At 38.8% G+C, this 144,179-nt stretch overlaps 5 protein-coding genes and 2 pseudogenes across 5 annotated transcripts; 1 reads left to right on the top strand and 6 right to left on the bottom strand.

Annotated features, from left to right (window-relative positions):
- Positions 1 to 2,043: 2,043 nt before the first annotated feature.
- On the bottom strand, positions 2,044 to 2,979 carry LOC122225632 (olfactory receptor 8S1-like). The gene has a single exon (XM_042948472.1). It carries the CDS (start codon positions 2,977 to 2,979, stop codon positions 2,044 to 2,046), a length of 936 nt encoding a protein of 311 aa, XP_042804406.1.
- A 30,168-nt stretch (positions 2,980 to 33,147) lies between these two features.
- LOC122225631 (olfactory receptor 8S1-like) lies at positions 33,148 to 34,086 on the bottom strand. The gene has a single exon (XM_042948470.1). The coding sequence runs from the start codon at positions 34,084 to 34,086 to the stop codon at positions 33,148 to 33,150; it is 939 nt and encodes a 312-aa protein (XP_042804404.1).
- Positions 34,087 to 37,681: 3,595 nt separating this feature from the next.
- On the bottom strand, positions 37,682 to 38,617 carry LOC122225630 (olfactory receptor 8S1-like). The gene has a single exon (XM_042948469.1). The coding sequence runs from the start codon at positions 38,615 to 38,617 to the stop codon at positions 37,682 to 37,684; it is 936 nt and encodes a 311-aa protein (XP_042804403.1).
- A 21,804-nt stretch (positions 38,618 to 60,421) lies between these two features.
- On the bottom strand, positions 60,422 to 61,366 carry LOC122225629 (annotated as a pseudogene).
- An 18,769-nt stretch (positions 61,367 to 80,135) lies between these two features.
- LOC122225385 lies at positions 80,136 to 81,959 on the bottom strand (annotated as a pseudogene).
- A 2,634-nt stretch (positions 81,960 to 84,593) lies between these two features.
- Positions 84,594 to 109,418, bottom strand: CB4H12orf54 (chromosome B4 C12orf54 homolog). The gene is made up of 9 exons (XM_042948468.1): positions 109,398 to 109,418; positions 108,487 to 108,599; positions 103,245 to 103,275; positions 102,717 to 102,755; positions 99,400 to 99,432; positions 97,364 to 97,388; positions 95,630 to 95,678; positions 86,022 to 86,136; positions 84,594 to 84,805 (listed from the first exon to the last, which is right to left on the bottom strand). The coding sequence occupies exons 2-9, from the start codon at positions 108,540 to 108,542 to the stop codon at positions 84,794 to 84,796; spliced, it is 360 nt and encodes a 119-aa protein (XP_042804402.1). The 5' UTR covers positions 108,543 to 108,599; positions 109,398 to 109,418; the 3' UTR covers positions 84,594 to 84,793.
- A 16,773-nt stretch (positions 109,419 to 126,191) lies between these two features.
- LOC122225627 (olfactory receptor 8S1-like) lies at positions 126,192 to 127,109 on the top strand. The gene has a single exon (XM_042948467.1). The coding sequence runs from the start codon at positions 126,192 to 126,194 to the stop codon at positions 127,107 to 127,109; it is 918 nt and encodes a 305-aa protein (XP_042804401.1).
- Positions 127,110 to 144,179: the final 17,070 nt, after the last annotated feature.

Genomic DNA, 144,179 nt, shown 5'->3' with positions numbered 1-144,179 from the left:
GCAGTGTTCATGGAATATTTTCAGTCTTGTCTATAACATGAAGAAAAATAAAGAGATATTGACTTGCTTCATAAATCCATGTATTGCAAAAATATATGCAAATATGAGACAAATATCTAAAAAAATGGAGTCCTCATAAATTGTAAATTTAGTTAATCAAATACTAAGAATTTAATATTTGATAAATGCAGCTTTTAAAATGCCATTCAATGAGAAAGTCAAGTTGACTGAAAACTTTTGAAATTTCCAAAGTAGAAAACAGATCTAAAATAGGACAAAATGTTGGAAAAGCTGCAACAGGTCTATCTTACATGACATTCTGAAATTAGAGAACAAGAGACATTCAGTAGATGTTTGGTTAATGGAGGTGATTATTAGGCAAAATTGCTTTAGCCAAATTTCCTTTAGGAAACAAACAAAAAGTAAAGAACAAAATCTTAGGTGGATTTGCTGGATCAGTGGAAGACCCAGGGGAGGCCTGCAGAGGGCACTACTGGGTGGGAAAAGAGGCACTGTAAAGTGCGTATGAGGGGTACAAAAAGTAAGAGGGAGGCTTAAACAGCCTCTTTCTGAAGGCTGCCTAGTATTTTCCAGTTACCAGAGTTTGGAGAAAAACTCACAGGCTTCTTGGAACCCCAAGTTATAATATTTGCCTTGGAGTAGCGTTACAGAAATCACATTTGTTCTTTGCCTACATTTCTATGCATTCACGGGTGGGGGGGGGCAGTGAATGCCTGAGATCCATCCTTTAAGCTAAGCAAGAGTTGCTCTGCAGGGCAGGCACAGACCTAGGTACCTGAAGAGTATGAATAAGAATAAAAAGGAGAAGGAGAAAAAGAGGAAGCAGAGGAGGCAGTGGTGGGGGCACCACAGCCACGTTCTGATTCTGGCAGGAGCAGTGCGGCGATTTTCAGCGGTCCTGGCATCACTGTGATCCCTCTTCTCAGTGGTCCTGGCCCTGGTGCCCCCCCGCCCCCAAGAACACAGCAGCCTATGTAGAACTATCAGCTTCAGTGTAAGGTTGGAATGACTTCTTCATTCTTTTTTGCTTCTCTAAGACCCCCTCCATCCTTTCCCTTTTGGCCATCCTGTCATTCCAACAACTTAGAATTAAATCCACTTTCATTTAAGGTATTTTAGAGTAAATTACAGTGTCTGTGTGGCTTAATATTCGGATTTCTAAGATTTCTAGGATGCTTTGGCAAATGGTTTTGTGTAGATGTCTAGGATGCTTTGGTTTTATGCAGTTTTTCCGATTAGTCTTCTCCATGACCGTCCTTTTCCCCCACCCCCTCAGGAAATTCCTACCCAGGTTTCTCTCTCTGCACTTCTTTTCTAAACCTCATCATTTTCTCCAGAACAAGATCTACCATACTTAAGCCTTCTGAGCCACCCGTAAAACCTAGAAGGGGAAACTTGCAGGGCTGCTATAGGACCCTACAATGAATGAAATTCTCTGGCATTTGCTATAATGCTTCATAGGACTTGTGGAAGGTGTCTGCCGGCCTGGAGTTTAGCCCCGCAAACTGACTTCCTTTCTCAGACATCTTCAGCTGCATCTGTCTTGCCTTTAAGACCCTCTTCAATCAGAGTTTATCCTAAACCCACCTACCACTCACACTTCCACAATCTCAAGCCTGTATCTTTCTTCCTTTAAAGACTTTGTAGCAAAACTTTACCCCCAGGTTCATACCCACAGGAATCCATGTAAGACTTCAACACAAACAATTTCCCCAGTGCTACGCATTTTGTTAATGTCTTGCAAACAAAAGGAATAATATATATCTGTGGCTGTAACCAAATTACTTTAATTGAAATAATTACCTGACGCATGTTTTCTGCCTCTAAGAAAGAAAAATATTAACCAAAGCAAGAAAATACTTGCTGCTATTTTTTTGGTGCAATTCCAAACAGAGGCAGCTTTAAAAGATATTTTGTCATATCTGACTTTATGAGCAAACAAAAATTTTCCTTAATGCTTATTATTCAGGTATTTTGCTATAATTCTGTCCTGCTTCCCAATCATCTGCTGCTTGTCATCTGCTACCTGAGATGTTGTAAACTTTTCTGTAACATGTTTTTCAGAGATGCTTTTACTTCCTTGTTCTTTAGGCTATAAACAAGGGGATTCACTAGGGGAGTGACCACACTGTACTGAATGGAAAAAACCAACTCCCATGGGGAACCTGAGGTTGGCATGAGATAGCGAAGAAAACCTGAGCCGTAAAATAAGCTCACTGCGGTGAGGTGGGAGGAGCAGGTGGAGAAGGCCTTGCTTCTGCCTGAGGTGGAGGTGATGCTCAGGATGGTAGAGACAATACGGGCGTAAGAGAAGAAGACCAAAATGAAGGTCCCAAAGGCATGCAGGAGGGCAGAGCCGAGCAGAACTGCAAAGTTATCAGAGCTATTGGAACAGGATAGAGGGAACAGAGAAGGAATCTCACAAATGAAGTTGGAGATGACTTGCGTCTCACAGAAGTCCAAATTCCAGGCTAGGAGGGTATTGATGAAAGCATCCAAAAAGGCCAGACCCCAAGATCCCCACGCCAGTCCCACACACAGCTCATTGCTCATCATCTGACCATAGAGTAGAGGGTAGCAAATGGCAGCATAGCGGTCATAGGCCATGACTGCAAGGAGGCAGAGCTCTGTTCCCCCAAAGGCAAGCACAAAGAAGGCCTGGCTCAAACAGTCTTCCACTGAGATGGCTTTCTTCTCAGACAGGAGGTTCTCTAGCATCTTGGGCACAGTGACCGAAGAATAACAGAGATCCAGGAAGGAGAGGTGATTCAAGAAGAAGTACATGGGTGTGTGAAGGTGAGAATTGGTCCTGATAACCAGGATTATCAACAGGTTCCCTGACAGAGTCAGGAGGTAAACTACCAGGAAAAGCACAAAGACTAGAGCCTGGGTATGATGATCTTCCGGGACTCCAAGAAGGAGAAACTCAATGATGGTGCTGTGATTTACCAAGGCCATTTAAAGATGATAATACTTTGGAAGAAAACACAAAGAGAAATAATATATCAACCATCTCCTCTGTCAACCCAAAGCTTCTACTTATTCTATGTACATACACTTTTTTTTCTTCATCTGCTCATTATTGCCATACTTGTTTAATATCTCTCATGCAGTCCCTTGAAGCATGCATGGCCTTCCCTTTTCTGATTTCCTGGTGTATCAGCCCTGAATATTCTGTGCTTTTTCCATTTGTTGCTCTTTTCTTACAAATAGCTCTAGAGAAATTCACATAATTTTTCAGATCTGACCCTTGAATAATTTTTATCTCTTTAAACTGGGCCATTGATCTTGTTCTATAATGTTCTGCTCAAGAACTCATTTTCTGTAGAAGATGCTGTAATCCTGTTTTCCTCAGTCAGTCTTTCACCTTACATTCAAGACTTTGTAATAGTTTGTTACTAATTAATTATGTACATTTGTGTTATCTTTTTTCTCTTTATTATTTTGCATATATTTGGAACATTTGATCTTAGAGATAATTTTGAAAGCTGTGTGTGTGTGTGTGTGTGTGTGTGTGTGTGTTAGGGAGTTGAGATAAGGGAGGAAACTACCAAACATTTTATAAAGTTACAAAATATAGCCAAGAAATAATAAAGGTAAAACAGAACTGAGTTGTTCATCAAAAGAAACCACTAAAAAAAGAGAGAAGTCCTAGCCATATCAATCAGACAACAAATCACTGTAGTAATCAAATTGCCAATTGGTGAGGAAGAAGTAAAACTTTCACTATTTGCAGATGACATGATATTCTATATAGAAAACCCTAAAGACTCCACCAAAAAAACAGCTAGAACTGATAAACAAATTTAATAAACTTGCAGGATACAAAATCAATGTACAGCAACTTGTTGCATTTCTATACACCAATAATGACACAGCAGAAAGAGAAATTAAGAAAACAATTCCAATTTCAATTGCACCTAAAATAATGATACCTTAATAAATCTAGCTAAAGAGGTAAAAGAATTATACTCTGAAAACTATAAAACACTGATGAAAGAAATTGAAGATGACACAAAGAAATAAATAGACATTCCATGCTCATGGATTGGAAGAACAAATATTGTTAAAATATCTAACTGTCGAAAAGAATCCATAGATGTAGTGCAATCCCTATCAAAATACCAACAGCATTTCTCACAGAACTAGAACAAACAATCCTAAAATTTGTTTGAAACCACAAAAGACTCTGACTAGCCAAAGCAATCTGGAAAGAGAAAAGCAAAGCTGGAGGCATTACAATTCTGGACTTCAAGTTACATTACAAAGCTGTAGTAATCAAACCAGTAGGGTACTGGCACAAAAATAGACACCTAGATCAATAGGACAGAATAGAAAACCCAGAAATGAACCCACAACAATATGGTCAGTTAATATGGTCTTCCTGGCTTTCCTCACTCATGCTAGATAGTATTTAGGCATCTCTCTATATTCCAAGCCCTCCTGAAAGATCAGATACAGGTTACCTATCAGTTGTGTCCAGTGGGTAATGTGTGGTTTAGGGTGGCACACCAAGTTGATTCAGACTCGGCAGTGAAAAAGAAAAATCAAATGGAAAAGTCAATTTTAATGTGTCTTTCTCATCTCTCTGCTTGCAAAATTCTCTTGAATAAACATCCTCTCTGACTTCTACATTAGTTAATTAAATATATTCAATTTAATTGAAAAAAATTTAAGTACTTTCAATTTGCTGCCTCACTTTGAGCTGATAGTTGCTTCATTCTACCACATTTACATTCAGCATAGATCAGGGCCACACGGCCTGTCAGCAAGGTAGGTAGTACCCTATATTGTGAGATTCCAGATTTTCTCACCCCTGTCCCCAAGATCCTTTGGTGACAGAGTGAGGCCAAAGCTTATTTTAACTGTATAGTGAAGATAAACACAGATTACAAATTCTGCTCACTTACCTTTGAAGAGCGAACACAGTGGATTCAATTCACATTGAAGTCTGAATGACTAGTTTTGAATTTCAGCAAAGGGCAAGAAGACTGGTTTCTTTGCTTACAGGGAGAAGAGTGGTAGCTCCAGCTGGAGCCCAGGGCTTTCCTCTGAATATGATACTTGTTTTGCCAACTTGCCAGGGATAGCTTTAGTACTTCTCAGATGGCCACTTATTGGTATCTTGTCTACATTTTTTCACAATCTATCTTAAAGAGAGGTGCGGCAGGAGGTTACTTGGATTAAATCATTTTAAGAAAAACATTCATTTTATGAAAAAAACCCAGGTGGTTTATATGGCTGGAATTTCACTATTGGGAATTCACATCTCCCGGTATTTTCCCAATATTTCTTAATCTGTGTCTACATTTAAAATTCAATCAGCTGTGGGAGACATAGCACATTATTTTATTTATAAATTATTAAAATATTTAGGTCTAATAATTTTATCCTATTATTTCCAAAGATATAGGTAGCTGAGGATTACTCTACATCTAACACTTCATCTGCCCAGTGTAATCACATGGAAAATGTTGAGAATTGGAAAAAATGTCTGGCAAGGTGTAGTAATGAGGATAGGAGGAAAAACAGTTACTGCTGGAAGAGAGAACTTGTCTGCCCCTGGTTGGGAGGCATCTGGAATGGGGAGAAGCAGTGTGCATAGAAGTTACATTTCACTGACCTTAGTATTTCCCCCTGAAATCTTTTTTTCCTTTTCCTTTTACCATCTACATTACTGGAGACTAGAACTGATAGGGAGGAAAAAAAATTAACTCTCTTTTCTAGCATATGCGATTAGGCTTTTATAATATATAACATTTATAATATATAACATATTCTATAAATTCTAGCCATCCAGGAACTCCCTGTCTACTCTGTTGTGTTTCCTCTATATGTCTTCAGAATAGGAACCTCTCACCTGCTTGTTTCAGTCTCCCTTAAACCTGAAATTTCTAGATTAGTGAAAAATTTGTAGAAAGAATGCAAGAAATCAACAAAACCCATTTTCAACAATACTCTGGAAGCACAGACAAGCATTATTGAGAAGATAGTAAGAATGACTGATGACGAAACCCTTGGTGGAGGACAAATCTTTAAAGCCTTGTTTGATGTAACTAACTGGCGGTTAGAGTTCTGAGCTAGGCTCCAGCACAGGGAAATAGTGATGTTTGGGTACGGATGAGAAGGGTGGCCACAAAGAGACAGGAGTAGAAGGTCAGATGAGGAGAGACAAATATAACCTGGAAGTCTCTAGTGGGGGTGGGGATGGGGTGAAGACCATTACAGATACCATGGAGGACATTACCCAGCTCATGACACTTCCTGGCACAGAAGACATCTGTTTGCTCTGGTTTTTCCATAGGGTAAGGAGTCATCCGCAATCAGGTGCTCTTTTTGCAAGAATCAGTACTTCTAGACTCCAATTATTGAGCTAGTAGATATTTTTTTTCTGATGACAATTTTCCTGATGGCAGGAAAATAGACTGTCTCTGATAAACGTGTTTTAAATAACATGTTTCAGTCTTTCTTACTAACCACGGTAGAAAAATACTCAGATTCCTATAAGAGGTATCTGAGAAACCTGTCTCATGTGATCCAGATGAAATCACATGGGCATCTGTTCCTTTAGCTGCCTTTGTGATTCTAAATACTGGGCTAAAGTATCAGTGAAGAAGCAATTTCCGGACATAATCCATTAGAAAGGCAATCAGTAAATTGGCCAGCTGAGTTTGGGGACTCAGGAGACAGATGAATTTCTAAATTCCCTGAAGTCACAGCCAAATGTCAAACTTTAATTAACCAGAAGAGTTGAAACTTGTAAGAATCATAGGGCATTCTCTCTCTCTGTGTTCAGACCATTTGGGTCAAAGCAAACGTCTTGATCCTTTGGTGGATGTCTCGTGGGTTTTGAAAGTCGGAAGGCTGGGTAGCAGTTTCCAGTGGACCTGTAAGGAGCTGGATGGTTCATTTAGGAAATCACAGGGATTTATTTTCCTCCATCCATATGAATGGGGAAGTACACAAATTGTGATGATCAAAGGAGTTAATCAACAGAAAATGTATTTTTATATGTCTAATCAATTTTTCCCATCCTAGATTGATAAAGCTTTATGATTCACCCCACTTATGGTATGGCAGACTCAGGCCAACAAAAATTACAACATTCCCACCATCATTGGCATAGGATTTTCATAATTTCATAGTCTCAACAACACTTTATAGTTTTAATCTTTAAAATTTTTGCCAATATGTGAATACATATAAGGTTTTTAACTATAATTCTCACTTCCCTGATTACTAAAGGTTGAGTATGCTTTTATAATTTTTAACATTTTATTTTATCATGGTAAGAACACTTAACATGAGAGCTGCCCTCTTAAATTTCAAGTGTGCAACACATTATTTATAGTGGGTACAATGCTGTTCAGCAGATCTCTAGAGCGTATTCATCTTGCTGAACTGAAACTTTATGCCTATTGATTAGTAACTACTTATTTCCACTTCTCCCCATTCCCTAGAAATCACTTCCACTCTTAGATCCTATGAATTTTGCTATTTTAGATAACTCATGTAAATGGACTCATGCGGTATTTTTCTTTCTGTGACTGGCTTACTTCACTTGGCATAATGCCTTCCAGAGTCATCCACGTTGTTGCATATTGAAGCATTTCCTTTTTCTTTTTTTAAATAATTTCCTTCTTTTTAAATGCTGAAGAGTATTCCATTATGTGTCAATATTGCATTTCTTTATCTGTTTGTCCTCTGATAAACATTTAAGTTACCTCCACATGTTGGCTATTGGAAAGAGTGCTGCAATGAGCATGGGAGAGCTAATATTCTTTGAGATACTGATATCAACACTCTTGGATAAGTACCCAAATGTGTGATTGCTGGACAGTATCATAGCTCTATTTTTAATTTTTTGGGGACTCTCCATACTGTTAGCTATAGTGGTTGCACCATTTTGCTTTCCCATCAACAGAGTGCAGGGGCTCAAATTTCTCTACATTGTCACCAACACATGTCATGTTTTCTTAGAGTAGCCACTCTGACAGGTGTGAGGTGATATCACTTTGTGGTTTTGATTTGCATTTCCCTGATGATTATTCATATTGAGCACTTATTGGCCATTTGTGGCTAAACCACGTTAGGCCACCAAACAAGTCTCAATAGATTTAAAGAGATTGAATCATGCAAAGTATCTTCTCTTACCACAGAGGCATGAAGCTATAAACCAGTACAGAAGGGAACAGAAAAATTAGCAAATACATGGAAATTAAACTACACACTCTTAATCTATGGGTCAAAGAAGAAGCACAAGCAGGGTTAAAGAATACTTTGAGAAGAATGAAAAGGGGACATAACATACCAACTTTATGGCATGCAGTAAAAACGGTCCTGGAGGGAAATGTGTAGCTGTAAATACCTTCATGGAAGGAAAAGACACATCTCAAATGAAGAAAATAATTTTTCACCTTAAGGAACAAAATACAGAAGAGCAAACCAAACCCAAGAAGAAAGGAAATAGATATTAGAGTGGAGCTAAATGAAATAGAAAATAGAAAAACAGGGGCGCCTGGGTGGCTCAGTCGGTTAAATGTTGGACTTTGGCTCAGGTCATGATCTCACAGTTCTCGTGGGTTTGAGCCCCGCATTGGGCTCTGTGCTGACAGCTCGGAGCCTGGAGCCTGCTTCGGATTCTGTGTCTCCTTCTCTCTCTCTACTCCTCCCCCGCTCATGCTCTGTCTCTCTCTCTCTGTCAAAAATAAATAAACATTAAAAAAAAATTTAAAAAGAAATAGGCATTTGACTTCAATGTATATTGAAGCAGCAGTATGTCCTCTTGCAAGTTAAGAGAGCAGAATTTGAAATCAGTGATTGTCTTTAATTGCAAGGTTTAAATGATGCCTCTCTCTTCCTTGTCTCTAGTCAGAGACATCCCTCTGCCGGGGGCAGGGCTCGCAGATCATGGAAGCTCACATTGTGCAGGGTTAGCATGGGAAAGAGGTTTTCAAATATTGAATCTCTAACTCACAGCTTCTTGAACATTCTTTGGATATGCCGGGGTTTACTGAAGCTGAGTGTTCTGGAACAAAAATGGAATAACATTCAGGTTTATACTGAAAGTTAAATATGGAAAAACTGGGGCAAATATCTAGCCCAAACTAGACAGTATCAGACCTGTAAACACAGAGAACACACTGATGGTTGTCAGAGGGTAGGGGGGTAGGGGAATGGGCAATATGGGTGAAGGAGCATGGGAGATATAGCATTCCAGTTATGGAATGAATGAATCATGGGAATAAAAGGCACAGCATAAGGAATATAGTCAATGATTCTGCAGTAGTGATGTGTTGGGACAGATGGTAGTAACTACACTTATGGTGAACATTGCGTAATGTACAAACTTGTTGGATCACTATCTTGTACACCTAAAATGAATGTAACATTGTCAATGACAGTAGGAAAAAAATAGCTGAAGCTTTATGTTTAACATTAAAAAAACCCCGAGGCTTAGATTGATAAATCTTCTTTGGGTCTCCAATTTGAACAGCTAGAATTTATATCAACTCTACCTGACTCTGTGTCCAGAGCTTATTCTATTATTGTACAGTGCTGTTTCCAAGTTCCTCCTGAACAAAGTAAAACTTCTGTGCTCAACATTTAAGGATTAACCAATCTTTGTAGTAACACCTACACGTGCAGATACCGTGTTTCACTTGGTCTTGTTTGGGTCCATGGTGCTGGGTAGTTTAAAAGTTCCCTGGATGGTTCTAGCATGCCTCCAGGCTGCAGAATTCAGGGAACACATTTGTCTGACCTGACTTCTCCAGATGCCCTCATTACTCTTCTTCTCCCTGCCTTGACTTTAGCTGATACTTGGCTAAAATTTTTAGCCTTCAAATTCTGACCCAAATGCTACTTACTTTTCAACCTTCACCTTAATTTCTACTTCTTCCATTATATCCATCTTGATTATTTCCTTCTATGCCTGCTTGGGTTATGGAAATAAATGATATCATGGTTCTTGCTTTTCCACAGTTTTCCTTTCTTTGGTTTCAGTTCCTATGGTCAACCATGGTGCAGAAGCAGATGCTTCTCCTTCTGACCTATTGTCAGAGGATCCACAGGCGTTCATTTTGTAGTGGTTGTGAAGGGCTGGCAGGAGGCTTCTCTGCCACACTCACTGGCACCTAAATATTCCTCTCTCTTCCCTAGCAGGTGTGAGCCAGTAGCACATTTCTGTCCTCATGTGGAGGGTTGCTTAAATCTATTCATCTACACGCATATTCATCTCAGTTAGATAATTTACCAGTTTGTCCACTTAGTCACATATTCTTTCATTTACTCATTCATTCATCTGTCCTACCTGTGAACTCATTCATCAATTCGCCTATGTCTCCATTTGTTCTGCTGGGTGAATACACTTCTATGTCCTGGTTTTCCAAGCATATTTCCCAACATCCAGAACTAAATTCCCTTGCTAGTTTTTTTCAAACCCAGCTTGAAACCTGACCATCACTGAACACTCAGGCTCTACTCCTCCATAAGCCTTCCTGCTTGGCAGGAAGCCTTCCTGCTTGGCAACTGCTTACAGTAATCATGACCTATCCAGCGAACTCTTAATCTACCCCATCTCCCCCAGAGTTTACCTGATGTCATGGTCTGATGACAGTATTGCCAACAGAATTCACCACAACAGATTCTACTCTTGTGGGGCCCATGAATGTCTTGGCTCCTGCTCTTCCAGGGTTTCCCCTCTTTCCCTTTTAAGTATTTAGACAGGTTTCCATACTCCAAGTTCTTCTCAGAACCTAAATTCAAATGATCTCTTAGTTTTGTCTGGTGTAATCCTCAACCTAGGGTGGTGGCTCCAATTAATTCATATTCTGCAGTGATGGATAAGCAGATGAGGTCTTTTTTTTTTCTTATATGTAAGTTTGTTTGTAAAGTTTCGTTGAAATAAACAGTTTATTGTGTTCTTCAGTAGCAAAGACTTTTCTCTGCATTTGGAATTTACTGTGTTAAAATTTTTTTTAAATTGAGTATAGTTGATGCACAGTGTTATATTAATTTCAGGTGTACAACATAATGATTCAACAAGTTTATACATTATGCTATGTTCACCACAAGTGTAGCCACCCCTTGTCCTGATACATTTCTATTGCAATATCATCTACTATATTCCTTATGCTGTGCCTTTTACTCCTGTGACTTGTTTATTTCATGACTTGAATCCTGTATCTCCCTCTCCCCTTCACCCGTTTTATCCAACCATCCTCTGGCATAGTTTTAGGAATTTTAATCTCTTTTTTTATCCCTGTTCCTCAACATACGTAATCACTTGCACACTTGTGCACAACGCCACCCCCCGGCTACATACATTGCACATTTCAACTGGTTTCTTGAATCAAATAATTAAATATATCAGGGACATGTGATATGCAGAATAAAATAAATATAGGAGTTTTTTGTTTTTTTTTTTCTCATTTAAAACTTAAGTATGTATTTATTTATTTATTTATGTATTTATTTATTTATTTATTCCATTTTATTTTTTAAAATTTACATCCAAATTAGTTAGCATATAGTGCAACAATGATTTCAGGAGTAGATTCCTTAGTGCCCCTTACTCATTTAGCCCATCCCCCCTCCCACAACCCCTCCACTGACCCTCAGTTTGTTCTCCATATTTATGAATCTCTTCTGTTTTGTCCCCTTCCCTGTTTTTATATTATTTTTGTTTCCCTTCCCTTATGTTCATCTGTTTTGTCTCTTAAAGTCCTCATATGAGTGAAGTCATATGATTTTTATCTTTCTCTGACTGACTAATTTCACTTAGCATAATACCATCCAGTTCCATCCACATAGTTGCAAATGGCAAGATTTCATTCTTTTTGATTGCTGAGTAATATTCCATTGTATATATATACCACATCTTCTTTATCCATTCATCCATTGATGGACATTTGGGCGCTTTCCATACTTTGGCTATCATTGATAGTGCTGCTATAAACATTGGGATGCATGTGCCCCTTCAAAACAACATACCCCTTGGATAAATACCTAGTAGTGCAATTGCTGGGTTGTAAGGTAGTTCTATTTTTAGCTTTTTGAGGAACCTCCATACTGTTTTCCAGAGTGGCTGCATCAGCTTGCATTCCTATCAACAATGCAAAAGAGATCCTCTTTCTCCACATCCTTGACAACATCTCTTGTTGCCTGAGTTGTTAATATTAGCCATTCTGACAGGTGTCAGGTGGTATTTCATTGTGGTTTTGATTTGTATTTCCCTGATGATGAGTGATGTTGAGCATTTTTTCATGTGTTGGTTGGCCATCTAGATGTCTTCTTTGGAGAAGTGTCTATTCATGTCTTTTGCCCATTTCTTCACTGGATTATTTCTTTTTTGGGTGTTGAGTTTGATAAGTTCTTTATAGATTTTGGATACTAACCCTTTATCTGATATGTCATTTGCAAATATCTTCTCCCATTCTGTCGGTTGCCTTTGAGTTTTGCTGATTGTTTCCTTTGCTGTGCGGAAGCTTTTTATTTTGATGAGGTCCCAGTAGTTCATTTTTGCTTTTGTTTCCCTTGCCTCCAGAGACGTGTTGAGTAAGAAGTTGCTGAGGCCAAGATCAAAGAGGTTGTTGCCTGCTTTCTCCTCAAGGATTTTGATGGCTTTCTGTCTTACATTTAGGTCTTTCATCCATTTTGAGTTAATTTTTGTGTATGGTGTAAGAAAGTGGTTCAGGTTCATTTTTCTGCATGTCGCTGTCCAGTTTTCCCAGCACCACTTCTGAAGAGACTGTGTTTATTCCATTGGATATTCTTTCTTGCTTTGTCAAAGATTAGTTGGCCATACACTTGTGGGTCCATTTCTGGGTTCTCTATTCTGTTCCATTGATCTGAGCGTCTGTTCTTGTACCAGTACCATACTGTCTTGATGGTTACAGCTTTGTAGTATAGCTTGAAGTCTGGGATTGTGATGCCTCCTGCTTTGGTCTTCTTTTTGAAGATCGTTTTGGCTATTCGGGGTCTTTTCTGGTTCCGTACAAATTTTAGGATTGTTTGTTCTAGCTCTGTGAAGAATGCTAGTGTTATTTTGATAGGGATTGCATTGAATATGTAGGTTGCTTTGGGTAGAATCGACATTTTAACAATATTCTTCCTATTCAGGAGCATGGAATCTTTCCCCATTTTTTTGTGTCTTCTTCAATTTCTTTCATAAGCTTTCTATAGTTTTCAGCGTATAGATTTTTCATCAGTTATAGCATTTTAAATTTCATTCTATTTTTTACTTCTTTTTATCTCTGCAGAAAGGGATTCTAATCTATTTTCGACTCCAGCTAGTATTCTTATTATCATGATTCTAAATTCTGGTTCAGATATCTTGCTTGTATCTGTGTTGGTTAAATCCCTGGCTGTCATTTCATTGTGCTCTTTCTGTTGGGGTGAGTTCCTTCATTTTGTCATTTTGAAGGGAGAAAAGGAATTAATGAGGTAGAAAAATTAAAATTAAAAAATTAAAATTAAAAAATTAAACACACGCACACACACACACACACACACACACACACACACAAATCTAATAAATGATGCTAGATCCTAGGTGTGTTTTGGTCTGGGTGTTGAAAGTGGTCTGACAGATTAGAGGGAAAAAAAGGACAGGGGAAAAAACGGAAATTGAGAATTTGAAAAAATGAATACATTGAAGTAGACTAAAATGAGACGATGGGAGTAAAATAGAATTTGAAAGAATTTACACAAAAGTAAAGAATATAGTAGAAACAAAGAAAATATTTTTAATAAAAATTGAAAGTAAAAATGAAGTTTTTCTCTTTCTGCATTAAAGAAAAAGAAAAGAAATGAAAAAGAGAAAAAAGAAAAAAGGAAAGAAAATTGAATGGATGCACCTGCTAACAGATGGAAATAGGACTGAAATTACTTCGTTTTCCCCTAGAAGTCAGACTATGTAGCGCTTTATAGTCCATAAACTAAGTAGGCGGTGAGACTTGTGTTCTTGAAGAGTGAGGTTGGCCCAGTTGGGCGGGGCTCAGTGTAATGGCTCCGTTCTCCACTAGATGGCGCTGCTAGCTTATTGGGGTGAATTGTTGTGGTGCTCGTAGGTGCATGTGCGCATGTGTGGGAGCGGTGAAAATGGTGTCACCCAGCTATCCAGTCTCTAGTATCGGAACTCTGTTCTCCCTATCAGCAATCGTTCACCCGTCCTCTGTCTTCAACTTTCATCCACTCCCCGCTTCTTCACTGTCTGTGAAGCCCCAGGCAGTACCTCTCTCCTGAGTTTTGTCTCAGGTGCGGCTATTTTCCCCGGCCCCTTACTTCTGAAGGACTGCAGCTTTGACCTGGTCTGCCCCTCTGCGGGAGGGTCTCACCCAGCAATGGCTGAACAATGGCCAAATGTTGGCTGCACCCAGGAACGCTTGCTGGAACCTGCTGCTGCCGGAGCCCCGAGACTGCAGCCAGGTGCCAGCCTGCCCCAGAAAAAGTTCGCAAGAGAGTGTAGCAGCAGCTTTTCAGGGATTATGGAAAATCACAACACACATCTGGCACCAGACTTTAGCCTTAATGACCTTGTTCCAGCACCAGCAAATGTGGCCATTTTCTGGGATCTGCTGGGACCAGGTGGCTTCAACAGTATCTACCAAATGTCCTTCCAGCAATGGAACCTCTTTTCTCCGTGTGGCCTGAGAACCTCCTGGACCTCACTCTGTTCCTGGGGATTCGCCCTTCCCATCAGAGCACCTCCAGGTATTGAGCTGCAGAGTTGCAGACTTTGTGCTTCCCTTGTTTACAGTCTTAATGAAATTTAAACCCACTCCTTTCTCCTTTCTCCCTTTTTAGTTTAGTCCCTGTGGCTGTTTCCAATTTTCCACTTTCTCTCCAGCTGCTTTTGGGGAGGGGTGCTTTTCCAGTATCCTCCCCCCATCCCCCCACCCCCCATCTCCATCCTCTCTCTGCCTGCAAAAGCGGCTCCCTGCCCACCACCGACTTCTCTCACCCCAACTTCACTTCTCCGTGCCACGTACCTGCTGAATTCTGTGGTTCAGGTTGTGAAGATTGTTGTGTTAATCCTCCAGTCAGTTTTCTAGGTGTGTAGGATGGTTTAGTGTTGGTCTGGCTGTATGTCATGGATGCAAGACACACAAAAAACTTCCATGCTGTTCCACCATCTTGGCTCTTTTGAGAAAGATTTCAAATTTCTCACATGATCCAGGCTTCAAAACAAATGGCAATTAAAGGAGTAAGAAAATTTATATGGGCTAGTAAGAAAAATTATATGAATTGCTCCAGAGCCATTGGGTCAGAAGAGTCACATATGGAAAGAACATAGATGTGCTGATTCAGGGTTCAGAAGTTGTTCATGAGGCACTGGATGATGGAAAGGTTCTAGGGAGGGGAGGGTGAGTAGATAAGAAATCTCTGAAAAAGACAAGCAGGCTGAGGAGAGAGAGAGACATATACAGAGGATGAGATACAAACTCTGAAGAAGAGATAGCACAAAGGGTAGGTGAATATGTCATGCTTCTGTGTTTATTCTGTGGGAGTATCCTCTGTGGTAGGAAACCTCACCCCGCCACTGAGCCCATCCTCTTGGGACTGTCTGCTGAACCCCATATCCAGGTGCTGCTGTTTGTGAATTTCTTGGTGATTTACCTTCTGACTTACATGGGGACCCTGGTGATGCTCCTGGTGATCCTCCCCTCCCTGCCCCCAAGAAAGAAAGTACTTCTTTTTCAGTCACCTCTCTTCCCTAGATCTTTGTATCTCCTTTGTCACCATGCCCAAAATGCTGGAGAATCTCCTGTTTCAGAGGAAACCAATCTCAGTAGAGCTGACTCAGGGTGTGTGTGTGTGTGTGTGTGTGTGTGTGTGTGTGTGTGTTTTGCACTCAGGGACCAAAGCCTTTCTGCTCTTTGTGATGACCTATGACCACTATGCTGCCTGCCATCTGCCACCCACTGTTCTCTGGTCAGCTGATAAGTAAAAATTGTGTGGGGGTCTGGTATGGGTCTCATGGAAACTGAGATTTGGGATGCTCATGTTATGCCTTACTTGAGCTGCGAGCTGCCTTCTTTATTCCCTCTGTCCTGCTCTCATATCTCTGCCAACTTTGCAGTCCTGGTATGTTCTGCCATCATTCATACCCTTTTGACCATCCTCCTGATCCTCTTCTCTTACTCCTGCATTATTGACACCATCCAGAGCATCAGCTCGACCTCAGGCAGAAGCAAGGCCTTCTCCACCTGCTCCTCCCACCTTACCTCAATGATCTTCTCTTATGGTTTAGGTTTTCCTTACTGTCTTGTGCTAACCTCTGGTTGCCCACTGGAGGTGGTTTTCTCTATGCAGTACAGTGTGGTCACTCCCCTAGTGAATTCCTTTCTTTACAGCCTAAAGAACAAGGAAGCAAAAGCAGCTCTGAAAAGAATGTTTCAAAAAGGTTTGTAACAGCTCAGAGAAGAGTCAGAAGATGACTGGGAAATAGGGCAGAATTGCATCTAGATGGCTGGATAACAAGCATTAAGAAATTTTTTCTTTCCTAATGTCAGCCGTAACAAAATATCTCGAACAAGCCTCTTTGCTTTAGGAGGCTTAAGAAAAGGCCAAGAGCTATTTGCTTACTTTAGCTCATATTTAATTTGTTCATGGACAGCACAATGGATCAGATAATTATTTCAATCAAGAAAATTGGTACATACTTGTTCTTTCTTCATCTGTGGAACATTCTCAGTAGATTTACTACTGATAAAAATGTCTATGACCTGAATTCTTATTTAAATCCACAGTGGTTTGAGATGTAGGGGCAAGCTTTGCTAGAAATAAAAGACCCAGTACCTCTGGTAGTGACATAAAATTGAAACTCAGGAGTTGGGAGTCTGTTTGGGGATGAGCATGGACTGGAGAGGCTCCTAGAATGACTGAGAGAGGGAGGATCCAATTAGGATGAAGTCAGATGCAGACATTTTCCATACTCTGTACATCTCCCAACACCTTTACCTGGTGGCAACGGGGAGAGAATCCACTCTTTCTGGGGTGGCCATCAGCCCTGCTGTGTCACTGGGGCACCATTGTTGGGATGCTGAGGAGGTGCTGAGGCCAGGTGGCAGGTCATCACCAAAATGCTGGGATACTGCCTTGCCTCCCCCAGAATCAGATTAGCTGCTTCTTTTAGTTTACATTTATACTTCCAGTTGGCTGAGCCTAATCAGAAGCCACCAGCCTGGAAATCTGGGAAATGGCTCTGCAAGCATCTAGTCAAAGTAATACAAAACCAAGTACATAGGACAAAAATGGGGTTGAGCGTCATCTGAAAATAAATTGGTGAAATAGATAAACTTGTAAAAGTGACCCTCCTCAAGCAAGAAACAGAAACTAGTATGGATACAATCAGGAGTGAGAAGAGAGGATGGAAGGGAAAATGGGAATAAGAAGGAGAATTTAAGGAAGGCTTCAATAAGGGTCAGAAGAAAGAGGGAAGGGGGAACTACCCTTGGGAAAACAGTAAATAGAAAACTCAGGTCTATAGATGTACTGGCGCCCTCAGGCGGCCTGAGGGATTTACTACACCAGTGAACACAGGAGTTTAAGGGGAGGTAGGATCCTCTTACTCTGTGCTGATACAAGATATGATGTGGGGGCCGTGGCTTCTTCCCCAATATCTGGAATCCTCAGAAATTTCGAAGGAACTTCAAGGAACAGTCTTCATTTGGTGGACTTTTCTTCCCTTTTTATACCCATCCCATCTCATGGTGTCTCTGTTCCCACTTGTGCACTGCCCTCTACAGACCTCTTCCAGAACTAGGATATGCTCCAAATTCATCTAGATTCTTTTTTCTAAAGGAGGTTGACTTAAAATAATTTTATATAATAATCAAGTGAGACATTAATTGAAAATAGACACTCATCTAATTTTAGAATTACATAGAAGACTTGTTTCAGGTCTTTCCACAGTTTGCCTTATTGCTTATCCATTTTCCTATTTTTTCTACTTTGGGAATCTCATGCATTTTTAGCCAATATCCTTTTTCCCTTCAGTGGCGTTATTGTCTTCAAAAGAGCAACAGTTAATTTCTCCAACTGCAAAAATGGAAGCCAAAGGGCGGTGGAACAATATCTTCAATGTGCTCTAAGAAAATGATTATCATCCTAAAATTTTACACTCAATAAAATAGCTGTGCTATGCAAGGCAGATTTAAAGTCATTTCAAACAAAAAATAAGAACATCTGCCACCAGAACTTCATCAAAGGAAATCTTTAAAAGTGTTCTACAGGCAGTAAGGTTAAAATCGAAGATGTGATTTTCCAAATGCAGAAAGGAATGAAGATAAAAGACATTGTACACATGTGGGTAAATCTAAAAGAATATTGACACTAAAACAATAATGATATCTTATAGGGCCTTATATGTTTGTACAGGAATGTAATTAAAATTAGTAGAAAAAATAACATTTACATTGGGAGGTATCGAATTAAAAGTGGTCTAAGATAGTTTAATTGACAAAATGAAAGTAAAATTATCAATTAATATTAGGTTTTGATAATCCAATGAACTGTAATTTCTAGGGTGGCCACCAAAATTAGAGAAAAAGACTGTAAGTCTTCTAAACAAATGATTGGAAAAGAATGGAATGATAACAAATCATCTACAGAAAGGAAGAAATAAAATGTTAAATAACTTAATTGACAGAATAGAAAAAAATAGTAATGATATAGAAAATTGAAACATGATTAGCAAATTTGCCTAATGAACATATTACCCTACTGCACTGTGCTACACAGAAGCAAAATACTATATGTTTTCTTAAATTTTATTTTAATTTTAGTGTAGTTAATATGCAGTGTTATATTAGGTTCATGTGTACAACATAGTGATTCAACAGTTCGATATATTACTCAGTGGTCATCATGATAAGTGTACTCTTAACCCCTTTCACCTGTTTCACCCATCCCTCCACCCACCTCCCCTCTGGTACATCTGTTTGTTCTCTATAGTTAGGAGTCTGGTTTTTGGTTTGTCTCTTTTTCCTTTGTTCATTTGTTTTGTTTCTTAAATTCCACATATGAGTGAATTATATGGTATTTGTCTTTCTTTGACTTATTTCATTGAGCATTATATTCTCTAGCTCCATGCATGTTGTTGCAAATGCAAGATTTAATTCTTTTTTATGGCTGAATAATATTCCACTGTATATATATACCACATCTAGGCACTTGGGTTGCTTCCATAATTTGGTCATTGTAAATAATGCTGCAGTAAACATAGGGTACATATATCCTTTTGAATTAGTGTTTTCATATTCTTGGGTAAATACCCAGTAGTGTGATTATTGGAGTTGAATCATTCTTGATATCAGTGTTTCTCAGTGGTCAATCAATTACTTTCTTCAGGATTACCTCAACATGCAGAATATAGGACATATCCTCTATTCAACTGGAACGTTTGCCTTCAGCTTTATTATGCACAAAATCATGACACAAAACACAGAAATACGGTCCTGCACATGGTCCATGGTATTTTCTGTCATTTATGAAGATCCCGGATGAGTTCTGGGACACCCTGTAGTTCAGTATGGGACTGCTTTCCTCTTCTTCCTTTTATTCTGCACATCTCCTAACTCTTGGTGGCTCTGTGCCTACCCAGCACCTTCAAACTACCTTCTGCAAAACTCTTTTGACTTTTCTTCTACAGGATATTTGGCTAAAAGCCATAATTATTATGATTATTTTAAAAATCAACCTTAATCATGGTTGATTATTTTTGCCAGTATCAATTCTTCTTTTAAAATATTTTCTTAAGATGGGGCGCCTGGGTGGCGCAGTCGGTTGAGCGTCCGACTTCAGCTCAGGTCATGATCTCACAGTTTGTGAGTTCGAGCCCCGCGTCAGGCTCTGTGCTGACAGCTCGGAGCCTGGAGCCTACTTCGGATTCTGTGTCTCCCTCTCTCTCTACCTCTCCCCTGCTCATACTCTGTCTCTCTCTCTCTGAAAAATGAATAAACTTAAAAAAAAATAAAAAAAATAAATAAAATATTTTCTTAAGATCTTTAATTGTAAAACTCAAGAATTTCATATAAGATAAACATGTTTAGGCCTCTTGCAACATTTTATTTCATTTTCAATCTATTTTCCAGTTATGATTCTTTAGGGGGATTTTGGCCAATTTATCTCTTCCTTTTATTGGCACGTTTTAACAAGTTTTATAAACTATGCAACACTCATTTGTGATTCATTTCCTTTTTGAGGATTCTTGTCTTCCTTTTGCTATTTTCATCCATACTTTATATGGTTTTATGAAACAAAATGGCGCCTACTCAAATCTTGTTCCCATATGTTAGTAACATTTTTCCCATTAATTTAAATTAAGAATAAAAATGTGTGATGGAGATGCCAGAGCATTTAAAATTTTTGTTGCACTTCATTGTTATAAATTTTTTTTATAATCAAAGATTGTTAAATATTATATAAATAACACTAACTTTTAAATTTGTAAAATGCATTTAAATAATACATTATTTAAAAAGAACAACCATTGGGGTGCCTTGGTGGCTCAGTTGGTTAAGCATCCAACTTTGGCTCAGGTTGTGATCTCACAGTTGGTGGGTTCGAGTCCCGCATCGCATTGGGCTCTGTGCTGACAGCTCAGAGCCTGGAGCCTGCTTCAAATTCTGTGTCTTCTACTCTCTGTCCCTCCCATGTTCATGCTCTGTCTCAGTCTGTCTTTCAATAATAAGTAAACGTTAAAAATTAAAAAAAAAGACAACCATCTAAATAAAGCTAGCAACACAGAAATAGTTAAAATTATTTCCCTCTAAATTTGTCCACAGAAAATCTTTTTATAATGGATTCTTAGATGAATTTATTAACATACCATAATTATACCTAAAATTATATCATGAACATTTTCTCATGACTTCTTATTTTTATTTTTTTAAAGTTCACTTTTGAGAGAGGGAGGGGGAGAGAGAGAGGGAATCAGTGCCGGCCCAATGGGGTAGAACTAGGAACCATGAGATCAGGACCTGAGCCGAAACCAAGAGTCAGACGCTTAACTGACTGAGCCACCCAGGTACTCCATGACTTCTAATAAAAAAAGCTCCATATTTAATTATCATCCAGTTCCATTAAGCACACAATCAAATTTGATATAATAATCCTACTGTCATTAACATGTCTTCAGCCTTTTACTATGATACCAATTTCTTTATTTATGCTAATAATTATTCCAAATTATATCTAGGACAGGTCCAATGAAATGTTCAATACTACATTAAACAATCTTAGCATGAAGTTTTCCCTATTAGTGGTTATTTCAAGAACCTGAGCCCTGCCCAAAGTTTATGAACACCATTAAGATTTTTGATACTATTCAATTTAAATGAGACATATTAAATCACTCCAATAGTAAATCAAATAGATTTGTTGGTTTTTGTTTTTTCCCCTGTTTTATTGAGGTATAAGAAACAAGTAAAATTGGGTATATTTAAAGTATATAATGTGATGATTTGATATATGTATACGTTGTGAAATGACTATCAAAATTAACTTAATCAACATATTCATCACCTCATGCAGTTATCACTTTGTGTGTGTGTGTATGTACAGAATGCTTAAGATCAGCTTTAAGTGTTTTCATGCATACAATTCCATATTACTAACTATAGTCACCATGCTGTACATTGGGTCCTCAGAACTTATTTGTCCTACAACTTAAAGTTTTCACACGCTTTGATCTACAACTCCCATTTCCCTTCTGGCAACCAACCACCATTCTAATTCTCCATTTCTATGAAAAAGGTTTTTGCTTTTGTTGATTATAGTCCACAAACAAATGATACCATACCATATTTTTCTTTTCCTCTCTGACATTGTTCATCTTGCACAACGCCCTCCAGCTCCATCCATGTTGCTGCAAATAGAAGGATTTCCTTCTTTCTCATGGTTGAATGATATTCCATTTTTCATATATATCATATCTTCTTTATCCATTAATTGGTAGATGAACACTTAGTTTATTTCCATATCTAGGCCATTGTGAATAATGCTGCAATGAGCATGGAAGTGCAGATTATCTCTTTGATATCCTGAGTTCATTTACTTTGGATACATAACCAGAAGTGGGGTTCCAGCATTGTATGGTAGTCATTTTTTAAAATGTTTATTATTATTTATTTTTTTCTTTTTTTTTTTTTTTTTTTTTTTTTAATTTTTTTTTCAACGTTTTTTATTTATTTTTGGGACAGAGAGAGACAGAGCATGAACGGGGGAGGGGCAGAGAGAGAGGGAGACACAGAATCGGAAACAGGCTCCAGGCTCTGAGCCATCAGCCCAGAGCCTGACGCGGGGCTCGAACTCACGGACCGCGAGATCGTGACCTGGCTGAAGTCGGACGCTTAACCGACTGCGCCACCCAGGCGCCCCTATTATTATTTATTTTGAGAGAGAGTATGTGTGTGCATGTGCGTGAGCAGGGGAGGAGCAGAGAGAGAGAGAGAGAGAGAGAGAGAGAGAATCCCAAGCAGGCTCTGTGCTGTCAGCACACAGCTGGTCAGGGGGACTTGATCTCATGACTGTGAGATCATGACCTGAGCCAAAATCGAGTCAGATGCTTAACTGACTGAGCTACCCAGGTACCCCATGCTAGTTCATTTTTTTTCCTTTTTTTTAAATTTTATTTTTTAAAATTTACATCCAAATTAGTTAGCATATAGTACAACAATGATTTCAGGAGTAGATTCCTTAATGCCCCTTACCCATTTAGCCCATCCCCCCTCCCACAACCCCTCCACTAACCCTCTGTTCTCCATATTTATGAGCCTCTTATGCATTGTCCCCCTCCCTGTTTTTATATTATTTTTGTTTCCCTTCCCTTATGTTCATCTGTTTTGTCTCTTAAAGTCCTCATATGAGTGAAGTCATATGATATTTGTCTTTCTCTGACTAATTTAACTTAGCATAATACCCTCCAGTTCCATCCACGTAGTTGCAAATGGCAAGATTTCATTCTTTTTGATTGCCAAGTAAAACTCCATTGTGTGTGTGTGTGTGTGTGTGTGTGTGTGTGTGTGTGTGTATATATATATATATATATATATATATACACACCACATTTTCTTTATCATTCATACATCAATGGACATTTGGGCTCTTTCCATAAGAGCCTATAACAAAAGCCATTTGGCTATTGTTGATAGTGCTGCTATAAACATGGGGGTGCATGTGTCCCTTCAAAACAGCACACCTATATCCCATGTATAAATGCCTAGTAGTGCAATTGCTGGGTCTAGGGTAGTTCTATTTTTAGTTTTTTGAGGAACCTCCATACTGTTTTTCCAGAGTGGCTGCACCAGCTTGCATTCCCACATGCTAGTTCATTTTTAATATTTTGAAGAACCTGCATATTGTTTTCATAATGGCTAAACCCATTTACATTCTCACTAACAGTGTACAAGCGTTCCCTTTTCTCCACATCCTCACCAACACTGGTTATTTTTTGTCTTTTTTTTTTTTAACGTTTATTTATTTTTGAGACAGAGAGAGACAGAGCATGAACAGGGGAGGGGCAGAGAGAGAGAGAGACACAGAATCTGAAACAGGCTCCAGGCTCTGAGCTGTCAGCACGGAGCCCGACGCGGGGCTCGAACTCATGGACCATGAGATCATGAGATCATGATCATGAGATCATGACCTGAGCCAAAGTCGGACGCTTAACCGACCAAGCCACCCAGGCACCCCTATTTTTTTGTCTTTTTGATAGCAGCCATATTAACAGGCGTGAGGTGATATGTATATGGTGACAGACTTGTGAGTGACATCTTCCAGGGAATCACCAGACAGGTAAAGTGTAATGACTGTTCTCTGGGAATGGGTGTGTGTGTGTGGGTTCTTGAAGGGGCTCCATTCCTGCCCCTCCCCTGCTCCTCTAGTCTGTTGATTTTTACCATGATTGAGGGATGTTGTTTTTCACATCTATTGCAGAGCTGGGGAGGGTGGGATGGGAGTTGGGCAAACAAATCAAAGCACCACACAGGTCTCTGCTGTTACCAAGATTCAGCCACTTTTCTTCATTAAATGTTTCAAGAATTGTTGCAAACCTTTCGTTAATTTCCAGAGTTTAGAAAAAGTTGATTCTGGCCATTTTTGCCTGTCCTCTTTACCTTTAGGGAGGAAAGAATTTTAGGAGGAACTTACTCCACCATTTTTTCAGACTTCCCTTCTCAAATGCATTTTGCATATTACCTTTGAATTCCTGGACCTTGGTAAATTGCTAAGTAGTTCTGTTTGTAGGTTTCTTTGGATTTTCTACATACTCAATAATGTCACTTGCAGGTTAAAAACAAGTGACTTTTTTTTTCATTTTTATGCTCTTTGATTTTTTTCCTGCCCTATTGAACTAAATGTAAATGACAGTGCAATGTTGAATGGAACTAGCAATAGTATAATTCTAGTCTTGTTCTTAGGGGAAAAGATTTCAATGTTTCACAGTAAAGTATTATATTTGTGGTAGGTTTGTTACAAATAATTCTATGGCTTGTTTCCTGAGAGTTTTGTTTTGTTTTCTAAATCAGGAATCAATGTTGAATTTTATCAAGGGGTTTTCAGCATCTATAACATAATTATCTTATTTAGTTTGTTAAGTGGTAAAGTACTGATTCATTTTTCCAACCTTTTTGGGAATAATTTTAAATTAAGAAAAGGTTAAAATGATAGAACAGAGTGTTTTTGTATGCCCTTCTTTCCCAGCTTCTACCCAGCTTTCTCTAATGTTGACATCTTATATAACCATGGTACATTTCTCAGAAAATTAATATGAAAACAATACTGTGACCTAAATTACCAATTTTGTTTCGATTTCACCAGTTTTCTCCACAAATGTTTTTTACTGTTCCAGAATACAATCCAAGAAACCATGTGCACTTAGCCATCATTTCTTTAGTCTTCCTCAATTATGAGAGTTTCTCAGTCTTTCCTTGTTTACCATGGCTTTGATAATTTTCAAGAGTACTGTTCAAGTATTTTATAGAACGTCCCTCAATTTTGATTTGTCCATAGTTTTCTTGTGATTAGACTGAGGTAATGGCTTTGGGAAGAAACTCACAAAGGTGAAATACCCTTTACATCACATCATATCAGGGAGTGTATGATTTATCACTGATGATGTTATGCTTGTTTACTTGATTAAAATGGTATCTGCGACTCTTGTCCATTGTAAAGTTATTATTTTTCCCTTTCTGTACTTTGTTATTTGGAAGTGAGTCACTAAGTCCAGACCACACTAAAGAGAAGGAGAATTACATCATCACCGCCTGGAAGTAACACTATTTCCATATATTATTTGGAATTCTGTAAATATTTGTCCCTTATCTCTAAGTTATTTATTTACTCAATCATTTATTTACAGAGGAATAGATTCATGGATATGTATTTTATTCTTTGGGGTATAGTCCGAGAGTATTGCTGTTTATTTTTTGCTTAAATAGTTTCACATGTGGGTATTGGGAGTTCTTTCAGATTGGCTCTTGTGTCATTTTGACAGGTTGTGATCATTTAAAAAGATTTTTTTTAATGTTTATTTGTTATTTTTGAGAGACAGAGAGAGACAGAGCACAAGCGGGAGAGGGGCAGAGAGAGAGGGGGACACAGAATCCAAAGCAGTCCATTTTTTTTTTTTAAACATGACTTTACTTCTGGAACTACAAAATGTGCTAGGTTCATCTTGTGTTTTCTTGTCCCAGCTCTAGAATCAAGGAGCCTTGGTTTCTTTTGTTAGAAAATGGTATTTAAACACCAAGATCTGATTCAACACTTACATATAGTACTTGGTGCTCTAAATTCTACATCTGAAACTAATATTACAATGTATGTTAACTGACTGGAATTTAAATAAAAACTAGGAAAGAAAAAAAATCCCACCAAGATCTGTGTGCTGAGTGTTCTCATTGCTATTGAGGGGTCACTGCTTCTAGGCCCTTCCATGGATATAGCTAGGAAATGAATATATGCATTCTAACTCAGGCATGCACATGTATCTATGTATCTTTTCTGGATCCATCTATACATATATTAACATAAATATGATCTCATACTGATGATCTCAGACTCAAATCAGCACCACCCACAGGGTTACGTATACCCTTTTCTCCTTGATTATTTGTACTTTCTCTGATAGTGAGAAAGTTGGGCTTGCGCTATCTACAATTTATTTACTTATTTTTTTCAACTCTATTCCTACGCATTATCTATCTACTTGTCATATTCATTACTGGTCTTCAACTATAATTTATCATTTTAGATCTATCAATTTTTGCCATATGTATAGATTATGGATATATACATATATACATACTTCTAAAGCTATGTACATATAATTATATATGTTAGATATGTTACATATAACTTTAGAAAAGTGTTTAATAGGGGCGCCTGGGTGGTTCAGTCGGTTAAGCCTCCGACTTCGGCTCAGGTCACGATCTCACGGTCTGTGAGTTCGAGCCCCCGCGTCGGGCTCTGGGCTGATGGCTCAGAGCCTGGAGCCTGCTTCCGATTCTGTGTCTCCCTCTCTCTCTGCCCCTCCCCTGTTCATGCTCTCTCTCTGTCTCAAAAATAAATAAACATTAAAAAAAAATTAAAAAAAAAGTGTTTAATAATTTATTGGATTGTATGTAAATTTTAGGTGGTTATTAAAATTATAAAGACTATCATAGTGTGTTTATGTTACATTGAAAAGTGAAAATAATGGAATACAGGATTATGGACATTGTGGGCAAATGGAATTTAAATTGTCAAAAATGAAAACAGTGATTTAGAATAATGTGTATGAAGACTATTATTACTTAAATTTATCCTGAAATTGCCACATCCTTTCCTAAAAGAAATATTTGAAATAAAGTGCTTGTTCCAAATAAATTTTCTGAATAAGAATTGAGGATTGTTCATTACAATCTTATGTCTCAGGATATCTATAACAGCTGTGAGAATAAAGATACTAATATTTTTATTTGAGATAAAATCCACATACCATAAAATTAACCATTTTAAAGCACACAATTCTGACTAAGTCTCAATAGTTAATTTTTGCTTTTGTTTCCCTTGCTTCAGGAGACATATCTAGTAAGAAGTTGCTATGGTCCATGTCAAAGAGGTTACTGCCTATGTTATCCTTTAGGATTTTAATGGTTTTCTGTCTCATATGTAGGTCTTTAATCCATTTTGAATTTATTTTTGTGTATGGTGTAAGAAAGTGGTCCGGTTTCATTCTTCTGGATGTTGCTGTCCAGTTTTCCCAACATCATTTGTTGAGTAGACTGTCTTTTTCCCAGGGGATATTCTTTCCTTCTTTGTCAAACCTTAAATGACCATATAGCTGTGGGTTCATTTCTGGGTTTTATGTTCTATTCTGTTGATCTCTGTGTCTATTTTTATGCCAGCCCCATACTGTTTTGATCACTATAGCTTTGTAGTATAGCTTGAAGTCCTGAGCTTTGATGCATGTAGCTATGCTTCCCTTTTTCAATGTTACTTTGGCTATTTGGGGTCTTTTGTGGTTCCATACAAATTTTAGGATTCTAACTCTGTGAAAAATGCTGTTGGTATTTTGATAGGGATTGCATTAAATGTGTAGATTGCTTTGGATATTTTAACAATATTTGTTCTTCTGATCCATAAGCATGGAATATCTTTCCATTTCTTTGTGTCATCTTCAATTTCTGTCATCACTGTTTTACAGTTTTCAGAGTATAGGTCTTTCACCACTTTGTTTAGGTTTATTCCTAGGTATCGTATTGTTGTTGGTGCAGCTGTAAATGGGATAGATTTCTTCATTTCTCTTTCTGCTGCTTCATTCTTGGTGTATAGAAATGCAACACATTTCTGTACATTGATTTTGTATCTGCGACTTTACTGTATTTGTGTATCAGTTCTAGCATTTTTTTGGTGGAGTCTTTCAGGTTTTCTATATAGAGTATCATGTCATCTGCAAATAGTGAAATTTTCCCTTCTTCTTTGCCAATTTGGATGTATTTATTTCTTTTTGTTGTCTGATTGCTGTGGTTAGGACTTCCAGTGTTATGTTAAGTAACAGTGGTGAGAGTAGACATCCCTATCTTGTTCCTGACTATAGAGGAAAAGCTCTTGGTTTTTCCCTGTTGAGGATGGTATTAGCTGTGAGTTTTTCATATATGGCTTTTATTATGTTGAGGTTGTTCCCTCTAACCCTATTTTGTTGAGGGTTTTTAAAATCATGAATGTATATTGTACTTTGTCAAATGCTTTTTCTGTATCTATTGAAAAAATCACATGGTTCTTTTCTTTTATTAATGTGGTGTATCACACTGATTGGTTTGGAGATAAAATGCTATTGCGCAGTGAAGGAAGCAATCAATGAAACTAAAAGGCAACCTTTGGAATGGGAGAAGATAATTGCAAACAGCATACCTGATAAAGGATGAGTATCCAAAATCTATAAAGAATTTATCAAACTCAACACCTCAAAAATGAATAATCCAGTTAAAAATGGGCAGAATACACAAATAGACATTTTTCAAAGACATATAGATGACCAACAGGCACATGAAAAGATACGCAACATCACTGATCATCAGGGAAATGCGAATCATCAGGGAAATATGAGTCAAAATCACAATATTACCTCATACCTGTCAGAATGGCCAAAATCAGCAACACAAGAAGTATCAGGTGTTAGCGAGGATGTGGAGAAAGGGGGACCCTCCTATGCTGTTGGTTGGAATGCAAACTGGTGTAGCCACTCTGGAAACAGTATGGAGTTTCCTCAAAACTTTAAAAATAGAAATACTCTATGACCCAGCAATTAAACTACTAGGTATTTGCCCAAAGAATATAAAACTACTGAGGTGCCTGAGTGTCTCAGTATGTTGAGTATCCAGCTTGGCTTAGGTCATGATCTCGTGGTTCGTGAGTTTGAGTCCCACATCGGGCTGCTGCTGTCAGTGTGGAGCCCACGTTGGATCCTCTGTCCTTTTCTCTCTCCACTCCTCTCCTGCTCATGCTCTTTCTCAAAAGTAAATAAATATTTTTATTTTATTTATTAATTTTTTTAATGTTTATTTATTTTTGAAAGAGAGAGAAGAGAGAGAAGAGAGAGAGAGGGAGAGAGAAACAGAGAAACAGAGCATGAGCAGGGGAGGGGCAGAGAGAGAGAGGGAGACACAGAATCTGAAGCAGGCTCCAGGCTCTGAGCTGTCAGCACAGAGCCTGACGTGGGGCTTGAACCCACGAACTATGATATCATGACCTGAGCCGAAGTCGGAAGCTCAACGGACTGAGCCACCTAGGTGCAATAGATATTTTTTTAAAAAAGATAATAAAAATACTAATTCAAAGGGGTACATACTCCCCAGATGTTTACAGCAGCATTATCTACAATAGCCAAATTGTGGAAAGAGCCCAAATGTCCATCACATGATGAATGGATAAAGAAGATGTGATAAACATATACAACGGATATTACCCATAAGAAAGAATGAAATCTTGCCATTTGCAATGATATGGATGGAGCTAGAGAGTATAATTTTAAGAGAAATAAGTCAGCCAGAGGAAGACACATACCATATGATTTTACTCATATATGGAATTTAAGAGATAAATGAGCAAAGAGACAAAAAAAAGAGGCAAACCAAGAAACAGATCTTAACTATAGAGAACAAACTGATGGTTACCAGAAGGGAGGTGGAAGGGGGCACGGGCAGAGGGTGATGTATGGAAGTGTTGAATCACTATTTGTACACCTGAAACTAGTATTACACTATATGTTAACTCCCTGGAACTTAAATAACAACTTAAAAAATATATAAAGTACACAATTCAGTGCCATTTAGTACATTCACAATGCTGTGTACCCACCACCACTATCTAGAGCCAAAACACTTTCATCAGCTCAAAAGAAAACCCCGTACACATTAAGAAGTAACTCTCCATTCTTCCCTCCTTTACATTCTCAGGCACCTACCAATCTGCTTTCTGTCTCTAGAGTTGCTGATTCTGCTGCAATATCAGAATAAAATAGGGAGTGAATTTTTCTAGTTTATTGAAATTTATTGCTGAATTACCTATGTCATCATTTCAGTTCTACGTTCCAGTGTATGCCTTGTCAGAAGGTGCATTTGGTCTCTAAACCCGTAACCTGAGAAAAGTATTAGTTAGGGACCAAATCTGGAAACTCCCATCTTAGGCCAAAGGGTATAGAATCCCTTACTGAGGTAAGCAGCAGCATATGTTAGCAATTTTAGACACATCACAGCGGAGTCTCCAAACCAGGGCTCTGGTGATAACTTCCTATGGATGAAAAGAAGCAAGTCACAACAATACATATATCCTAATTCTATTTATATAAAGTTCAGAAACAGGCAAAAGTAAATTATATAAAGAAAACCAAAGGAAATGATTAAAAAATTCAGAGGAGTAGTCAGTTTTGGGGAGTGAAGGAGAGGTAGTAAAATGAATAATTTCTTTAAAAAAATTGTAGTTTTTGAGAGAGAGAGAGCACACACACACACACACACACACACATACACACACAAGTGCTGGGGAGGGATGGAGGAAGAGAGAGGGAATCTTAAGCAGTCTCCACTTCCAGCATGGAGCCTGATGGGGGCTCCATCTAACAACCATGAGATCTCGACCTGAGCCTAAATCAAGAGTTGGACGCTCAATCGACTGAGCCACCCAGGAGCCCCTAGAATGAGTAATTTCTTAAGCTGAGTAGTGGGTATGTGTGTATTCATTTCATAATCATTCTTTAACTGGTACATATGTTTTATACATTTTTTAGTAAGTGTGATATTTTTTATAAAGTGATAAAAGTAATAGAATAGATTGCAAAGGTGTTAAGTCAAAGCAAAGAACATGATGAAATCAGGGTAAAATTGACAAACTTCTCATGAACTGTCACACTGCAAGGCTCCCTCTCTGGCATATTTGCTGCCTTTTTTGTCACCTGTCTTAGAGGAAGAAACTTCAGGCATGCTTAGGAAATGGTGTTCCTGGGAAATTAATATTGAAAATTTTCCCATAAATTCAACCTTTTAACACTAAGCACTCAGGTGTATAATAGGATCATTACTAGTTATTTATGCCTCTTGGGAAGGCCAAAACGCAGGCAGAATCTCCCGAATTTCTGCAGGCCGGAAATACAAAAACCCTTGAGGGAATGGTAAGAAGAGCTTCTCTGAGGCCTAGAGAGGATCCTGTCACTGATCAGGCAGTATAGTAAGCAATGGTGTAGCACTCTGGGCATCAAAGTTCAAGGTCATTGCCCCTCCAAAGGAGCAACTGCTGAGCCTTTAGATTTGAAGGGATGTCTTCACGCAGTTATGATTTCATGTCTTTTATTTATTCTAAAGGGAATTTGACTGAGTCTCTTGGTATCTTTCTGTGACAATTACTATCATTCTGTGACGTTTGCGCACTGACTATAACCAGCCTTCTTCTCAGGTGCAGTGCCGTAAACTTCTCTTCACCATAGAAAGCTTGACCTTGGAGGGTTCATTGATGCTTCACCTTAGGTCAGAGAATCCAAAGAAGGCCTTGAATATTCTATTGTTTGTGGAGCGAGATAATGTATTTGGAGTTTTCTGGAGTATCAGATGAGAAGAGGCCCTTACTGTGAGTTATCAATGGCTAGATGAGGATGAAAAGCCTGTATAACTGACAACTGGGACAAAGTGAGTTTATGAAAGTAGCTTGAGAAAAATGTAAGCTAATATTAAGTGAATTCAATAGTCTGTACTTACTTTCCCCCTTTTTTCTCAACTACAATGAATTAGAGAATAGTAAAATATAGATTAAACAAATCAGAAGCAGGGGTGCCGGGGTAGCTCAGTCGGTTCAGAGTCAGACTCTTGACTTTAGCTCAGGTCATGATTTCGCGGTTTGTGAGCTTGAGCCCCGTGTTGGGCTCTGTGCTGACAGCTCAGAGCCTGGAGTCTGCTTCAGATTCTGTGTCTCCCTCTCCCTGTGTCTCCTTCCCCCACTCGCACTCTGTCTCTCTCTCTCTCTCTCAAAAATAAGTAAACACTAAAAAAATTTTAAACAAATCAGAAGCAATGTGAGAATGGGTTTGTTTATTTATTTAGAGACCGCACACACACGTGTATGTGCAAGTTAGGGAGGGGCAGAGAGAGAGAGCGGGAGAGAGATATTCTTAGGCAGGCTCCACGTCCAACAAGAGAGCCTGACGTGGGGCTCAATCTCACAATTGTGACATCATGACCTGAGCTGAAATCAAGAGTTGGCCGCTTAACTGACTGAGCCACACAGGCGCCCCCGGGTTTATATTTTATAGATAAAAATTAATTCGTTGGAGGTGATGCAGTACCTTAAATCCGGCAAACCACTGGTCCCTAAACAGTAACCAGTTGTTTCACAGCTGAAAGATGAGAGGCAAGGACAGTTTCAGAATTCACTTGTGATGAGATCAAAACCAGATTATTTGTCTAAAGCTCATAGCCTGTACTCTACAAGGAAAAGAACACAGATAAGGTCAGCTTATTATAGAAAATACAAGTCTGAGTGAAGGCCATGGGAGAAGTGAGGTTCCTAGAGACATAGAGCCTCCTTGCAGCCTCTCTCACTGGAGATCTGGCCATCACTCCACACATACATAAAAGTTCTTGGAAATTTTAAGAGTCTGAGCTCTGCCTCAATATGATTATTGTTTCTCTGCAGAACTTTCAGCTTTTCAAGTGTGTCTCCTGTGGTCACCCAGTTGGAAGTCTTTATCTTTCTCACCGTTTACCCTTATCTATGACTTTTCTCTTTTACAGATCCAGGGCCCTACATTCTTCTCAGATGTGTATGCCCAAAACTCAATAAAAAATAATGACAGATCAATGAAACTCATGACTTTTCCAAATGAAAGCCTAAGGTGAAATGTTTTAGAATGAGAAAAGTGAACCAATATGTTCATCATAAAGCTTTCTTATTATTTAATAATTGGTTTGCCTTGAAAAGGAATTGAACCATCCTTCCTATAATTACTTTGTGTCATTGTCACATGCACTTCTAATTTAGGTTGCGACATCTGACATTGTAAGTAGTTAGGAGTACAGCTTACTATTGTAAACTCACTTAATATCCTTTTGTATGCAGATATGTTCCAGTTCTCCACCATGCTCTGTTTTCATTTCAGCACCTGATATGTTGCAAATACTTTTCCAAAGTTCTTGCCAGAGCTGCCTTCACCTCCTTGTTCTTCAGGCTATAGATGAGAGGATTCAGCATGGGAGTGACTACAGTATACTGCACAGAAAAGATCAGCTCAAGGGGCGCACCTGAATTCGGCATTAGATGGCGGAGCAAACCTGAGCCATAGTAAAGGGTCACTGCGATGAGGTGGGAGGAGCAGGTGGAAAAGGCCTTACTTCTGCCTAAGGTGGAGCTGATGCTCAGGATGGTGGCGATTATACGGGTGTAGGATAAGAAGACCAAAAGGAAGGTTCCGAGTCCATGTAGAAGAGTGGAGCAGAGCAAGGCAATGAGGTTGCTGGAGATATCGGAACAGGACAGTGAGAGGAGAGAGGGCATTTCACAGCTGTAGTGGGGGATGATTTGGGCCTTGCAGAAGACCATCTTCACAGCTAGGGAGATGTTGATGAGTGCATCCAGAAAGCCCAGTCCCCATGAGCCCCACACAAGCTGCATATACAGCTGTTTACTCATGATCTGTCCATACAGCAGAGGGTGGCAGATGGCAGCATAGCGGTCATAGGCCATTGCAGAAAGCAGACAGGCTTCAGTTCCTGCAGCAACAAACACAAAGAAGACTTGAGCAAGGCAGCCCTCTACTGATATTGTTTTCTTTTGAGACAGAAGGTTCTCCAGCATCTTGGGCACAGTGACCGAAGAGAAGCAGATATCGACAAAAGAGAGGTGACTCAGGAAGAAGTAGATGGGTGTGTGCAGGTGAAAATCAATCCTGATCACCAGCAGCAGCATCAGGTTCCCCATGATGGTCAGCAGGTAAATCCCCAGGAAGAGCACAAAGAGTGCAGCCTGGACGTGGGGATTGGCAGAGAGCCCGAGGAGGATAAACTCCGTGATGGTGCTGTAGTTCCCCAAGTCCATTTACAAAGGCCTTTCCCTAGAAATAATACAAAACACCACAGGAACCAAAAGTCTATTATCCCCCAAGGAATTTTCTAATTGCATTGGTTCTCTTTGCGTATCACTATTGCCCAGTGAACAGTTTTGTTTTCTATTATAACCTGGGTTTTGTGCAGCCACTTAGAACAAAAAGATGATTAAGGTATGGTCCTTGTTCTTAGTATTCTCCATGGAAGAACATGGACATGAAAACAATGAATGCTACAATTAATGAAACGGGAGCTCAAACTGATTTAGTGAGGGTCAATAATGATAGTTCTCTGAGTGAATTTGACAAAACTTTTAAGAAAGTGTATGATTAGTGTGTTTCTCACATATATTTAGTTTGCTTAAAAAATACAGTCAAAGGCTCAAGACTGAAAAATCAGCTGAGTTCGTGGGTAGTTAAAACATGGGTAGTGCTGAAAAGTTGATGCCTAGGGAATAAGTGAGCATCACAGAGCAGTGGCTAAACATGTGGGCTCCTGCATTAAACTAAGATCGAATCCCAGGTCCACCACTAATTAGCTATGATTTTATGTACAAGATACATAACGCTCTTACTTCAATATCCCTGCATATTAAGAGAAGATAATAACAGTACCACAGAGGGTTTTTAGGATATGAAATTATATGAAAATAATAATTTAATTCCATTAAATATGAAATTATATACAAAGCTCTTCAAAAGCATCTATTCTGTGCTGCTGCTGCTGCTGCTGCTGCTGCTGCTGCTTCTCCTCCTCCTCCTCCTTCTTCTTCCCATTATTTGGGATTTTAAGTCTAGGCAAAAGTCACCTATATTCTTACATCAGTAAAGCACTATCAAAGACCAAAGTTGTTGCTGCTGATGCTACAGTCATCGTTACTACTTTACATGCCTTTATCAAGAGAAGTGCAAGACATCACATTGAAACCATTACCAGCAGCTTCCCTCCTCTGCTCATCACCTCCACCGGAAGGCAAGTTAGAAGTTTAGAATTATTTTGGTGTTGAGCCTGTCTCCACTTGGCAATTTCTGCGGTGCCTTCACTCAGAAAGGAGGGCATGTAATTGCCAATAGGCATGGCTGCAGGACTGCAGAGATGATGACAAGGGGGAGATAAAGTGTTTGGGATTCTGTGTAGACCTCAGGGCCCACCTTACGAGCATTACTAGGATGGGTGTGTATCCCAAAACAGGCTGGATCTCGAGAAAATTAAGAGAGGAAAGCTTGAAAGGGTTTCATGCCAGGGAATACTTGAATGGGTATCCTGGCCAGAGCAGCAGCTGGGAGAGAGGACTCTGCCCAGTGCTATGCATTCTGGACCTCTCTCCCAGGAAGTACAGGAAAAAAAATGGGGGATGCGTTCTGTAGGACTAGCTTCTGTTGGAAACACCCACTGTTGCCACTCTCTGCCTGCAGAAGGAAGGCTCCACCCACTAACTTTTCTCGGTTCATACTCAGGGGCCTGTTTAAAACAGGAGTAGAACATCAAATCCTTTATATTCGTCTGTTGTGACTTTCATCCTGAGACATTGTCCTCACTCTTCATACTCTGAATTTCTCCTTCGTGGCCAGATGTGCTCATGTCCCTTGCTGTGTTTCTCAAAGGCTTTATGTCTGAATTACAACAATTCTCTATTTGCATAAATATCAGTATTTACCAATGACTTCTGGCTTTGACCTTCTACCCTGAAGTCTGAACTTGGGTTACCCATAGGATTTAGTAGGGGGTGGCCCAGCCAGTTCCTTGTCCTGACCATTCCCAGTAAGTCCAGAGCTCAGCCAAGGGAAAGTTGTGATTCCTTACTTGTTAACTCCTTAGCCAAAACCGAGCCTCAAAATCCTTCCCATACCCCAAACACACATTACCTGTATATCCTGTTCGATAAGGTAATTTGCTCTCCAACTTGGCTGCAGGACTTTTATTTAGATTCATTTAGTGAGAAGGAAGATGGCCTGGAGAAAGTGGCTTCTGTCTGGTGTCATGATAAAATTTATAAAATCCTATTGATGATCAAATGCTTTACTGAATTCTAACAATAAATTTATATAGCCAAGGAAGTTCCTTATTTCAAAGAATCTCACATACTCTTATTTTTTCTTGTTTCTAACATCATGTCTCAGTTACACAAAGCATTGTTTGGGTTTAATGAGTTCACAGAGCAGCCATGTTTAGACAACTGGTTGGTTTTGATTCCTCACCAGGGCGACAGCATTTATAATTCTATGGTCATAACCTGAAGTCACATTTAGTAGTAAAAGGCTTTTGTCAACACTGATTTTATAGGGATGAGTGGGGATCTCTTAGGTGTGGCCTTTGGAACATCTAGGTGATGCAATGACCTTTAATCATTAATTCTAAATTCTTCTGAGTCTAGTGGGAGTCGAAAGTAGAAAGAGTGGCCAGAGGGTATTTGCCTGACTCCCCAAGCAGGAAAAGAGTAGTTTTCAAATGACACTCTCAGGTCTTCTTCACTTTGGGACTTCTTAGGCAAAATCAAGCCCAGTCAAATTTGGTGTGTAAAAGTGATTTGTTGATCAAAAAGGTAAAAAGACTAAAAAAGTTCACATGCACAGTTGTGTGCCTAAACTCCATCCAAATCCATTTGCTTTAGAATGCATTTAGAATCCTATACAGGGCCCTGCTACAGTTTGAATACTCCCATTTGGGAGTATTTAGGGAAGCATTTGTGTAAAAGTTAATTATAGTCTTTAGTATGAATAATCTGTTACACAAATCAAAATTTCATTTATTTATTTACAATAAACTATTAGGTTTTCAGTCAAACTAGACTGTTCTAGCATAATATTCCCCCCTCCCCCCACTGTTACTTATCAAATAAATGAGCAAAGGAAACACAATTCAAGGATATATGGAATAATCAAGAACACCTTTTTTAAAAGAATGTTTCCTTTTTTTGTTAATCTATTTGTTTTTAAGTATTTTGTTTTTAATTATTGTTATGATCAGAACATTCATTCACACATGTATCTAAGAAATTATACATATAAGAATATGCATATTTAAGGCTTCTATGGAAAGATTATAGCAAGAAACAACAGGGATTTTGAGGGTTTATTTGAGTCTGTCCTCTGTCCCAGTATATGAACTTACTTTCTTCAGCATCTTTAGTTCCTCTCCAAGGGCCACTCAGTTGAACTTCATTATTCTCCTGCCACATAGTTGAAGTTTACTTCTGGTTTTACTCAACCATCCAGAACCTTCACTTAAGAGTAAAGTATGCCTTTCATTGACTTTTCTTAAACCCAATTACTAATTATGATTAAAGACACACATATTTTACTAATAAGAAGATCAAAGTAAATATTTGAGGAGTACTGAGAAGAATGAATCAACACTTTCATGACCTCATTTTCTGAATTGAGATAGTTATTTAATCCATTGTTTCCTTCTATTTAGACTAAAGTTAATACCTTTCTAATATTTTTGTTTTCATTTCTTATGCACTGCTTACTTATCTCATGCGTCTGACATAGTATAGACCTAGAAAGTTTTTATTAAAGTCAACTCACACAATGTATGGCTGGTATATTATTCTGATTTTTTTATTATCTACTAGCTTTTCTTTTTCACCTGGAACATGGCAAATACGTTCCCAGTGTCCTTCTCACAGCTGCCTTCACCTCCTTGTTCTTCAGGCTATAGATGAGAGGATTCAGCATGGGGGTGATCATACCATACTGCATAGAGAAGATCAACTCAAGGGGGGATCCTGAGGTTGGCACGAGATAGCGGAGAAAACCTGATCCATAAAAGAAGATCACTGCTATGAGGTGGGAGGAGCAGGTGGAGAAGGCCTTGCTTCTGCCTGAGGTGGAGCTGATGTGCAGGATGGTGGAGACAATGCAGCCATAGGATGAGATGATTGGGAAGAAGGTCCCAAGTCCATGAAGCAGGGTGGAGCAGAGCAGCACTAGGAGGTTGGTAGAAACATCAGAGCAGGACAGAGGAAAGAGAGAGGGCACCTCACAGCTGTAGTGGTTGATGGTATGGCTCTCACAGAAGTCCAAGTTGGCAGCAAGGAGGATGTTAATAAGTGCATTCAAAAAACTCAAGCCCCATGAGCCCAATACAAGTTGCACACACAGCTGTTTTCTCATCATCTGTCCATAGAGCAGAGGGTGGCAGATGGCAGCATAGCGGTCATAGGCCATCACTGAGAGCAGAAAAGCTTCAGTCCCTGCGGTGATAAACACAAAGAAGCCTTGAGCCAGGCAGCCCCTTACTGAGATAGTTTTTATCTCTGATAGGAGGTCTTTCAACATCCTGGGCACAGTAGCTGAAGATAAACAAAAGTCCAGGAAAGAGAGATGACTGAGGAAAAAGTACATGGGTGTGTGGAGGTGAGAGTCAGCCCTGATCACCAGCAGCAGCAGCAGGTTCCCCATGATGGTCAGAAGGTAAATATTCAGGAACAGCACAAAAAACAGAGCCTGGATGTGGGGGTTGACAGACAGCCCGAGGAGGAAGAATTCAGTGATGGTGCTGCGGTTCCCCAAGGCCATTTACAAAGGCCGTTCCCTAAAAATTATATGAAAAATCATGGCAGTGAAGTTTCTTCTATCCTTCAATCAGATTTTGCATTGCATTGATTCTCTCTTATTATCACTATTAATTGGCAAATAAATGTTCAGCTTCTACACTAGGCCACTAGTTTTATGTCGGTCACTTTCAATGTAATGGGGAGCAAGGCATAGTTTCTCTCATTTTAAAGATCGTGCTTCAGGGAGATACATTTGCAAAGGCAGGCAATTAGAAACCATGGTGATGGTGCGATGGCAGCTGTAGAAATGAGTTTTGGAAGATTCAGTAATGAGTTAATATTGAGGTATTTGAGCGAAGATTTTAAGGAAATGTAAGCTTCCTCTAAAGAGACATGTAAATTGAGAGAAAAGTGTGCCCAAAGGTAAAGAATTAGGAAAGTGAATAGTTCTTAAGAGCTGTCCCCTGGAGTGTGAATGAGCAGCATCTTTAGTCACTCACAGGTAAGCATCAGCCTGGGTTCATCCCAGCTCCACCGCTAACTGTGAGGCCTTGCTAACTATGAGGCCTTGTACATGTGACTTCACTGTTCTGTACCTCAGTTTTCTTGTCTGTAAAATGAGGCAATAACAGTTCCAACCTTATAAGGCTTTTGCAATGATAAATGTATATGAAGTATTTAGAAAAATGTCTACACAAAAAGCCCAGGTATTATTCTATCACTATTATTGCCATGGTTTACAACTGTAGGCAGAAGTCAGATAGTAAATCACTCTTAAAGGTGATACTTATCAGGAATTAAGTTTTTGCTGCAACATTCACCGTACTTGTTGTTTCCTAAAGGAGGCATAGAAAATAGTGTAGAGTGTGGAGGTTCCTCAGAAAATTAAAAATAGACCTACCCTATGACCCAGCAATAGCACTGCTAGGAATTTATCCAAGGGATACAGGAGTACTGATGCATAGGGGCACTTGTACCCCAATGTTTATAGCAGCACTCTCAACAATAGCCAAATTATGGAAAGAGCCTAAATGTCCATCAACTGATGAATGGATAAAGAAATTGTGGTTTATATACACAATGGAATACTACGTGGCAATGAGAAAAAATGAAATATGGCCTTTTGTAGCAACGTGGATGGAACTGGAGAGTGTGATGCTAAGTGAAATAAGCCATACAGAGAAAGACAGATACCATATGGTTTCACTCTTATGTGGATCCTGAGAAACGTAACAGAAACCCATGGGGGAGGGGAAGGAAAAGAAAAAAAAAAAAAGAGGTTAGAGTGGGAGAGAGCCAATGCATAAGAGACTGTTAAAAACTGAGAACAAACTGAGGGTTGATGGGGGGTGGGAGGGAGGGCAGGGTGGGTGATGGGTATTGAGGAGGGCACCTTTTGGGATGAGCACTGGGTGTTGTATGGAAACCAATTTGACAGTAAATTTCATATATTAAAAAATAAATTAAAAAAAATAAATATAAAAAAAAAGAAAATAGTGTAGAGATCACTAAGGTGGCTTAACAATGACATTTTGAAATCACTTTGGAATGATTCCCTTCCAACATTAAACCATTTTACAATCGTGAGGGCAATTTCACTCAGAAAGGGAGGGTATGTGACTGTTTTCAAAAGGAGTAAGTAGCTCAAGAAGAAACAGGCAACACCAGGCCAACCTCTGCTTTAAGAAGCAAGATGCAAAGTTTCAGCAGAACTCAGCACCCTAAGAGGAAGAGAAACTCAGGCCAGAAGAAAGACCACATGTGGTAACACCTGACTGAGAGTCCTTAACAGTTGTTGGTGGAACAATAAAAAACAAACAAACAAAATAATGAAAGACTTCAACCTTAATACTAGACTCCTAATGTAAGCCATTTTGGTTTGTTAAAATTACATTTGCTTTTGTTAAGTAGATACAGAGACAGATGCTGTTAGGTAGGTATATAGAGAGATAGATGCATAGGTAGATAGTAAAGAATTCCATAAGAATTCTAAAGCATATGTATGTTAAGACATTTTCATACAGCTCCAAATTTCTTTAATTTAACTTCTTTAGTCTGAAGTTAGTAAAACTTTCTGACTCTTGCAGTTAGGAGACCTGTGTTTGGAAAAGGTAAATAAAAATGTTTGTGTTCATTAAAAAAAAAAAAAGGAATAGCAACCAGCATTCTTCACAGAGCTAGAAAAAACAATTCTAAAATTTTTATGGAACAAGAAAAACCCCAAATAGCTAAAGTGATGCTGAAAAAGAAAATCAAAGCTGGAGGCATCACAATTCTGATCTGCAAGCTGTATTACGAAGCTGTAATCATCAAGACAGTATGGTACTGGCGCAAAAACAGACATATAGATCAATGGAATAGAATGGAGAACCAAGAAATGGGCCCACAAACCTATAGCCATCTAATCTTTGACAAAGCAGGAAAGAATATCCAATGGAATAAACACAGTCTCTTTAACAAGTGGTGCTGGGAGAACTGGACAGCAACATGCAGAAGATTGAAACTAGACCACTTTCTTATACTATACATAAAAATAAACTCAAAATGGATGAAAAACCTAAATGTAAGACAGGGGACCATCAAAATTCTATAGAAGAAAACAGGCAACAACCTCTTTGATCTTGGACACAGCAACTTCTTACTTGACATGTCTCCAGAGGCAAGGAAAACAAAAGCAAAAATGAACTATTAGGATCTCATCAAGATAAAAATCCTCTGGGGGCGCCTGGGTGGCGCAGTCGGTTAAGCGTCCGACTTCAGCCAGGTCACGATCTCGCGGTCCGTGAGTTCGAGCCCCGCGTCAGGCTCTGGGCTGATGGCTCGGAGCCTGGAGCCTGTTTCCGATTCTGTGTCTCCCTCTCTCTCTGCCCCTCCCCCGTTCATGCTCTGTCTCTCTCTGTCCCAAAAATAAATAAAAAACGTTGAAAAAAAAAAATTAAAAAAAAAAAAAATCCTCTGCACAGCAAAGGAAACAATCAACAAAACTAAAAGGCAACCGAGGGAATGGGAGAAGGTATTTGCAAACGACATATCAGATAAAGGGTTAGTATCCAAAATCTATAACGAATTTAGTCAAACTCAACACCCAGAAAATAAATAATCTGGTAAAGAAATGGGCAGAAGGCATGAATAGAACACTTTTCCAAAGAAGACATCCAGATGGCTAATAGACCACATGAAAAGATGCTCAATATCACTTATCACCAGGGAAATACAAATCAAAACCACAATGAGATACCACCTTACACCTGTCAGAATGGTGAAAATTAACAACTCAGGCAACAACAGATGTTGGTGAGGATGCAGAGAAAGGGAAACCCTTATGCACTGCTGGTGGGAATGCAAACTGGTGCAGCCACTCTGGAAAACACTATGGAGGTTCCTCAAAAAATTAAAAATAGAACTACCCTATGACCCAGAAATTGCACTACTAGGTATTTATCTAAAGGATACAAAAATGCTGATTCCAAGGGGTACATGCACCCCAATGCTTATAGCAGCACTATTGACAATTATTCAAAAATTATGGAAAGAGTCCAATGTCCATCGACTGACTAATGGATAAAGAAGATGTGGTACACACACACACACACGCACACACACACACAAATGGAATATTACTCAGTGATCAAAAAGAATGATGTCTTGCCATTTGCAACATGTGGATGGAACTAGTGTGTATTATGCTAACCAAAATAAATTAATCAGAGAAAGACAAATATCATATGATTCACTAATTTGTGGAATTTAAGAAACAAAACAGATGAACATAGGGGAAGGGAAGCAAAAATAAGATAAAAACAGAGAGGGAGACAAACCATAAGAGACTCTTAAATGCAGAGAACAAACTGAGGGTTGCTGTCAGGGTGTTGGGTGGGGGAATGGACTAAATAGGTGGTGGGCATTAAGGAGGGCACTTGTTGGGATGAGCACTGGGTAGTATATGTACGTGATGAATCACTAAATTCTATTCCTGAAATCATTATTACACTATATGTTAACTAACTTGGATTTAAATTAAAATAAAAAAAATTTAAGAAAAAGGAAGAGCAGCTATAAATGAGACAGGAAGTATGAAGGACTCTGGGTGCAACTTTGGTACTTGCCCTTACATTATTTTCTGGGATAGATGCAGAGAACTCTGGAAAAAGAAGGAAACAAATTATGTGAATAGAAATCATGTTGGTGTCCAAAGGAACAGCTAGGAAAGAAGACCCTCTCCAGAACAATACACTCTGAACAATTCCCCTAGACAGGGTAAGACAGGAAGAGTGTAAGAGAAGAAGTTTGGGAATGTATCCACTTAGTCCTATGACAGCTTGTGCCAGGCAGAGTCCCTGTGTTCAGATGAAATCATCATAGCTACTGAGCCCTGCCCCAAAGGAGGTAGATCTCACCTTTCTTTGTCCAGTCTGGAAAGGCTGCTTATAAACATTCAGTACTGTATATACTACAGTTGGGTACCTCTCTGGTCTTGATTCTGAAACACTTTTTCAGTGTCTAAGCTTCAACTCCCTTTCTCATGCCCAGGTGATGCTCCTCTCCTTAGATTCCACTTTTTTCTAAGACTCTATATCTAGTTTATAGCATCAGGGAGTGCAGTTAAACAATGTTATGCATAGTTTCCAACTCTGACCTGATAGCCTACAGCCTGTCCTTTAGGTAACTTTCAGGATTCACTGTGGTGTCCCAGCCTGATTCCTGGTTTATGCTAATCCTGAGTTGCTTGATAGCTGATAATGCAAGGTCTAGCTCAGACTTAATTACCCAGCAAGGGTGACTCCTGAGCCCTTACTTATCAATTCCTCATCCCTGATCCCACCTACAAAACCCTTTCCAGAACCCAAATCCTGATTACCTATGAATTCTGCCCAACAAGACAATCTGATGCCCAAGAAGGCTGCAGAAGTGTGATTTAAACACAGCTTCTAAGAAGTTGAATGAACTATAGAAGGTAGCTTTTGCATCCTCAAACATGGTGAAGTTCATAAAATCCTATTGCTAACTAGATTCTGAACTAAAAATATTACTAGATTGTAAACTAAAAATATGAAATAGTCGCAGCACAGTTGCTTCTTTCAATGATCTCAAATGCCTTCATCCAAGCGTCTCTTCATTCGGATTTCCAGATGTTTCTTTATAACACGTCTCAGCCACTCATTGGGTTATCTGGTCTAACTAATCCTCAGAACACCTGTTTAGACAGTTTGAGCATTAACCCTCTGGCTGAGAAGCTCAGGGGAATGGCAACTCTGTTATTCCCACTAGTCACAATTTGAAGTCAATCTTGTAGTCAAGAACCTTAGCAACTGTACTCAAGAATTCATGGAGCTTGCTTAGATGTGGAATTAAGGAAGTACTGGTTTGATGTATGTATTATGTATGAACCTTTGTTAATCTAGAGGGAGCTGGTTGGAGACAGATTGGGCCAAGAGTATTTATTTGATTGGTCCCCGTGAAGCAATGGGAACTTACTTGATAGTCGCTGACTCACTAAATTGATTACCAAATAAGTAAAGAGAAAAAAAATCAGTGAACTCATTTTTGTAAACAATTTGACTCCCGTTGTATGATGCATCTGTGTAGATTCAGCCTACATAATAGCTCTGTTAAGGTTTGAGTGCTCACAGGTTAAGATGTGCAGAACTGTTTGCTTAAGTTATCAGAGTCCTGATATAAAACAAATGTCCATTTGTTTATTAAAATGAGTTTTAAGACCATCAGTAAAATTAGCTCTAGGACAAAAATAATCCTTAACATTTATTATGTTACAGGAGGGTGGGAGAGACACTTGTCTTTGTCTCGTGTGTCGAAAAAAGGAATCTCACCAACATCGGAGAGTGAGCAAAGTGATAGAATTTATTGAGGGGAAGTATAAAGCTCTCAAGAGGGAGAGGGGTCTCACTGGGTAACCACTGAAGATTTTTGTCCCTGACTTTTTATTGGGACCTTATCAGAAAGTGTGAGACTCCTCTCATGGCACGTCACCCAGGCAGGTCTGGAATAGGTTTATCCTTTTTTTCCCCTCAAACCTGTCTGCCACTTCAGCTTCCCACCTGAAGCTGGAGCCTGCCTTATCTATCCCTTATCTATCCCTGCCTAATGTTAACCCTTTCCCTACTCAAACAGAAAAGCCAGCAAATAAAGTTCTAAAAAGATCGGAAGACTTCTCTAGATTGGTGTTGTGTGATGAGAAGTTTCTGTGGTGATGGAAATGTTCTATATATGCACTCTCCAAAAAAGTAGTCACTAGGCACGGGTGGTTATTGAGCTCTTGAAACGTGGCCAGTGAGACTGAGGAACTGGAGTTTTAGTTTTACTTAATTTTAATTAACAAAAAATTAAATTTAAATAGTCTTGTGTGATTAGTGGCTATCACATTGGACAGCTCAGGTCTGGACAATTGTTTCTCTCCAGGAAATCAATGCCAAGTAATTTTTATTTATTTCTCTGATTATAAAAGTTATATGCATACATGTATAATGTTATTATATATTATATAATGTAAGAATGTTGTATATGACTCATACATGCATGTTTGTATATTTTCACATGTGCATGGTGTCTGTGCTTGCATATAAGGAATATATACAAAGTATATATCCTTATCTCTGTATATAGTATATAGTAGTTATCTCTGGATGGGCAGTATTATACATTATTTATTCTTTTTAGGGGGATTCTCTGTATTTCTATATTAAGTATCTGTTAAAATAAGAAATAGAGTGCCAGAACAACAGTAACACAAGTTCAAGTAAAAGAAAACCATAATTAAGAAAATATAAAGCCCTTTTTATTTGACACATTTAGAGATGAATACTCTGGTATTAAGTCATTTTTCCTCTAATTCTGTTTGTCTGCTTATCTATCTCTATCTATCATCTATCTATCATCTATCTATCTATCTATCTATCTATCTATCTATCTATCTATCTCTATCATCTATCTATCTATTTACCTATTTATCATGTATCTACTTTCCCTTCAAAATTGATTACACTCTTGCTACTCAACTCAATAATGAGCCAGCTTAGTAGCATCACGTGGGAACTTGTTAGAACTACAGGCTCTTAGGACCTGTGCTTGCCTTATTGAATTAGGATCTACATTCAACCAGATTTCCATGTCTACATAAAAATTTGGTAAATAGTGGGGCGCCTGGGTGGCTCAGTCGGTTAAGTGGCCGACTTCGGCTCAGGTCATGATCTCGCGGTCCATGAGTTCGAGCCCCGCGTCGGGCTCTGTGCTGACAGCTCAGAGCTCAGAGCCTGGAGCCTGTTTCGGATTCTGTGTCTCCCTCTCTCTCTGGCCCTCCCCCGTTCATGCTCTGTCTCTCTCTGTCTCAAAAATAAATAAAACGTTAAAAAAATTAAAAAAAAAAATTTGGTAAATAGTGAATTAAACCCAAGTATAGTTTAGTAACACTTTTATGTAACATTTTAATGTGTAGATTTTCTTTACATTAAATACTTTTCTAAATGTGGTTTTAAAATACGGATTACAGTATTCCATAGCATGGGTTTACTTAACCTTTTTTTTTTTTAACACTTATTTATTTTTGAGAGACAGAGAGAGACAGAATGCAAGCAGGGGAGGTGCAGAGAGAGAGGGAGACACAGAATCGGAAGCAGACTCCAGGCCCTGAGCTGTCAGCATAGAGCCTGATGCAGGGCTTGAACTCATTAATTGCGAAATCATGACCTGAGCCAAAGTCGGAAGTTCAACCAACTGAGCCATATAGGTGCTCCAGCATGGGTTTACTTTAATCACATAATGCATTCTCTAATATAACAGTTAAATAATTTATAGTTTTCATAGTTATCATGAAAACTGATAATTCTATGATAAGCAGTCTTGTGGCTAAAATTTGATGCAATAACCGATTAATTATTTGAACCCAGACAAGCTAGGGGAAGGGATATGAACTTTGTGAAAACTCTTGATACATATTACTACATGATATCCAGAGACATTAAACCAGTTTATACTTGGCTTAAAGCATATGATTATGCTTATTTTGTTAGAGTTTCACCAACATTAAACATTGCTAGTATTAATTTTAAACATTTATTGGCCCGAAATTATATTTTATTTTATATTCACTAGAGTGAATAAATTTTGAATACTTACTGGATTCTATTTCTCCTATTGTGAGGTGCATATTTTGTATTTTGCAAACATTTGATTGGTATGTCTGTGTTTCTGAATGGTTTTAAAATTTTCTGTGAAGATTTCAATCCAAAGCTAGAAAGGGCAAAACACAAAAAGGAACCTGAGCTGGAGGAGAGTTAAATATCAACTAAGAGTATGACAAAAAAAATAGAAATAGAAATAGAAATAAAGTTTGAATAAATAAAGTTAAATAAAAAAATTTACTGAAATAGGCCACATTTTAGAAGTTTGAAAAAGAAAACTATCTTTTCTCACATAGTGAAATTGAATTAGAAATCAATATCAGAAGGATAAATAGAAAAGTCCCCAAATACATTTTTGTAAAAGATACTCTATTTTTAAAAATATATTTATTTATTTTGAGGGAGAGAGAGAGAGACCACAAGATGGGGAGAGGCAGAGGAGAGACAGAATCCTAAATAGGCTCCATGCCATCAGCACAGAGCCTGAGGTGGGACTCAAACCCACAAACTGTGAGATCATGACCTGAGCTGAGTCAGACGTTCAACGGACTGCACGACCCAGGTGCCCCCCACCCCCCATACATTTCTAAATGCACATAGGTTAAAAGAGACATTGCAAAGGAAATTAGAAAATATTTTGAATTGAAAGAAAATGAAAGTAATATATCAAAATTTGTAAGACACAGCTACAACAGTACTAAGAGAGACAAGAAATCTTTTAATACATCTATTAGAAAAAGAGAGAGAGTGGAATTCAGTTTTCTAAGCTTGCACCTCAAGAAGCTTGGAAAAAAACCAGCAAATTATATACAGAGCAAGTGGAAAGAGGAAAATAATCAAGAGCAGTAAACAAAATAGGAAGTAGAGGTACAACAAAGAAAACAAGGAAAGCCAAATTTGATTTGTTGAAAAGATCAGTGTAAACGGTAAATTTGCAGTATTGACCCAAAATAAATAAATAATTAAAAAATTAGTGATATCTGAAATGAAAAGGAAGAATTACCACAAATCTTATAAAAAAGTTATTAGAAGGATGTTATGCACAAATATATCAAATACTCGTGAAAATATAAGTATCAAATATTTATATTAATAGCACAATTTCCTTGAGAAACACAACCTAACAATTCTAACACAAGAGAAAATACAAGGTTTGAACACTTCAATATCTGTTAAATAAATTAAACATGAAATTACAATATTTTCCATAAAGAAAACTCCAATCTACATGACTTCACTGGTGAACAAATAGTACCAGTTTTACATACAAATTCATCTATAGAATGGCGATTGTAGGAAGAATCCTCAACTTGTTTTATGAGGTCAATAATAACCCTGATACTAAAATCTGACAAGAACGTGAAAAGAAAATAGTCCAATAATTATCACGAACATAGATGGAAAAATTGCAAGCAAAACATAGCATATAGAGTCAAATAATTTATTAAAAAGATAATATATCATAATGAAGAGGGGTTCATTTTGCGAATGCAAAATTAACAGTCAGAAATCAATCATTGAGAGAGGCAAATCTAAAAAGAGAGAGGGAAACAAACTGTAAGAGACTTTTTTTTTTGCTGAGCAACTTTAAAGGTAACTTATTTACATTGTGATGTATCAAATTATATATGAAAATTAGTAATTTTATAACTGTGATAATAGCAGGGTAATCAACTTTTTTAAAAATTATTCAAAGCTTATTTTTTCCAGCAAAAGTAAAATGATTGTAAATTGAAATTAGTTTCTTAAATTTTTTTTGACTTTTTTTTAATTCTCAAGTTAGTTAACATACGGTGTAGTCTTAGCTTCAGGAGTAGAACGCAGTGATTCATCTCTTACATATGACACCCAGTGCTCATCCTGTCATCCATTTAAACCACTTCCCAACCCCCCCCCCCACCTCCATTAACCTTCTTATGGTTATGAGACTCTTTTTTTTTTTTATGTTTGTTTATATTTGAGAGAGACAGAGACAACATGCAAGTGGGTTAGGGGCAGAGAGAGAGGGAGACACAGAATCTGAAGCAGGCTCCAGGCTCCGAGCTGTCAGCACAGAGCCCGACACGGGGCTCGAACTCACGAGCTGAGCCAAAGTCCGATGCCCAACCAACTGAGCCACCCAGGTGCCCTGAAGTCAAATTCATTTAAGGATGAGTTTGTAAAAGAGGCTTGAGAAAGGTACAGACTGACATTAAATTCTTCTGGAAATTCTCATTCCCTTAGCACCCTTTTCACATAATGACAGTAAGTCAGATGATTTTAAATATAAATGAAACATGCAAAACCATGTTAAAATGCATTTGTAATTTTTAGAACTATATGAGTTCTTGTAGCAGACTTGAACAATGGCTTTAGAATCATCAAACACAGCAGCCACTAAATATTTACCAGTTGCCTGCTTGACAAAGAAAGGACTACAAAGATGGCCTCAGGACCACTAAAGAAAAGAACAAAACCAGATGATTAGTCTTGATTACTGTTTGTAGCCTGTGTTCTATGAAGGAATGCACCCTCTTGCCTTTAGAAGAAAGAGTGAGAAAATAGAAAGGAACTGGGGAACTTTTCCTGATCAGTGAAGATTCTATGAGAAATAGAAGTTTCTATATTGTAGAGTTTCTTACAGACTCTCACACTTGAAATTTGGTCACCAGAGCAAATGAAGAGTTTGCTCTAAGTGTGTGTGTGTGTGTGTGTGTGTGTGTGTGTGTGTAGAGAAAGCTAGAGCAAGTCATTATTTACATTAATAAGTGGGATCAATTCAAATTTATTTCAATTTTTCTGTTACATAATAGTTAAGAACATGGACTCTAGATTCTGAGCTGCCTAGTTTGAATTCCAACTTAAACCTTTAATATGCATCATTGGGTTATTTTTATTAACATCCTTTACTCTAAGTTTTCTTGTTCATATATGTGACTGGCCAAATTTACCTTATGTCAATAATAATGGGATAGTGAATGTAAATTATTTAAGTTCTGAGACAAATTAAGAGTTGCAAACATGTTTGATATTTGCCTCATATTAACAAAAGGATTTTTTAAGCTTTAGGAAAAAAGAATCTTCATATGGAAAGTTGAACGTATTTGATTACATAAAAATTAACATTTCTCTTTCTCTAAAAAGGAAACCCACAAAATTAAAAGACATTTTAAGGAGGTTTACAAGTTGGAATCAACCATGACAGACGATGTTTAATGTATTTATTGTATTAGTTAAATTGATAAGAACATCACCAACTGCATATATTAGTGGGCAAAATAGATGAATAATTAGACAAGAGAAAAGTAGTAAATAAATATGTAACATTGTTCATGTCAGTAGTATCAAAAGAAATATAGATAGATACAAAAATTTAATTCCTGGCCTATAAGTAAAATATTTTAAAAGCAGTATAAATAATATAGGTTACATTGGAAAGAGAGACATTCGCATACGTTGCTGGCATCACAATAGTGGTAAAATACTTGGCAAAATAATCTGTTGAAACATGTCACAAGGCTTAACAAACATCATACACATTTGATCTAATAATTTCCAAGCATCAAAATAATTATAACAAAAATATATTTATGAGATATTTAATGCATTGCTATTTTTAGAACTGAAATGTCACCTGAACTGTACTGTAAAATATATGAAAGATAAATTATAATAGTGAAATAATAAACTATTTTCCATGATGAGAAAATGCCAAGCACACTTTGGAATATAAACATAATAGATTATTAAAATAATTAAAACTAATATTAGTTATATTAACATAAAAGTCACTTACAATATAATTTAAGTAAAAAGCTGTATATATAGTGATACATGTTGTATGAATTTTATTAGGTATAAAGATGTAAACATAATATAAAACATGTCAGTGGGAATTATCCTCTTGGACTGGAGTTGGTTATAGGGCTCACAGTGAAACAGATGCTAAGTTTCCTCTTTTAAAATGAACTGCCAACAATGACCAAATCCTTTTCTCCTTGGCTTTCTAACAGGTAATAGTGATGAGGGAGCATCGGGTGAGCTGAGAACATAGTACAGGCTAACAGCACCCCCAACCCTACCCCTTATGGAATATGTGTGATATTCCTGGACACTCCTGGCTACCCAAGAACAGAGGAAAGGGGTTTAAGTGCTTGCCGTGGTAATGTGGGAAACAAAGGCAAATGAAAAAGTAATTCCCTTGCTGCTTACAGGCCATTGACAAGTCCTTGAAACAGGCAGAGTGACCTTCCTCTAGAAGTTCAGCTGCTTCCATGAGGACACTTTGCTAGGAGCAAAAGGGAATCTGGGCTTACCATTATCCTGACCCCTCAGGATCCTGTAAGTCTACTTTAACATATAAAAACTTCCATTATCTCAACTCTCCCAAGATATATGCTGGCAATCATACTCCAAGTTTATGGCCACCTGATATATATCTGAAGGGTCTCATGATGAAGGTTTTACTAAACGGTAATAAATGGCATTTTCTTAACACAACTAGCCCCTCAAGGTCCTGGAAACCTTGCTTCCAAAATTCCTTAGAGACTTACTCTATCCCTAACCCCCTCCCAACCTGAGGGTATATAATGAGTTACCCATCACAACCCCCATGCAGCTCTTTCTGCCCATGGGTCCTGTCCCCATGCTTTAATAAAATCACCTTTTTGCACCAAAGCCATCTTCAAGAATTCTTGCTTGGCCAGCAGCTCCAAACCCCCCACCATCACTGCAAGACTTCACCAATAGAATACATCTGCTGCTACTCCTCTAACACACGTTGAACAATACATAAAAGAAATTCTGGCGTTTTAGAGAGGATGAGGGAATCTTGACGTCTTTGTCTCATATTACAATCTGTAGGGGATTATAATATGTTTGATGGACAATCATTTCTTCCTCTTCTTGCAGGTGAGAGATGGGTAGACTCCTTTTCTAGAAATCACATAAAGAAAGCACCAAGGAAATTATGTATAAATGTAGGAATTCATGAAAGAAGAGAAGACTGACCTATCATTTCTCTGTATGAAAACTTTTGATAACTTAAGGAATTCAGTTTCTTTCAAATCAGAAAATATTGGTTCACATTAATACAAATTATATGATGTAGTAACAAAACCTTTTGTTTTGAATATAGCAAGAAATTAACTGAAAAGGAACAGTAAATGCTTTATAGTATCCATTATAGACTGTCACCTTTGCTGTCCATAGAACAATACCTCAGTATCCACAAGTGAATATATTTTTTTAACATTTATTTATTTTTGAGACAGAGAGAGAGAGAGCATGAACAGGGGAGGGTCAGAGAAAGAGGGAGACATAGAATCTGAAACAGGCTCCAGGCTCTGAGCTGTCAGCACAGAGCCCGACGCGAGACTTGAACCCACGGACCGCGAGATCATGACCTGAGCCGAAGTCGGCCACTTAACCGACTGAGCCACCCAGGCGCCCCTCCACAAGTGAATATTAAGCAGGTGTCAGGACACCTGGGTGGCTCAGTCAGGTGAGTGTCCAACTTCAGCTCAGGTCATGATCTCATGGTTTGTGAGTTCGAGCCCCTCGTGGGGCTCTGTGCTCACAGCTTGGAGCCTGGAGCCTGCTTTGGATTCTGTTTCCCTCCCTCTCTATGCCTCCCCCTCTCACACACTCTCTCTCTCAAAAATAAAACACTAAAAAAAATTTAAGCAGGTGTTAAATTGATCTACTATTTCTTTTTTTTTTTATTTTTTATTTTTTAATATATGAAATTTACTGTCAAATTGGTTTCCATACAACACCCAGTGCTCATCCCAAAAGGTGCCCTCCTCAATACCCATCACCCACCCTGCCCTCCCTCCCACCCCCCATCAACCCTCAGTTTGTTCTCAGTTTTTAACAGTCTCTAATGCTTTGGCTCTCTCCCACTCTAACCTCTTTTTTTTTTTTTTTTTTTTTTTTCCTTCCCCTCCCCCATGGGTTTCTGTTATGTTTCTCAGGATCCACATAAGAGTGAAACCATATGGTATCTGTCTTTCTCTGTATGGCTTATTTCACTTAGCATCACACTCTCCAGTTCCATCCATGTTGCTACAAAAGGCCATATTTCATTTTTTCTCATTGCCACGTAGTATTCCATTGTGTATATAAACCACAATTTCTTTATCCATTCATCAGTTGATGGACATTTAGGCTCTTTCCATAATTTGGCTATTGTTGAGAGTGCCGCTATAAACATTGGGGTACAAGTGCCCCTATGCATCAGTACTCCTGTATCCCTTGGATAAATTCCTAGCAGTGCTATTGCTGGGTCATAGGGTAGGTCTATTTTTAATTTTCTGAGGAACCTCCACACTGCTTTCCAGAGCGGCTGCACCAATTTGCATTCCCACCAACAGTGCAAGAGGGTTCCTGTTTCTCCACATCCTCTCCAGCATCTATAGTCTCCTGATTTCTTCATTTTGGCCACTCTGACTGGCGTGAGGTGGTATCTGAGTGTGGTTTTGATTTGTATTTCCCTGATAAGGAGCGACGTTGAACATCTTTTCATGTGCCTGTTGGCCATCCGGATGTCTTCTTTAGAGAAGTGTCTATTCATGTTTTCTGCCCATTTCTTCACTGGGTTATTTGTTTTTCGGGTGTGGAGTTTGATGAGCTCTTTATAGATTTTGGATACTAGCCCTTTGTCTGATGTGTCATTTGCAAATATCTTTTCCCATTCCGTTGGTTGCCTTTTAGTTTTGTTGGTTGTTTCCTTTGCTGTGCAGAAGCTTTTTATCTTCATAAGGTCCCAGTAATTCACTTTTGCTTTTAATTCCCTTGCCTTTGGGGATGTGCCGAGTAAGAGATTGCTACGGCTGAGGTCAGAGAGGTCTTTTCCTGCTTTCTCCTCTAAGGTTTTGATGGTTTCCTGTCTCACATTCAGGTCCTTTATCCATTTTGAGTCTATTTTTGTGAATGGTGTGAGAAAGTGGTCTAGTTTCAACCTTCTGCATGTTGCTGTCCAGTTCTCCCAGCACCGTTTGTTAAAGAGACTGTCTTTTTTCCATTGGATGTTCTTTCCTGCTTTGTCAAAGATGAGTTGGCCATACGTTTGTGGGTCTAGTTCTGGGGTTTCTATTCTATTCCATTGGTCTATGTGTCTGTTTTTATGCCAATACCATGCTGTCTTGATGATGACAGCTTTGTAGTAGAGGCTAAAGTCTGGGATTGTGATGCCTCCTGCTTTGGTCTTCTTCTTCAAAATTACTTTGGCTATTCGGGGCCTTTTGTGGTTCCATATGAATTTTAGGATTGCTTGTTCTAGTTTTGAGAAGAATGCTGGTGCAATTTTGATTGGGATTGCATTGACTGTGTAGATAGCTTTGGGTAGTATTGACATTTTGACAATATTTATTCTTCCAATCCATGAGCAGGGAATGTCTTTCCATTTCTTTATATCTTCTTCAATTACCTGCATAAGCTTTCTATAGTTTTCAGCATACAGATCTTTTACATCTTTGGTTAGATTTATTCCTAGGTATTTTATGCTTCTTGGTGCAATTGTGAATGGGATCAGTTTCTTCATTTGTCTTTCTGTTGCTTCATTGTTAGTGTATAAGAATGCAACTGATTTCTGCACATTGATTTTGTATCCTGCAACTTTGCTGAATTCATGTATCAGTTCTAGCAGACTTTTGGTGGAGTCTATCGGATTTTCCGTGTATAATATCATGTCATATGCAAAAAGCGAAAGCTTGACTTCATCTTTGCCAATTTGGATGCCTTTGATTTCCTTTTGTTGTCTGATTGCTGATGCTAGAACTTCCAGCACTATATTAAACAGCAGCGGTGACAGTGGGCATCCCTGTCATGTTCCTGATCTCAGGGAAAAAGCTCTCAGTTTTTCCCCGTTGAGGATGATGTTAGCTGTGGGCTTTTCATAAATGGCCTTTATGATCTTTAAGTATGTTCCTTCTATCCCGACTTTCTCAAGGGTTTTTATTAAGAAAGGGTGCTGGATTTTGTCAAAGGCCTTTTCTGCATCGATTGACAGGATCATATGGTTCTTCTCTTTTTTTTTGTTAATGTGATGTATCACGTTGATCGATTTGCGAATGTTGAACCAGCCCTGCATCCCAGGAATGAATCCCACTTGATCATGGTGAATAATTCTTTTTATATGCTGTTGAATTCGATTTGCTAGTATCTTATTAAGAATTTTTGCATCCCTATTCATCAGGGATATTGGCCTGTAGTTCTCTTTTTTTACTGGGTCTCTGTCTGGTTTAGGAATCAAAGTAATACTGGCTTCATAGAATGAGTCTGGAAGTTTTCCTTCCCTTTCTATTTCTTGGAATAGCTTGAGAAGGATAGGTATTATCTCTGCTTTAAATGTCTGGTAGAACTCCCCTGGGAAGCCATCTGGTCCTGGACTCTTATTTGTTGGGAGATTTTTGATAACCGATTCAATTTCTTCGCTGGTTATGGGTCTGTTCAAGCTTTCTATTTCCTCCTGATTGAGTTTTGGAAGAGTGTGGGTGTTTAGAAATTTGTCCATTTCTTCCAGGTTGTCCAATTTGCTGGCATATAATTTTTCATAGTATTCCCTGATAATTGTTTGTATCTCTGAGGGATTGGTTGTAATCATTCCATTTTCATTCATGATTTTATCTATTTGGGTCATCTCCCTTTTCTTTTGGAGAAGCCTGGCTAGAGGTTTGTCAATTTTGTTTATTTTTTCAAAAAACCAACTCTTGGTTTCGTTGATCTGCTCTACAGTTTTTTTAGATTCTATATTGTTTATTTCTGCTCTGATCTTTATGATTTCTCTTCTTCTGCTGGGTTTAGGCTGCCTTTGCTGTTCTGCTTCTATTTCCTTTAGGTGTGCTGTTAGGTTTTGTATTTGGGATTTTTCTTGTTTCTTGAGATAGGCCTGGATTGCAATGTATTTTCCTCTCAGGACTGCCTTCGCTGCGTCCCAAAGCGTTTGGATTGTTGTATTTTCATTTTCGTTTGTTTCCATATATGTTTTAATTTCTTCTCTAATTGCCTGGTTGACCCACTCATTCTTTAGTAGGGTGTTCTTTAACCTCCATGCTTTTGGAGGTTTTCCAGACTTTTTCCTGTGGTTGATTTCAAGCTTCATAGCATTGTGGTCTGAAAGTATGCATGGTATAATTTCAATTCTTGTAAACTTATGAAGGGCTGTTTTGTGACCCAGTATATGATCTATCTTGGAGAATGTTCCATGTGCACTCGAGAAGAAAGTATATTCTGTTGCTTTGGGATGCAGAGTTCTAAATATATCTGTCAAGTCCATCTGATCCAATGTATCATTCAGGGCCCTTGTTTCTTTATTGACTGTGTGTCTAGATGATCTATCCATTTCTGTAAGTGGGGTGTTAAAGTCCCCTGCAATGACCACATTCTTATCAATAAGGTTGCTTATGTTTATGAGTAATTGTTTTATATATCTGGGGGCTCGGGTATTTGGCGCATAGACATTTATAATAGTTAGCTCTTCCTGGTGGATAGACCCTGTGATTATTATATAATGCCCTTCTTCATCTCTTGTTACAGCCTTTAATTTAAAGTCTAGTTTGTCTGATAGAAGTATGGCTACTCCAGCTTTCTTTTGGCTTCCAGGAGCATGATAAATAGTTCTCCATCCCCTCACTCTCAATCTAAAGGTGTCCTCAGATCTAAAATGAGTCTCTTGTAGACAGCAAATAGATGGGTCTTGTTTTTTTATCCATTCTGATACCCTATGTCTTTTAGTTAGCGCATTTAATCCATTTACATTCAGTGTTATTATAGAAAGATATGGGTTTAGAGTCATTGTGATGTCTGTATGTTTTATGCTTGTAGTGATGTCTCTGGTACTTTGTCTCACAGGATCCCCCTTAGGATCTCTTGTAGGGCTGGTTTCGTGGTGACAAATTCCTTCAGTTTTTGTTTGTTTGGGAAGACCTTTATCTCTCCTTCTATTCTAAATGACAGACTTATACCACCTCACGCCAGTCAGAGTGGCCAAAATGAAGAAATCAGGAGACTATAGATGCTGGAGAGGATGTGGAGAAACAGGAACCCTCTTGCACTGTTGGTGGGAATGCAAATTGGTGCAGCCGCTCTGGAAAGCAGTGTGGAGGTTCCTCAGAAAATTAAAAATAGACCTACCCTATGACCCAGCAATAGCACTGCTAGGAATTTATCCAAGGGATACAGGAGTACTGATGCATAGGGGCACTTGTACCCCAATGTTTATAGCGGCACTCTCAACAATAGCCAAATTATGGAAAGAGCCTAAATGTCCATCAACTGATGAATGGATAAAGAAATTGTGGTTTATATACACAATGGAATACTACGTGGCAATGAGAAAAAATGAAATATGGCCTTTTGTAGCAACATGGATGGAACTGGAGAGTGTGATGCTAAGTGAAATAAGCCATACAGAGAAAGACAGATACCATATGGTTTCACTCTTATGTGGATCCTGAGAAACATAACAGAAACCCATGGGGGAGGGGAAGGAAAAAAAAAAAAAAAAAAAAAAAAAGAGGTTAGAGTGGGAGAGAGCCAAAGCATTAGAGACTGTTAAAAACTGAGAACAAACTGAGGGTTGATGGGGGGTGGGAGGGAGGGCAGGGTGGGTGATGGGTATTGAGGAGGGCACCTTTTGGGATGAGCACTGGGTGTTGTATGGAAACCAATTTGACAGTAAATTTCATATATTAAAAAATAAAAAAAATAAAAAAATAAAAAGAAAAAAAAATAAAAAAAAATAAATAAATAAAGCAACTCCACACCCCAAAAAAAAAAAATAAAATAAAAAAAATAAATGACAGACTTGCTGGATAAAGGATTCTCGGCTGCATATTTTTTCTGTTTAGCACACTGTAGATATCGTGCCAAGCCTTTCTGGCCTGCCAAGTTTCAAAGGAGAGATCAGTCACGAGTCTTATAGGTCTCCCTTTATATGTGAGGGCACGTTTATCCCTTGCTGCTTTCAGAATTTTCTCTTTATCCTTGTATTTTGCCAGTTTCACTATGATATGTCGTGCAGAAGATCGATTCAAGTTACGTCTGAAGGGAGTTCTCTGTGCCTCTTGGATTTCAATGCCTTTTTCCTTCCCCAGTTCAGGGAAGTTCTCAGCTATAATTTGTTCAAGTACCCCTTCAGCACCCTTCCCTCTCTCTTCCTCCTCTGGGATACCAATTATGCGTATATTATTTTTTTTTAGTGTATCACTTAGTTCTCTAATTTTCCCCTCATACTCCTGGATTTTTTTATCTCTCTTTCTTTCAGCTTCCTCTTTCTCCATAACTTTATCTTCTAGTTCACCTATTCTCTCCTCTGCCTCTTCAAGCCGAGCCATCGTGGATTCCATTTTGTTTTGCAATTCGTTTAAAGCGTTTTTCAACTCCTCGTGACTGTTCCTTAGTCCCTCGATCTTTGTGGCAAGAGATTCTCTGCTGTCCTGTATACTGTTTTCAAGCCCAGCGATTAATTTTATGACTATTATTCTAAATTCACTTTCTGTTATATTATTTAAATCCTTTTTGATCAGTTCATTAGCTGTTGTTATTTCCTGGAGATTCTTCTGAGGGGAATTCTTCCGTTTGGTCATTTTGGAGAGTCCCTGGCATGGTGAGGACCTGCAGTGCACTTCCCCTGTGCTGTGGTGTATAACTGGAGTTAGTGGGCGGGGCCGCAGTCCGACCCGATGTCTGCCCCCAGCCCACTGCTGGGGCCACAGTCAGACTGGTGTGTGCCTTCTCTTCCCCTCTCCTAGGGGCGGGATTCACTGTGGGGTAGCGTGTCCCGTCTGGGCTACTTGCACACTGCCAGGCTTGTGTTGCTGGGGATCTGGCGTATTAGCTGGGGTGGGTAGGCAAGGTGCACGGGGGCTGGAGGGGCAGGCTTAGCTCGCTTCTCCTTAGGTGATCCACTTCAGGAGGAGCCCTGTGGCAGCGGGAGGGAGTCAGATCCGCTGCCGGAGTTTTGGCTCCGCAGAAGCACAGAGTTGGGTGTTTGCGCGGAGCGAGCAAGTTCTCTGGCAGGAACTGGTTCCCTTTGGGATTTTGGCTGGGGGATGGGCGGGGGAGATGGCGCTGGCGCCTTTGTTCCCCGCCAAGCTGAGCTCTGCCGTCTGGGGGCTCAGCAGCTCTCCCTCCCTTTGTCCTCCAGCCTTCCCGCTTTCCGAGCAGAGCTGTTAACTTATGACCTCCCAGACGCTAAGTCGCGCTTGCTGTCGGAACACAGTCCGTCCGGCCCCTCTGCTTTTGCCAGCCAGACTCGGGGGCTCTGCTTGGCCGGCGAGCCGCCCCTCCGCCCCGGCTCCCTCCCGCCAGTCCGTGGAGCGCGCACCGCCTCGCCACCCTTCCTACCCTCTTCCGTGGGCCTCTAGTCTGTGCTTGACTCCGGAGACTCCCTTCTGCTAATCCTCTGGCGGTTTTCTGGGTTCTTTAGGCAGGTGTAGGTGGAATCTAAGTGATCGGCAGGACGCGCTGTGAGCCCCGCGTCCTCCTACGCCGCCATCTTCCCGAGACTCTGATCTACTATTTCTTGTAGCATAATTCATGTGAATATGAATAAAAGTAGCACAAGACAGAGCAACAATTTTTAAAATTATATACGTGATGAATCTTCTGTTAAGAATGGCCTACTGATAAGCATTTACAATTATGATTTAAATATGAAATGCCTTTGAATCAATGGACTAATAATCGCTCAAATTCTCCAAAGCCAAGAGAAAAACATCCCGAAATACTAAAGGGGCTCAAATATTTCTCTCTCACAAGAAATTTGGAAATATTTTGATGATAGAATCTCAATGAATTGTTACTATAGAAATGTATCATTAGGATAAAGGACATTTAGGAAAATTCATCTTCAGTGAATTGTCATTGGTTAGGTGGGCACCTAAGGAAATGCAAGATTCCTGCCGGGAGCAAAAATGTTGCTCTGAGCACTTAGATGTGAGCAGGCATCAAGGAAAGTAAGGATCTGCAAAGGAAAGGTAGAAGCCACCAAATATGTCCAATTTGCAAATCTTCTCAGCACTTAACCTCTGTCTGCTTGTTTTGGAAATAGGATTGCATTGCTCTGGTACTTCCGTTTTTCCTGTCACTGTCTCTTTCCCTGAGGCTGTGGGCACTACTTAAACCCAGGAAATGGTTAGCTGGTTTGCAAAGTTACTCTAGGAGGGCAATTTTCCACAGACCTATTCCCACCTTAAGCTTTCTATAAAAACAAATGTTTGGGAAGTCTTCAGCCCCATTATGGTAACTCACTCATTTCTCTTCCTGCAACTTTAACCAGAACTCATTACCCAGTGGCCCTGTGAACTTGTTATGACTGTTCTCATTCAAAGATTCAGGCAATTTTCCATTTAGGAAAACCATGACTTTCAAACTCCACTGCAAATGATGATAGTTAATTTATATCACTCATCTTAATATATATGAAAATAAATGAGAAATATCGATGAACATGTTATAAGCAAAATTATATAGTGTTAAATGAATATTTAATCAATTATTTTTTTTTGCTTTCAAGTAAGACTGACCTAAATGATCCACCATATAATAGGTCTTTGTTTTTTTTCTTAATCCTTTCTGATTAATTTTGCCAAACTGGACATCATGAACTGTCAGGAAGTACCCCTTAATGTCAACTCACTCGATGTTTTGCCACATATTTTTATTATAATTACCCATAATCCTCTCTCTTTATTCTGCCACTGGAAGCATTATAAATACTTCCCCAGTGTTCTCTGCAGAGCATCCTTCACCTCCTTATTTTTTGGTCTGCAGATGAGAGGATTCAGCATGGGAGTGATCACACCATACTGCAGAGATCAGATCCAGAGTGGGGGGTGGATTCTGAAGTTGGAATGAAATAATGAAGAAGGCCCGAGCCATAGAACAAGATTATTGTGGTAAGGTGGAGGAGCAGGTGGAAAAAGCTTTGCTTCTGCCAGAGGTGGAGGTGATGCTCAGGATGGTGGAGATAATGTGGGCATAAGAGATGAAGACTGACAGGGAAGTTACAAGGCCATATGGGAGGAAAGAGCAGAATATGACAAAGAGGTTTGTAGAAACATCTGAGTAAGAGAGAAGGAAGAGAGAGGGCAGCTCACAGCTGTAGTGTGGGCTGGTATGGTTATCACAGATGTCCATTTTCATTGCCAAAGGGACATTAATGAGTGTGTCCAGAATGCCCAGGTTCCATGAACTCTACACTAGCTGCAAATACCACTGTTTACTCATCACCTGGCCATTGAGCAGTGGGTGGCAGATGGCAGCATAGTGGTCATAAGCCATCTCTGAGAGTAGGCAGACTTCAGTCCCTGCCATGATAGATACAAAGAAGACCTGAGCCAGGCAGCCTTCTTCTGAGATGGTTTTTCTTCTTAGAAAGGAGATGGTTTTCTTCTTAGAAAGGAGGTTTTCCAACATCTTGGGCACAGTGACAAGGGAAACAGAGGTCTAAGAAAGAGGAAACTTAGGAAGAAGTACATGAGGCTGTGGAGGTAAGAATCAGCCTTGGTCACCAGCATCATTGTCAGATTCCCTATTAGGGTCAGGAGATAAATCACCAAGAAAAGCACAAAGAGCAGAGTCTGAATGTGGGGGTCAGCAGATAGTTCAAGCAGGATAAACTCTGTGATGGTGGTGTGGTTCCCCAAGGCCATTTAAAAAGGATGGCCCCTAAATATGATTATGAAAAGCATGACAATGAAGTTTCTATTTTCCTCCAACCAATTTTCATATTGCTTTGATTCTCTTGTAATATCATAAACATTCAGAAAATATGTCTTAACTTCCTTCATGGGCCAAGTTTTGTGTCAGTCACATGGAACATAAAGAATAAGATTTGATGCCTACATTTAAAAATGTCATAGTTGAGGGGCACCTGGGTGGCTCAGTTGCTTGAGCATCCAACTTTGGCTCAGGTCATGATCTCACAGCTTGTGAGTTCAAGCCCGGCGTCAGGCTCTGTGCTGACAGCTTGGAGCCTGGAGCCTGCTTTGGATTCTGTGCCTCCCTCTCTCTCTGCCCTAACCTACTCACATTCTGTCTCTGTCTCTCTCAAAAATAAACAAACATTTAAAAAAATGTCATAGTTTAAAGAAGAATACAAAATAAAGACAAGCAATTAAATCAGAATATGAGTAACTGAAATGGGAACTTTAAGTTTGATTAAGAGAGAAGTCATTAATGTCATCTAATTTAAGGTAAAGGAAGAAAAATTTAAGGATAAGTATGATTTCTCTAGGAAGTCATGGAAAGGAAGGACATTTAACTGGAAGATCAGGATTGAGAAGTAGAAAGGCATATTTAGTAAAACGTGGGCATTTCTTAATAATTAAGAGTTTAGAATATGGGTAGATACTAATGCAGTGACTAAGGATGTAGGGTCCTGTGTCAGACTAAAATCAAATCCCGGCTCCACATTGTGCATGTTACATAACTGTCCTTGTCTTCTGTTCCCTTGCTGAAAATTAGGATAACAATATACCTCTGTTAGAGTTGTTAGGAGAATTAAATGTGATAACATATGTTAAGTGCATTTTAAAAACCTGTACACTATTTCTTAATGTACTGTCATCATTATTTGAGATTACAATTGTGGCCTAAAACAAATAATATCCTCATGCAGAATTATCCCCTATCAGAGTTAAAGTTATTTTTGCCACTACTGCTCCTGTTTCTTACTGAAAGGAGTATAATAAAGTTATTTTGAAATCACTAAAGATAGATACTCTCCTTTTCCCATCTCCCACCTGAAAGAGTTTGGGATTTGGAATCACATTGAAATGTTCAAGGGTTAAAGACCTTAAAGTTACTGAGGGCAATGTTACTCAGAACAAAAAAAGCAGCCAGACTTGAGAGATGCCAAAGGAGAGAGAAGGTGAACTTGTGGCCCCAGAAAGAAATCACTTTCTGGGATGGATGTGTGCTCCATGAACGGCCAGACCTCCAGGCAAATAAGGAAGAGGTCATATAAAGGAGTACCTTGCCAGTGTCCATGGCATAGATCACTCACTCAGACAAGGCAGAAAAGAGGTAAAGTAGGGACAGAATTTCAGGAGCCCATGATCCTAGAACTCTGAGAGCTTGGCAGGACTTCTAAATTATTCTGGAATTACCACAAGAAGAGATTCTTCCTAAATAATTTTCCTCTGTCCATTTTAAGAAGGCTTCTTAAAGAGGGGAATAGAGCATTCAGTCATGCACATATTTAGATTTATCCTTTGACATTCATCCTGAGACACTTCCCAATACTCTAGTACCAACACCTTTCACTGTACCTTGACTTTGCCCAAACACTCAGGTTTGGTTTACAAAAATACTCTGCCTGTTTGAACATTGGATGTTATCCATCAGTTCTAGCATTGGTCAGATGTGTTAGAATTGGATCTTTGGGTCACTCGTAGGACTTATACAGTGGCTGAGTGTATTTCCTCTTCCTGCCATTCCTTTGTTGCCCTGTTCCCAATAAGTTCAAAACCTGACCAAGGTTAACTTTGAGTGCTTACTTTTCAACTGATCAGCCATCAACACATCCCTGTTCCATTTCCAAAACCCAAATGCATGTTACCTGTACATCTTCTTCAACAGATGGTCTACTCCCTGATGTGGCTATAGGGCTTGTGTTTGATTCAACTTTTAAGAATGAAAAATGATTGGGAGAAGGCACTTTTTTATACCTGGTTTTATGACTGAGGTTATAAAATTCTACTGATAATATATTTTTTTTCATATTCCTCACTATTAGAGTGAAATAGCTACAGGGAATTTTTTTCTTTCGAATTGTCTGAAACACAGTCACCCTGCCACCTCTTAATTTGTTCCTCTGTTTTCCAAAAACCTTGTCTCAGCCGTATATAGAATACTTTGGTCCAAGTAATCCTCAAAGCTGCTTAGTTTAGGTAACTTGAGGGTTGACTACCAGGCAACAGTAGCCCAGAGAATGTTTGATGCAATGCCAATTATTCCCTGTAGTCAGAACTTGAAGGTTTTATAGTAAAGAGTACCAATGGGGTTCCCTTAAGTGTGGCATTTGGAACTTCTAGGTTGAAGCAAAGACCAAAACTGTCAGATGTGAACTCTTGATAGGGAAGTTCACAGGGGACAGAAAAGGCAATGGTTTTTTTTAACTGTCTTCCTTGTAAAAAACAAATATTTTTCACTTGACACTCTAAAGCAATTTCACCCAGGTAATCTGCTGCGTACATGTGAGTTGAAGATAAAATGAGTAAAAAATTATAATAAAGGAAAGAAATCTCATAACTAGTCATTTGTCCAAACTGCCCAGTCAACTTTTTCTGGTGTGATTAACCCATATATATGAATCCATATATACTTTAGCCACATGATGGCTATATAACAATTTTCATGCTTAGTGATTAAGATTTCATTTAAGCAAGCATTTACTTATTGAATGTATCATGTATTGAGTCAATATATTATGATAAATCATAATGCCCACTTATTTATGATATACTATAATGTTATCATTCAAACTAGAATGCTTAATAGTGATTTTCATCCCCGCTGTCAATTTATTAAATAAACATAAGCAATAGAATTGTAAGGAAGTTAGATTACAAGTCCATTTTAGAAGATTGTTTTCCTGCAGGAAACGTATGTGGATACTAAAATTATTTTATTTACATTAGTTTTTATAAAATTAAAATTAGGTATATGAAATATTTACATATATGAATATATAGTATTTATATCCCAGCCACATTTTCTGGGACCCACTCGAGTTCATCTGCATAGTGATAGATTCCCAGATCAAGTACCTGCATCAATTTACTTCTACAAAAGAGGATAATCTCTAGAATAATAGGATCTTGCTCCAAGCACGCATACTCAACCCAGAAGTTCATGGAGTTAATGGCCATCAGGATCAAACTTAAACAATAGGAAATGGAAATCAGTGGATAAATGCCCCAGGAGGAAAGTTCCCGAGTTATGTATCACACGGTTTTTCTGCGGGTTCCCAGTGAGATTGAGTTCTAGTTTCCCATTATAAAATCGTTAACACATCCTTTATTGGTTTTTCTTTCTTGTCTCATGCCTCCCATTTCCTTACTTTGAATCCTCTCTCAAATACTCTACCAGTACCCAAATCTGTGTCTCATTAAATGCTTCTGGGAGAATGCAAAAGAAGATGGTACCAGATGAAGTTCTAGAGAACAGTGGGATTTTGGTAATACATCCCTTGCCAGTTAAGGGGCAGCAGGGACTTTTCCTAGGGGTAAGTACTATGGGGATAACCCCTTTAACATCCAATTACTATGATTCTTTTGATTTGAATGATGTACATATGGAAGTGAACGTATTGGCTGTAGCTGCAGCAATTCAAAAATATGTGGATAATGATAATTATAAAGATTGTGGAGAACAAAGCATTTGTCACTTGAGCTAGAAGGCCTGAAATAGAAAATGATATTTTCAAATCAGTCAGCTATCAACTTAGGGTACACTGCAAATCCAAAAATATTATATGGAAGCATTGAAAAAACCCTTATTTCCCATTGCAGAAGGGGAGACTGTACGAAAACAAAGTTCAAGATTTGATCTTAAGGTAGCTGAGCCATTAAGAAATCTAAATATGCAGCTCTAGAAGGTTTCCTGTGCTAAAGTAAAGGCCTTAATAAGGAAGGGACTAAACCCTGCAGTCAGGAATGTGAATATTTGGGTGGACAGAGAACCCTGAACACATATTGTCTTAAATCTTAAGGCTTTCAGAAGTGATGGTCTCTCCCAGTCCTCTTTATTAAAGTCCATCACTCTCACACTGCTTGGATGAAAAAGCCTTGCCTGAAGTACATGTTTCACAAGATGATGTGTGTCCTCTTCAGGATCTGCCCTAACTTCCCCTCATTGCTTCTAGACCAATAACATAGGTTAGACCTCAGAACTGTAGGAAAATTTGGCATCTCTGTAGGAAGAAATAGCTTATTCATTGAAAGGGCAGCAAGATACAGTTAATATATACTAGCAGGAATTTGTGGAACACATATATCTAAAGGTATTTGTGGGAGAAGGATGACTTATTTAAATGGTAGCACTATCACATAATTTAAAATTTTAGGTCCCTGAAAGGGTGCAATGGAAGCAACCACACAATAGAGTAAATTAGCTGAAGTTGCCAGAACTGCCTCACACCTACTAAGGAAAGAAAAAAGACTTGTGCATGTTAAGTAGTTTTACTATTTATGGCTGGAGTATCCATCATCTGACTGTGTTCTTCATGAGGCCCTCCCTTTGCTAAAGTTCTAAGGAATTCATTACTGAAAAGAGCAATGGAATCACTCAGAACCTCAGGGGAGTCTGTCCTAGGTAGGCAAGGTTTGGTGGTTGGAGATGCTGCCATGGGATTGGGGTACTTATTGCCAAAGGAAATAAGATTATGGAATAGCAGAGGCCAGATGACTGTCTTTAATAATCAAGTGTAAGGTGAATACAATTACTGTGATGTGCACCAAGGCCATATTGGCAACCAAGGTGTTTTGGCCTGCAAACATCTGTACTGATGCATAACTGATCACAATGTGCGTAGTGGGGAGATAGGCAGCCAATGAGCCATTATTTCTTTACTAATAATGGCCCCCAAACATGATCGGGAATAGTGAGCAGAATGCTGATGTTAGCTGCCACCATGAAAACTCATGGTTCCAACATGTCAAGTTTCTAGACGTGAACTAGTTTTAAGACCCAGAGTCCATCTCATTAAGGGGAAGCCAAGTGTCCTTGAGGAAAGTCCTACAGTCACATATAGTATTTTCAAAACTGTTACTCAAATTCTTTTTCCAAACTGTTAATTTATCAGACTAACTGTACACTGAGAAAATAAAAATACTTAGATCTTTTGAGGGATATTATGCACAGGGTCTGAGCTAAACCCTGATACCTGGGACATAAAACACCATCAAGTCCTCATGGGCAGGTAGCCTCATGACACCCACCGTTATTGCACCAATGTTTCACCTAAATGTAGTTCACACCTATGGCCTCATAGAAATTTCCCCATGACCAATTGATGGAGAAAGACAAAACCCAGGTTTAGTTTGTGATTGAGTTTGCTAAATTAATTAGTACAAGCTGAAAAAGCCTGATGATATATATATATACCACATTTCTACTCAGGGGTGGCTCCAAGAGGTAATGAGGAGAAAGTCTCCCAATGGACAGAACTTTGGGTGGTGCACTTTAGACATCAACTTTGTATGGAGACAGAATTGATCCAAAATAGGGTTACACATGAACTCTTGGGTAGTGGAAAATAGCTTAGCTGAATGGTCAGTGGCCAAGAAAGAGGAATATTGGGAGGTGGGACAAAGAAGCCTTGGGAGAAGGAAAGTGGATGAATGTATAAGTGTTCATAAAATGTGTGGATCTTGGTTTCTAATAAACCAAGAAGGCCCAGGAAGGACAGGAAGGGTCAACAAGTGGGGGCATGCCAACTTTTGTCCTTGATCACCTCAGTACTTGTACAATGGGCCAAAGGTATAGTTATAATACAGGAATGGAGTTATGCTTTGGTCCAATGGCATAGACTCCCTCTCACCAAGATTGACATAGCTGTTGTTGCAGCTTAGTGTCCAAGTTGTAAAAAGCAGAGTGCAATACCAAAGCCTTGATGTAGAACCATCCTTCAGAGACTAACCAGCCTCTTGGCAGTAAGTTAATTACATCAGACATTTTTTAGTCTGGAGAAGCCTCTAATTTCTTCCCGCTTGTATTAGCACTTATTCTAGATATTAGTTAACCTTTCCTTCCCACAGTGCCTCCTATCTAAGGACTGATAGAATACCTAATTTATAAATTTAGGGATCCTGCATATTGTTACCTTGTATCAAAGGACCCACTTTAGGGCAAAGAGCTGAGACAATGGCAACATGACCATGGGGTCCCTTGTTCCTACACTATACCACTCACATGGAAGCTTCTGGTCTGACAGAATGTAAAAATGGTGTAAATGGGTGATATGCCAGCTTGATTATCACACCCTCAGTGAACAGCTTCCATGGAGCAGACTATACAATGAAGCAATGGCCATTATATGATGCTCTGTCCACATTAGCCAGAATACCAGGGCCTCAGTAACCATAGGGATAAAGTTGAATTAGATCTTCTCATCACCATTCCTAGTGACATGTTTGGGAAACTTGTGCTTTCCATATCTGACACTTCAGACTCTGGGGAATTAGAGATTGGAGGACTTTGGGATAAGCTAGGGAGAATGCTCCCATCAGCTAATGGTGTGACATTTCCACCAAACCTAATGATTCAACTGCTGCCTGGTCATTTTGGGCTTCTCATGACATATAGGAAGTTATTAAATTTATGAGGGTTCTTTATCATGAGTATCCAGAGATGCTTCTACATAATGGGAGCATGAAGATGAATATCTGGAAGCTAGGTGGGTTCCCTGAGGACCTTTTGCTTCCATGTTTAGTGAGTGTAGTAAATGGGCAATTGCAGCAACCAAATCCTGACAGGAGCTAGGTCACTGGGCCTTAAATTCCTCCTTTCACTGGTCTGGACTGATGAGTTATTTAGGAATGTAAATAAACAATAATTCTTATTTTATAAAAATCAATTTCAAATATGGAAAGAGATACAGGACATTTTATGAAACAAAATGAGACCGACAGAAATAAAAAAGTAAACTATAATAAAAAAATCATACTTGTGGCCTCCAGCTGGCTTGGCTATTAGGCAGCCAGTAGTGTCCTCCTATGAGAAAAGGAGTGGGGCTGGGGTCAGGGCAGCTCTCATCTATACTCCCCTGTGCACTTGTATACTTGGAGCCCATAGGACAACATGGCAACAAAACAACCTGATATCAGCTAAGAAACAGAAATAAGAGTCAGTGAATCTGAAGAGAAATTGGATGTTCCCATTGGCTCCATAAGCACCTATGGACTATGGCATGAAAAGTAAAATGGGTCAATGATATTGAGAAATCAGTGCTCATAAAGAACTTTGAAAAGAGTGGATGGGCCCAAGTGACAGAAAATATGGACTGGATTTTTTACTGGGGGAGGTGCAAACAATCTGAAATGTTTTAGGGTCAAAACTGTGTACTGAAAAAAAAGACAATCTCCTCAACAAATGGTATTGGGAAAACTGGACAGCTACATGCAAAAGAATGAAACTGGACCACTTTCTTACACCATACACAAAACCAAATTCATAATGGATTAAAGACCTAAAGATCTAAATGTGAGACCTGAAACCATAAAAATTCTAGAGAACACAGGCAGTAACCTCTTTGACATTGGCCGTAGCAGCTTCTTATTAGATATGTCTTCTGAGGCAGGGAAACAAAAGCAAAAATAAACTATTGGGAGTTCATCAAAATAAAAAGCTTCTGCACAGTGAAGGAAACAATCAACAAAGCTAAAAGGCAGCCTATGGAATGGGAGAAGATATTTGCAAATAACATAAAGGGTTAGTATCCAAAATCTATGAAGAATTTATCAAACTCAAAATCCAAACAAATAATCCAGTTAAAAAATGGGCAGAAGATATGAATAGACATTTTCCAAAGAAGACATCCAGATGGCTAGGAGATACATGAAAAGATGCTCAACATCACTCATTACCAGGGAAATACAAATCAAAACTACAGTGAGATATCACCTCACACCTGTCAGAATGGCTAAAATTAACAGGAAACAACAGGTGTTGGAAAGAATGTGGAGAAAGGGGAATCCTTTTGCACTGTTGATGGGAATGCAAACTGGTGCAGCTACTCTGGAAAACATGGAGTTCATCCAAAAGTTAAAAATAGAACTATGATCCAGCAACTGTGCTATTAGGTATTTACCCAAAAGGATACAAAAATACTGATTCAAACATGCACCCTGATGTTTATAGACGCATTATCAAAAATAGCCAAATTATGGAAAGATCCCCTTTGTCCATTGTCCTGATGAATGGACAAAGATGCGGTACACACACACACACACACACACACACACACACACAATGGAACATCAGCCACAAAAAAGAATGAAATCTTGCCATTTGCAACTATGTGGATGAAGTTAGAGAGTATTATGCTAAGTGAAATAAGTCAGTCAGAAAAAGACAAATATCATATAATTTCATTCATATGTGAAATTTAAAAAACAAGGCAGACAAACCTAGGGGGAAAAAAGAGAGAGAGGCAAAACAGGAAACAAATCCTTTTTTTATAAAGTTTATTTTGAGAAAGAGAGAGATGGGGAGGAGGGGCAGAGAAAGTGGTAGAGAAAGAATCCCACCCAGGCCCTGCACTGCCAGTGAGGAGCCTGATGTAGGGCTGAAACTCACGAACCATGAGATAATGACCTGAGTTGAAATCAATAGCTGGACACTTAACTGCCTGAGCTACCCAGGCACCCCAACAGACTTTTTTTTTTTTTAACGTTTATTTATTTTTGAGACAGAGAGAGACAGAGCATGAACGGGGGAGGGTCAGAGAGAGAGGGAGACACAGAATCTGAAACAGGCTCCAGGCTCTGAGCAGTCAGCACAGAGCCCGACGCGGGGCTCGAACTCACATACTGCGAGATCGTGACCTGAGCCGAAGTCTGACGCTTAACCAACTGAGCCACCCAGGCGCCCCATCCAACAGACTTTTTTTAAGAAGAAAAGATTTTTTTAATGTTTATTCATTTTTGAGAGAAAGAGAGAGAGACAGAGTATAAGTGAGGGAAGGGCAGAGAGAGAGAGGGAGATACAGAATCTGAAGCAGGCTCCAGGCTCCAAGCTGTCAGCACAGAGCTGAACGTGGGGCTCGAACCCACGAACCGTGAGTCATGACTTGAGCTAAAGATCATGACTTGAGCTAAAGCTGTATGCTCAACTGACTGAGTCACCCAGGCGCCGCCCAATAGACTTTTAACTATAGAGAACAAACTGAGGGTTGCTGGAGGGGAGGTGGGTGGGAGGATGGGCTAAATGGGTGATGGGCATTAAGGAGGGTACTTGTTGTGATGAGCACTGGGTGTTATATGTAAGTGATGAGTCATTAAATTCTATACCTGAAATTAATATTACGCTGTACGTTAACTAACTGGAATTTAAATAAAAACTTGAAAAAAACACACAAAAGAAATCCTGCATATTGGTTCTCTGATGATCAAATAGGCAAACCACTTTTCATATTTGCCACATTTTCCAAACCACTATGAACTGACCCAGAAAAATCTGATGAAGGATGTTAAAAGATATAGGACATAAGCAAGAATAAAATATTGCCATTGAGACAACATGGATGAAATGAGGGCATTATGCTAAACGAAATAAGTCAAAAATGAAAAGATAAATATTGTAACATCTCACTTATATATGAAATCCAAAAAAGTACACAAAAAGACAAATGAAACAAGAATAACAGCAACAAAATGAACAAAAAAGAGAATAGATTGGTGGTTGCCTGAGGCTAGGGATGGGGGATGGGCAAAATGGGTGAAGGGGGTCAAAAGGTACAATACGTGAACAAATCATAGGGATGTAACGTACAGCCTGGTGACTACAGTTAATAATACTGTACTGCATATTTGAAAGTAGCCAGGAGAATGGATCTTAAAAGTTCTTATCACGAGAAAATAATTTTGTGTGGTGACGGATGTTAATCGGACTTACGATAATGATCATTTTGCAGTATATACAAACACTGAATCATTATGTTGTACATCTGAAATTAATATAACGTTATGTGAGTTATCCCTCAATAAAAAAAAAGAAAATGAAATTGATGACCAAAGGATTCACTGGGAAGAGTGCAGGATAGTTGGGCTAAAGGATGGTAGTAGCAAGGAGGTGTCCTGGGGTGCCTGGGTGGCTTAGTGGAGTGTCGGGCTCTTAGTTTTGGCTCAGGTCACGGTCTTGCAATTTGTGGGTTCTGGCACCATGTCGGGCTCTGTGTTAGCAGCGTGGAGCCTGCTTGCGATTCCCTCTCTCTCCCTCTCTCTCTGCCCCTCCCCTGCTTGCGTGTGCACACAGTCTCTCTCAAAATAAATAAATAAAACTTAGAAAAAAAAGTTAAAATAGAAGGTGTTTTCAGAGAGAAAGGACAGGGCAGGATTATACTGTGTGCCCTTTGGTAGACTTTATTTAATGAGATGATGAGACTGGGTGATTTGACATTCTAGAAGACATTCACCCATCAGATGTTCACCCACTACGTGCAGGGTATTGGCCTAGCCTGTGCCTTTGGTTCAGTACGCAGTTTGTGCATTGAATAAAGGTTGGGTTGGAGTGGTGGTCTAAAATCTAGGCCAATCCCTACTTGCCAACGGTGAACTTGTGGGAGTGATAACTGCCCACAGGAGCCCCTGTTTAATGTTCACACAAAGATTGTAGCGGTTCTCCTGGAAGCCCAGAGTTTCTTGAGAATGGTCATGTACAGCTCTTACTCTCAGGGCACTTTTAGGGTAAATCCACACATTTCCCTTGAGTGGGGACAGAATGTGTGACTTCTGGAATATGGTGAAGGTAAGGGATGTCACTTCCTTGATTAGGTAATGTTATAAAGCAAAGTGAAGGGATTTTGCAGAGGTAATTAAGATCCTAAGTCACTTGATTTTGAATTGGTCAAAAGGAGGGTTATACTGGGAGGGCCTGACTTAATCAGCCATTAAAAAAGGGACTTGACCCTTTTGTGCAGAGAGATGCTCTCCTGCTGGCATTCAGGAAGTAAAGTGTCATGTTGTGACTGCCTATAGAGGGCCATGTGGCAGGGACATACAGGTGGCCTCCAAGAGCTGAGGGCAGCTACCAGCGAGTAAGAAGCTGAGGCCCTCAGTTGTGAAGTTGCAAGGAAATGAGTTCTCCCCCAAAATTTGACTGAGCTTGGAAGAGGACTTTCATCCAGTAGAATCTCCAGGTGAGAAGGCAGCCTGGCCAACATTACAAGTGCAGTGGAGGACTAGCTCAGTTGCAACTCTTGACCCACAGAAACTGCCATAGCGTAATTATGATACAATAAATGTATTGTGTTAAGCAGCTGAGTTTGTGGTAATATGTTTTTTAAAAAGTTTATGTATTTATTTTGAGAGAGAGAGATAGAGAGTAGGGGAGGGGCAGAGAGAGAGGGAAAGAGAAAGAATCCCAAGCACACTCCGCACTGTCAGCATAGAGCCTGACACGGGGCTCGAACCCATGAACTGTGAGATCATGACCTGAGCCAAAACCGAGTTCGACATTCAACCGACTGAGCCACACAGGTGTCCCTGCGGTAATATTTTTTTACAGCAAGAGAAAACTAAACAGGTCGTGGCAGGAGAGGCAAAATTCTGGGGATGGCAGTGTTGATGACTGCTTTCTGGTGAGGATAGAATTGCTGATTAGTCCTGGAAATTGTTTTGGAAGCTTAATCACCTTAACCTGATTTTTGCGGTTAAGTACCAGCTACTGAATGCTAATAGATTTCATTTCTGCTTCAACTAACCAGAGAGGATTCTGTAATTTCACTAAAACCATTAACCGCTACAGCTTGCAAGAAGGTATCAATTCTCCTTGTGACTCAACTTCAAAACCCCTTATTGCTTCTAAATGTATTAATGCACTCAAATCCCAGAATGGTCTCAGTTTGGGGAGTGGGGAAATTACAAAGTGCAAAATGAAAGAAGAGGGCTTATAGTCGAAGTAAGATTTTGCTAATTTATATTGGGGAAAACTGGGGAAAATACGTGGAAGTAGACTCTGATGGTTGGACCAGGGAGGGAGTAAGATAAGTTAAATCAGGCTGTGATAATTGATATGGTGCCTTCACCCAGGATTCTTTACTAAGCAAAAGTATATATATTTTTTAAATTGTATGGTTGTTGAAGAAAACTGTTCCTGGCAGGTCTGGATATAGGCATGGAGAACTTCATTTCTAACCTTTGGATCTTATCTTTTAGATTTGTCCATGATCACCCCCATTGTAGGACCATCATAACCTCTATGCTTTCAAATACTGAAAACATATAATTTTCCCTAGTGATTCTGGTACATGATGTCTATTATACTTTTAGGGAAATCAGAAAGCAACATTAAGGGGATAAAAGTAAACCTTGGGGTAGTATGCTGATTCTGTGGCAGAAGGTGCCAAGATTGAGTAAAAGTGTAGATAATCGAGAAAGTGAGAGATTCTCAGTGATGGTATCACATTGTCACAAATGTATATACAGAAGACAGTTAATGCATGAATAGAGGGCATTGCCATTACCAGCTTGTAGCCAAATGCTGGGCAAATTCACCCTTTGCCTGGTTTTAATTACATGCTAAATGGGACATAAGCATTGCCTGTACTCTCTTCTATAGTAATTATTAAGCAGTACTTGAGTACTAGAGGATAGTGAACCTCAGCCCTTACTAAGAAAACTGTAGAAGGGTGTCTCTTCTAATTCTTTCTATAGTATTCCTATATGGCTTATAAAAAACACTTCACAGCTGACTGCTGACTACCACATTTTAAAAGCACTTCCATCGATAGCCTTTGCTATGCCAGACATGAGGACAACATTTCAAGCATTCAGCAGGTTAAAGGTGACTGGTTAGCTAAAGGTGACTAGGCTTTCGTATCTCATTTTGGAAAGCCAGTCAAGTATACAGTTTATCTTCATGTGAAATGGACTCCATTATGCAATTACTGTCCTCCTGTAAGGGTAACTGAATGCTGCAGCATACTATCACAACCTGATAGGATGAGATTTAAATACGATCAGTTTCAAAATAAGTTGATTCATTACATTGATAATATGATGATTTCCTCTTTGGAAGAGGAAGCCAAGGGCATTTGTAAATTATAATGTGCAGAAGTAGTCAAGGATGGCTGATTTAGGGTCAAGGCCAATCAGGCAAATATCCAGGAATATTCCAGGTTGAGGCCTTTAGGGACATTTCACAAATAGTAAAGAACAAATTACTGTCCCTTCTGGGTCCCACTAATGAGAAAAAGATATGAAGTCTTGTGGAGCTATATATATTCTGGTGGACACGTATACTGAATTTGAGTATCCTGTCCTCTGTAATATAGAGTGACTAGGGGAAAAAAAAAAGACTAAATTCAAACGAGCTGGAACAAAGGAAGTCTTTGAGGATATGTAAAGGGCACCTTTGGGACTATCTAATCCTAACAGACCAAGGGTTTTATATGTGTATACCAGTAAAACTCAGAGACTGCAGTTATTAGAAGTCTAATTCCGACGCTAAATGGCAGGTACTGGTATTTTGAATTAGAAGATTATGCTGTAACTTAGTATAAACCATTTGAGATATAAGTATTAGTGTGCTCTTAAGCTCTGGTGGCAACAGGTCATATGGCTGAAGGACAAACTTACCAAGATATATATTTTGATGTGAGTGATGTGAGAAAGACATTCAAATAAAGAAAGGGATGTACAACACAGTTCCTTGGAAAATGTAAACGTTATACTTACAAATATGTTGAAATGGAGTAAGTGCATCATATTCACGAGCAGGTAGCCTTTCTCTACCTCTAGGATCAATGATAGAACATCCTCTCCTGTTTGTGAGTGGTCTGAATTGTATGACTCTTCCCACGGACATGTAATAGGCTGCTTGCTCCACCAGTGGGAGCTCCTATACTGAAAAAAGACTTCTTATGGGAGTCTGCTGCTCTTTGCCCAGCTGCTAAATTGTTATTAGCCCAGCTATTTCCCTAGTTGAAAAAGGCAAAGGTACGTTTTAACAATATTCGTTCGCTCAGTACATGAGCATAGAATGTCTTTCCATTTCTTTGTGTTGTCTTCACTTTCTTTCATCAGTGTTTTACAGTTTTCAGAATACAGGTCAAAGGACCTCTTTGGTTAATTCTATTCCTAGGTATTTTGTTATTTTTGGTGCACTTGTAAATGAGGTTGTTTTAATTTCTCTTTCTGCTGCTTCATTATTATTGTATATAAATGCAACAGATTTCTGTACATTGATTTTGTATCCTGCAACTTTACTGAATTCATTTACCAGTTCTAGTAGTTTTTTTTGGTGGAGTCTTTGGGGTTTTCTGCATATAGTATCATATCATCTGCAAATAGTGAAAGTTTTACTTCTTCTTTACCAATTTGGATGCCTTTTATTTCTTTTTGTTGTTTCATTTCTGTGGCTAGGACTTCCCATGCTATGCTGAATATAAGTGGTGAAAGTAGGCATTCCCTATGATCCAGTAATCACACTACTGGGTATTTACCCCCAAAATACAAAAACACTAATTCAAAGGGATACATGAACCCCTATGTTTACTGCAACATTATTTACCATAACCAGACCATGAAGCAGCCCAAGTATCCATCGATAGATGAATGGATAAAGAAGATGTGGTTACACACACACACACACACACACACACACACACACACACACACACACATAATGGAATATTATTCAGCCATTAAAAAGAATGGAATCTTTCCATTTGCAGCAACATGGATATGAGCTAGAGAGTATAATGCTAAGTGAAATAAGTCAGGGAAACAAATACCATATGATTTCACTCATATGTGGAATTTAAGAAACAAAACAAATGAGCAAAGGAAAAAAAAGAGAGACAAAGCTAGAAACAGGCTTTTAACTATAGAGAACAAACAGGTGGTTACCAAAAGGAAGGTTCGTGGGAGGTGGGTGAAATAGATGATGGAAATTAAAGAGTACACTTATCCTGATGAGCACAGAATAGTGTATAGAATTGTTGAATCACTATATTGCACTCCTGAAACTAATGTAACAGTGTATATTAACTATTCTAGAATTAAAATAAATTTAAAAAAGAAAGAAAAAGGTAAAGGTAATTCTGCACAATGGGATAAACTGAAAGCAGTGCATAGAGCAATATAAAAAGAACTGAATATTGCTCTAGATCACAGTCCTGACATAAAATGCTATATAAAAATTGTGGGTATCACAAGCTCTTCGTCCATAGCCAATGGTCCAAGGGTATAGCTAATAAATGTTTAATGGATGAACAATAAAGAGTACCATCTGTGAAGAACACAACTGTGGAAGGCCTGTGGAATTTCAGAAAGAAAATTAAAGTAGATCATATTGATGCTCACCAAAAGAACCCAATTTTTCTTTCAGAGGAGAATTGGAATGCCAAGATGATGCCTTGGTCTGCTGCCTGCAGGTAGTCACTTGGATACATGAAATGAGGCATGGTCATGTCCAAGTCATACAACAATGAGTTTACAAAAACATATTCCACTGTCATCCAGCAGAGTCACTAATGTGGAAGTTACAAATATAATTTACTGAATGTTAACAACAGATAAACTATCTGAAATTGGCCTTGGGAAAATCCCCAATAACAAGACTGACTCAAAGCTGACAGGTGAATGACACAAGGTCCCTGCTAATATTTCTGAAGAATTCAAAAGGATTTTTAACAAAAATAACTATTTCTTACTCTTTAACAGAAATAGCAGCTAAAACACCATTAAGGTCATGGAAATAGGCATTTTATGTCAATTTGGAGCCATAACCTACACCTCATTGGATCAAGGAACACATTTGAATATGACTCTTATACAAAAATGGGTCAAAATAACACTTAACACCTATGGAGTAGTGACTTAATTGAACAACTAGAATGGGAAATATAAATATTTTTGTTAAAGACATGATAAGATCATAAAGAGATTCCTAGCTCAATTGGGTGAAAGTATGCCTCACAAGAAAATGAAGAGTGGTAAATGTAGAACCCTTTTAAAGAGATTTCTGCACATTGGAAAGTTTGTTGTTGTTGTTGTTGTCGTCAGCTCCAATGTCCCAGGCCCTGGACTACATTTGCATGTTTGAGGTAAAGGGGACGTAGCTTCTCAAAATAATCTATTCTTTTGAATTAGACTGTATTTATTCCTAAGGCATGTCTTGGTTGAATATTGATCTTGCCTCACGCATCCAAAGTAGAATCAATTATAAGTGCCACCCTATAATAATCTTATGATGATTTACCTCCCCAACTCTCACATCTCTCTCTGGGAATGGATAAAGGAGAGGTTTTGACGAGGTTCCTATTGCCGCCTTATAAGCTTTTTTTTTTTTTTTTAATCATTTATAAGATGCAGCATCTTCCACCCTTTTATTCTCAACTTTCTGTACCTGATATTTAATGTGCAACTCTTTTAGGTAGCATTTAGTTGCTACCTCTCTTTTAGTCAGAGAATTTAGTCCATTTACATTTATCATAATTACTCATGTAATTGAATTTAACTTCCTACCTCACCACTGTCACACCTGCTCTATATTCCTTTTTCTCTCCTTTCTTGCCTTATTTTGGATTATCCCCCCCCCCCCTTTTATTTTATCACTCCATTATTTCCTTTCTATTAGGAGGCAATCTTCTGGTCTTGTTTTAGTTGTTACCCTGGATGTTACCAAATGTATCCTATAAATTAGTACTTTTACCACTTCCTGGACAATATAAGGATCATTGCACAGTTTTAACATGTTTTACCCCTCTCCAACTTTTTGTGCTGTTATTGAAATGTATTTTGATTATATGTGTGTGTGTACATGTACATATATGTATGTATGTGTATAATCCTCAAGACATTATTGTTGCTATACAGTTCAATAGTCATGCAAACTTACTCACATGTTCAAACTTTCAGTAGGTCTTAATCCACTCCTCTATTTCAATGTTTCCATTTAGGAACATATTGCCTCTATAAAAGGAAATCCTTTCAGTATTTCTGTTGTAAATGTATACTGGTGCTGTCTTTAGCTGTCATTTGTCTGAAAATATTTCCCTTTCAATTATTTTTAAAAGGCAGACTTTTAATAACTGTTTTTATAACCAGGTTAAGTGATGAAGTTACAAAATAATTAGAAATTTCTGAGAGTTTTATTGTTTTAAAAAAAGGGCTCATTCATTACATACATAATGTCTAGTATTTCATTGGTATACCACTGTTCAAAAGATCCTGGCCAAAAAAGGCCCAAACAAAACACTCAATCCAATGTTTTAAGTCCTACTTTGTTAATTAAGCTTGTGTGCATATGAAGCCTCCTAAAAGAAAAGAGACACAAAATCAAGTAATGCTTAAATTGTTAGCCAGATTCCAGACAGGGAGACCGAGTAGATTTTTTCTGGGTTACTCCACTTGAATTATTGTTCAATTACTCAGCAATGGATCCCTAAAGAAATGAAAAATTAACATGGTAAGCAGGTCACTGCATTATTTGGACTATATGTCATAATTATATTTAGCAAATTCAGATAGCCACAATAAAAATAGCCTCCATCATCTGTAGTTTTGAAGATAATAATTCTCCATCTGGCTTTTTATTTTTGCTGGACAATACACAACTGATGAGCTATAAGTAATGCTGTTTTATATCATAAAATACTAGATTTTTTAATTTATGTTTGTAAGCACTTACTGTTTGAATCAAAGTTAGGCTTGTTAAATGATTAAAGGCAATTTTAGTACAGCAGCATGTACTTATGTCTTCTTAAGAGAATAAAATGCATAGAAGAAACAGCTTTTATTTTTGTTTGTAACCTATAAAATCGAGCTATTTTGCTGATGTGAAATAATAATAACTAATTTTAGGACAATACTACCTTCTGAAAATGCCACACGCCCACTTTTTAAATGCATCAAAATTATAGCATGTTCCATCTCAGACTTGGCCAGAGTAAAATTAGGCAAACAACTGATTGCTCAGCTGAAACAAAAGGTAATTAACATGTTGGGAACAAACTGTGAGCTGGGAGCATATAGCTAGATGAAAAGGCTTTTGATTTAAAGGCAAATTATCCCAAGTGGCCCTCTGGCACAGGCAATTTCTACTTTCACACTCATCAATGTGTCTGTGATCTCTCACCCTTAATTTCTTCCTTTTTAAAGGGCTGATTTGGACTGACTTATCTTTTTTTCCTACTTATAATATGTAATGCATTAACTTAATTACACATCTCTGTTTAAAATTACATTTTTTTTAACATTTATTTTATTTTTGAGACAGAGAGAGACAGAGCATGAACGGGGGAGGGGCAGAGAGAGAGGGAGACACAGAATCCGAAGCAGGCTCCAGGGTCTGAGCTGTCAGTACAGAGCCCAACATGGGGCTCGAACTCACAGACCGCGAGATCATGACCTGAGCCGAAGCTGGATGCTCAACCGACTGAGCCACCCAGGCGCCCCTAAAATAACATTTTTAAAAGAATAGATTTATTTTAGAATATTGCTCTTTTCCATTCTTCCATCTCATGAAGCAATTTGCTCACTTCTCCGTATTTCCCTTCCACACAATTTACATGTATCTTCTATCATCACTTAGCTTCTTGCTGTGATTTGGACTGACTTATTAAGAATGATGTCCTTAAGAGAAAAATCTTTTTGTGGTTATATGTAAACATGTGATAGGTTTGCAGAAGTTACAGTTAAAGATGGTAGTGAAGTAGTCAGCTATGTTCCATTTATTTGAAGGTCAAACCAGCTACACCCTCAAGACTTTCTCAATGGTGCTGAGATAGGCAGCTGTTTTCAGGTTCAATCCCAGGTTATACTTTGCAGCTGCGTACATGATTTGCCTGGCAGAAAACTCCCCAGTGTAAGGTAAACCAGAATGTACAATGTCTTTTCTCAGATACTCTGTTTTGGAACCCTGCTGTGGATATAACAGGAAAAGTTTGATGGTGCTTTCTACATTTTCTTTCTAAACTATCTAGAATAGACATGAGAAAGCAGTAGCTAGAATCTCTTTCATATTTAAGGTCAAAGAGCCATAGCTGACTACACACACACACAAACAAGCTGACTCCATATTCAGCATGGAGCCTGGTGAGGGACTCAGTTTCACAAGCCTGGGATCACGACCTGAGCTGAAATCAAGAGTCAGATGGGTGAACCAACTGAGCCATCCAGGTGCCCCATGATTTATATTCTTTAGTCACTCAAAGTAAGATACTGTCACTCCTTCAACATTCAAGTATAAATCAGGAATGACCGTAATGCTCCTCTTCAGAAAAATCTTATAAGCTCCTGGAGTTGTTGGTTCATTGGAAGCATCAGCAATGATCTTGGCTTTCATTCTGGGTGCACTGGACTTGGTTACCTGCTTTTCATTGGCAGTAGGAATAAGTATGCCAGTTTGCTGGCAAGATACTTCCTTCCTAGGGCTTTGCCTTGGAGAAACCCAGAATTGATTCACATTGCAACTTTATTTTTTTAAAAAATTAAGTTTATTTATTTTGAGAGAGAGTGAGTATGGAGGGACAGAGAGAGAGGGAGAGAGAATCCCAAGCAGGCTCCACACTGCCAGCACTGCCAGCACAGAGCCTGATGTGAGGCTTGAACTCACAAACCGTGAGATCATGTCCTGAGCAGAAACCAAGAGTCCTACGCTTGACTGAGCCACCCAGGTGCTCCGATTCATGTTGCAATTTCAAAGTCTTCTAGTTCCTTTTGGTCAATGCCATCTGAATTCCATATTCTCCCATTAGATTCACCAACACCAACACATTTAGCAAAATAATGTAACTATAGAGTGCAAAATTGCCAAAGCCCTAAATAAGAAATGTTTTCTTTCCAAACCCTGGTGTCATTCCAAAAATGCTCATGAAAGAAGCTTCACTGAGGAAGTTTTCAATCCCATGTAAAACACTGGCCAGTAGCGGAGATGTCGGCGGATGAGACCCCAACTGATGGATTTACCAGGATAGCCGGCATGTGTGTTAATTTGCATGCGCTATGCAAGCCCTATGATGCTGGCATAGGTGTCAGCAATCTGGGACATCTCTCACTCACATTGCCTATGTCTGAGGAAAGCACATCAATTCCAGGACGAATAAAGCCCTGTTTTGTTAGTTCCACGGTGAACCCCCTTGTGATCTTTCCCCACTTCCTTACTGGTGTAGTTTTGGGGATTAATCTTAACACCAGCATTAGCATCTCCAAATGGCACATCAACCACAGCACATTTAGACGTCATAAGGGAAGCCAAAACTTTTATCTTCCCTAGATTCACATCTTGGTTGTAAGGGGAGCGTGCAGTGCCGGCTGTGCTGGCCCCATAGCCCCAGATGACCTCTGGGGAGCCGTTGTCTTTCGGGATGGGGACCAGAAGGCTGAGCACATGGTTGCAGGGCTTCATGATTCGCAGGATGCCACGCACCCGGGGTGCAGCTTCTTCTCCTCACTCCTCTGGTTCTGGATGTGTGCCGCCAGCCCGTCCTCCGGGATGCCAGCCTCACGGTCGGTCGTAGAGGCTTTTCACCACCTTGAAGAGGTAGAAGCTCTCCTCACAGCCCGCTGCCTCCATGCTGTCACGTGGCCGGGTGGCTGTGCAGGCCCGCGCAGCTGCGGCGTTTCCTGGTAGGGCGACACGAGCTCTTGGAGGCCGGGGGGCGGGGTTGGGGGGAGTGGCCTTTTAAACTTCCCGCCTTCCCAGCAGTCTCCTTCCCTCGCACCGCCCACCGCCTGAGTGGGAGGAGTCGGCTGCACCTGATGGTCCTTTGAGAGGCAGGCCCGCCCTGACCAAAAAATGGAGGCCGTTAACCCAGGTGCCTTTCTTTCCCCACCCTTGGGTCGTCCCTGAATGGAGGTGGGGGGTCTGCATGCTTAAGGAATTCAGCCCGCACCGTAGAGCTCTGGGCGCTCAGGCCTGGGGCGCGCCCTGCGGTGCAAAGAGGGCTGCGAGCGCTGGAGGTGGACCTGAGGCTGTGCGGGCAGGGGATTCTGAGGGCCCAGAGTTCTGTTTGGAGCCTGAGTTCCACAGTGTGCTGGCTGCGGGACTCTGCAGGACCCTCACCCTGTGGAGGGTGACGGGTGGGAAGGAAGCCAAACAGGAACCCCTAAGTCTAGGCCCCGGGCCACAGTTGCCTGGGTCTAAAGGTGGTGCTGTTTAAAGGTATTTGTCCTTGGTCTCCGTCTGTTTTGAGAATTTTCTTTGTCTTGGGTTTTCAGTAGTTTATTATGCAGTGCTGAGGCGTGGTTTCTTTTGCGTTTATCCTGCTGGAGGTTCATAGTAGTTATTAGGCAACTCTCATCTTCAGACCCACCATTGGGTGCAGTGTGGGTTCTGGAAAGCTTATTTGACAACAAGACTTCTCTTAAATTCCGGCACTAACGGGAGACTGCTGTTTCTGTTAGCAGCCCAGCAGTAGCTGGGCTTCCACTTTCCAGCTTTTTCTTGGCACTCCCAGAACTGGTCTCCTTATGGCCTCTCAGCAAGAAAGTTCCCCTTCTCAGCTCCACAGGCTCCCTCCTCTGAACTCCTGAGACAGCAGCACGGACAGGCAGCACGCCTCTTCAGGGAAGTGAGTCCCAGCTCGCAGAGAATCTCTTGCAGGCTTGTAGTGGCTGGCAATCCAACTTCATCTTTTTCCCCTAGCCCTAAGGAGGGTAGCTACTTCCTGTAATTAACACCTCTGTATCACCATAATGTGCCCGTTTTGCTGTTTATTTATTTATTTTTTTAATTCAGGTTAGTTAACGTACTGTGTAGTCTTGAGTTTAGGAGCAGAACTCAGTGATTTATCTCTTCTATATGACACCCAAGTTCGCATCTCAACAAGTGCCTGCCTTAATGCCCATCACCCATTTAACCCATCCCCCTACCCACCTCCCCTCCAACAACCCTCAATTTGTTCTCTGTATTTAAGAGTCTCTTATGGTTTGCTTCCTCTTTCTATCTTATTTTTCCTTCTCTTCCCCTGTGTTCGTCTGTTGTGTTTCTCAAATTCCACATAGGAGTGAAATCATATGTGTCTTTCTCTGACTTTGCTTGGCATAATATACTCTGGTTCTATCCACGTTGTTGCAAATGGCAAGATTTCATTATTTTTCATCACCAAGTAGTATTCCATTGTGTGTGTGTGTGTGTGTGTGTGTGTGTGTGTGTGTGTGTATGTATGTATATATACATACATACATACACCACATCTTTATCCATTCATCAGTCGATGGACATTTGGGCTCTTTCCATAATTTGGTTATTGTTGATAATGCTGCTATAAACATTGGGGTGCATGTGCCCCTTTGAATTGGCATTTTTGTATCCTTTGGCTAAATATCTAGTGGTGCAATTGCTGGGTTGTAGGGTAGTTTGATTTTTAATTTTTAAAAACGTTTATTTATTTTGAGAGAGAGCATGACCAGGGAAAGGGCAGAGAGAGAGAGAGAGAGAGAGAGAGAGAGAGAATCTCAGACAGGCTCCACACTGTCAGTGCAGAGCCTGATTCAGGGCTCAAACTCATGAACCATGAGATCATGACCTGAACTGAAATCAAGAGTCAGGTGTTTGACTGAACCACCCAGGCACCCCTATTTTTAATTTTTTGAGGAATCTCTATTTTCTAGAGGGGAAGTCAGGTGCTTAACTGACTGAGCCACCCAGGTGCCCTGATGTTTTTTTAATACTTGTTTTGTTGCTATAATGTGTTCTGCTTATTATTTTACTGATGTTATGACAAATTTTAAGTCCTGGGTTAGTGCTATGTTGTATAATTTTTAGTACGTTATGTTCATTTGTTTAGATTTTGTTTAGGAAGGAAAGAGTTAAAAAAACTCTACATTTTCTGTCATGTAATATGTGCATTTGTGTGTTCAAAGGCCACCATCTTTGATAAAATCCTAAATATTCCTTCCTTGTAGGAAATATTTTTGGATGAGATGGCTTTTCAAGTCTGGAGAATAGCTATGTTGGAATTGTAGACTGTGAGACCATCTAGATCATAGGATATTAAAAATGAAAGGAGCCTTCAGTAGTTTCCAGTTATGCTGCATTATTTACAGGGGAGGAAACTGAGGTCCATAAAAAAGAATAACTCAAAGTCGAAGTGGGTTTGTGACCTTATAATTCATATTTTCTTCTAATCTACAGTGCTGTTCTATGAACCAAACTTGGACATCTGATCACTATATTCCACTACCCAGTAAGAACTGATAAAGTGAGTGCCTTTTATATCACATTTATTTTACTGGTTGTTTGTTTGCTGGTTTCTTTGCTTGGCAGTTGTGATGTGCTTGGGTCTCATTCAATTTCCAAGTTACCAGGTGCGGCCGAAGATCATGGTATCTTTGTCCATGAGGGTCAGTTTCTCTTCTGGGTCAGAGGTGATGTCTGCCGAGTAACTTCTCTTTTTTTCAGGCAACCTAAGCTGTGCCCTAGATGTCATTGTCACATGAATGGAAATAAAAGAGATTTGGTTCACTAAGCAGGTGGCACTGCCTTCACGATCCTATCCCAGGATATCTAACATGAAGTAAGGGAGGAGATCCACTGGTTGCATACCATCTTTCTATGCAGTGTTCATTCTTTGCTATCTTACATTGCTGCCCATGTGGCACTGAAGAGAAAGGAAGCTCCCTGCCTTAATTTCTGAACCAAATTGAGTTTTGAATGATGACTGAGGTTTTGTCAGTGTATGTGTTCTTTCACAAAGATGTAATCTTATTGCCAAAATGTTGGAAAATTTTGTGTATTTTGCTGCTATGGGGGATAAATATGGGATAAAGTATTTGAAAGGGGACTACTCAAGAAAATACACAGTTACTATACTTAGACATATGCAGATATGCCCACTTTTCTTCATCACCCATCACTCAGACTCTGTCTTAAGAGGAATTCCCAGTAAGTCACAGATCGGACCATATAGAGAGTGTGGCTAGCACTGTATATGCCACAGGTGAACATCTGAGACAGTCTTCTTCTCCATATGATATTAGGTGTCAGATGAAACTAGGGAGTAGGGAACTTAAAAAGGTTGAGAAAATGACCTGTCACTCAAGCAGTGCCTTTGAGGGCAGCCTACTCCAGTACTTTATTGATGAAAATCTTGACAATGGAGTCTATTGTGGGCCTACTGTGTTTAACTCTTGAGTCTGAATTAAGCCCTCACGGTAATGCAAGTTTCTGGAGCACTTTCCAGAAAGGAATAATGGGCCTCACATTTCTTAGTTTGTGTTTAAGCTCTCCTACCTTTCTATCTCTTTATCCTATACTTGTTTCTCCATGATTTTCTCTATATGGAACCATCCACACCTGACATACTTTGGCTCTTTGTATTGTTCAAAGAGACCAAGAAGTCATGGCTTGGCCCTGCCCTCAGGCTTCCATTCTCTTACTCCTTGTCCCTTTTATTTTTTAATTTTTTTAAATGTTTATTTTTGAGAGAGAGAGAGAGAGAGGAGTGAGTGGGGAAATGGAAGAGAGGGAGACGCAGAATCTGAAGCAGGCTCCAGGCTCTGAGCTGTCAGCACAGAGCTTGATACGGGGCTTGGACTCACGAACTGTGAGATCATGACCTGAGCCGAAGTTGGACACTTAGCCCACTGAGCCACCCAGGCACCCCAACTCCTTGTCCCTTGGGTTGGAGCATACCTGCTTGGTTTGGCGCTGCTCTCTCATGTTCGAGTGAGGACCCATGAGGCGTGGTTTCTTGACTATAGAAGGATGGGCAGGGGAGACCTCAGGGGAAAGGCCATGTGGGTGAAACCTGGCAGAAGCAGAAGAGAGACCTTCTTTTCTTGATTGTAGGGTTAGGGTCCAGGGTAGCAAGCTGATTGATCAGAGAACTGTCTTCTTAGGTTGTGGGCCTGCGCCCTGGATGGCTGTTCTCCAGTGCTTCCCAAATTTAGGGTCATCCCAGAATCTGGAGGCCTGATGCTTTTGTACCCAATAAGACAAGGTTGTGATTGTGAATATATGGCAGAGAGTGATCTCATCCACCCCTCCCCCCTGTCCTGGTTTTCACTGTCCTGAAGGATTTTCTCATCACATTCCACCAGGAATGGGAATCACTAGCTCTGGGAGTTGCAATTCTCTGGTGATCATGTGGCCCACAGGGAATAGCCCTTGCTAGGTCTTAGGAGATGTAGTGTCATAGCTTATGAGAGCTTTTGTCCTCATCAGGAAAGTCAGGATAGTTCCTCATGCTTGCCTCAGAGGAATATTAAAATTAAGTAAAATGATAGGTCCAATATGGTTTTTACCAAACAAAAGTGCTTCTCGTTATAAAAGTTGACAGTAATTACACTTAAAATGTATGTAAAGATGAGATTACCGGTCAGTTACTCCTTTCATGGTTTTAGCACTGATCAATTTAAAGTATAATGATCTGTCTCTTATGGTTTTTATTTCACTAGAGCCAGCTGTCTGAGAAAGGATCAAATTTGGTTCAAACAGGGTCAGGGAGTTCGCCTTCATTTCCTGGTTCAGGAAGGACTGTATCTGAAATATATCAAACTGACTTTTAAAAGAGAATCTCTTAAGTCCTCTGCAGAACATGATGTTGCCATCTTTCTTGACCACCCAGTCCTCTTGTTTCTTAGTTGTCATTATTGGAAAGTTATTCCTAATGTCTAAATTAAATCTCTGGTGTTGTAGTCTGATCTTTTTTTCCCTAGTCTTTTTTTGTTCTTTTCCGTTTTTTAAAAAATTTATTTTAATTTATTTTTAATGTTTTTTTTTAAATGTTTATTTATTTGGGGGTGGAGGGGCAGAGAGAGGGAGATACAGAATCTGAAACAGGCTCCAGGCTCTGAGTAATCGACACAGAGCCCGATGAGGGGCTTGAACTCACAAACCACAAGACCATGACGTGAGCCAAAGTTGGATGCTTAATGAACTGAGCCAACATGTTCTTTTCTGTTTTTTTTTTTTAATCAAGATAAGTGTAGTCTTTAATCCCCATCACCGGTTTCACCCATTTCCACCCCCCCCCTCCCCCACTGCCCCTCTGGTAACCATCAGTATGTTCTCTACAGCTAAGAGTCTGATTCTTGGTTTGTCTTTTTCTTTCCTTTGCTTGTTTGTTTTGTTTCTTAAATTGTACATAGGAGTGAAATCATATGGTATTTGTCTTTCTCTGAGTTATTTCACTTAACATTATACTTTCTAGCTCCATCCATGGTGTTGCAAATGGCAAGATTTCATTCTTTTTTATAGCTGAATAATATTCCACTATATATATACACCATCTCTTCTTTATTCATTCGTCAGTGGACACTTGGACTGTTGCTATAGTTAGGCTATTGTAAATAATGTTGCAATAAACATAGGGATGCATGTAACCTTTGAATTAGTATTTTCCTGTTTTTTAGGTAAATACCCAGTAGTGTTATCACTGGATCACGTGGGACTTATATTTCTAACTTTTTGAGGAAATTCCATACTGTTTTCCACAGTGGCTGTACCAGTTTTCATTCCCACCAATAGTGCAAGAGGGTTCCCTTTTCTCCACATCCTTGCCTGTGGTTTCTTGTGTTGTTGATTTTAGCCATTCTGACGGGTGTGAGGTGATATCTTATTGTAGTTTTTAAAAAAATTAAAGAAAAAAATTGTTTTTAAGAGAAAGAGACAGAGTGTGAGTGGGGGAGGGGTAGAGAGAGAGGGAGAAACAGAATCTGAAGCAGGCTCCTGAGCTATCACCATAGAGCCTGATGAGAGGCTTGAACTCGTGAACTGCTAGATCATGACCTGAGCTGAAGTCAGCCGCTTAACAGACTGAGTCACCCAGGCACCCCTCATTGTGGTTTTGATTGACATTTCCCTGATGATCAGTGAGGTTGAGAGTCTTTTCATGTGTCTGTATGCCCATCTGTATGTCTTCTTTGGAGAAATGTCTGTTCATGTCTTCTGCCCATTTAAAAAAATTTTTTTAACATTTATTTATTCTTGAGAGACTGAGAGAGAGTGTGAGAGAGAGAGAGGGAGACACAGAATCCGAAGCAGGCTCCAAGCTCCGAGCTGTCAGCACAGAGCCGACAAGGGGCTTGAACCCACGAACCACGAGAACATGACTTGAGCTGAAGTCAGCTGCTTAACTGAGACACCCAGGTGCCCCTGCCCATTTTTAAATTGGATTATTTGTTTTTTGGTGTTGAGTTGTGTAAGTTCTTTATATATTTTAGATACTAATCCTTTATTGGATATATCATTTACAAATATCTTCTCCATTCCATAGCTTGCCTTTTAGTTTTATTATTTCCTTCACTGCAGAAACTTTTTATTTTGATGTAGTCCCAATAATTTATTTTTGCTTTTATTTCTCTTGCCTTAGGAGACATATCTAGAAAACTGTTGCTATGCCCAATGTCAGAGAAGTTACTGCCTTTGCTCTCTTCAAGGATTTTTATGGTTTCAAGTCTCATATTTAGGTCTTTAATTCATTTTGAGTTTATTTTTGTGTAGGGTGAAAGAAAGTGGTCCAGTTTCATTCTTTTGCATTGTAGCTGTCCAGTTTTCCTAACACCATTTGTTGAAGAGATTTTTTTCCCATGTATATTCATTCCTCCTTTGTTGAAGATTAATTGCCCGTATAATTGTGGGTTTATTTCTGGGGCTTCTATTCTCTTTTATTGATATGTGTCTATTTTTGTGTCAGTACCATGCTATTTTGATTACTGCATCTTTGTAATATAACTTAAAAGTCTGGAATTGTGATGCTTCCAGCTTTTCTTTTTCCAGATTGCTTTGGCTAGTTGGAGTCTTTTGTGGTTCCATGCACATTTTAGGATTGTTCTATTTCTGTGAAAAATGCTGTTGGCATTTTGATAGGCATTGCATTAAATGTGTAGATTGCTTGGGGTAGTATAGACATTTTAATAATATTCATTCTTCCAATACATTAGCATGGAATATCTTTCCACTTTGTGTCATTTTGAATTTCTTTCATCAGTGTTTTATAGTTTTCAGAGTACAAGTCTTTTGCCTCTTTGGTTAAGTTTATTCCTAGATATTTTTGGTGCCATTGTAAATGGGATTTTCTTAATTTCTCTTTCTGCTGCTTCATTATGAGTATATAGGAATGCAACAGATTTCTGTACATTGATTTTATGTCCTGCGACTTTACTGAGCTATCAATTCTAGTTTTTTTGGTGGAGTCTTTAGGGTTCTTTCTGTATAGTATCATGTCATCTACAAATAATGAGAACTTTACTTCTTCCTTACCAATTTGGATGCCTTTTATTTCTTTATGTTGTCTAATTGCTGTGGCTAGGACTTCTGATATTATGTTGAATATCAGTGGTAAGAGTGGATATTTTTATCTTGTTCTAGACCTTAAGGGAAAAGCTCTCAGTTTTATCACCATTAGGTTGATATTCCTGAAGGTTTTTCATATGAGGCCTTTATTATGTTGAGGTATGTTCCCTCTAGACCTGTTTTGCTGAGGGTTTTTTATCATGAATGGATGTTATCCTTTGTGACCTGCTTTTTCTGCATCTGTCAAATCATATGATTTTTATCCTTTCTTAATGATGTGACATATCATGTTGGTGGTTTTGTGAATATTGAAACAACCTTGCATGTTGGGAATAAATCCCACTTGATCATGGTGTGTGATTTTTTAAAATATAGTTTTGGATTCAGTTTGCTAATAATTTGAGGATTTTTACATCTATATTTGTGAGAGATGTTTGCATGTATTTTTCTTTTTTCATGGTGTCTTTATCTGATTTTGGTATTAGGGTGATAATAGACTTCTTGGAATGAATTTGGAAGTTTTCCTTTGTCTTCTTTTTTTTTTGGAATAGTTCGAGAATAGGTATTACATCTTCTTTAAATGGTTGGTAGAATTCACCCATGAAGCCATCTGTTCCTGGAATTTTGTTTTTTTGGGAGTTTTTTGATTACTGATTCAATTTCATTGCTGGTAATTTGTTCAAATTTTGCATTTCTTCCTGCTTTAGTTTTGGTACATTATGTGTTTCTAGGAATTTATCCATTTCTTCTAAGTTGTCCAATTTCTTGGCATATAGGTTTTCATAATATTATGTTATAATTTTTGTATTTCTGTGGTGTTGGCTGTTATTTCTCCTCTTTCATTAGTGATTTTGTTTACTTGGGTCCTCTCTCTTTTTTTGATGAGTCTGGTTAGAAGTTTATCCATTTTGTTGATCTTTTCCAAGAATGAGCTCTTGGGTTTCATTGATCTGTTGTATTTTTTTTTTTTTTTTTTTTTTTTTAGTTTCTATTTCATTTATTTCTCCTCTGATCTTTATTATTTCTTTCCTTCTGCTGTTTCTAGGTTTTACTTGTTGTTCCTGTTCTAGCTCCTTTAGGTGTAAGGTTAGGTTGTTTATTTGTGATTTTTCTTGCTTCTTGAGGTAGACCTGTACTGCTGTAAACTTCCCTCTTTTGAACCACTTCTGCTGCATCCCAGAGGTTTTGGACTGTTGTGTCTTCATTTTCATTTGTTTCTATTTACTTTTGCATTTATTCTTGATTTCTTGGTTAACTCATTCATTATTTAGTAGCATGTTGTTTAATGTACATGTTTTTGTAGTCCTTCCAGATTTTTTCTTGTGGTTTATTTCTAGTTTCTTAGCATTGTGATCAGAAAAGATGCATGGTATGACTTTGATCATTTTGAATTTGTTGAGACTTGTTTTGTGGCCTAATATGTGATGTGTTCTGGAGAATGTTCTGTATGAACTTGAAAAGAATGCATATTCTGCTGTTTTCAGAAGAAATGTTCTCAATGTGTCTGTTAAATTTATCTGGTCCAGTGTGTCGTTCAAGGCCACTGTTTTTTTTGTTGCTGTTCTGTTTGGATGATCTGTCCATCAGTGTAAGTGGGGTGTTAAAGTCCCCTATTATTATTGTATTACTATTGATTATTTCCCTTTATGTTTGTTATTAACTGTTTTATGTATTTGGGTGCTTTCATGTGGGGTGCATAAATATTATAATTGTTGTATCTTCTTGTTAGATTCTCCCCTTTTTATTATATAGTGTCTTTCTTTGTCTCATATTACAGTTTTTGTTTTAAAATCTGGTTTTTCCAGTATAAGTATTTCTACCCAAGCTTTCTTTTCACTTCCATTTGTATAATAAATGATTTTCAATCTGCAGGTGTCTTTTGGTCTGAAATGAGTCTCTTGTAGGTAGCATATAGATGGGTCTTTTTTTTTTTTATCTACTCTGTCACTATATGTCTTTTGATTGGAGCCTTTAGTCTATTTACATTCAATGTAATTATTGAAGATATGTACTTGTGGCCATTTTGTTACTTGTTTTTTGGTTGTTTCTATAGATTTACTCTGATCCTCCTTCTCTTGCTTTTTTCATGGTTTGTTGACTTTCTTTAGTGATATACTTAGATTCCTTTCTCTTTATTCTTTGCTTACCTATTACTGGTTTTTGATTTGTGGTTACCAGTAGGTTTGTATATAACATCTTCTGCATATAGCAGTCTATATTAAACTGATTCTTGCTTAAGTTTGAAATCTTTCTAACTCTTCCCCACTGCCATGTTTTAGGTATATGTCATGTTTTACATTCTTTTTTTTTTTTTTTTAATGAATCCCTTGACTGATTTTTACAGAAATACATATTTCACTGCTTTTGTGTTTTTTACTTTTCATACTCTCACTTATGGTCTTCCTTTTCCACTCAAAGAGCCCCCTTTAATATTTATCATAGGGCTGGTTTAGTGGTCATGAACTCCTTTAGTTTTTGTTTGTCTGAGAAACTCTTTATCTCTCTTTCTATTCTGAATGATAGCCTTGCTGGATAAACTATTCTTGGCTGCAAATTTTTCCCTTCCAGCACTTTGAATAGATCATACCACTCCCTTCTGACTTACAAGGTATCTGCTGAAAAATCTGCTTATAGCCTTATGGGGTTTTCCTTATATGTAACTGTCTTCTTTTGTCTTGTTGCTTATATTTTTTTCTTTATAACTACCTTTTATCATTTAATTACTATTTGTTTGGGTGTGGACCTCTTTGGATTGAATATTTTGGGGGATCTCTGTGTTTCCTGGATCTGGATATCTGTTTCCTTCTCCAGGTTAGGGAAATTTTCACCTGTTATTTTATTTGTTTATTTATTTATTTATTTATTTATTTATATTTATCTTTTTATGAAATTTATTGTCAAATTGGTTTCCATACAACACCCAGTGCTCATCCCAAAAGGTGCCCTCCTCAATACCCATCACCCACCCTTCCCTCCCTCCCACCCCCCATCAACCCTCAGTTTGTTCTCAGTTTTTAAGAGTCTCTTATGCTTTGGCTCTCTCCCACTCTAACCTCTTTTTTTTTTTTTTTTTCCTTCCCCTCCCCCATGGGTTTCTGTTAAGTTTCTCAGGATCCACATAAGAGTGAAAACATATGGTATCTGTCTTTCTCATTGTATGGCTTATTTCACTTAGCACCACACTCTCCAGTTCCATCCATGTTGCTACAAAGTGCCATATTTCGTTCTTTCTCATTGCCACGTAGTATTCCATTGTGTATATAAACCACAATTTCTTTATCCATTCATCAGTGGATGGACATTTAGGCTCTTTCCATAATTTGGCTATTGTTGAGAGTGCTGCTATAAACATTGGGGTACAAGTGCCCCTATGCATCAGTACTCCTGTATCCCTTGGGTAAATTCCTAGCAGTGCTATTGCTGGGTCATAGGGTAGGTCTATTTTTAATTTTCTGAGGAACCTCCACACTGCGTTCCAGAGTGGCTGCACCAATTTGCATTCCCACCAACAGTGCAAGAGGGTTCCCGTTTCTCCACATCCTCGCCAGCGTCTATAGTCTCCTGATTTGTTCATTTTGGCCACTCTGACTGGCGTGAGGTGATATCTGAGTGTGGTTTTGATTTGTATTTCCCTGATGAGGAGTGACGTTGAGCGTCTTTTCATATGCCTGTTGGCCATCCGGATGTCTTCTTTAGAGAAGTGTCTATTCATGTTTTCTTCCCATTTCTTCACTGGATTATTTGTTTTTCGGGTGTGGAGTTTGGTGAGCTCTTTGTAGATTTTGGATACTAGCCCTTTGTCCGATATGTCATTTGCAAATATCTTTTCCCATTCCGTTGGTTGCCTTTTAGTTTTGTTGGTTGTTTCCTTTGCTGTGCAGAAGCTTTTTATCTTCATAAGGTCCCAGTAATTCATTTTTGCTTTTCACCTGTTATTTTAAAAAAATTTTTCTGCCCTTTTTCTGAGATCCCTCTAATCTAAATGTTATTATGCTTGATGGAGTCTCTGAGTTCTCTGAGACTATTCTCATTTTGCATAACTTTCTTCTGCTATGCTCAACTAGGTTACTTTCCATTGCTCTGTCTTCCAGGTCATTAATTTGTTCCTCTTCTTCATCTAGTATGCTATTTATTCTCTCAAGTGTATTTTTAATTTCATTTATTATGTTCTGGATCTCTGATTGGTTCTTTTTTTTTTATCTCTGTGTTAAGGGTCTCACTGATGTTGTGTACTTTTTTCTCAAGTCCAGTGAGTATATTCATGATCATTACTTTAAATTCTCTATCAGTCCTATTACTTATATCTGTTTCCCCTAAGTCTTTTGCTGTGGTTTGGTCCTGTTCATTCATGTGGGACATGTTTCTCTGTCTCTTCCTTTTGTCTAACTCTCTGTGCCTGTTACTGTGTGTTAGAGAAGTCAGCTACCTCTTGCTCTTAATAGTAGCTGTATGAAGAAGAGGTCCTGTAGAACTCTGCAGTGCAGTGTCCCCTGTTCCTCAGGGCCTGGAATTTCAGGGAATGTCTCCTATGTGTGTTGCATTTGCTCTGCTGTTAAGTCTTGGCCTCTTTTTACTTCAGTCCGGTTGTCTGCAGAGGCTCTCTTTGCCTACTGTGGGCAATGTTTGGTCCCCAGCAGGGTGGTGGGGGGTGGGGTGCGTTTTAACATGTGTGGTGAAATGCTTGTGAAATGAGATCTGCCTTGTCGATGGAACTGAGGTCCCTCAAAATGTGTAGGTTGGGAGATATTCTGTGCTGTTCTTCTGGGGAAGGAGGCCTGGAGCTACGGGACCAATGGGAGTGGGACTGGGAAGAGTGGATCTGCTGAAGTGAAGTAGGTGGGAGACTTGGTGCAAACAAATTAGGTAATGAGTATTGACCCATGCTGGTTCCTACAGGTGGCCGTTGTTTATGCTGTTGTATTGAGGAGGGAAATGGTGCCTGCCAGCTCTTTTGCTTCTGGAGGGGTCTCTCTGTTTTCTCTGTCTCTCCAGGCCATGCTCTGAGATGAGTAAATCACTCTCTCTCTTCTGCCCTGGCATTTTTCACACTGCTGGTTCTATGCTGTATCTGCACAGGTTGTTTGCTGTACTATCTTTTTAGGGACTCAGCTTCCTAATGCCCTCTGGGCTGTGCCAGACCTGAGTTGGCTGATTTTTAAAATTCCAGGCTTTAAGTCCTGCTGGTTGTAAGAACTCATGAAATTCAGCTCCTCTTGCTTTCAAAGGCAAATGTTATGGGGATTTGTCCTCCCCATTCTTAGGCTCTCTGGTGTGAAAGTCTGGTTTTTGCCCTTCTCTGCACTACCAGCTCTCTCCCTACCTGGATAGCCATGGTCTGTTTCACTCTCAAACCATGTTTTACCCTTCCTGCATGCCCTGATGTGGCCTCTTCTCTACCTTTAGTTGTGGAGTTTGTTCTGTCAGGCTTTGGATCATTTTCTGGTTATTTATACTAACGTGAGTGTTATCTATTTGTATCCATAGGATGAGGTGAGCTTAGAGTCCTCCTACCCTGCCGTCTTCCCAGCTGAGCAATCCTGGTATTTTTCTTTTGGAAAAGAAATTGACATCTCCCCATGTTAGGGCATTGGACTTTCAAACTTTTATTAATTTAATTTTCTTCTTCTAAGTCTTTCTTGTACCTCCATAATTTTTTATTCTTTTCTCATGACTCTATTTTCTTATCTGACATTCTTTTGATGTTCCCTTACTCCCTCAATTGAATGATGAGAATCTCCCCGTTTCTATTATGGTGAGGTCCAGGACTGATCCTGAGATTACAGGGATTTCTGATGGGGATGAGGATGGAGGAAGAACCCCTGGTTCTGTAGTTAACCATTAGTTGAGTGGTGGGGGGCCACTTCCTCCCCCCTTAGAAGAGATGTATATTGGAAATACAGGCATCTGAAAGTTCAAGGCTCAGAGCCAGCTATATTCCTAGCCATTATACCCATATCTGGGTGGATACCATTTCCATTGGGGATTATCAAAAGAGGGCTACTTACCCAGTCCCAAATGCAAATGACCTGGGTATCATGGAGCAGTTGCTCATCCCTGAGGTGGACACACAAAGGAGTCATTTTGTTATAAGGATCTAGAAATGTCTCCCTAAGGGCCCTGAGCCCTGCTCACATCCTTAGTTTGGAGTATAGCCAAAGAAGGAGAGGTTGGAACTTATGGGGAAACTAAAGAGAGGCAGATGCAGATTATGGCACCAGCCATCCTGGTTGCTTGCACCAGACATATGGTCATTTGCAAAGCAGAGCAAATCATGGCCACCATGATTCTGTGTTTAAGCAGTGCTGGGCATTAGGAGTTAGCCAAATGTCTCAGTCCCTGGGCACTGCCACTAGAGCAGGTCCTTGATTTCTCACTTCTTATCTACTTTTTTTTGTATGGAAAATGGATACAATGAGACTTTAATTCTCCTCATCCTATTCTGAGTCTCTCCTCCCTACCCCCACCCCCTCCTGCTCTCCCTCACCTTTTAGGAAAACTAACAACAGCAGCAGTTACATCCTAGGTCATCAGGTGGGTATTCCCAGAGTCCTGCAGTGACCTCTTTGAAAATCAGCCTTTCTTGGATAAAGGAGAGTATCCTTTAAGCTGAGGTAAACTTGGCACTTTTGACCTGTTGACCCTTAGGGAATTGGCAGCCAAGAACTTTCCTCTATATCTCACGATGGATTCTGCCTGGCCCTATTTCCTTATCATTCTGGAATGGAGGTGATTGACCAGGCTTGGGGAAAGATCAGAGCAATTCTTTCTGGACTTGTTATATTTAAAGATTCTCAAGAAGTTTCGGACTGTTAATGAGCTCTGTTTTGGGGAGGGTCTAGAAAAGCATAGAGTAGTTTTAATTTTCAGAAAGTCCCCTAGGCTAGTCAGAATCTCCTTTTGATTTGCTCCTCCCTGTGATTACTCCACCCATATTTGAAGTGATGGGACTTGTAAACCCCTGAAATAAATCTTACTTCATTCTGACGTTGGAGGATATTTCACTGGGCCCAGTTATTTATATCCTTGATACTCAAAGTCTGGTTCACGAGTCAGCAGTTTTGGCATCATGTGGTACTCTCTTAGAAATACAGAATCTCAAGCCCACGCTAGACCTACTGAATAAGAATCTGCTTTTTAACAAGGTATACAGGTGATTTGTATACATGCAAAAGTTTGAAAAGCCCTGATTTATAAATTTCTTCTTGGATGGGTGAAGGATGGAACTCCAGATATGGCTTTTATGCTATAATTCTAGGCTTCTGGGTGTTTTGAATATTTTCCTGTAACACTAAAATTTTCTTCTGGGCATAGGACTGTAGTTTAGAACTAAAATTTGACCACCATGAATAAGCATTCTGTTCTGATGTCCCCACTATTTAAGCCCTATGCCAGCCCTAGTAAGTCCATACAGCAGACTTCTATGCTTGCTGCCCCTCCTCTGCTGAAAAGAGGTAGGTCTCACTGAGGGTTGAGAGTATCCTCAGGTCCTCAGCAGTCATCCCACGGGAGAAAAGGATCCCTCTGTGCCCATCTCGGTAATTGGGCTGGACAGAGGAGAGACTAGCAGTGCTCCTGCAAGTTCAAGGAAAGTCCATGTTCACTTGGCTGAAGGGGGAAAAGAAAGGAGGATCTCGACTCCAGCTCTTACCCAAAGGAAAGATGAGACTTTGGGTTGAACTCCCTCTTGTTCCCTCCCACCACTCTTGGCTTATCCAAACCTTGAAATACTGCTTTTTTACCTCGAATCCGAGCATCTTCCTGCAGCTGAAAGATAATGAGAATTCAGAGAGAGTCAGAGACTTAGAGGCCATCCATCTCCTCTGAAACTTCAGTGTACCAGCTGTACACTTACTTGGTCAACTGTAGGAATGTCTATGTGGAAAATAGGGGCTTTTAGGGATTGGAATTAAATTCTGAGTTTCCTGAAAGCAGAATTTTGTGTTGTTTTTATATCCCTCACGCCAAACCACTTAACATAATGCCCTGCATACAGCATATGCTCAATAAATGTTTGTTGAATGATGAATAAATAAATAGGACAAGATGTGGCCTCTTTAGGGGTGGGAGACACACAATTCATTACTCTCTTTTACTTTTTTATGTTTTTTTTGCTCTCCCTTTTCTGGCCCCCTTTTCCCCTCCTCTCTGCATCTCCAGTGGTTCTCTGAGGAGAACTATTAAATATCTATGAAGGACCTTAAAAAAAAATCCTTTTTACCCACCCTAGAGTGAACAGCTGCTGCTGATACACTTTGGGACCCCTGAGCAAACAGGGGCCTGGTAGATCATCTTTCTACCTAACGATGCTCTAAGCATCGTTTAGAACCTAAGGTTTGCCTAATCAAAAAGAAAGTACATTCTAATTCTACCTCTCTGCTATCTTTTGTTTGACATTCTTCTCTCAGTATTTAAGTATACAAATTTTTCTTAATAAGTCTGTAAGTAAGGAGTATGTTTGCCTGTATCAGCCTGGGGGAATTTATGAAGACAGGGATTTATCTGGTGGATCCCATGAAGAAGCGCTAGAAGAGAGCTTCAGCATAGAGGACATCAGAGGGGACTTTTAACTTAATATATAAGCCTTGTGAGGATGGAAATCAACACACACAAGTCTCACTTATAGATAGGCTTCTCCTCTTACTAATTCAAGTGTTATCTGGAGGAGACTCAGGCCTAAGGGGACTAAAGTTCTGGGGAGGGTAGAGGCACCCTGACCCTAAGGCAAAACTTGGGTGAAAATATCAAGTTTCTTATCTCTACCTGGTGCCGCCTTTTACTTGCAGCCAGGTGGAGGCAAAGACTGCTCTAATTTTCCCTAGAGTAAGTCCTGGACATAGCAGCAGGATACAATGACATAGCTTCCTGGGACCGTAGAAGGGGCTCAGTTCTAAGGCGAAGATAGTGATTTAGAAGAGGTTTATTTTCAGTGCTTTCTCAATCAATTTATACATGACTTCTTGCCAACTAGAAAGAGAGCTACTGTTTCTGAGACCCCTGGAAGCTCATATTATACTTAGATGCTAATTTTAATGAAACTGTGTCTTTATTCAGAGGAACAAAAGTTAAGAATCTGTGTAGAAGTTTCCCATTTGCTTTGGTTTTATAATATTAGTACCTGTCCTAAGTTATGTGTTTACCTATGTAAATAGTCTACTGATAGGTAATTGTGTAGACAGTGCCTATTGTTGTCCACTGTAACAGACAGAAAAAAAAAGGCGGGACAGCAGGCTTGGTAGGACCCAGATATATCACCACCTTGAGCAAGCTGGGGACAGTGCATGTTTGAGTATATTTTTAAAATGTTTGATCAGTATTTGTATAGAAAAAGACTGAAATCTATGTGGAGGAAGAGCAGAGGAGGAGGAATGTTTCTGTTTAGCAAAGACATTTAGCTCTGACCTCTAATTTGCACTTCCCTACAGTGAATAGACATACTTGTCTAATAAGGAATTTACCACATCACTTGGGGACTCTTCCTAACTCAGTCACTTATCAGTGTTTCATATAATTACACAGAGTATTCTTGCTCAGAGAAGTTCTGGTAGATACAATTTTCTCTATTGTCATATTTCCACGAGGGGATTGTTAGGCATCTTCTTCCCTTAGCTTCCTGAACTGACAAGCCAGTGCTGCTCTTTAAAGGGAGAATTCACTAGATAAAGGACTGAAACTTAAACTTTGATCAGAGTCAACATCACAGTAGGGTATGGAAAACATGGGAGCAAGGGAAAAGTGACGTGGCCAGGGAATTTAGAAAATTGAAATTTAATCTCACCTCTTTTTGTATATCCCTAAAAGCCATTAGTACCTGAAAGAAGACACAAAACTTGTGAAAAAATTAATGTTATAGACTTTATTACAAAGGGATTATATATATAGAATCTTCCAGCTATTAGGCTGTAGGGTGTGAATGCCAAGAGACCATGGCCTCCTAGCTTTAGCAATAGATCCCATTGACTTCTCTACATATATCTGGGCCACCATTTCTCCATATGGTAAATGGGTGAAATTCAGGAAGTTATTTAAAGAGGGCTGAGTTGTGAGAGGAATATAAGTGAAACCTATTATACTTTGTTTAATTGGTCCTTGTTCTGAAGCTAAGCATAGCTATTAAAGTCAACACATATTTGTATTGGAGGACAACACCAAATATTGGTGAGGATACAGAGCAGTCAGAACTCTCCTACATTGTTGGAAGGAGTGTAGAATTGTATATTCGCTTTGGAAAAAGCTTTGGCAGTTCTTGTAAAACTGACTATGTACCTACCCTCACACCTAGCCATGGATGGATAGAATGACTGTTAGAAATCTGAGTTGCCTCATTTTGGGAGAAGGATGAAGACTTTGAGATAGATAGTTATGTCTTGTTTGGTAGAAATATAGAGTTGTTTTTGTTGAAATTCAGGAGTTTCAACAGGTGTTTGCAGGTGCATATGGAAGCTGGATGGTCAGTGGGGTAGACTATGCCAGTTACCAGCTTACTACCTTTGTTCACTCTTTGTTTTATCATATCCTTTTTTATGTCATAGGTATCCAATTATGTATTGGTTCTCAACAGGATGGTTTTCTGAGGCTTTCATAAGCAACTCACTCTTCTAATACAATAATTATAAGAACATTAGTTATTCTATCCATTTTAAATTAAGAAGATTACTTTCTTCTGTAAAACTTACAGGAAGAGTCATTGTAAATCACAGAGAATAAAAAAGTTGATCACATTACTCATTTCATATAATATTGTTCATTGGGAGCTTGCAGGAGAGTCTAGCGAGACTTCTCATTTTTTGATAAAAAATCCAGAGTCATTAATTTAATTGTCTTTTCCTGCTTGGCTCAGTATGGGAAACATATAAGTTCAAAGTGATCAATTGTCCTCTAATTCCCATCTCTATCTAACAGTTTAAATGTATATGCAACTAGAATGTCAAGATTTGGAAGCTGAAGTAGTTGATATTTTTGGGAAGTCCTGAGAAACTCCAGATAGTGTCTGTGTTCTTGAATTCACAACAGCTTGCTCTGGCTGCCTTGTGGGAATACTTAGCTTCTGCACTGATAGGCCATTGAAATATAAAGTGAAACCTGGCATTTTCATGTTTGAGAATTGGCCACCTTGTTGTTTTCATATAGCTGGAAAACCAAGGACATTTCGTGAAAATGGAAAAGGCATCAGTTTTTATAGAATTAAAAGAAGCTACTTTCAAATTCATTAAATTCATGTTTATTGTAAAGCAGTTTCAGAAAGCAAGACTTAATAATGTAGATTCTGAGACTAACCACTCATCGCATTGCTTCATTAGAAGACTGAAGGCAACAAATTCAGATTGGTGACCTAATGGGCCTATTTTTGTTTTCAACTCATAGTTGTCAAATTCCAAAACACACTCTTAATTGGATTCAACAATTTCATTATTATAGAACATTTGATTTAACAAAGGAAGACATTTTTTGACTGGATTTCTTTAAATCAACTTAAATGGTTTTCCTGACCATTCTTTTCCTAACCACAAAAATGGCAATTCATGTTCCTATCCAAAGTACAGACTTCTATTCATTTACTTCTCAACACTTTAGAAGTCATCAACAAAAAGCGGGTCTGAATCTCTCAAATCTAATAAAGAGCAGGAAAGCTTCAGCATGGTTTTCTACTATTAGCCATTATTCCCGTTTAAACTACTGTCAATAAATTTGGGAATGTGTAGGACAGTTTGGAGCATTAAAACATTTTTATTAGCAGCCTCTGATCCCACAGGATGAATCTGGCATTTGTGCTTCTCCAAAATCTTTATTAAAATACTCTAAAGAAATTCACAACAGCTAGAAATGCATTAGTAATAACGCAATTTCCTATTATAAATAATGCAGAGGAGAATGGCATCCCAAATATTGAAATTGTATCTGAATGACAATCTAATTTTAATGTCTTTTAATGTCTTGATATAGACCTGCCAGCCATAGCCAATGGGAAAAAATAATCCTCCTCTGTGCTAATGACAAAACCCCAATCATGTTCCAGACAAGACCTTTAGAAGCAATGGGATCACTTGGCATGTTACTCTCTGAAACTCACTAGCAATTATAGGAAACTTAGTATTTTTTTAATGGACTTAATTTGGCATTCAAATGGATAAAACTAAATACTTCTATTCTTCAGGTTGATTCATTTATTTTTTGAGACGTTTATTTTGGAGCTAACTTTTTTTTTTTTTTGTCTTTGAATATATTTTTATATATTTTTTTCTTTCTTTTTTTTTTTTAATATATGAAATTTACTGTCAAATTGGTTTCCATACAACACCCAGTGCTCATCCCAAAAGGTGCCCTCCTCAATACCCATCACCCACCCTGCCCTCCCTCCCACCCCCCATCAACCCTCAGTTTGTTCTCGGTTTTTAAGAGTCTCTTATGCTTTGGCTCTCTCCCACTCTAACCTCTTTTTTTTTTTTTTTCCTTCCCCTCCCCCATGGGTTTCTGTTACGTTTCTCAGGATCCACATAAGAGTGAAACCATATGGTATCTGTCTTTCTCTGTATGGCTTATTTCACTTAGCATCACACTCTCCAGTTATTTTGGAGCTAACTTATTCTGGAGGGGCCAAATCTTTCAGAAAACATTTTATGATATAGGAATCAAGGGCCACAGTCAAGTAGTTATTGGACAAGTTGAGTAGCTCCAAAGATAAAATAACTTTCTTTTGGATCATAAATGGAGTTAAGATCTTTAATTTTCCTAACAAAATGGTAACTTTGCCTTCTTCTCATCCGAGATTTAAAGTATATGGCTTTCTCAATACTTCCCCTAAGGTTCTTGCTCGTGGATGAGATTTAAATTATTCATTTTGCAGTCATTAAAAGGCTGGGATTATCTAATGGACAGGTGGATCTCTAGAAGAGTGCTGAAGTGCACAAACATGAGGAGTCTCTGAGGATTTAGGACTGGATGGGTAATAGAACAAGATGGAAGAGAGCATGGGAATCCTTCACTATCAATCAGTAATTACTCAAGGGGAAAGAAAGAAGTTTGCTCCTTTCTTAAGTCTTCTGTCCCTTCTCCTGCCTCTCACAATGCTGTCGAAGATGACCCCTTTGTACTTACTTGGTCCCAGAGGGCTTCAGTTATTGTTAGCTGTATTTCCTGTTGAAATAAGAGACATATCTTGGGAATATTACCCTAATCCTCCCAGAATCAGAAGACACACCCTGAAACTGATATAATACAAGATATTTTTTTGGAATTGAGATGGACACTTGAAGTCACCCTATTTTTTCAGACATCTCAAAGTCTCCTTCAGCCCTACTGAGTCATTTTCAGGCCATATCTCCTGTGTCATCTCTTGATCTATCTGGTGGGTGACAGGTATAAATAGTCTCATATTTTTCCCTTATGAACATCCACATAGCCCCTGGAGTTATCTAGTGTAGTAGTAGCATTGAAGGTATTACCTAGTCTTGGTAGACAGTGATCCACCAGCTGGTCAAGAGCACTCTGAACTATAATGCCCAAGTCCTCCAAGATATGGTCCTTACTAGGCAGCATTCCTGTCTCCTAGCTACAGTCCCTTCTCCATTTTCCCCAGGAATGAGAAACCCGAAAGGAACCAGTCTATTTGGAAGTCTTACCTACCTTTGGTTGCGTGGTGTCATCAGTGGATTTTCTGGAAAGAATGATATAAATCTGATGAGGCACTGGGTAGGTGATGTCAGCAAGAGGGCAGAAAAGGAGATTCCAGTCCTCATACCCACCACAGAAACATCAATTTTGACAACCACCATGAATGGGAAAACCTCTGTGGGAAACCAGGAGTCTAGTGGAGAGATTCCAGCACCTTGCAGGAGCAAAATATCCATAAGTAGATGCATTAAAGAGGTTAAGAAAAACAGTTTCACTTTACCTATGTCACCCTTCCCCAAGGGCAGCATAACTCAGTGTCAAAAGAAACACTCTTAGCCTGTGATTTCTCCCATGGGGAAAAGTGAGAGTGAAATGAGCAGTCTGATTCCCCAGCCTTGTGAGACGTTGCATAAGAGGCCAATTTCTGCTTCACCTCACCCAGGTCACTGAGGTTATTGGCACAGCTAAATAGTTTGAGGGAATCTGGGAACAAAGAAAAGGAGTGGACACTCACAGAGGCCACCACATGGATCTCAGAAACCAGCTGCAGATCCTACTAGCTGGTTTGTAGGCTCTACCAAGAGGACCACGCATGAACTCTATGTGACTCCTTATCTGCAGGTCCCCCTACCCCTGGAATTGGCTGACAAATGCCCACAGTACTCTGCACACACCCCAAGATGGTGCACATAGGCCTTTGCAGATGGCAAGTGCAAGCATTTTACAGTATGTAGATGTCAGCAGCTGGCTCAATAATGTAGGAATGAGAGAAGACATACAATCTTGGAATGCACCAGGGCACCATCCTGGGGAAAATAAATAGGAGGCTCTCAGTACCCAGACTAGCTTTATGGGAAGAGAAGACAAAATCCTAAACCTTCCACAAGAGGGAACAAGAAGGTAAGGGTAGTGCATCCATAAAAAAGGCCTGAGAGACACCCCCCACCCCCATTTTTAGCTGGGCTATTGGTGAAGGTCTTTCACTCTTGAAACCAGTCAGTAAAGATTGGCAGTGGGGACTGCTTCTTCAAATGCCAAGACAGCAATGGAAGAACTCAAGGAACATGAAGAATCAAGGAAGAGTGTTACTAAAAGAACAAAGCTCCAGTGGCAGGCACCAAAGAAATGGAAACATAGGAATTGTCTGAAAACTATTCAAAATAATCATATTAAAGAAGCTCAGTGAGCTACAAGAGATCACAGACAATTAGTGGAAATCAGGAAAGCAATACATAAACAAAAGGAAAAGTTCAACAAAGAGGTAAAAACCATAAAAAAAAAAAAGAACCAAACACTTTCTGGAGCTGAAGAATACAATGACTGCACTGAAGAATTCTATGGAGAACTTCAACAGCAGACTCAAGCAGGGGAACAAAAAGAAAAAAGAATGCAAAAGAGGGAAGAAACCTTGTGTAACTTATGGGATACCATCAAATGACACAATGACATTTTGAGAGAAGGAACGGAAAGAGAAAGGGGGCAGAAAGCTTATTTAACAATAATGCCAGAAAAATCCCCAAATTTAGGAAGGGAAATAAACATCCTGATTCAGGATACTCAAAAATCTCAGAAAGGCTGAACATTGAAAAATCTTCACTGAGACATTATAGTCAAATTGTCTAAAGTCAAATACAAAGAGAATTTGGAAAGCAGCAAGAAAAAGTGAATTGCCACATACAAAGGAACTTCCAGAAGACTATTAGCAGACTTCGTGGCAGACACCTTGCAGGCCAAAGGTAGTAGGATGAAATAGCCAAAGTATTTTTTTTTTAAGTTTCTTTATTTATTTTGAGAGAGAGCAAGGGAGGGGCAGAGAGAGAGGGAGAGAGAGAATCCCAAGTAGGCCCTGCACTGTCAGCACAGAGCCTGAAGTGGGGCTCTATCTCACAAACCATGAGATCACAACCTGAGTTGAGATCAAGAGACAGATGCTTAACCAATTGAGCCACCCAGGCATCCCACACCAAAGTATCAAAAGAAAAAAACTGCTAACCAAGAATACTTTACCTGGCAAAGCTATCCTTCAGAAATAAATGAGAGACAAAGACTTTCCCAGACAAACAAGCTAAGCAAGTTCATCACCACTAGACTTGGTGTACAGTAAATGCTAGGGGCACCTGGGTGGCTCAGTCGGTTAAACGTCTGACTTTGGCTCAGGTCATGATTTCACAGTTTGTGGGTTCAAACCCCATGTTGGGCTCTGTGCTGACAGCTCAGAGCCTAGAGCCTGCTTGGGATTCTGTGTCTCTTTCTCTCTCTGCCCCTCCCCTACTTGTGCTCTGTCTCTCAAAAATAAATAAATGTAAAAACAAAAATTAAAAAAAATAAATGCTAAAGGGAGTTCTTCAAATTGAAATGAGAGGATGTTAAACAGTAGAATCTTGCTGGAAAAGGTAAGTATATAGTCTAATTCAGAATACTTCAATACTGTAATGTTGGTGCTTAAATCATTTTTAATGCTAGTATAAACCTTAAAACCCGAGAGTATTAAGAATAACTCTAGATACAATAATTTGTTAATGGATGCACATTATGAAAAGATGTGAATATTGGGGTGCCTGGCTGGCTCAGTCAGTAGAGCATGCGGCTCTTTGTTTTCAGGTTGTGAGTTCGAGCCCCACGTGGGATGCACAGATTACTTAAAATCTTAAAAAAAAAAAAGATGTAAATATCAACAATAATATAAAACATAGGGGAGGGGTAAAATGTAGTTTTTGTATGCAATCAAATTTATCAGCTTGAAATGAACTTATACTATATAAGATGTTTTATAACATCAAGGAGATGTAAACCTCCTTGTAACCACAAAGAAGAAATCTCTAGTACATACACAAAAGATAAAGAGAAAGGAATCAAAGCATATCACTAGAAAAATTCAACAATTCATTCCCAGTCATTTCCTAGTTTTGTTAACGTAGTAATGGGGATTGTACACCTAGTTTATTTTCTTATTAATATAGAAGAGCCATTTTTGTAAAGTTTTTAAATGACATTTTATTGAAATTCCAAACTTTGATTTTCTTTCACAATTCATCGTTCTTACAGGATATATGGAAGCAGAAAGGGCCTTTGGTTATTTGACAGTGAATATTAGTCCTATTAGTTTTAGGTTTGTTTACTTATGGGTCATTTTAGGCAACTTCTTTTTATTGAACATTTTTCACGGAATTTGTTGACAGGTTTAGTAAAATGTTTTTGTTGTTGTTGTTGTTATGTATTGTAGGTGATTGTACTTGCCATTATACTTATTGATTAGGCTAAAATGAACTTCTTCTAAAAATGAACATTCTTGTCTCCACTGAATGAATTACACTTTGTCTGTGTGTGTGTGTGTGTATTCATATATATTCCTGTTATAAATGTTACAATTTTATTTGCAATTTCTGAAAATATAATCCTAACTAAACAGCTTATTTTGTTCTAAAAGAAAGATTCAACAAATCACAAAGATAGCAAGAGGAGAGAAGCAATGGAATTACAATATGTTCAGGATACAACAAAATGGCAATAGTAAATAATTATTGCTATGTAATGATCAATGGATAAGCACAAATTGATTAAATTATTTAATAAACAATGGCTAAATAAATTAAAACAATATCCATCTATCTACCTATCTATCTAAAGAGAGAGAGATAGAGGGAAAGAGAAAGAGAAAGGAGGGCAACAAGGGAGAAAGAGGAGAGAGAAAAGATGCAGTCATGGTAGAATTTTAGCAATTTATTCTTGGAAGTTGGGGCTGAAGAAGATTGAGCCTCCATGAACCAGGCACTGAGGTGGGTGCTTTGATGCACGTTTTTTATCCTCAAACAGGGCTGCTGGGTGGGGGAAGCATTTTACTGTACAGCAAACTGAAGCTCTGTCATGCTAAATAATAGTAATAAAAAAAGCTAATTCCCACTCAGTCAGTTTGAATATATTCTTTGTTATGACTTCTCTAAGAGAGCATATATTATGTCCTCCTTGTTTTTTTTTATTAATTAATTAATTAATTAATTTATTTATTTTTGAGACAGAGACAGAGCATGAATGGGGGAGGGTCAGAGAGAGGGAGACACAGAATCTGAAACAGGCTCCAGGCTCTGAGCTGTCAGCACAGAGCCCGACGCGGGGCTCGAACTCACGGACTGCGAGATCATGACCTGAGCCAAAGTCGGCCGCTTAACCGACTGAGCCACCCAGGCGCCCCATGTCCTCCTTGTTTTATACTGAGTTATTGAAAGCCTAATTACACTGCAGTAGGAAGAATTTGGAGTTTAGAGAAAGAAGAGTTTGTCTGAATTCCAGCTTCATTGTGTTCTAGTTCTTGGACTTTTGTCAAGTCTCTTTGTATAAATTTATTTCCGCATGTAAAAAAAGTAGGAGAAATGATCTTTACCTTACTGAGTTTGGGTTAGATTATATAAAAGCCTTTGTAACTGTAAAGTTCATTTTAAATATTGTTATCACTATTTTTCAGTGTCTTGCTTGCTTCTACCGTCAGAACACCTATCTGTCAGCAGACATCTCTGGTGTGGTTTTTATGCTTTCTCATATAGAACTCGCAGAGACTCCAATATCTACTCACTATTTCTCCTCATAGTCCTGCAGCTGTCTTCAAGAGACTTTATACTCTTGGAACAGATTTTCATCTTCCTACAAGTTTCAGGCTTCTCAATTCCTCACTGGCTCTCAGACTTGAGGTCCAATTGACCATTCTGAGCACTTTAGAGATAGGTAACCTTGAAGACACTTTCTCTTTCTTCCTGACTTCCTGCCAACTCTTAAGTCAAAACATCTGCATACTTCAAAAGCTCAAGCCAAGTCCTAATTCCTTTCTGAAGCTTTCTTGACCCATAAGTTCATAGCAAGCCTCCTTTCTTCTGAGCAAACAGCGGATTCTGGCCCTCCTCTCCACCCTAGTCCAAGGGAAGCATGGTTTTGGATGGCTGGCCTTGATTTAAACTGTAGATCACATAAGGACTTCTTAACAAACGTTTACCCTGGGATAAATGTCCCTACGTTGTATACTCAACTAACTCCTAGAGGGATTTCAGATTGAAGCTAACCCTCTAAATTGAAATGACAAAGGTCTACTAATGTCTCTAACATTGAGGAGGTGGAGAAGAGAGGATACATGAAAGTCCCCCCCCCCCTTCCTCTGTCAGGAAGTAAGTGTATCAGAAGGGGGATGGTAGACAGGTGACCCTAGTTTTTCTCCCACGCAGCATATCTAATCTAAAGACTTTTGACGATCATCATTACCCCCATTTACCTATTCTGCTGTATGGAGGTCCTTTGTTCTTGATCTTGGAAAGTATGCTGTGCCATTTGTCCTTGAACAGAAACCAGAGACTCTGGAGCTGAAGTTGGAGATAGCTCTAGGCCCTGGGGAGGCACAAATGATAGGGGGAGAGGGCAGGTGTATAGTGAGAAGAGAAGCACTTACCCACAAGGACAGAGGTCTCAGTAGTACATGAAGCATTTGTGTTTTGTGTGTGTGTGTGTGTGTGTGTGTGTGTGTGTGTGTGTGAGTGTGTGTGTGTGCACGTGCACATAAGTGTAAAGAAAGATAAGGGTGAGAGGAAGGAAGTGTAGCCCCGGGTAAGTCTTTTTCAGTAAGTAAGAACAGAAAGTTCCAGTGAGAAGGTAGGTGAAAAAAAAAAAAAAAAGAACCTGAGTAAAAAATAATAGCTGGCTGAGATTGGGGCTAAGAAGCTGGCTAGAGTCCCCTTGAGGTGAAGATGGACTTTAAAGCAAGGATAGGAAGTAGTGTGTAATGAACTGAAGATAGGAAAATTCCCTATCCCATTCTACCCCACAGTCAGAATCTTCATGGTCATCTAAGGGTAACACTGCAGGCTGGAAGTCTGGCAGCCCCAGCCTTCAAGTGCTTTGTGGAGGAAGAGGGAAACCTCATAGTTGATAGTGTCAAAAACACATGGGGTTGAAAGGCTAAAGCAGTGACCTAGACAAGAGTTCAACCCTCCTCTGAAAAGTTGCCTCCCCTTTTCCTGCTCTTATCCTCCCCTCCTCCAAACCCCAGTCAGAACTAGGCCAATTATGCCCAGAAAGTTACCCAGCTCCGCTGCCCAAGTCATACTTTGTCCCACCCCTTTCCCCCTAGAATTTCTCCTCTTTGAACCCCATTTCACAACAATCCCATCTCATCTGCTCCCCATCTACCTTGCCCTTTTCAACTCTCTGTGACTTCAGCTGTGACATCATAGATCTGAGACAATTGGCTCTCCCCCGCCCCCCGCCTCAGCCCGGGTTCCATTCAATCTAAATGATAATGATGAAAGAATGAGAAAATAGAAAATTTTAATTTCTACGATTTTTGGCTGCTTCATTGCCTTCCACCCATTGCATTAAACATCCAGTGCTTCTGAGAGACAGCAGGAAGGAGCTTAGCAGAATCCACCTTTAACTTTGAATTGCAAAACAGGGTCTGAAAAATTTGGCTTTCAATTTCTTTTTTTTTCTTTTTTTAATTTAATTTTTTTTAAAATTTACATCCAAACTAGTGAGCATATAGTGCAACAGTGATTTCAGCAGTAGATTCCTTAATGCCCCTTACCCATTTAGCCCATCCTCCCTCCCACAACCCCTCCTAACCCCTCTGTTAGTTCTCCATATTTAAGAGTCTCTTATGTTTTGTCCCCCTCTCTATTTTTTGTATCTCTATTTTTATATTATTTTTGCTTCCCTTCCCTTATGTTCATCTGTTCTGTGTCTTAAAGTCCTCATATGAGTAAAGTTATATGATATTTATCTTTTTCTGACTAATTTTGCTTAACGTAATACCCTCTAGTTCCATCACGTAGTTTCAAATGGCAAGATTTCATTCTTTTTGATTGCCAAGTAATACTCCACTGCATATATATACCACATCTTCTTTATCCATTCATCCATTGATGGACATTTGGGCTCTTTCCATACTTTGGCTATTATTGATAGTGCTGCTATAAACAGTGGGGTGCATGTGTCCCTTTGAATCGGCATATCTGTATCCCTTGGATAAATACCTAGTAGTGCAATTGCTGGGTCGTAGGGTAGTTCTCTTTTTAGTTTTTTGAGGAACCTCCATACTGTTTTCCAGAGTGGCTGCACCAGCTTGCATTCCTACCAGCAATGCAAAAGAGATCCTCTTTCTCTGCATCCTTGCTAGCATCTGTTGTTGCCTGAGTTGTTAATGTTAGCCATTCTGACAGGTGTGAGGTGGTATCTCATTGTGGTTTTGATTTGTATTTCCCTGATGATGAATGATGTTGAGCTTTTTTTCATGTGTCGGTTGGCCATCTGGATGTCTTCTTTGGAGAAGTGTCTATTCATGTCTTTTGCCCATTTCTTCACTGGATTATTTGTTTTTTGGATGTTGAGTTTGATAAGTTCTTTATAGACTTTGGATACTAACCCTTTATCTGATATGTTGTTTGCAAATATCTTCTCCCATTCTGTCGGTTGCCTTTGAGTTTTGCTGATTGTTTCCTTCGCTGTGCGGAAGCTTCTTATTTTGATGAGGTCCCAATAGTTCGTTTTTGCTTTTGTTTAGCTTGCCTCTGGAGACGTGTTGAGTAAGAAGTTGCTGAGGCCAAGATCAAAGAGGTTTTTGCCTGCTTTCTCCTTGAGGATTTTGATGGCTTTCTGTCTTACATTTAGGTCTTTCATCCATTTTGAGTTAATTTTTGTGTATGGTGTAAGAAAGTGGTCCAGTTTCATTCTTTTTCATGTTGCTGTCCAGTTTTTCATCCATTTGATGTGATTTGTGATACATTTGGGTGTAAGGCTGCCATCTTGCTCTTCGTTTTCTATTTGTCCTAGCTATTCTTTGTTCCTTTGTTCCTCTTTTTCTGTGTCTTTGTGAATTGAGTATTTTTATGATTTTCTTTTATCCCCTTTGTTGGATTATTAGCTGTAGCTCTTTTTGTTTTAGTTTAAGGGCTGCTTTATGATTTATAGTTTATATCTTTAACATATTAGGGACTACCCTCAAGTGATATTATGTCACTTTATGTGTAGTATAAGAATCTTATAACAATATACTTTCATTTATCCCCTGATGCTTTTATACTATTGTTGTCTTTTGTTATAACCCCCCAAATACATTATTTTTTTTGCTTTAAATAGCCAATTATTGTTAAAGGAGATTTAAAAAGAATAAATAGTCTTTTATAATTACTCATGTAAATATCCTTTCTGATATCTTAATTTCTTTATGTGGATCCAGATTTCCATATGGTATCATTTCCTTCTCACCAAAGGACTTTTCTTTAAATTTCTTGCGGTACAGATCTCCTGGTAATGATATTTTTAAACTTTTGGACATTTGTTAATTTTTCTAGTTTAACAAGTATTTCAAAAGTGGAAATTATTTGGATGATTTGGAATTTGGATGATTTGGATGATTTGGGGGCTGTATGCCCCCTCAGATTAACTCCTTGGGCAGTAAAGAGTTAACTCTGCTGGCCTGGGTTTCTCATTCCCTACGTATTCCAAAGAAAGGCCTGTCTTCAGGACTCCTTGGCTGGCTCCTGGGAGATAATCTCCAAATCCTTGGAATATTCTGTCTGACAAGAATGTTTTTGTAGGCGGAGGCTTTGAGCCATGGTGTACTAGCTTGACCAAATAAGTTTACATTTATGGTGAATGTTTTTGATCCAGAGGCGACTTGAGTCTGAGTAGTAGGCTGGTCACATAGGCACTGCATGAGACTGACCTCCAATAAAAACTCTGGACTTCATAGCTTGTGTGAGCTTTCCTGGTTGGCAACTCTTCACGTGTGTTCTCACACATCATTCCTGGGAGAATTAAGCGGGTCCCCATGCAACTTCACCGAGAGGGAACAACTGGAGTCTTGTGCTTGGTTTCTCTTGGATTTTGCCACATGTGCTTTTTCCCTTTGCTGATTTTCATTTGTATCCTAACCCTGTAATAAACTGTAACCATAATTAGGACCACTTCTGAAGTCCTGTGAGTCTTTCTGGTGAGTCATCAAGCCTGAGGCTACTCTTGGGACTCCCAACATAACGCCCGAATCTCAGCAGTTTAAAACTGGGAAGTTTTGGTTTTGTTCACATTACATGTCCTTTCTGGGGAGCTTTAGGGGAAAGGCCCTACTCTGTATCATCCTCACTCAAGTAATCAAGCTGAGGAAGTTTCTTCTTCATGCTTCAGCAATTTCTGATGCAGCAAACTAGAAACATGATGAATTGTGCCTGTTTTAAAAACATTTTCCTTAAACATGTAACTTCCACTTATTTCATTTTGTTTTAGATCAGGAACAGGAGAGAGGGGCAGAGGGAGAGAGAGAGAATCTTAAGCAGTGTCCACTCTGAGTGTGCAGCCCAATGTGGGGCTGGATCCCACGACCCTGGGATCATGACCTGAGCAGAAATCAAGAGTCGTATGCCCAACCAACTGAGCCACCCAGGCCCCCCAACTCATATTTCATTGGTTCAAGCAAGACATAGACACTCTTAGCTTTGAGGTGGTTCAGAAATTCCCTCCTATCATGCTGTTAGATAGAAAACTGGAGTATTGGTGAAGAGCATTGCTAATTACTTCAGTGTTTGCAAGCTCTAAAAGTCCTGGCCTGAGGCATCTACCATTTAAAATAGGATCTATTAAGCAGACAAAAAGAATTACAAGAAGTATAAGGAAACAGGGAAAGTGCAATTTTGTAATATTCATGAAGGTATAGAAATCAAAGAAGAAAGTGGTAGTTAAGATTTGTCAAGAGTAAGATTTTAGTGCACAGACTGTGTAGTTCCCGAGAAGGAGGAGAGACGGAAGCCAGCTTTCAGGGAAAATGGGCTTTAAGAAAAGAATTGATGGGTGGGAAGTAATGTCATTATACTTGGACATGCTGTTGAAAAACACAGCAACAGAAAGAAGAGAAAGATTTGATAAGTCTGCTAAACTGCTTAAAATCTGTATTTGAAAACTAAAAGATTTACATGTTTTGTTAAAGACTAGAAGTATTTGAGTCTGTTCATTCATGCTGAAACATCTCAATCATCTTTCTAAAATAGGAAAAGGGGTATCAGGATAGGGGTTTTATTTAAAAAAAAAAAACAATGAGGTATCCTGAGGGAAAGGGTATCAGGGATAAAACAACAATGAAGAGAGATCAGGAGGTTGATGTTAACATTATTTGTTCTGTAAATGTTTATTAAGCACCTGCTGTGTCTTGGCTACTAGGATGGAAACTGGGAGTAAAATAGCTGGAGGAGGTGGTCCAAGTCCTTGAGTAGTTCTTTTGTAGTTAAGCAGTAATGTTTGGATGAGCTATGCAGTAAATGTCCATGTTAATGGGGAGGAGGTCAATAGGGTGGTCACTGTTACAATAACAAAGCAGTAGAAAGGATGTGTGAACTATAATGGAAAGGAGGAGTCTATTCTGTTCAGACATCCCAATAACAAAATGCCATGTATGTTTAATTACTTGAGTTATGTGTTTTAAATGTTTATAATTCAGGGTTTTAACTGGTGTGATCCCTCTCCTGTAGCAGTTAACAAATATTTTCTAAATCCAGCTAGCTTCTAAACAATCCCAGCTAGTGAGGCTGAAGACAATTTATGCTTGCATTTGGCTGTAGCAGGTCAGGTTCGAGCTCACTAGGAATGCCTCAAGGGTATCCCCTCTCTTTTATTTCTAATACTTTTGCTGAGAGGAAGCTGAAGACAAAGTGGGCAGCTGGCCAATTTCTTCAGAGGTCTCTAGATGAGGGAGGCTAAAGTTCAGCAGTTGTTCCTGAGCTTGGACACTGGGGAGCTCCTTCCACAAATTTTCCTTAACTAAGCCTCCTATGATCTGTCAGAGGAGGCAGAAGCTGCCGGAGCCTAAAGAGACAAGTGTAGTTTGCAGTAACAAGACCCCGAGATACCTGGCAGAATCTCACTTCCCATTCATCTCTCTCTATGGCTAATAATGCTCAGTGGGAGCACAGTTCCTTCTCCCCAGGACAATATCTAATGTTATCGTGGATGTAGAGAATGCCAAACAAAGAGAAGAGCCAGAACCAGAGAAGGCAGCTGACTGGAGAGGCCTCACAGGCTTCTGGGCATTGAGGCAGACTTACCCAACCCACCAGAGAGAAGGTCAGACGAGCCAAGGACCTTTCTGAATAATTGTCCCTGGCTGAGACTCTGGAGGCCCAATTGCCTCTACTTGAGTGGTTCTCAAAGTGTAGCAGACTAGATTCATCAGTACTAGCCTACCAGGTTTAACAAGTCAAGTTCTGGGGCTCCACCCTGGACCTACTGAAGGAGAAACTCTTAGGGTGTGGGCAGCAATCCATGTATTAACAACACATGATTCAGAGGCACTCTAACATGTAGTTACCACTGCTGTAGTTGGTTTTGTTTTTTGTTTTTGTTAAACAAACGAGCACACAGTGGGAGGAGGTGAGTTATCTATCAGCTATTGGGTTTAGGCAAAAACTGCATCTTTTGTACTCATTTTGTACTGATCTTATGGCTTATTCCTTTGAGTTCGAAGATGAGAACCTGATGGTCACCTTTCATGGGTTGGTCAGATCCCATTTAATTCCATACTCTTTGGAATATCCACTATTTGCTGAGGACATGTTAGAGACCACACGAAACAGAAAGTTAACATTAACCTTAAGGTGTGATTTAAGAACTATAAACAAAATGTCTAGAAACCACCAACAAGGGAAGGATTTTAACAGTAGGCTCAAATCTGAATATTCCGGATAGCATTAAAGATTCTTTGCAGACTGTCCTCATAATTATGATAATGTAATCTTCTTTGATTCTAAGATGGACATTTTTCATATTTTAGTGTTTCTGAAATACAAATGCATCTTACAGTCCATTTAACATGGTTAATTCTGCTCGTCAAAAAAAATTAGCAATTAGTAGGTGGTTTTCCTTTTTCAGCAAATGACAACTTAGAGGGAAATATATTAATAACAATGCAACACTAATGGGCTAGACAATGTGCCAAATGTTATGTGAACATCTCATTTAATTCTCACAACCAACCTTTGATAGGGCACGATTGTCACATCCTATTTATAGGCAAGGGAACAGGAGAAAGAGCAGTAGCCTGTCCAAAGTCAGAAGGCAGGTGAAGAGCAGAGCTGGGATTTCAGTTCAACTCTGTTTAATTCCAAAATTCATCCTCTTAATCTCAAATGTTACTGTCTACATCTCTCTCCCTTTACTATAAAGTGTTTCTTTTTCCAGGAAGATTTTTTTTCTTTTCTTCCTAAAATTAAGTGATCTAGACAAGGCAAAGTCAAATAGGTATCTGATGAAGAATAATTTTTTTTTCCTCCTCAGAACTCCCATAGCAATCTTGTCACACTGTTGTAATATAAATTACTATGTTGCGTTATAGCTGTTACTACAACTTCCACACAATATAAATGTCTTAAAGGAAGAGACTCTGTCTTACTCATCCTTATATTCCCAGAGCCCAGTACAGTGCCTGGACAACGTGTCTTATTGGCTGAACTGTATAAACAAACGTGTTCCTCCTACTTGACCTGAGATATAGAGGATGCTTTACAGACTTTAAAAATATTGTGTATTGAGTACAAACTGCTGACATAGTATTAGCTAAGAGCTTTGCATGCTTTATAAATGTCTTGAGAAGAAATAAGATAAAGTAAAACATTTAAAATAGCCTGTGGCACATGGTAAAGACTCAATCATGTCATTATTTTTATTATTAACATTTTTAACTGCAAAACTCACTAAACTGAGTTGCAAAAACTCACTGAAGTAGTTACTATGATTATCCCTATAGATAAGAAAACTAATAGAGGATTAAGTAACTTATTCATAGGCAAACATACAATAAATGACATTGTTTTTGAGCCTGGGTCTTTATATATTTATGAAGAAATACCAGGTTGTGTATATGTGTATATATATAATTTTACATGATACAGAAAAGAGCAACGCCTGTAATGTAGACTTGATTTAAGTGTCTATTGGTTTTTCTGTACAATCTCCCTCTACTGCATACCATTCTGGAACTACTGAAGTCCAGCTTTTCTTATTACTCAAGTCTTTTTTAACCTCTCTGCCCCCATACCTGGGAGACCTGAAAGAAAACCTGGATAACTTTCCTCTGGTTTTGTCTCTTTTCAGAATTGCTATTCTTCTCATGTCTTTCTGGGATCTTTATAGCAACTCTCTTTCTACTCCAAGCCATGGCTTCTGTGACATTGGCTGTCAAAACTCTGATTTGAAAAAACAAAACACCTTCCACTAATCATCACTTGTCATTCTGGAATTGTGCCACGAGGAGGCAGTGGTGTCTTAGTCATTTGGTCTGAACCAGCTGGTTTCTTTACTCTCATGCCTCCATGATTTATGACTTTGAGCTTCCCGTATGTCATTTACAAAAAAATGTAAATCTGTTGCAGTGGTTACTCAGGCACTATTTTTAAAATATGATATTTGGAATTAATGTTAAAAAGGAATTATTTAAGTGTTAAAAAGGAAGTCAATGGGGTGCATGGGTGGCTGAGTCTGTTAAGTGTCTGACTCTTGATTTCAGCTCAGGTCATGATCTCAGGGTTCTTGAGAATGAGCCCCGTGTCTGGCTTCAGGCTGAGCATGGAGCCTGCTTGGGATTCTCTCTCTCCCTCTCTCTGTCCTTCTCCTGCTTGTGCTGTCTCTTTCTCTCTCAAAATAAATAAATAAACATTTAAAAAAGGAAGTCAAGGTATAATTTTGTATTTTTCTCTTAACTCTTAGCTTATTCTAATTACCTTTAATTTTAGGTTGCATTAAGAGAAGAAGGAAATAAAAAAAGGGGTAGGAAGAGAAAAAGTAGTCAATGGGCTTTATTCTCAGCTATCAGACTTGCTCAGCCAAACTCCGTGTATCTCCCAGACCTTCCTAATGTGCTTACAGTTTGTGATCATTTCTCTCTTGTTTCTTTCTCAGGTAAAAATGGCTGTGCCACCTGTTGAATCTGATTGATTTAATTAGAGGAACTATCTTCATTTTATTTCCTGTAACTTAGAGCCCCTGCTTTATTTCTCAACAACAACAGGAGTTGTGTGACCTGATAATGCCATTATGCTCCAGGGTTACAGGAGCAGCCTCTAATGCCAATTTATGTAAATCAAAATAAGGCATTTCTGGTTTCAGTTTAGCGGAAGAATGAAATGTCACCTTCCTTTTTTTTTTTTTTCCCAAGGACAGAGCAAATGAGCTACAAGTGACGTTTGTGTGTGTGTCTCTGTGTGTGTGTCTGTGTAGATACACAGATAGATCAGAGAGACAGAAAGAGAGAGAGAGAGATGGATAGAGAGGTATATGATATTTCACTTACATGTTTCATATATAATGGTGTGTGTGTTTGAGACAGGCAACATGAAAAGTATTTTAGATGTAAATAAACTTTAATCCTTGCTCTTTAATACCTTTCAATTTCTAGTTACAAGGTTTGGGAAAATTAATTTATTTGAACCTTGACTATGAATATATTTAGAAGGAATTGTTTTTTCTCCAATCCTCTAATTTTAAAGTGGTTGGATTTATACCATGAATGCAAGACTTTTCTAATTCAAGATTTAAAAAAGTTTATTTAAACCCACTAATTGAAACTTTAAGTGAAAAAAATACCACGTTATCTCAACAGACACAAAAAGACATTCAGTAAAATTCAGTGAGGGGCGCCTGGGTGGCTCAGCCAATTAAGCGGCCAACTTCAGCTCAGGTCATGATCTTGTGGTCTTTGGGTTCAAGCCCCGCATCAGGCTCTGTGCTGACAGCTCAGAGCCTGGAGCCTGCTTCAGATTCTGTGTCTCCCTCTCTCTTTGCCACTCCCCTGCTTGCACTCTGTCTCTGTCTCTCAAAAATGAACAAATGTTAAGAAAAATTTAAAAAAGTTCAGTGATTATTTATAGAAGTCTGCAAACTGGGCACAGTAGGGAACTTTTTTTTTTTTTTTTTGACAGGGAGTGATAACATGTGCTTAGTTGGGGGAGAGGCAGAGGGAGAGAGAGAGAGAGAGAGAGAGAGAATCTCAATCTATATGGGGCTCAGTCTTACAACCATGAGATCATGACCTGAGCCAAAATCAAGAGTTGGGCCCTCAACCAACTGAGCCACCCAGGCACCCCAGATCATGTGGTATTTCTATTTTTAATTTTTGAGGAACTTCCATACTGTTTTCCACAGTAGCTGTACCAATTTACATTCCCACCAACAGTGCGAGAGGGTTCTTTTTTCTCCATATCCTGGCTAACACCTGTTATTTCTTGTGTTTTTGATTTTAGCCATTCTGATAGGTATCTCATTGTGGTTTTGATTTGCATTTCCCTGATGATTAGTGATATGAGCATCTTTTCATGTGTCTGTTGGCCATCTGTATGTCTTCTTGGAAAAACGTCTATTTAGGTACCCTGCCCATTTTTGGTTGGACTGTTTTTATTTTATTTTTTTGGTGTTGAGTTACATAATTTCTTTATATATTTTGGGTATTAACCCCTTATCACAGGTATAATTTTCAAGTATCTTCTCCAATTGAGTAGGTTGTCCTTTTGTTTGTTGATAGTTTGCTTTGCTGTGTAAAAAGCCTTTTTATTTTGATGGAGTCCCAATAGTTTATTTTTGCTTTTGTTTCCCTTGTCTTAGGAGACGGTATCTAGAAAAATGTTACTACAGCCAATGTCAGAGAAATTGGTGCCTGGTGCTCTTCTAGGATTTTTATGATTTCAGGTCTTACATTTAGGTCTTTGATCTGGTTTGAATTTATTTCTGTGTATGGTGTAAGCAAGTGTCCCAGTTTCATTCCTTTATATGTAGCTGTCCAGTTTTCCCAGCACCATTTATTGAAAGAGACTGTCTTTTTCCCATTGTATATTCTTGCTTCCTTTGTCATAGATTAATTGACCATATAAGCATGGGTTTATTTCTGGGATCTTTATTTTAAAAGCATATTTTTAATATATGCTTTGAAGATATTTTAAAACTAAGAAAGCAGTGAAGAATTTTAGAGCCATCATCCCAAAGAAAAGAAAATCTAGAGAAGCAAGCTCAGCATTCGGGGATCTCTTTTTCACATAAGTGCATCATGAAGAGGTCGTTGAGAATGTGAAAAGTTATTTTGACAGTTTCCTAAAGTTAGTGGGAAAAATGGAATGCAGGGACCACCAAGGGGGTGGGTTGGAGCCTTGAAGGGCAATACCCTGAAATAAAAGTGGATTGGAAGCAGCCCAACTTCATAAGGACTGAAGCCCAGCTTCATCTCAGCCCCTGGAATTACATGAGAATGATCCAGGACTGTGAATATCCATGGCTGTCTGACAGAAGCTAGTGAAAATTTTCTCTGGAGGAAGAGAATATAAGCCAGAGCTTTAAATTATTTCCATAATTTTCATAATAACATCCTGTTCTCAATAGAAAAAAATAAACAATATGGGGAGACAAAAACTAAAGACAGTAGAAACAGACCCAGACACATAACTTTAAAACAAATAAACTTAAAATATTTATGGAGATTAAAGACAAGATTAAGAATTTGGCATAATATTTCTGGAAACTATAAAAATAATCTAAGTGAAAGTTCTAGAAAATTCAGTGGCTGAAACTAAGATCTTAATGGATAAGTTTGAAGGATATTAGTGTTGAGGAGTATACTAATGACTTATAAGGTAGGTAAGAAGAAAACGTATTCAGTAAGGTACAGAAAGAATAAAGAAAAAAACAAGGGAATATAAAATACCTAATGCATAGAATGGTAAGGATAACATACATGTACATGGAATTACAGAGAAGGGAGAGAGAATAAGGTAATATATATGAAAATAGGGCAACATGTAAGATAATGGATGAAAATGTTCCAAACTAAAAAAGTATATCAACTACAAATACTAGAAGCCCTATAAGTAAATCCCAAGAATGTTAAATGAAAAGAAAAAAAATGCTGATTGGAAGGGTCACATGCACCCCTATGTTTATCTATCAATATGTATATGTTTCTACCTATGTATCTATATGTATCTATCTATACATGTTTATGTACTATCAATAATAGCCAAATCATGGAGAAAGCCCAAATGTCCTTCGACTGATGAATGGATAAAGAAGATGTGGTGTACACACACACACACACACACACACACACACACACACACACACACTGGAATATTACTTGGCAATCAAAAAGAATGAAATCTTGCCATTTGCAACAATGTGATTGAACTAGAGGGTATTATGCTAAGTGAAATAAGTCAGTTAAAGAGAAATATATGATTTCACTCATGTGGAATTTAAGAAACAAACCAGATGAACATAGGTGAATGGAAGGAAAATAAAGATAAAAACAGAGGGAGGCAAACCATAAGAGACTCTTAAATACAGAGAACAAACTGAGGGTTGCCAGAGGGGAGTGGACTAAATGGGTGATGGGCATTAAGGAGGGCACTTGTTAGGATGAGCACTGGGTGTTATATGTAAGTGATGAATCACTGGGTTCTAAGCCTGAAACCTATACTACACTGTATGTTAACTAACTTGAATTTAAATAAATAAATTAAAAAAAGAAAGTCACACTTTGTCATATCATAATAAAGTTACTAAAAATCAAAAGAGAAAATATTAAAACCTGAAAGAGAGAGAGAGAAAAAAGACAAATGAACTCCAGAGAAGTACAATTAGATTAACAACTGCCTTCACAAGAGAGGAATTAGACTAACAAGAAGACAAAAGACAGATGACAGAAGATATCTTCAAAGTACTGGATAAACAAATAAACAAACAAAAGCTTCCCCATTAGGATTCTGTGCCTGGTCAAACATCATTTAAGAGTGAAGATGCGATAAATACGTCATGAAGAAGAATTGCACTAAATGAAACTTAAAAGAAGTTCTAGGAGAAAGAAAATGCTCACAGGTGTGAGTTCTTATTTTCCTCTGACCTATCTTCTGATTCACTAATACCTCTTCAGCTTTGTCTGATTTGTGTTGAACTCATCCATTGCAGTTTCAGCTATCAAACTTTCCAATTTTAGTAGAAAAAAAATTTTTTTTTCAATATATGAAGTTTATTGTCAAATTGGTTTCCATACAACACCCAGTGCTCATCCCAAAAGGTGCCCTCCTCAATACCCATCACCCACCCTCCCCTCCCTCTCACCCCCCATCAACCCTCAGTTTGTTCTTAGTTTTTAAGAGTCTCTTATGCTTTGGCTCTCTCCCACTCTAACCTCTTTTTTTTTTCCTTCCCCTCCCCCATGGGTTTCTGTTAAGTTTCTCAGGATCCACATAAGAGTGAAAACATATGGTATCTGTCTTTCTCTGTATGGCTTATTTCACTTAGCATAACGCTCTCCAGTTCCATACATGTTGCTACAAAGGGCCATATTTCATTCTTTCTCATTGCCACGTAGTACTCCATTGTGTATATAAACCACAATTTCTTTATCCGTTCATCAGTTGATGGACATTTAGGCTCTTTCCATAATTTGGCTATTGTTGAGAGTGCTGCTATAAACATTGGGGTACAAGTGCCCCTATGCATCAGTACTCCTGTATCCCTTGGGTAAATTCCTAGCAGTGCTATTGCTGGGTCATAGGGTAGGTCTATTTTTAATTTTCTGAGGAACCTCCACACTGCTTTCCAGAGCGGCTGCACCAATTTGCATTCCCACCAACAGTGCAAGAGGGTTCCCATTTCTCCACATCCTCTCCAGCATCTATACTCTTCTGATTTGTTCATTTTGGCCACTGACTGGCATGAGGTGATGTCTGAGTGTGGTTTTGATTTGTATTTCCCTGATGAGGAGCGACGTTGAGCATCTTTTCATGTGCCTGTTGGCCATCCGGATGTCTTCTTTAGAGAAGTGTCTATTCATGTTTTCTGCCCATTTCTTCACTGGGTTATTTGTTTTTCGGGTGTGGAGTTTGGTGAGCTCTTTATAGATTTTGGATACTAGCCCTTTGTCCGATATGTCATTTGCAAATATCTTTTCCCATTCCGTTGGTTGCCTTTTAGTTTTGTTGATTGTTTCCTTTGCTGTGCAGAAGCTTTTTATCTTCATAAGGTCCCAGTAGTTCATTTTTGCTTGTAATTCCCTTGCCTTTGGGGATGTACCAAGTAAGAAATTGCTACGGCTGAGGTCAGAGAGGTCTTTTCCTGCTTTCTCCTCTAGTGTTTTGATGGTTTCCTGTCTCACATTCAGGTCCTTTATCCGTTTTGAGTTTATTTTTGTGAATGGTGTGAGAAAGTGGTCTAGTTTCAATCTTCTGCATGTTGCTGTCCAGCTCTCCCAGCGCCATTTGTTAAAGAGACTGTCTTTTTTCCATTGGATATTCTTTCCTGCTTTGTCAAAGATTTGTTGGCCATACATTTGTGGGTCTAGTTCTGGGGTTTCTATTCTATGCCATTGGTCTATGTGTCTGTTTTTGTGCCATAGAAAAAATTGAGCAAATAAAAGTCAAATATGTTGGTAAATTTAAATTATCATTGACCATATAGTAGTAGTAGTAGTTGGTAGTAGTAGTAGTTGTTGTTGTTGTTGTAGTAGTAGTGGTGGTGGCGGTGGTAGTAACAATGATGATGTCATATATAATAATTACATTTGAATAAATGTAACAATCAAATACATGACAACATTAGAAAAATGACCTAAAGGGAAGCTGTGAATCACTTTAGTAGGAATTCCCAGAGGGATCATTCAGTAACCATGTTTAGCTAATGAGTCTAAAGCAAGCTTCAAGCTGAGCTTTCCAGCAATCAGGATGGACCCACAATGTCCCCTGGGCTGTCAGGTCATACTTTGCCATCTCATTGGCCACCTTAACCCACAATCCCTTCTGAAAGGCTAGACCTAAGCCTCTTCTGTCAGGATGGTGCTCTGAGCAATATATTAACGCTCATACAGAGAGATATGTGCAGAAATTATTGTGTAATTATGCTGGGGGAAATACGAAAGAAATTGCTTTATTGTTAGGAATTTTAAGTTTTCAAGTTTTCCTTTGTCATTTTATGGAATCACTAAGGGATAGGTGTAAAGATGCTGTCAAAATTTAGAAGAGTTTTCTGAAGCCTTTATTTGCAGAGGCTTTTGAGGACTGAGCTTACATGTTTCTCTTTATGCACAGAAAGTTTTTAAATAGAAAAAGCAATGCCAGTTCACATGACTGGACAGTTGTGGCACATTTTCTCTCTTGTGAATTTCTCCTGAGCTCAGTGGCATGCCCACCAACTCAGAAAAACGGGACATATTCTGCACCAGAAAAACCCAGACACGTGGTAATATTTTTCATCTGTTCTCTGATGAATTTATCTGCTTCTGTGCTCCCTGTATAGGATCCTTTCTGCTTCAATTACTGCTGCTTCTTGTTACCCCCTCATCAGGCACTTCCTTTCTTATAGCTCTCATCTCCTCTCTGTTCCCCTGGGCTGGATATAATTGCCTCCCCGTCTCTCTCTGACATGGCATTCATTTCTGAGACCTGAAATGTTTGGTCTGCTCCTTAAAATCACCTCTCTTCCTTCTTTTGGGAAAATTAAACGCTTGCATTGGGTGTGAAGAAAAGAGAATCTAATGAGTCTTCAACATTTCAGGATTCTTAAGTCCTCACAACTCTTCAAGGTAATAATTTTTAGCTTTCATTTTACATATGGGACAACTGGGACAAGATCTTTTTTATATCTAGCTTTATTCCTTGTTTTGGGGGTGCTCAAAGGCCACATTATACCAGAAACCTGGAAGTTCAGGAAGGCTGAGAGCTGTCTGTAAGAGGTGAGAAGGGATAGGACATCAATGATAGACTTTGGGTACTTTGTGACTCAAAAATAACTCTCTTCAAGCACTCCAAATGTATGGGTCCAGAAACTAATTACATCTTTAGTTATAGGTATTCTCTGTAATTATATGCTCTGAGGTATGTGGAGGTTCAGACCAGGGCATGAGACACTATAATGGGGCAAACATTTCCAGTTGGCAAAATTTTTCGGTGCCCTTCATACATCTGGTTTCATGCAAGCCTCGACTGTCCAAATCCCTTACTGGTTCCTAATCAGATCTGTTCCCTGTGAGTAGTAAAACCCTAGACTATTCTTCCCCTAAGTTTCCTTCACTCACTTATTCATTCATTCACATATTCATTTTTATCCTTTGGAGCAGTTATAATGCTAGGTACTTTTGTATGTCTCATCTTAAAAAAAGCTCCTCTTAGGCAGCTATTCTTTGGAAATTATCTAGTCAGCTAACTCCACCTAATTGTGATAATAACTGAAAACTTATAGCGGTAATGTTCTCAGAGCTGTTTCTGTTCTAAATTTGTACTCACAGTCTGAATAAATGAAACATCGAGAGTAATGAAATTGCAGCACCAGGTAAAAATAGAAGTGATTTTATTTATTTATGTGATCCCTCAAATAACTCTACTACAATACACCTATATACTTTTGAGGAAGTATGGCTGCTGATAGGGCATACTTTCTAGGTTTATCTTTCATGAAAATGTCCTTTTGCCTTTATTTCTAAGAGAGAAAATTTCCCCAAAGTTTAAGGAGTTTCTAGTGCTAGTAAGTGGGGCTCCATTTAGAGATGAGGAGCCTTTCTTTTTGGTGCCCTCCAAAATTATAATGGGTGGTTCTCTGTCTGCATTTCATGGTTTGGTTCCTTGCTTTTCCGGCATCTTCTGCCAATGATGTTCTGCTCTCAGGATGAATCCAAGTTGCTGTAGCTAGAACTACAGTGGTGAGCAAAAGAAAAAAATTATATGGAAAATGCAATCATTACATGATTGGAAGTATTTAGGTTTTTAGAAATAATACACACAACTTAGCCTACTATTCCCTCTTTTAGAAATCAAGGGAGAGGTCTGTATCCAACAGGAATTTTCAAGCTCCACCTTAACACTGAATTCTCACACTGACATTCAAACTTGTCTTCTGGATCACTGGATTTGAAAAGGTTTTCATTTAATTCTGTGCTAGTTATTGGTCACCTAGGTACAGGTGATGGGGACTTGATTCCTAAGAGTAGCTTTAATTCTAGGTGTCGTTTGTATAAATAATGGGAAAGAAATAATAAGTTCTTTGAGAAATTCAACGTGCCAGTCTTGGAGTATGAGTGCAAGAGACAGAGCAGGACATGAGGGGTCAAGATGATATAGTCAGTGGTGTTGGAGAGTCATTCTGAGTCTGTAGTTATAATCTGGGTTGTCAGTCCAGAGTAGGAAATAGAGAAAGCTAAGCTTTGGAAAGTGAGTAGGTAGTCTATATTTTCAAATGGCATAAGGGCAACAGACTAGAGCTGAAGTTGAATAGATGACACAAACTGGGGATAGAGATTATTACCAGAGTATGTTCCCATATTCATCAACAGTTTCCCTTAATCAGTTGTATTGCATCTGGGATATCTGTATGCTCCCTTCTTTCTAATTCATGAACTTTTTCCTCACTCTGCAAATCTCTAGTCACTACTCATCTTCAGTTCCCATTAATGACCCCATTTAAATATTTATTGAAAAAACAAGCCATTAGATGGGAACTGCTCCTTCCCAACAACAAATCTATGTATGTTTGATGGATGAAGTAAACCCACTCCCACCTAAGGCCATGCTCTGCTTCTGCTCTGCAACCCAGCTGCTCTCAGACACTATTTCTGCAATTTTCTCTTATTCCTCCTGCCATTTCTCCCTCTCTACTGGATTATTACCAAGAGTTTACAAAACATCATCCAGTAGCTTTAATAATAAAACAACAACAAAAAATAAATTCTAAGACATTAAAAGGAAGAACAATAAAAGTGAACAGGGAGTTGATCTAGGGTTGGAATCCTGTAGAAAAGATTATTTCAGATTTTAGGAAATCTAGAGACTTAAGGAAGTTTATCATTTCAGAGCATAAATTTTTGAGTAGGTATGAAACTTTCTGAGTGGAGAAGAACATTAAAACACTTGAATATTTGTTAGAAGAAGAGGCTTTATCTGATTTATTTCTTACATTCTAAAGGAAATATTGAAGGCAATGAGAAACCACAGTGTTGTTTCTGAGTTCATCCTCTTTGGGCTGTCTGCTGACCCCCAGATCGAGGCTCTCCTCTTTGTACTGTTCCTTGTTATTTACCTCCTGACCCTGATGGGGAACCTGACGCTGCTGCTGGTGATTAGGGCTGATTCTTGCCTCCATACCCCCATGTACTTCTTCCTGGGACAGTTGTCCTTCCTGGATCTCTGCCACTCCTCTGTCACTGTGCCCAAGCTGTTGGAGAACCTCCTGTCTGAGAAGAAAACCATCTCAGTAGAGGGCTGCCTGGCTCAGGCCTTCTTTGTGTTTGCCACTGGGGGCACTGAATCCTGCCTACTCACTGTCATGGCCTATGACCGCTATGTTGCCATCAGCTCCCCTCTGCTCTATGGCCAGATGATGAACAGACAATTGTGTATGGGGCTGGTGTGGGGCTCATGGAGCGTGGCTTTTTTGGATGCTCTTATCAATATCCTTGTAGCTCTCAATTTAGACTTCTGTGGGGCTCAAAATATATACCACTTCAGCTGCGAACTGCCTTCTCTCTACCCTTTGTCTTGCTCTGATGTGTCTGCAAGTTTTACTGCCCTGCTCTCCTCCAGCCTCCTGCATTTCTTTGGAAATTTCCTCTTGATATTTTTCTCCTATGTTTGCATTTTGTTCACCATCCTGAGTATCAATGCTACCACAGGCAGAAACAAGGCCTTCTCGACCTGCTCCTCCCACCTCACTGCAGTGATCTTCTTTTATGGCTCAGGATTACTCCGCTATCTCATGCCAAATTCAGGATCCACTCAAGAGTTAATCTTCTCCTTGCAGTACAGTGTGGTCACTCCTATGCTGAATCCTCTCATCTACAGCCTAAAGAACAAAGAGGTGAAGGCAGCTGTGAGAAGAATTTTGAGAAAACGTGTCTAGCGTTCTAATTGATAGACTACAAAATCAGAACGATGAGGGAAGAAATGAATAGAACCACAATAAATAGTGCATGAATATTAAGGAGAATTTTCTGATAATCATGATTTGCAAGATACCTTACATTGTTTCTTTAAAATGCTCAAGAAAAGGTGGGATTATTTTCTTGGAATGATAGTTGTTCTGTCCTAGTCAGAGGAAAATGGATGGATAAACCTCTTGTCTTACAATTTTTCTTACAAAATATTTAATTTATTATAGACAGTAAGGTAGACTTTGTTATTGCCTGCTTAAACTATCTTTACTATCCTTCCAGTAACTAAACTCCGTGTTGTTCAATATAGTTCTAGAGAGACTGTTAATTATGGTGTCCCCAAATCCTCTTTCCTCCCCCACTCATTATTCACTCATTCTTCCTGAGACAGTGGCTGGTATAGGAATGAGCACATGGTCAGTGCCAGACCATCCATTCCCTTAGAAATTTTAATCTTGAGGATAGATTCAGAGAGACAGAGGTCAGCCTTTCTCTTTGCAGCACTCTGATAGCCTATCCCAGTGCCTCTGCTGCTAAGATCACTGTTATCCTAGATTCTGTACTTTCAAGGAAGATTGATAAACGAATTATATTAAAAGCACGTGATTAGATATTTGCATCATGTCAGGTACTGTGCTAAGTATTGTACATATATTATCTCACTTAAATACCCCAACAAATGCTTTGGGTAAATACTTTAGTTATCCTTGTTCAGAAAAGAGAATGTGGACTCAGAGAGGTAAGTGGTGGGGGTGGAATTTGGAATCAAATAGACTTATCCCAAAGCCTGTTTTCTTTACTACCTTGACACACTGTCCCTTTGGTGCTATGAGCTACCCCAGACCCAATTCATGAATTTCCCTTTTAATGCTTTGTTATTGTTGTTTTGTTTTATTTCACTTAAGTGAGTCAGAGTTAGATTCTGTCATTTGCAAAGAAAAGATATGTATATGTATATCTATATGTATATCTATATATTTATATCTATATCATCTATATCTATCTATCTATCTATCTATCTATCTATCTCTATATATTGTAGTCTCTACAGCTGTGAGAGGGAGACACTGCTGGACAAGTAGCTCTGCCACTCAGCCCTAATAATGCTACAGAAATGGCAGAATGTGAGAGAGTCAATGGCAGAGCAAATGCTGCACTGTGCCTATGACAAACTCTAAAAAGAAACCAATAGATTTTCAGCAAAAGCCCCTTGGATCATGAAATACAATTGGGGGATTACTGAGAAGGAGATTTGGGAGATTAAAGTTATCAAGGTCAAAAATCATTATTTCTTTCTGAAATTACCTTTTAATTTTTTTAAATGTTTGCTTATTTTTGAAAGAGGGAGAGACAGAGTGCGAGTGGGGGAGGGGCAGAGAGAGAGGGAGAAACAGAATCTGAAGCAGGCTCCAGGCTCTGAACTGTCAGCACAGAGCCCGATGCAGGGTGTGAACTCACGAACCGGGAGATCATGACCTGAGCTGAAGTCGGATGATTAACTGACTGAGCCACCCAGACGACCCTGAAATTACCTTTTAGATTTTACTTACTTACTTACTTACCCTTCACTTTGTACTGCCCAGTAGCAGAAAATATAAACTTAAAGAGATCAAGGGCAATCTTGATCTCTGCCAATCTTCACTACTTTTTCAAGAATATAAAATAGTTTCAAACATGTATGTTTCACAGTAAATGTATTTTGATTGTGTAAATTATAGGCAAAGAAACTGAGAAAATATATAGGGTGAGTTCTCACCAGAAGGACTCCACTGCCAAAGCAGTTTGAAATAATCATGCGTAGAATAGTCTACCATGTGAATGCCAATCTCTTCCTTCCTGGTGAGCCTAGTTCTGGTCCATGAATTTGCAGTGTAGCCATGGCTGGGCATGGTGTTTATGCAAAGGTTCAACATTTTCATTCACAAAGGCTATTCTGCAGTTACCATTGATGAAACTTATTACTTTTTTTTTTGTTGTTTAGAAATATTTTAAATTATAGAGTGGGAGAGAGGGAAGAGGGAGTGAGAGACAGAGAGAGAGAGAGAGAGAGAGAGAGAAAGAGAGAGAGAGAGGGAGGGAGGGAGAGAGAATCCTAAACAGGCTCCATGCCCAGTGTGGAGCCCTATGCAGGGCTTGATCCCACAACTCTGGGATCATGTCCTGATCTGAAATCAAGAGTCAGATGGTCAACCAACTGAGCCACCCAGGCATCCCAAAACTTATTTTCATAAAGGTGACACACACAAATTTTGTTAGATATAGTACCAGATATTTTTCCATTATTTGTTTCTATTATGAATTAAAAATTCAATTACATTTACTACTTGGTTATTTCTAGTACATAGGAAAGTTGTGATATTTTGTATACTAATCTTATATCTGTTAACTTTGTCGAACTATCTTCCTGTTTCTAATGGCTTATTTATAAATACTATTGGATTTTAAAATTACATTTTAATGATTTCATCTTGAATAAAAGCAAATAATTTTCTTTTTCTGTTTCTAATTTTTATGTATCTCATTTTTATTTTTTATGTTTATTATTTTTAAATTAAAAAAGTTATTTGAGTATATTGACACACAGTATTACATTAGTTTCAGGTGTACAACACAGAGGTGATTCAGCTTCTCTATGTGTTATGCTATGCTCACTACAGTGTAGCTGTCATCTGTCACCATACAACGTTTTTACAATATCATTGACATATTCCCTATGCTGTGCCTTTTATTCCCATGACTTTTTCCTTCCAAAACTGGAATCTCATATATTCCTCTCCCTTTCACCCATTTTGCCCATCCCCTGACCCCACTCCCCTCTGGCAACTATCAGTTTCTTCTGTGTATTTATTAAGTCTGATTCTTCTTTTTTGTTTGTTTCTTCATTTGTTTGTTTTTTTTAGTTTATGCATATGAGTGAATCTGGTATTTGTTTTTCTCAGTCTGGCCAATTTCACTTAGCATAATACTCTCTGAATCCATCCACATTGTCCCAAATGGCATGATCTCATCCTTTTATGGCTGCGTAGTATTCGTGTGTGTGTGTGTGTGTGTGTGTGTGTGTGTGTGTGTATGTGTGTGTCTGTCTGTTGATGGACACTTAGGTTGCTTCCATATCTTGACTATTATAAATAATGCTGCAATAAACATAGGAGTACATATATCTTTTTGAATTAGTGTTTTCATTTTCTTTGGATAGATACCCAGTAGTGAAATTATTGGGTCATATAGTATTCCTATTTTTTTTAATGTTTGTTTATTTTTGAGAGAGAGGGAGCATGAGCACAGGAGGGGCAGAGAGAGAGAGAGAGGGGACAGAGGATCCGAAATGGGCCCTGTGCTGACAGCAGTGAGCCCTATGTGGGGCTCAAACCAATGAACTGTGAGATTGTGACCTGAGCCAAAGTCTGATGCTCAATTGGCTGAGCCATCCAGCCACACCTGTTTTTAATTTTTTTGAGGAAACTCCATCCTGTTTTCCACAGTGGCTGTACAAGTTTATATTCCCACCAACAGTGGAAGAGAGTTCCTTTTTTCCCACATCCTTGCCAACACTTGTTATTTCTTGTGTTTTTTATTTTAACCATTCTGACAGGTTTAAGGTGGTATCTCATTGTGGTTTTGATTTGCATTTCCCTGATGATTAGTGATGTTGAGTATCTTTTCATGTGTTTGTTGGCCATCTGAATGTCTTCTTTGGAAAAATGTCTATTCAGGTCCTCTGCCCATTTTTAATTGGATTATTTATTTGGTGCTGAGTTGTACGTTTTTCATTTTTAAAGTTAATCCATGGGCCAGAACCTCTGGTACAAACATCTTTTTATTGGGATCAGTGAAAAAACTTATGTTTCAACGTTAAGGATGATGTTTGTTCTGTTATTGATCAATATATCTTACATTATAAGATATATAATACACTTATAAGTGAATTCACTTATAATAATTCTCTCTTAACTACATTTTACTAAGAATTGGTGTAAAATTTTATCAAATGCTTTTTCTGTTTCCATTGAAGACTGGGACCCTTTCTCTTTTGTTTACTAATGTATAGTATCTGTCACATAATAGGCATGCAATAAATACATGTTGAATAAAAATAAGTTTATTGAAATAGTCATATAGTTTTATTTTATTTTTTGTTTTTATTTAAATTCTAGTTAGTTAACATACAGTGTAATATTATTTTCAGTTGTACAATTTAGTGATTCAACACTTACATACAACACTTGGTCCTTATCACAACAAGTGCACTCCTTAATCCCTATCACCTGTTTCACCTATCCCTGTGCCCCCCACCCTTCTGGTAACCATCAGTTTGTTCTCTATAGTTGAGAGTCTATTTCTTGGTTTGCCTCTTTCTCTTTTTTTTTCTTTGCTCATTTGTTTTGTTTCCACATATGTGTGAAATCATATGGTATTTGTTTTTCTTTGGATTAGCTTATTTTGCTTAGCATTATACTCTCTGGCTCCATCCATGTTGTTGCAAATGGCAAGATTTCATTCTTTTTTATGGTTGACTAATATTCCATTGTATGTTTATATACCACATCTTCTTTATCCATTCATCTGTTGATAGACCCTTGGGCTTCTTGCATAGTTTGGCTATTATAAATAATGCTTCAATAAACATAGGGGTGCATGTATCCCTTTGAATTAGTGTTTTTGTATTTTTTGGGTAAATACCTAGTAGTGTTATTACTGGATCACAGGGGATGTCTACTCTCGCTACTAATATTCAACATAGTACTGGAAGTCCTAGCCACAGCATTCAGACAACAAAAAGCAATAAAAGGCATCCAAATTGGCAAAGAAGAAGCAAAACTTTCACTATTTGCAAATGATGTGATACTCTACATAGAAAGCCCAAAAGACTCCACCAAAAAATTGCTAGAACTAATACACGAATTCAGTAAAGTTGCAGAATACAAAATCCAGTGTACAAGTATCTGTTGCATTTCTATACACCCATAATGAAGCAGAGAAAGAAAAATCAAGGAATAAATCCCATTTATAATTGCACCAAAACTCATAAGCTATTTGGAATAAACCTAACCAAAGAAGTAAAAGACCTATACTCTGATAATATTGATGAAAGAAATTGAAGATGACCCAGATAAATGGAAAAACATTCATGCTCAGGGATTGGAAGAACATATATTGTTAAAATGTCTATATTACCCAAAGCAATCTACACATTTAATGCAATCCCTATCAAAATACCAACAACATTTGTCACAGAGCTGGAACAAACAATCCTAAAATTTATATGGTTTTATTATTTTTTTTAATGCTAAATGGTATCAGTAGGTGTTCTGGTATTGAAGAATCGTTGCATTCCTCAAATCACCCTATTTAGGTGGAGTAGTAAAGACTGAATGAACTTTTGCCAATATTTAACTTAGGAATTTCCCATTTATGTTCATAAATCAGATAGTATGATTTTTTTCTTACATTCACCTGGTGTTGTCTTTTCATCAGCTTTCCTGAGATTATGTTTCACAAATCACAAAGATCACCTATTCAAAGCATACAGTTCAGGTTATGGTAGTGGGGCATGGACCCAGTCCCGCACCTCATCCTGGGCACCCGGAGCACCCTCAGGGAGGGGCTGCTACCAGAGGAGCTCCAGCACCACTGCTAACCTAGAAATGTGCAAGCCTGTGCCGTGAGGAGCAGGGCTCTGCAGAGAAGCTGCAGCAGGGGAGACTGCTGAGGCCCTGTGGGGCAGGTGCTACCCATGGGTGACGTAGGTCTGTCCTGGACTTTGAGCCGTTGCCTGACCCCAGCAGGACCTGCACAGAGCCAGCCCGGGGATGATTGATGTTAGGAACCCCGCCCACCCCCCCCCAACCCTGTAGCCTCTTGGGCAGACCCTGCCTTGGAGGGAGACTCTGAGCCTGTTGCTGCAAGGTACAGTTGCCTTCATTTGCTTCTGTGAAGGACAGTCTTGACCTCCCACTCCAAATCCAAGTCCTGTTCTTTGCACAGTTAGAGTAAAAAAATTTGGGCTATAGCCCAGATGAGTTTGACTCAACTTTTTTTGAATGTTTATTTATTTATTTTGAGAGAGAGCATGAGCAGGGGAGGGGCAGAGAGAGAGAGAGGGAGACAGAGGGTCCCAAGCAGGCTCTGTACTGCCAGTGTAGAGTCCAACATGGGGTTCGATCTCGCAAACCATGAGATCATGACCTGAGCCAAAATTGAGTCGGAGGCTTAACTACCTGAGCCACCCAGGTGCCCCTCAAGTTTTTAAAATATGCAAATTCCTGCCACTCATTTCCTTTGAGCTAGGGTACCTGATTGTCACCTTTTGGCTTGAGAGTTTCCAAAAGGAAGTTCTGGTCTCAAGCATGTGTGTATGTGCCCATAGTTCTGGGGTTCAGCCAGTATGGGACACAGAATGGTCAGTGGCAGCAGGGTTGTATTTAAAAAATTTTTTTTATGTTTATTTATTTTTGAAAGAGACAGAGACAGAATGCGAGTGGGTTAGGGGCAGAGAGAGAGGGAGACACAGAATCCAAAGCAGGCTCCAGGCTCCGAGCTGTCAGCAGAAAGCCTGACATGGGGCTCAAACTCATGAGCTGTGAGATCATGACCTGAGCCAAAGTCAGATGCTCAACCGACTGAGCCACCCAGGTGTCTCGCAGCAGGATTGTATTTTAAATGGTCTCACACACATGGTGGCAACTGGGAAGTTTGGCATATTTTTGGAATTTTGTGAAACCATTTTATAATAAATGAGAATCTCTGAAAGGAGAAAACAAGCAAAGAAAACCAAGCATACGATTCAATGGTCTTTGGCACATTCACAGCTGTGCAGCCATCACTACATTTCATTACTTCAAGTAACTTCAGCACCCATGGACAGCTGCTCTCCATTCCCTCCCCACAACCCTGGCCATGAGCAGTCACTAATCTGCTTTTTGCCTATATAAATTTGTTTAGACATCTAATCTTGGCATTAGTAGTATGCTTTCTTTCATTTTTGTATTTTCTTAAAATAGTTGCATAAAAAAGGAGCTATCACTTCCTTGAAGGTTTTATGAAATTTGCTTTTAGAATTTTGAGGACTTAGCTTTTTGTTGTTATTAGGGAGGGGAAATTTTGATTGCCAGTTTAATTTCTTTAGTAATTAATGGTATATTTGGGTTTCATATTTGTACATGAATCAATTTTAGTGATTTCTAATTTTTCTCTATTTTCTCTTAATGTTTTTAATTTCATTGGTATTTTGTTACTTATAAAATTCAAATATTGTTTTCAAGCTTTTCCAGCATTCATTTAATTTGAAAATAAAAGATTTCAAACATACAGTAAAGTTGAAAGAATTCTACAAGTGAACATCTACAAAATCACATCTAAATTTTATTATTAACATTTTCTTATGCATGCCTTATCATCTACCTATCTGTCTATCCATTCATCAATGTACCTTTTTCAAATGCATTTCAAAAAAAGTTACAATTATATCTGTACACTTCACCCTAATTAGTATATTTCACCCTAAATATTTCAGCATGTATATCATTAACTAGAATTCAAAATTTGACTACTTCTTTTTTCTTTTGAGGTGAAATCTATATGCTGAAATGTTAAGAGTGTTATTCAGTTAATTTTAATAAATGTAAACTGCTGTGTAAGTCAGCCTTTTTCAGATATTAAGTTACCAACACCCAAGTAGATGACTTCATATCCATTTCCAGTCAATTCTTGTTCACCACTTGTTAGCCACTGAACTGCGTTTTCCACTATAGACTGGTCTTGCTTTTTACAAAAATCATATAAACAGAATCATACAGTGTCATCACTGTATGAAAACATTTGTCTTTCTTTCTCTGACTTATTTCACTTAACATAATGCCTCCAAGGTCCATCCATGTTGTCACAAATGATACACAAATGACATTGGCCTTAGATGACACATCAGACCAGAAATGCGTAATCACAGTCACTGTGAGATAGCACCTCATACTTGTTGGAATGACTAGTATCAAAAAGACAAGAGGGGTGCCTGGCTGGCTCAGTTGGTAAAGCATACAACTCTTGATCTTGGGGTTGTGAGTTCAAGACCCACGTTGGGAGTAGAGATTATTAAAAATTTTTGTTTTTAAATAGACAAGAAATAAATGTTGGTGAGGATGTGGAGAAAAGGGAACCCTTGTGTACCGTTGGTGGGAATATAAAATAGTGCAGTCACTATGGCAAATAGTTTGGATGGCAGTTGCTCAAAAGAATTAAACATAGAGTTATCATATGATCAGCAATCACACTTTTGGTTATACGCCCAAAAGAATTTGAAAGTAGGTACTTGAACAGATATTTTTATACCCATGTTCATCGCAGTATTATTCATAATAGCCCAAATTCAAAGCATCCCAAATATTGGTCCAGAAAGGAATAAATAAACAAAATGTGGATATACATACAATGGAAAATAATTCAGCCTTAAAAATGAAGGAAGTTCTTACACAGGCAACAACATGAATGAGCCTTGAGGACATTATGCTAAGTTAAATGAGCCAGGAACAAAAGGACAGATAGTGTATGATTCCACTCACATGAGGTATCTAGAATAGCCAAATTCATAGGGACACAAAGTATAATGTTAGTTAGTTGCCAGGGATGGGGAGAGGAGAGAATGGGGAATTATTGTTTAATAACTACAGTTTCAATTTGCTAAGATGAAAAAGTTCTGGAGATGTATGGTGGTGATGGTTGCACACTACTGAGAATGTACTTAAGGTCACTGAACCATACTTTTAAAAATGACTAAAATGGCAAAACAAAACAAAACAAAACAAAATCTTTGATGTTCAGAGTTACCAGAATATGCTTTACTATAAATTTATATTTATTTATCTTGCTTGATGTTGATAATATACTTTCTAAAATGAATAAAATATATCTTTATTTATGGAAAATTCTCTGGTTATTCAAGTATGAATTTTCTATCATTCATTTATTTGCCTTTTGGAATTTTTGAACAGTCTCGTTAGGGCTCTATAATATGTGCATTTTCTCAACCTATTTTCTATGTCTCTTAAAGCTTTAATTTCTTATGTTTTATTTTTCTATGTTGTGTTCTGAGAGAATTTCATAGTACTATCTTCACAATCACCCATTAATATATAAGCAATGTAGTATAGAGATTATTCCATCCATTATAGTTTTAATTTTAATGAGAATAATTTTAAAGATAGCTAATAATTTATCTTAGTAGCTGTTTGATTTTGTTTTATTTTGCCTCAATTTTTCAGAAAATTGTAATATTTAAACTGTGTTATTCATTTATCCCTTTTTGTATCTTTAAAAAAAATTTTTTTAATGTTTATTTATTTTTGAGAGAGAGAGGGAGAGAGAGTGCGAGCGAAGGAGGGACAGAGAGAGAGAGAGAGACACAGAATCTGAAGCAGACTCCAGGCTCCGAGCTGTCAGCACAGAGCCTGATGCGGGGCTCGAACTCACGAACCATGAGATCATGACCTGAGCTGAAGTTGGACACTCAACCAACTGAGCCACCCAGGCGCCCCAATCCCTTTTTGTATCTTAAAAACATGTATGCTGATGTCTATGTGATAAGGTTCCAAAATAGTAGCAAATTGATGATTTTGTTGGCTAGAATTTTAGCACTAACTTTTTTCATATGTTTTGGAATTTTGGTAAGCAGACTGACTCATTTAATAGGCAGGATTTGATTGTTTCTTCGTCTTCATCATCTTTGTCATCTTCGTCTTCTCCTCCTCCTCCTCCTCCTTCTTCTTCTTTGTCCTTCTTCCTTCTTCTCTCTCCCACTCTCCCTCTCCCTCCTTCTCCTTCTCCTTCTCTGTGCAAACTCTTCCCTGTCAGTTTGTGTCTCCCTGCCCCTGCCCCAGCCTCGAATCCACAACCAGCTTTCACTCCTTTTGGAGCTTTTGCTTGGTGATGATATTAGGTGATGACTAATTAAGACTCCTGTCAGTGAGCAGATTGTCTCAGTGCTTCCTAATGAGGTTTTGTTTATGATTTCCTGACATGCTTGTTCCAGAAACTCCTATAAAGTTATTGGCTAGAAATTTGGCAAGTTTCATTTGTTCTTAGCTTTCTATAAGGAATAGGGTGACTCCACCCCACACACTCACTTCCAAGTTTGAATAAATCTCGTCATCTATCTCATGCTGAGCACATTTAATTCCCAGTATCCTATATGAACTTAATCAGAGCTGTACCTAGAGATTGGAAGACTTATTACTTAAGTGCAATGCAGTGTTTTGCATTTCTATTCCATTTGTGTTTCAAGGATATTCTTGTGTTTTTGTTAGATTATGTATGCCATTTTATCTACCAGATGTTCTGGAAGCAGGGTGGGTCCATCAAGTCCAAAATTATAGCTGATGTAATTTAAGTTCATTCTTCAGAAGCAGACCTTGAGATGAGGATTCATGTAAATGTGTTTTTTTTAAAGAAATGAGCCTGAGAGAAACTGTTTAAGTGAGAAAAGTGGTGCCTTGGTGGCTCAGTCGGTTAAGCATTCGACTTTTGATTTTGGCTCAGGACATGATCTCACGGTCATGAGATTGAGCCCCACATCGGGCTCTGTGCTGAATGTGGAGCCTGCTTAAAATTCTCTCTCTTGCTTTCCCTCTGCCTGTCCTCTGCTTGTACTTTCTCTGTCTCTCTCAAAATAAATAAACATTAAAAAATGAGAAGAACCAGGGTATAAATTCCCAGGTAATTCCAACTTTCTATGTATCTGAGTGAAATGGCTCCTGTGACCCAAGGAGAATCCTTCAAAGATTAAAGGTGCACACTGTTAGAAAGCACATAGAAGCTGAGAAAAAGGTGCAGAGAATATGTAACAAGAATCCAAGAGGTTCTTAAGAGGTACATGACAGTGCCCACTATAGGGTATCCATTGTACCACTCAGATTTACATACTCCTTATACTAAGTTAATTCCATTGTGCCAAAACCCTATAAAAATTATTTGGGTCCTAATTTCTTGGGGGAAAACTTCTATCATAATTTTGGTTCTCTAGAAGCAGATGCTGTGTTGGAGTTTGGGGGGCAAGGTGGTTTATTGGAGATTAACACCTATGAAAGTTAGAGGATAAACATGATTGGGCATAAGGAGGAGTTAGACAGTGATGCAAGGTTTAGACAATCCACAGGAAGCCTGTGAGTATTGACCATCAGAGTTGTCTCTGATCAGACCAAAACAGCCAGGTCTTATGCTACCATCTCACTCAATCAGTGGTATTGTCTGTCCCTAGAAGGACATGACCTTAGGCAAGTTGGCCTCCTGCATTTGAGGCAGACACTGAAGGATCTAAAAGCTGGAATGTGTGTACTGACTACACTCCCTGCATCTGGGCAGTAAGTAGGTCTTGTTGAAATGGAATATGGGCAGTTTATCTCTGTGTCTGTCATAATCTACAAGGATAAGGCTAGTAGGAATTATAGTTCTTGCTGTGGTGGTTAGTCCCTAGACCATAAATTATATTCATCATCTCCCTTCTCTAACGCTCATTAAGGTTCCTGTCACCATCAGCTCACATTTCTGCTGAGTGAATAAGAACTTCATCCCTGAGGCAGATGAGAACTTCGTTTCTATGTCCTTATCAAGACGTAGTTCCTATAACTGCAGTGCCAAGAGATGTCCTAGAGGTTCAGCTGAGTGCCACACATTTACTCCATTATTCCTATTATGTAGCAACAGCCCTGTTTCATGATGATCACTGGTATCACTTCACCATTCCTTCCTGCATCTCAGATCTTTCACCTAGGGTTAGTTAGTTTCCTATTGTTCCATGCTATTTTTTAGGTAGGACTTTTTTTTAAAATTAAATTTTAGTTAACATATAGTGTGATATTGATTTCAGAAATAGAATTCAGTGATTCATCACTTACATAAAACACCCAGTGCTCATCACAAGTGCCCTCCTTAATATCCATCACCCATTTAGCCCATCCTCCTCCCTCCCCTCCACCACCCCTCAGTTTGTTCTCTATCATTAAGAGTCTCTTGTAGTTTGTTTCCATCTCTTCTCTTCCTCTCCCTTCCCATATGTTCATCTGTTTTGTTTCTTAAATTCCACATATGAGTGAAATCATATGGTATTTGTCATTCTCTGATTGACTTATTTCACTTAGCATAATACTTTCTACCTCCATCCACACCATTGCAAATGGCAAGATTTCATTCTTTTTGATGGCTGCATAAGGTTCCATTGTATATATATGCCACATTTTCTTTTTCTGTTAATCAATTGATTGACATTTGGGCTCACTCCATAGTTTGGCTGTTGTTGATAATGCTGCTATAAACATTGGGGTGCATGTACACCTTCGAATCTGTATTTTTTGTATCCTTTGAGTAAATACTTAGTACAATTGCTGGATTGTAGGTTAATTCTATTTTTAGTTTTTGGGTTTTTTTTTGAGGAACCTCCATACCGTTCTCTAGAATGACTGCATCAGTTTGCACTCACAAACAGCAATGCAAGAGGGGTTTCCCTTTCTCCACATCCTCACCAACACCTGTTGTTTCCTGTGTTCTTAATTTTAGCCATTCTCACAGGTGTGAGGTGGTATCTCAGTGTGTTTTGATTTGTATTTCCCTGATGATGAGTGATGTTGAGCATCTTTTCATGTTTCTGTTAGCCATCTGGATGTCTTCTTTGGAAAAGTGTTCTATTCATGTCTTCTGCCCATTTCTTTACTGGGTTGTTTTTTGGGTGTTGAGTCTGACAAGTTCTTTATAGATTTTGGATATTAGCTCTTTATCAGATATGCCATTTGCAAATATCTTCTCCCATTCCAAAGGTTGCCTTTTAGTTTTGTTGATTGTTTCCTTCACTGTGCAGAAGTTTTTATCTTGATGAAATTCCAATAGTTCACGTTTGCTTTTGTTTTCCTTGCATTCAGCAGCATGTCTAGTAAGATTTTGCTGCAGCTGAGGTCAAAGAGGTTGCTGCCTGCGTTCTCCTCTAGGATTTTGATGGTTTCTGGTCTCACATTTAGGCCTTTCATCCATTTTGAATTTATTTTTTTGTGTATGGTATAAGAAAGTGGTTCAGTTTCATTGTTTGGCATATTGCTGTCCAGTTTTCCCAACACCACTTGCTGGACGGACTGTCTTTTTGCCATTGGATAGTTTTCCTGTTTTGTCAAAGATTAGTTGGCCATATAGCTGTGGGTCCACTTCTGGGCTTTCTATTTTGTTCCATTGATCCACATGTCTGTTTTTGTGCCAGTCTACTATTTAATGACTACAACTTCGTAATATAGCTTGAAGTCTGGAATTATGATGCCTCCAGCCTTGCTTTTCTTTGTCAACATTGCTTTGACTATTTGGGGTCTTTTGTGGTTCCATACAAATTTTAGGATTTTTTTTTAACTTTGTGAAAAATGGTGTTAGCATTTTGATAAGGGTTGCATTAAATGTGTAGATTGCTTTGGATAGTACAGACATTCTAACAATGTTTGTTCTTCTGATCCCTGAGCATTGAATACCTTTCTGTTTATTTGTGTCATCTTTGATTTCTTTCATAAGTGTTCTATAGTTTTCAGAATTCAGATCTTTTACCTCTTTGGTGAGGTTTATTCTTAGGTATCTTACGGTTTTTGGTGCAGTTGAAAATGAGATCAATTCCTTGATTTCTCTTTCGGCTGCTTCATTATGGTATGTGGAAATGCAACAGATTTCTGTATGTTGATTTTGTATCCTGTGACTGCTGAATTCGTGTATCAGTTGTAGCAATTTTTGGTGGAGTCTTTGGGTTTTCTACAAAGAGTATCATGTCATAGTGAATAGTGATTTCTGAGGCTAGGACTTCCAATACTATGGTAAATAACAATGGCGAGAGTGGACATCCCTGTCTTGTTCCCAACCGTAGAGGAAAAGCTCTCAGGTTTTCCCCATTGAGGGTAATAACTGGATCTTTCATATATGACTTTTATTATGTTGAGATATGTTCCCTCTGTCCCTACTTTGTTTAGGGTTTTTGTCATGAGTGGATGTTGTACTTTGTCAAGTGCTTTTTCTGCATGTATTGAAATGATCATATGGTTCTTATCCTTGTTTGTTTGTTTGTTTGTTTTATATTTTCAGAGAGAGAGATAGAGCATGAGTTGGGGAAAGGAACACAGAGAGAGTGAAGGAGAGAGAATCTTAAGCAGGCTCCATGCTCAGTGTACAACACCTGAAGGAACTATTTTAAATTAAATTTCCCGCTTGACATGTTTAAAATCACATCAGAAGCTGGAATTTTGAAACTTGCTTCGATGTTATGAAGATTAAATTTTTTTTTTTAACTTAGAACTAATGGTGACACTGTCACTTACTGACCATCTTTGGGGTCCCAGGTTATACAGGAGTCTAAATTAAAGTCCCTACTGTGGGACGGTAATAATCATTAGAGTGGACCTTCTGGGATTCAACAGAAATCCTTGGGGTAAAAGTCAGGTTTGGTATTCATTTAATTCATTGGATTTCAGATTTCATTTTGTTTTTGACATTGCAGAATCCTCTTTTTGCAAATTCAGAAATGTATATAAAATGGTAAGTTTTGGTTTTTTTGTTTTTGTTTTTTGTTTTTAATTTGAGAGAGCAAGAGCGCTTGAGCAGAGGAGATGGGCAGAGGGGGAGAAAGAGAATCCTTAGCAGTCTCCATGCTTAGCCTGGAGCCTGACACAGGGCTCGATCCCATGCCCCTGGGATCATGACCTGAGCCAAAATCAAGAGTTGGACTCTCAGCCAACTGAGCCACCCAAGCACCCTTTAAATATTTTAAAATTTTATTTTGGGGAGGGGGAAGAGGCAGATGGAAAATGGTACGTTATACATATATACATATACATACATATATATACATACATATATATATATATATATATATATATATAGTTATACATAGTATATATGCTTATGTACTATGTCAGTCACAATGGTCACTGGAGGGTATCTAGGCTGCTATACAGCAAGAAAAGGAGATTCTTCAAATTCCTTTCTTTACCATTACTATTTCTTGTAAACGTGTTTCATCCACATATAGATTAGGAACAATTTTTCTAATAACTGCATAATATACTTACATGGATGTACAGTAACTAATTAATCTAATCTCATATTTTTAGGTTGTTTTTAATTGTTCTTACTAAATTACTAATGTATTTTGACCATACACCTCTCATATATAGGTAGCTATTGCTTTAGGAAGGATTTATAGAAGTAAAAATTCTAGGTCAAAGTCTTACACAATTTAAATTTTAACAGTTTTATTGAGTCATAATTTGTATATAATAACTATATAATTTCATAAGCTATGAGATATCTATATCCATGTCTATTCTATATCTATCTCACATAACCATCCTCACAGTAAATATAATGAACATATCCATCACTCCAAAATGTGTCCTCATGCTGTTTTGTGATCCTTCCTTTTCACCCCTGGCCAACATTCCAGTAATCTAAAAACTCTGTTATTTCTGGATCAGCTTCAAGTGACTGATTTTTTTTTTTTTTTTACTCATTATGGGTTGTATTTTCCTTAGTCTTTACATACCTAGGAGTTTTTTTTTAATTTTTATTTTCTATTTTTATTTTTTAATGTTTATAATTTTTTAACATTAATTTATTTTTTAATTTACGTTCAAACTAGTTAGCATATAGTGCAACAGTGATTTCAGGGGTAGATTCCTTAATGCCCCTTACCCATTTAGCCCATCCCCTCTCCCACACCCCTCCAGCCACCCTCTGTTTGTTCTCTATATTTATGAGTCTCTTTAAGTTTTGTCCCCTTCCCTGTTTTTATATTCTTTTTGCTTCCCTTCCCTTATGTTCATCTGTTTTGTATCTTAAAGTCCTCATATGAGTGAAGTCATATATTTGTCTTTCTCTGACTGACTAATTTTGCTTAGCATAATACCCTCTAGTTCCATCCATGTAGTTGCAAATGGCAAGATTTCATTCTTTTTGATTTCTGAGTAATACTCCATTGTATGTATTATATACATATACCATGTATGTGTGTGTGTTTGTGTGCGCGCGTGTATGTGTGTGTGTATATATATATATATATATATATATATACACACACACATATATATATATATACACACACACACACACATATATATATATATATATATATATATATATATACACACACATACACGCGCGCACACACACTATATCTTCTTTATCCATTCATCCATTGATGGACATTTGGGCTCTTTCTATACTTTGGCTATTGTTGATAGTACTGCTATAAACATTGGGGTGCATGTGACCCTTCAAAACAACATACCTGTATCCATTGGATAAATACCTAGTAGTGCAATTGCTGGGTTGTAGGGTAGTTCTGTTTTTAATTTTTTGAGGAACCTCCATACTGTTTTCCAGAGTGGCTGCACCAGTTTGCATTCCCACCAGCAGTGCAAAAGACATCCTCTTTCTCTGCATCCTCGCCAACATCTGTTGCTGCCTGAGTTGTTAATGTTAGCCATTCTGACAGGTGTCAGGTGGTATTTCCTTGTGGTTTTGATTTGTATTTCCTGGATGATGAGTGGTGTTTCCCAGATGATTTCCCATCTGGTATTTCCCGGATGATCCAGTGGCCATCTGGATGTCTTCTTTGGAGAAGTGTCTATTCATGTCTTTTGCCCATTTCTTCACTGGATTATTTATTTTTGGGTGTTGAGTTTGATAAGTTGTTTATGGATTTTGTATACCAACCCTTATCTGATATGTCATTTGCAAATATCTTCTCCTATTCCATCAGTTGCCTTTTAGTTTTGCTGATTGTTTCCTTTGCTGTGCAGAAGCTTTTTATTTTGATGAGGTCCCAATACTTCATTTTTGCTTTGGTTTCCCTTGCCTCCGGATATGTGTTGAGTAAGAAGTTGCTGCAGGTGAGGTCAAAGAGGTTGTTGCCTGCTTTCTCCTCAAGGATTTTGATGGCTTCCTGTCTTACATTTAGGTCTTTCATCCATTTTGAGTTTACTTTTGTGTATGGTGTAAGAAAGTTGCCCAGGTTCATTTTTCTGCATGTCACTGCCCAG

This window comes from Panthera leo, chromosome B4 (assembly GCF_018350215.1).
Source record: "Panthera leo isolate Ple1 chromosome B4, P.leo_Ple1_pat1.1, whole genome shotgun sequence".
NCBI lineage: Eukaryota > Metazoa > Chordata > Mammalia > Carnivora > Felidae > Panthera > Panthera leo.
The sequence above is the reverse complement of the archived record's forward strand: the minus strand, read 5'-3'. Positions and strand labels throughout refer to the sequence as shown.

Bases quoted from the DNA above. Each gene is read 5' to 3' on its own strand.
- LOC122225632 (XM_042948472.1), bottom strand. From the start codon at position 2,979: ATGGCCTTGGTAAATCACAGCACCATCATTGAGTTTCTCCTTCTTGGA.
- LOC122225631 (XM_042948470.1), bottom strand. From the start codon at position 34,086: ATGGACTTGGGGAACTACAGCACCATCACGGAGTTTATCCTCCTCGGG.
- LOC122225630 (XM_042948469.1), bottom strand. From the start codon at position 38,617: ATGGCCTTGGGGAACCGCAGCACCATCACTGAATTCTTCCTCCTCGGG.
- CB4H12orf54 (XM_042948468.1), bottom strand. From the start codon at position 108,542: ATGGCACAGCATACTTTCCAAGATCAAGAACAAAGGACCTCCATACAG. The intron at 102,756-103,244 runs GTAGGTAAGACT...TTATTTCAACAG, and splicing joins ATGACACCACGCAACCAAAG to GAAATACAGCTAACAATAAC. The intron at 95,679-97,363 runs GTAAAAAAGCAG...TGTCCACCTCAG, and splicing joins GGAAGATGCTCGGATTCGAG to GGATGAGCAACTGCTCCATG.
- LOC122225627 (XM_042948467.1), top strand. From the start codon at position 126,192: ATGAGAAACCACAGTGTTGTTTCTGAGTTCATCCTCTTTGGGCTGTCT.